This window comes from Athene noctua, chromosome 2, assembly GCF_965140245.1.
Source record: "Athene noctua chromosome 2, bAthNoc1.hap1.1, whole genome shotgun sequence".
Taxonomy (NCBI): Eukaryota; Metazoa; Chordata; class Aves; order Strigiformes; family Strigidae; genus Athene; species Athene noctua.
In genome coordinates, this window is record NC_134038.1 from 122,866,668 (window position 1) to 123,010,846 (window position 144,179).

A 144,179-nucleotide genomic window follows, 5' to 3' on the forward strand; every position below is an offset into this window, starting at 1 on the left:
TGTTGTGTACAATGTTTCTGAGTCAGGCAGGTGTGCCCTTGCAGGATGTCATCTATCACTGACCATATCTTCTATGGCCATAGAGGTGGTTAACGTTTTAAATTTTTTTGCTGTGGGTATAAATAGAGGAGTATAGTTTATACTATATAGTTTATAGTAATACTTCTGCAGGAGACTGACGTTTCAGTTTTTGCTGTAGGCTGGCTGAAACAAATCGCTCTGCTCACAGGTCAGGAGCAGTTGGCAAAGTCCTGCCTCGGAGGGCTCTTCTCACTCCTAGAGGTCTCTCTACGGGGAGGGGGCCTGGACACTTGAGTAAATATTACAAAAACTGCACAAAGTAGCTATGCGTATGATTAGTTAGACAAAGATTAGGGCGACGGCGGGTTTTGCTTCCCAGAGGATCTGGAGACGTGAGGGTGTGATAGGGGGCAGGGGATGAGAACCACCTTCTTCCCCAGGCAGGCGGTGAGCTGGGTTTCATCCCCAAAGGCCCCTCTCCCCTCAGCGAGGAGACCGAGGGCAAACCCCCTTCCCAGCCCGCTCTCGCACTCTCCCTCCTCACCGTTCGCTCGCCCCCCGCCAGGCCGCCGGCTGCCCCCACAGCGGCCGCGCAGACGCGGGCGGGGGGAGGCGGCGCATGCGCGGTGGAGCGGCAGGAAACGAAACTCCGGCGGCGTTCCCGCGCCGGGTGCGGGGGCGGGGCGCGGTGCGTGGCGGGCGGCGGCTCCCCCGCGGCGGGGGGGGCGGCGGCGGGACGGACGGGGGCGGGGCCGCGGCGCGCGAGCGGGGCCATTTCAGCGCGCGGCACCGGCGGCCAGGCCGGGATGCGCGCGGCATCCCGCGGCTACCAGTCAGCCGCCGCCGGTCGCCTGCCCCCGGGCCCCTGACTCCCCCCTGCCTTTCTCTCCTGCCCTCGCTCCCGCTCGCTCGCTGCCGCCTTCGGCTGCGCCATGGCGGCCCCCAGCAGCATCGTGCCCGTCATGGCGAGTAAAACCAAGACCAAGAAAAAGCACTTCGTGGCGCAAAAAGTGAAGTTGTTCCGGGCTAGCGACCCGCTGCTCAGCGTCCTCATGTGGGGGGTCAACCACTCGGTAAGCGCCGCGGCTCAACCCCGCAACCTACCGGCCGCCCCGCCGGGGCATCGCCCCCGCCGAGGGCTACGGAGGGGTGGGGGGGCGGAGGGGACCGGCGGGAGGCACGCGCCGCCGGGAGCCGCCCGCCCGTTGTCGCCCTCCGCCCCGGCGGGGGGCTGGGAGCGCGTTACCGAGCGCGGTCGGTGCGGGCGGGGGGCGCCGGGGGAGGCTGCGGTGTGCGCTGCCGGGGCGGGGGCGCGGCGGGCCGGGGTGCCCGCGGTAGCCCGTGTCCGATCGATCCGCGGTTCCGCTCGTTAAGCAGCGTACGGGTGGTGCCCGTGGGGGGACGGTGCTGCGAGCGGAGCCGGAGCCGCTCCGCTCCTGCCGCCACCCGCCGGCAGGCGTTGCATAAATGTACTGCGGTTAAAAAAAAAAAAAAAAAAAAAAAAACAAAACAAAAACCCCCAACAAACCCCAGTTATTGGCGTGTAACTGGCGAAGTTTTTACTGTGTTCCGTGCAGTTCGCTTAAGCAACTGTCTCCTGACGGTTTTGTGCGCTTGGGGGAGGGGGAGGAGGGCTGGTTTTTGATGTGGTAAAGCAACAGAATTGCAACATTTGCGGAGTGCTATATCACCCTGCGGAGGATGGGCTGCTCCGTCTTCAAAAGAGTCCCTGTGCCGGGTGCGGTAACGTTGAACTGCCGCTGTTAAGCGTTAAAATTAGGAGCCTGGTAAAGATGTCACATGGCTCGGGCATTATGAGGCTCGAGTCGCAGCTTTACATCTTTAAATAGCTGCCGTGGCAGGTTAAAAGTGTGGAGCCCAGAGATCGCCAAAAATCAGGTATCAGGGCAGTTAAGCCAAAAACTTATTGCCTTCTCTTGGTGGTGCAACGTACAAACACTGGGTTTATACGGCTTTAATTCTTCTTGGTGCGTAAGAGCTTGCAAGGATAACTGGCAGTGTGCAATTTGAGATTAGACTACAGATTTTGTAACAGCTTCGTGAAACGGGTGAAGCCGTCTGTAGTATTAACTTGGTATTCTTTTTGTTTCCTGCACATCCAAATCCGGGGAGGTTTTTCTTTGTGTACGTTTTGGTAGGTTTTTTGCCCAAAGCCTAGAGGCTGAGCGTCATAAGCGCTGTTAGATCTGTGTTAAACAGCACAGTGCCTGAAGTGATGATCTAGGGGAAATGCTTCAACTGTGCATATCAATACGGTATGGATGACAGAGGAAAAGCTCTAGTGAGGTTAAATGGTCTGCTTAAGACAGCCCTGTGAGTCGGTAGGAAATGGTGACGAAGGATTTCAAGTTTTCTGTAGGTCAGTTGTAAGCAGTGACATCCTATGTCACGAACTGAGAAGGAACTAGATATTTATCTACAAAGCAAAAAGATCTCTTAAGTGTGGAAGTGCACCATATGCTGTTTGCCAGAATTGGGCTTAAATACACGAGTTTCTTTTGCTCCTCCTTTAGTGACTAGCATTATTTATAGAAGAAAATCGCAAATAGGCCTCTTTAGTGAAAGAAAGCAAGCTGATAATTACAGAGTGAGAGACTTCTGCTGAATGGCAGTGCGCTAGCGATCAGCGGCCTCCCTGGGGAGAGAGAGGGAAGATCTCTGAGGAGAACAGAGATCTTCCTGTTACAACAACTCGTTGCTACATGTGTTCATGCTGGAAATAACCACTACTTTAAGAGGAAAGTCCTCTCCAGTACAAATAATAACAAAGTAAATAGTGACAAACACAACACTGTACCTTACTCCTGCGGTTATGTGCTGTGGCATGCATAGCTGTACCTGTTAGAAAATGTAATAACGAAGTGTACTCGTTCGTGCACATAATTAAAAATTATAAACTGAAATCCCTTCATAGGAGAGCTCAAAGCAGAAGCTTAGCAATACAATAGGCTCAGAGAAATGCAGCTTCATGTTCATGTGAAGATGATGGTTGTAGGTGTAAGCATCTGCTGCATGTTTGGCAGCTATTTTTCCATTTCTCTACCCTGCGGGAAGGTATAATCATGAATAATGCTTTGGGCCCCATGGAAGCAAAATGCCACTGAATGAGAGAGCGTGGGGGGGAAAAAGTTAATTTGCTATGTCCAAATCTAAATGCCTCATCTTAGCCAAGAACGCAGCATTGAAGTGTTGCAGGCTCCTCTCTGAGATGCTTACCTTGTCAGTTTGTGATGATTGATGTGGCACTGTCTAGCAAATGGAAATAAGTGTTCAGTGGTTGGACTCTGTTAGCAGAAATAGGATTTTCTCATGGAAGAAGTACGAATTACATGCGTGGATTCATTAAGAGTAGGAATTAAGGTTTCTTAGCAGAATAACCACAAATCTGTAAGTAAAGGTTAGGGTGGGAAATGAGCACTGATCATAGTTCATGATGATAGTAATTAAATAAACAACATAGTAGTCATCTGAAAAAAGCATATTTAAGACTGCTTCCAGTGTGGTGCATATCAATTAATGAGACAACAGCAGTCTCTGAGTCTTACTAACTCTCTTGGGGAACAAGTATGTATTCAAATGGTGAAGCTGAGATGCAGTTCCCACCTTTCTGACAGGATGTGGCATATATTGGAAGGAAGCACTTAGTGAAGATAAAGGGAAAACCAGACTTTTCTGCAGGCTTTTTAACTGTTTGATCTAGGGGCCAAAATACCACTATACTTGATAGTTGATTTCTGGAGGATTTTCAGGTTTTCAATTGAATGTGTGAAGAAGCTCCATCTAAAACGGAAGTTACAAGAACTGTTCTCTTAGCTCTCCTGTCATAGGAGGAAGCATGACATAAAGGGAGATCTTGAGCATTGGTGTCACAAAGTAGAGGGTTTACAGCAAAGAGCATTGGTGTCACAAAGTAGAAGGTTTACAGCAAAGGTGTGAATCCCTGATGGGGGGGAAAAAAAACCTGCAGGAAGGTTATCTGTTACCAAAGGTTCTTATAAATTACCCCCCCATCCAAGAAACTGAAATTAGCTTTGGTGGTCTCAATTGTTTAAGTAGAAGTAGAGAGATACCTAATGCAAAATCCTGCTTGGTAATGCAGTCAGATTCAGTGGTAACTTAAAAGGGCATGTGAGGGGAAAACATGTAAACATTACCCAAATACCTTAAGAAGCAAGAAAACACATGCTCACCTTCAAAGCTGTAAAATCATTTCTTGATATGCTGTGGAATGAAACTTTCTGCTAAGTGAAAGGGAAAACAACTGTGTCCCATTTTGTAGTTGAGACTATAATACTGATGACTTGCAGTAGCAAAGAGTAACTGCTGGCCTGCTTGGATCTTTCAGGCATCTGCATCATTAAGAGAGTTGATTTTATCTTTGTCTCTTACTGTGTGTCAAAGATAATCTGGCCGTGCTACTGGAATAAATACTCAAACTCAGTGAGTGGTTGGTATGACTTAAAGCTATATTTTTAGCTAGTTAACATAGTTTACAACTGGTGTGGTAAATAATGTCTTTATTCTTACCTCTGTATTGTCGCTGCTGCTGGATTTCCAGTAACTGTGGGAAGGAGAAGAGGGAAGGAAGGTGGTATGTGACTTTTTGACCGGTGCTTTTGGAAGTAATTCTTCCCTCCTTGTTTTCTGTGCCAAAAATGAAAGCCAGGGATTGTGTTTTCTGCAGCCTATGATGATCGTCCCAGGCACAATGATGGTGAGTCTGCTCTCACTTATGTTGGTTGCCTGCTTCTGTTAAAAGCTTGTTAAGAAGGCTGAGAATTTGTAGGAAGCTAGGCTTAGGTTCTTCAAAACATCACTCCCAAAGATGGAAGAAAATGAATAGAAGTGGGTGTTTTTGTAGCTAATTTTGAGATAAAGAATGGACTACTGGACACCTCACCTACTGTGTCAACCATTAAATTAAATACATTTAGGAGATGAGAATGAATGCATCATGGAGTTATTGAGCATATGTACAAGTGGGGTTTTTTTTTAAAAAAAAGCAACCAAAAACACACCCCTGCCCCCCCAGCCCGTGGAATCTGTAATCACCATCTGTTTCTTGGATGATTACAAGCTGATCTAAAAATTTAGCAGTGCCTGACTTTTCAATGGCACTTGCTGCCTAATAAGCAAGTGGAACAATAAGAATACAGGGATCAAATTTCTCCCTTCCCCCCCCCCCCCCCCCCCCCCAGCATATCGCAGAATACATGAGAAAAACTATACTTTCTGTGGCTGAAGAATTCAACAGATAATAAACTCCATAACCTCCTTCAACTACTCGTGTGAGGCACTGTAAACCTGATGCTACTGTTGCACTCTTGACTGTAATCTGGTTTGATATTTTTAAAAGTGGAACAACAGCAGGCCAGAATAATAAAAAGGGTGAGAGCCGTGGGACTCCTCTCTCCACCAGTGTAACTCCTGGATTCATTCACTGTTACAGTTAGAAGTGGGGAGGGAAAAAAAGCATAAGTAAATATGCCTTTTCCCCTCATACATACAAGGATGTATTTGATCATGTTAGGAAAGCTTCTATATATCTGCAGAAAGCTATAAAATGTCTGTGTTCATGTCAGTTTTCAGTTTGGGGTTTTTTCTTAGCATACTAGTCTTCCCTGTTACAAACTTTTATCCAGACAAATACACAAATAGCTTGCTTATTCATAACAGTCCTTATGTTTTAACAAGTCACTGAAGAGCTTGTTAGGTAAATGTGTATCCTCTGTTTGTGGCATAAATCAATTTTCTTAGTACTGACTTACCTAGCCTCTCTCCTAGGAAGTTCTTATCCTGAAACATTGCACATTTAGGAAAATGACACTGAAAAGAGCTTAAGTAGGTCATTAGAAAGATGAAGCCTAGGTTATGCCCTCTGGAATAAAAACTGCTGACTTTATGATCAGTTTCCTTTAAAGAGTGGGGAAAAATCCACAAAAACAAACCCACAGCATGCACTCCTAGCAATATATCTTAATATGTTATGGGAGTTGATAACTTCTGGGTCCCTGTTTTTAATATACTCTTAAATGGTGATGAGACTAATGACACCCTGAAGATATGAAACTATAATGTTGACTCATGGCATTGGCTCTCAGCACAACAGATTGGTCAGAAACTGTCTTGAGATGGGGAGGGCTACTCATCAACTGTGTTGCTAGTATTTGTATTTAATGTAGAATATCGCTACTGCAATTGTGCTTTAAGTAGCTTTTCAAAATGACCGAAACAAAGTAAAACTAAAGTTACTGATCTTAGAGTTAACTTGAGATTTGTAATAGTGAGCTTGGAAAAAACCCAACAAACCTTATTGTTTAATGGAAGTGGTGGTAGACTTCATGGGAGAAGGCTCTAAGAAGCAGGAAGAAACAATGTATTATAAAAAGCATTGATTACAGCAGAGCAGATAATAAAGCAATTAAAACTATTTTAAAATAAAGTCAATCAGGCAGTCAGACCAGATGTTTATATGTAGAAAGAAGTAGAAGAGGAAGAGCTGTTTATCGAAAAACTGGTTCTTTTTTGGGTGTCAGGCTCTGTGTACTGCAGATATTAAGTTGACACTGCTTTTGCAACTGAGTGAATAGACTAGGAAAAATACAGATTGTGTAAATATTTATTATGGTTAGGTTAAAGGTAGTAAACATTCCTACATGAAATACAAATGGGAGTGATATTTCATTATCTTCTCTCTGAACTATTGAAAGGGATAGCTTTTATTTGGGATGAGATGGGAAGAACTATGAAAAGCTCTGACAGCTGTTTCAAAGCTACTTTTGGTATTTTCTTCTGCTCTACAAGATAAGGTGCTGCAAAGGCTAGGGTTTTTTCTTGCCTACAAGTTTTTGAAACAGAATTTCATTAATCAGAGTGGAGAGTGCTGGACAACATTCAGTAAAGCAAACAGGCAGCACAAATTGGTTTTGCTGACTTAACTTGGTCATCTTATTTGAGTATCCTGCACCAGATGCCTTAAGAAAGTGTCTCTAGGGGATTATTTCTGGGTTCTGTGCAGATTAAAGCAGATGCTTGCATTATGCCCATTGGTCAGAGTTTAGTAGATGTTTATTTTTTCTCCAGTAGTTTCAGGGTGACAAACTTTGTTTAATATAACTAACTCACCCTATTATGCAGTTCCTGCTATACAGTCCTGTTTCCTGCTCTTCCTTGAACACATCTTGTGCAGTAGGGTTCCATAAGGCTAGCTGTATATTATGCAACTTCATGACAACTTTAGAGTAAGGTGAAACTACCTATTATTTACAGATCTTCAGTGTAATCTTGCCAGAGCTAAGCACTCAGTTGTACTCATGTTGGTTTAAAGATCACTTGACTTGTTGAAAGGTTAGTCATCTTTGTTGTTGAACTGTGAGGTTTTAAAGGCTTGAAAGAAGTACATGTTCATCTTCATTTTCTCCTGACTTCAAAGTGATTATGGCTGCTGTTGTAGGTAATAGACTCCAGTATGGATTACTATTTTGTTTACTTCCAAGGCCTATTTCCATGTTTTCCCACTCTTTATACTTGATGATTGCTACTTAGATATCTAACAAAAGTCCTAATTTCCCTTCCTCATTTTCACTGTTGGTAAGGCACATGTTTGCACTTAGCAAAATAGCTGAAGCAGTCTTAAGAAATTGCTGTCTTGGCTATGGGATGGTAATGGCAAACCTTGTTTAGTTTTCATGGTCTCCATCCTGGTACATGGTAAAATGGGTTAGCTTTGAGTTGTTGAGATGGTAACTTCTTGCATGTGGTTTGCTATGTGAACATCTGTCTTATGATCCCCCTATAGAGCCTGAGCTGTTTTATAATAAGTTAATTAGTTTTATGTTGAGAGATTGCTTAATAAGGGTGTTGTGAAAATTGTTTGAAGTAGCTGAATGCTGTAGTGATGGATGTCACAAACTGAAAAGAAAACATTAGCTTTATCTTCAAAGAGCAGGGTTGAATAGCTTGCAGTAGAAATACCTAATGGCCATATACCTTTTAGAGTACTTTTCATCAGACTTGGAGAACAACTACCTTGTATACTGAGGCAAGGTAATTAGTCTAATCCAGCTCTTTTGTGTGCATTGTAAGTTCCCAAGGCAACCTTAATATTCTTAACACAGCTGTGAGTATATGCATGATCCTTTTAGGTTGTAAGACAAAAATGAAAAAATTGCATTCCCTTATGTGGCATTATTAGAAAGCCTGTGGAGCTCCTTGTTGAGGCTGGGATTTACAGAGCCACCTTGCAGCTTCTTGAGCTAACTAGTTTAATCTTTCACTTTTCCCAGTCTCCCTCTTGGTGTCTCGGTCATATGCTGTCTCATCGCTCACAACTCTGCTGTTCTTGTGTTTGCATTTTATCAATCAAGGCCCTGTCATCCTAGTGTTCCTGGTTAACAAGTTCAGCCATATGTGTTTTCCTTATCAATAATTACTCAGCTCCAAAATAATAATCCAGCAAAAATAATACATTTTGAGGAGTTCTTAGATGGACCACAATTCACTGAAGTTCATCATCCACCCATGCAAACAGCTATGCTAGCAGAAAGAACGTGGCATTGATGCAAGAGTAGAAAAGATGGGGCAAAATAACTTCTTTGTAAGGAAATGCCAGTTTAAACTAGCATAAAGTTGTTCAAACCACAGCCTCCATAATACTACAGCCAGCTAAAGCTGGGGCTGCTGGACTTGTTTCCACTTTCTCTCTGGCACTGATCTGATCCTGTGGTAAGTTCATGTGGGGAGATGTACTGGAGGGAAAACTAATGCAGAAGAGTGAATAGGTTAGGGTTTTTGTACCACAACTGGGCATGTCTACAAGTCAGTCCTAGTTTAAAAAAGTTACTGCAAATACTTCGGGGGGAGTGGAGGGAAGATGATGTATGTATACTCTAAGGTGAGTTTTTTATAGCTGCTTATGACAGTTGGAGGGACTCAGATAGCTGTGGTGTGTACTCTTTGACCAGTGATGGCCTATCTAGGGCTCAGTTTCATGTTTGGTAGTCTGGAGTTACTCTGTTGCCCATAGTAAAAAACACTTGAGTAGAGAGCTTTCACTGTGGATTCTGCACTTTCAACACAGAGACCTCAGCTATTTTAACCTTTTGAAATAGTCATGTATTTAGTGAGAGACAGAACTGTCTACATAGCTGTTGGTTTCTGATCAGCTCTTCAGTCTTGGTCTTTGGAACATGCTGAAGAATCTAACCTCGTACTTTACCTATTCAGATAGAGAGTAAATGTTTTCAGAAAAGCTCTAATAAGCTCTATAAAGCTCTCCTAGAGACTGAAATTTTTGAAGTTGCTTTTAGAAGCAAAAGCCAACATTTGGAAGATATTCTAAACAATAATTCTTGAGAATCCTATGTCAAATATTCTCTTGTAGATTATCAAATGTGTCTGTAGCAGTCACTGACTTGGTTTTTTGGAGGAGGGAGAGAGGAAAATATCCAACTTGGTTAGCCAAAGACCAGTAAAAAGAAAGCAGCTTAGTAACAACTGAAACTGAGCAATATCTGATTAGTTTGTGATGCCAAGCCTTAATAATTCTGTTATTAGATTATTAGTTCAGATATAATGCCCTTCATTTGTAGTGTGTCCTGTTGCAAAGTAGACTTAAAGCTGTTCTGCCGAGTTTAGTTCTGCTTTTATCACGTTATCCAGTGTTTTGTAGACCCTTGCTAGATCATTCAGGTACCAAAACCATTTTTGGTACAGCAGATTCTGATGTTGTGGTGTTGCTGGTTGTGTTTTTCCTTGTTCAGTGTATTTTTTTCTCTCAGCCCTGTAAGTTGTCTGTAGTTAGAGAGTATTTATTGGTATTATGAGGTGCCTTCATTATGGATTGGGTTCTGGATGATTAGAACAGAAAACTTTCAAGAGGAGCTCAGATACACACTTTAAGGATGTAGTTGTCAGGGCCTTTACAGTGTGCAAATCTGATGTATTATGGTTGCCTGCAGATGAGCAAAAATTGGAACGCCAATGTAACAAAAGCAAGGTTGCTAATCTGAGCTTCCTACATCAGTCTTTGTGACTTTTTGATCTGAATCTAGAGCTAGTTTTGGGAGACCAAATACCAAAATACCAAAAATTGAGACAGCAATTGAATGAGGAATGGAATATCTATTTTTATCTTAGCTTTTGAAATTATTATCCTAATACTGCTTTTTGCCTTTTTAAAAATAAAGACCTAATGGTATACAAGGTTACTTTCGGCTTCTACGTACTTCTGAGAACAGTGGCACAAACACTTGCATTCAGGGTAGCAGTTCTAAAATTTGTGCCTCTTTAATTGAGTATCCCTTTTTTATGAGGTATTGCATGATTTTCTTTTGCAAATAACGAAAACAGTCACTAAGATATTTGGGTAGATATCTCTTCTCTGAGGTTTGTACTTACATTCTGTTTTTGTTTTAGGGGTTTTCTGTACCTTTTCCAATCCTGAAAGAGAAATGTGATCTCTTCCAGACTTACTCAAATAATTTGTATGAAGATATACAACTCCAGCTTTAAAGATGGTATGCAAATCAGTTCTTGATTCACAAAGTACATATCTGAGACTGCTTGGTTCAAGTAGTGATAATATTTAAAGGCTTATACTTGAAATAAATTTTTTTACAGTAAGTCCTTGAAGAGGAAGTACTTATCAACACATTCTGTCTCAGCTGGCTGTTGAAAAGAGCTGGTTGTCTTTCTGGGAAAGATAGCACTCTCAAACAAGCTGACTTCACTGGAAAGCCCATACCCAACCTCCTCCTCAGTCACCGCAAACTTGCAGTTGGAGGACTCAGAAATGACTCACTCGAACCTAAATGCAGTGTCAGATGCTCAGCGAGGTGCTGCAGCTCAGCACCACCCTCTTGTGCAGCAGCTTGGGGCTGATGCAAACTAGGATTTCCCTGTTGCTCTTGACGTTTTTCCCCCCTCTGGTGTTAATAAGGTTAGCACAGGAGGATTGAAGAGAAATTTTCCAATATAATTATTCTTTTAGATCTCAAGCAGAATTATTAGTGAGTTTTCAGTCTGACGTGTGATTCACTTGCAGTCTGTGATATGTAAACCAGCCTTCTCCTGTGCTTGCACAGTGGACAGGACCAAACAAACATGAAAAGCTTTCTGGATATTCCCTGTCCCCACAGAATCAAGTGGTAAAACTAATTTACAGAAAGAAAATCTTAGTGCTTGTTAACAAACTCATATACCTGCTTGCAGGCAAAAAGCACTGCAACCCCTGTTTTCAGAACCTCTTGCCCATTTCTATGGATGCAAGGAGTTCCTGATATAGCAGTTTCTTCAGCTGTTATTTTGGGCTTCAGCTGATTCAACAATGCTGCTTTTTCTTTCCTACCTACAGGTGCAGGCAGTTGTAGCTGGTTATTTCATTTGAGTGAGCAATGCCCTTCAGGCTATGTTGGCTCAGGGATGTTAATAGGGTTCAGATGTCTGGGCTCAGAGAATCCTGCCCTCCTCATCCCTCCTCAGCTGATTCTGTTGCAGTACATCAAAGCAAAAGAGTCCTGAAATCTTGAGCATCTTGAATCTTGCTTGTGCACAACACCTTTTTCTTGGGAGTGCGGTGGATTTTTTTCCTTTTCCACTAGGGAAATACCACTTGTCAGGGTTTTTTCCCCATGTTACAGTAATTATCTGTGGTTGGTAGTGGTGGTTTTAGCTCACTTTTCAAGCCAATTGCTCTTCAGACTTTATTCTTGTGCTTGCTGAATCTTTCACAGAAGATATATTGCAAGTTTCTCCTTGGAAGATGTCATTTGGTAGGATATTTTTTTAATATTCCTGTCTTGTTGAGGAAGTCTCCCAGGCTTTCATATTTAAGTCATCAACTGTTTCATTTTCCTGTGAATGACTTCCTAAGGTTTTCTGGTCGAACATGACTTGCTTCACAATTAAAGGCTGAGAACCCAAGATTTTACTGGAAGAGCCTGGAAGTAGTTGTTTGTCCTTCACAGTGTGTTTTGTTGATGATGTGAAAGATGAAGGTCCATTGGGATGTGAATGGTGGTGACTGTTTTAGTGGACATGTTCTTGCTAGCTAATCTGGAGTGGTGTGTCTGAAGTCTTGTTCACACCATTATAAGTGCTCCTCAAAATGCAGAGACTCTTATTCCCTGAAAAGCCAAGTTTCTAACCATTTTACAGTAAAATGTGTGTAATGATGGGTAGTTTGGAGGGTATCTTTGTGTTGAAGTGGCTAAGTCATGCTTATGTTACTTGAAATGTAAAAAAACCTCTTCAAACAGGTAGATAAACAAGCTGTTGGAGCAGGAAAACATTCCTCATTTGGCTTTGTCACAGGATACCATACTACAACAAAAGTTAAGAAAATAAGCTTAAGGACTTATTCTTAAATAATAAGGGAGCTGAGGGGTATAGAAATTTGACTACCTGGCAGACAGTAATTCAGTCACTTAAGTAGCTGTTGCTATGTGTGTATGTTTATCTCAGTAGCAAGGCTAAAAGTAATTTTAAAACTACATTCATGGTTTGAGAGACTGTGTTACTTTGTAAACAAAGTGGAATTAAAATGTGATGGTTTAAATCAGCGTGTTAGTTTTGCTACTTGAGTTGGCCAAGGGCATAGGCATCCTTGTAACTCAGCTGGTGGAAAGTAACACCTGAAGCTGAAATAACCTGCTTACTTTTATTTGTGGTGCCATGGGACCCCCTTCTGAACTGAAGACATCCAGAAAACTTGTCCCATACAAACATATAACTAACTCTTCAGGGTTGTTTGTTTTTCAGGCAAACTCATATTCTGACCAAGATCAGCCTCTCGATAAGAAAAAATGAAAGGAACCTGGATCATCTGTGTCTTGCTGATAGACTCTTGATATATATATGTAGCCTGTTCCTCAAAAAAAAATAAGGGGGGGGTGGAATTAAGGGGAAAGGGAGTGTTTGAAATGTTCTGTGACCATTGGACTTACTGGCTTTGAAAAGAGTTAACTTGGGCGAATAACTCATTTCTGGTATCTCAAACACTTTATATTTAAAAAAATAAAAAGCCTAGGTCCTTTATTAAAGGAAGGAACATAGATTTGGTTGTGCAGAGTTCAGAAGATGGGAGTTGTATAGTTACTCAAGGCAAGTATTTTTACTGCAAAGACTTCCCTACTTTTCTTCACCTGCTACTGAAAACTGACTTGAGTAGTGGTGCAAGCTGGCAGGGATCACTTGGATGATGAAAATCAATACTGTGTCTTCAAGTAGGTGGAAGAAGCAACAGGGCTGATATAGTAAAGCATGATCCTTGAGCTACACGTTCTCAGCTACTTACTGTTGCTTTTCTGGCTGACAGCTTTGAGCTCAGAATTGGTTTGTCAGATTCATGCTAGCTATGTTTTGTGCCATTTTCCCCTTATTTGATAGACTAGGGAATTCAACCCTATGATAACTTTTTCATAGAACTTGCTGTTTTGTCACTCCCCTGCCACACAGCTCTGCTGAGGAATGCAAATGCTCTCACCTTCCAGATACTACAGAGTATATTTGAAGCTTTGCTCTGTGATTGCGATGCATCCCATTTTTTCCATACAAGATTGCAATATGGGCTAATAGTAGTTGTCTGCGTAATCATGTTTTTCCCTCTCCTTATGTGCTTGATATGCTAAATATTTTAAATATAATTCTATGGGTTGTAACCATATAGGGTACTTAATTTATGAAAGTGATCTCTTGGCTGTTGAAATGTATTTAGTCCAGGAATGCTGAACTTTGTTATAGCATTGTTGTTGACACGGTTGTGCCATACAGTAATGTCCTACAATTTGTGCCAGACTTCTTACCACTCTATGAAAAACATGCATGTGTCTGGCAAAACTAACTTCCAGTTAGTTTTTAGCCAAGTTTTCAGATATTTCTAATGGCTTAGATGTTGAGGTAGGGTGGAGAAGAGGGTCCAGTCCCACCATCTGTATTTGATGTTGTTTGGGATAGTTTTGTGATAAGAGCTCTTCCAAACTGAGGATTCAGAGACCAGTTTTTTTCAACAAGCCTTGCAAACCAGGAATGAAAACGCTCAGCTTTTAGACTTCTTGAACATAAAATAAACAGTGTGCAGTGAGTCACAGTGCTACCACTGCATAACTTAAGGGAGCTTGCAATTTTTTAATACTTGATTTGTTTTTTTTAAAACTAGACTAGTCAAAAAACTGGTATTTTACTGTATCTTCTAGGACAGAGCTACTAATTTCCTGCCTAATTAACCTATTGATTTGTGAAGTGTTTTCTAAAGCCTTGAGATCCTATGTATTTACATATATTTGCATAAGTAATACAAGGGGGAAAGTGCTCTGGTGAATCTGACTGGGGTTCTGGTGAAGTTGGCAGGATTTGCTGTTGCACTAGTTACCTGTTTCACAGCTCTTTCTGAGCAGACAGCTTTTCAGCTACCCTGGAGAGGCCTATTAAATGAAACAGTGATAGAAATGCTATCAAACAAATCCAGCCTAGAGCTGTGCTCCTAGGCTAGTCAGGCTGGCCTGGGTTATGGACAGTGCAATCCATTCTTAAAAGTGTACAAGATGACTGATCAGATAGAGATGCTTATCCTATGGGTATCTAAATTTTTGGAAAGATAATTGCCAACAATAATTTGAGTGAAACAAAAAATAGTGTAAGAGTGCTTCAAAGCTGTGTTAAGCTAACAACCAATGGAAACTCTCCACAACATTGTTAATAGTCTTTAACTATCCAGGCTATGACTGCAGAATAATTGCATTACTTTCTTGGAAATATAAAATATTTCCTGTGTGAATATAAACACTTTTTACATGTGACATTTTCTTTGTCACTTAGCTCCAACACTATGAAACTGAAGGCATTTAATCTTAGCTTTCCATGGCGATTTACTAATGAATTATTTCAATTATTTAATGGCTCTTTCTTTTATTTTATTTTCCCCTTCCAGGGGGTACTTATGGTCAGGAAGCATGAAATAACGAACCTGAAGCCAGTAATGCTGCAGTGTAATGACTTCACTCTTAAAAATTTCCAGAGATCTAAAGCTGTCATTGTACTTTCCCCTCTCTCTGTCTGGAAGGGAAGAGTGTTTCTTGGGACAGAGGGGAATTTTATTTGGGGGTTTACATGCTTTTGGAAAGAGTTCTGTTTCTCTGATTTCTGGATGAGTTGTTAAATAAAGGCATGGCTTCATTGTCAGAGGGGGTGAATGTGATGAAACAATAGTGCAAAGGGGTGGTCCTGCTTAAAACCTCACCTTCCTGTGGGCATGGGAGAGCCCCTCTGCCAGTAGTGCCAGTGTGGCTGTATGGTGGCCAGGTCAGCTGCTTATTCTGCCCAAAACTAACCCTGTCTGGAGGCAGGGAGGGAGGAGCAGAAGGGGCAGCGATGGGATGCAAGTTGCTCTTGTTTAAAATAATGAGCAAAATTACTTCTCATGGCCTTAAGCACTGGTAGGAGCAGTTAGTGGATAAGAGTTGGGTGCTGGAAATTGGGCTGTGTGATTCCTAGCTGCAGAGGAAAAGCTAAGTCTCAGTCTAAGCCAGCTGTGAAACAGATCCTTTTCTGAGTTGTATTGGTTTCTCTCCCTGAACAGAGGCTAGTGACTTTGAAACTTAGAAAGTGTTAATTCTGGTGGTGATCAAGAGGAGGAGCAATAGAAGAAAAAGTGAAATCAAAGTCAGCTGCTGCTTGAATTTTCTGCTGGTATAGGCTTTACCAAGAGACAACCTAATGAGCCAGTTTATTTTTGAGCTTGTTGTCCAACAACAGACCAAATTCTGTCTGATCAGGTCTCTTCTAATTAGCTTCGCACCCGTTAACCCTTAATATTGCACTTTTTATGTCATGAAAAGGAGCAATAAAATCTGATTACTCTGATATTCACACTTTAAATACCAGTCTTTTAGTGGAAATGTTTTTTGGATGTATTTGTAGCAAGTGCTAGCCAACAAAAATGTAAGGGAAATGAAGGTGTAGTCTATGTATGGGATTTTGTGAAAAACTCTGCAATACAGACAGTCCATATCCATGGTAACTTTTGGAGATCTTGGAAATGCTTCCATTTGTCCCAATGGGAGACACTGATGCCAAGTCCTAAGTCTGTCTCAGAACCTAAAAATGAATGTATTAGACTTAATCCACTTTTGTAATCTGTCTTTAATGCTGTGGTTTTTGCAGTAAGTGATAAAGAAATCTCAGCAAACTGTTCTCCTGCATCCTTGTCAAGAAATGATAAAATTATTCCACTTTTCAGTTAGTCCTCTGAGACTCCTTCCTGGCATTATGTGGGACTATGGAAAGTCTTCTTTACAGAGAAGAAATTGTATCCTTTTTTCCACGCTGTCGTTTGAGGCCCAGCCACACATGCTGAGAGTCTCTTCCCTTCCATTTTTGAATATGCATCACTTACCTCTGTGGCTGTGTCCGTTTTCAGTTGTCTTAGTAAATCTTTCCCCTGAGGGACAATTTATGCTTATGCTGAATAACAGTTTGCTGGATAGGTAATGCTATATTAGCTTGTGTTTATCTACATGTCTTTAGGGAATCTGACTATATGCTTCCAGTAGGAGTCTTAAAAGGGATAACTTTAACTTGTGGTTCAGTTGTAGATGTTACTTCACTTTTACCACCTTTCAGCAGCAGAAGTTGTTGGTCTTGGTGTTATTATTTCCTTCCTTTTTTCACCATTCTCAGTATTGTACCCTTGGCCAAGCTGTTTTAACTTAGCAATTCAGTAGGAAAAATATCTTTTTAGGGAGGAGGAGATATTTTTAGGAAATTAAGTAATTATAGTTGCTGGTGGGATCTGACAAGTACCAGAGCCAGTGCAAAAGGGATAGGCAGAACTGCCTCACAGAGTGCAGGGTGTAGCTAGGCAATGAGTTCTGTCTCCCTCATGCTGGGAGCAAGCTGTTGAGTTTGTCTTGCATCCCTTCAGCCTCATTCTTTTCAGTTTTAACTTCACTCTTATTGGGTACACTTGCAAACTCTCACAGTGATACTCTATAGCTGTCTTGAACAAGCAGATAATTTTTTTTCCCATGTAAATATTATAAGAGGACTCTACTTGAAATTACATACGTTTTTCTGTGCAGCCACAGTGCACTGACGTGTGTTTTATGGTACATCTAGTAGTTAACTGTCTTACTAAAAAAACTTCTCTTCTGCATGTACTGCTGTTCAACACACCGTTTTAATTTGTTTTTGTTCAGACACTGACATAAGACTCCTCTCTCTGCAACACCAATAAAAGACATGCTTCAAATTCAAGTGGTTTCTCCCCTGAGTGACCTATTTGTCTTACGTGGTCTTTCTACTAGACTGTGTCCCATCAGTACAAATTGCAGCAGATCAGCAGCACTATTTGTGGCATAAGGTAAAGGGATAAATAACTGATCAAGCCCTTCTCAACTGTGTCTGTGGCTTTAATAAAAGGAGGCAGAGTTCCTACTGCTTAGTTTATGCTGGCTGTAGTATGTCTGATCATTCGGTAAATTAATTCAGCTTGCTAAAACACCAGAGACTAATCTGGCAAAAAGTCTGTTCTGGGCTTTTTTTTTCCCCTCATTTTTGCTGGGTTCATAGGCTGAATGGACTTGCTTTCTGATTAAAGGGGTTGGTAGAGAGGGGAAGAGGAGGTAAGACTGTTCCCACTTGCCAAGTGGCAAACCATGTAATTCAACTCAGTCATGAAGCAAAAGGCTGGAAACGTACAGCCTGAGCTCATCTAACTGCTGGCTACTGGTTAGGTCGGTTTCTACCAGCTGAGCTCAACAAAAGGCCTATCAAATACCAGAGGGGTAGGAAGCTGGATCTGGCTGACAAGCTGGTTGACAGCCACAGAGCTACAGTTAGAGATGTTGAGCAAAATCAACACTAGTGCTGCACTATGTTGTACAGTAGTCTTTTGAATTTGAAGCAGTTATTCTGACAATGAGTATTTTCACCTTCTTATGCTGTTAGGCTTCCATACATCAAACCTGATACCTGGCACTACTTACGTACTAATGTGCTTTCAAGACCAGATTCTAGGCTATGCATGAGTTACGATGCATTCACTTTGTGCAAATATTCTAGCTCTTCCTTTAATTACAGCGGATCTCAGTGTGAGCTTGACGAGTCTTCAGAGATGAGTTGACTCCACATAGAACATGTGCATCAAATACTTCCGGAGTATACTGGACCTGCTACTGAACCAGTGTGTTGTGTTTCAGTTTTTGTCCTGCTTCCCTTTCTACCATTGTTTCAGTCGTGGCTATCTACCTTGATTCATTTTTTTACATAACCTCAATGTTCTCTGATATCTTAGATCAATAAAATACTATCATATGAAGGTCTCCAGTGAGAATTGTGACTGCATGCATGTGCAGATGTTCTTCGTAGATGTTATACTCACCAGCTTTCTTGGTATGTGGCTGAACTAGCTTATCTCATTTTGATGTTGTATCACGAAAACTTTTAGTTACTGTGATTGGTTTTAACATTTTCTCCTCCTTTCAGAATTTTCTGCACAATACTATTTTAAGAGCTATGTATTAGTGCATGTCATGACTCTGAGCAGTAGACATGAGGTTTTTGGACAAGAATTTTGATGGTTGGCTCTAGTGTACTTGTAGATAGCATTAGTAAATGCTTGAGGACTGTTATTTTCTCTGTAGGTTAAATTTGATACTTGGAATTCAAATCTTGGATGCTAGCTGTAGTTTGTGTTAGTTGTCACTAGTGCCTTGCTTTCCTATGGTTCAAGAACTGTGGAAATATAAGGGTTAGTAGAACCTTTGCAAAAGGTACCAAACAGATTTGAAACTTAGGTGACCTTATGTCTGACTGTGTAGGTCTGTAAAATGCAAATATATTGGTGGTAGACACACCTACTTTTTATATGTGCAAGGAAAGAAAATTGTAAATACTCTACCAATAGTGGAGAATGGCATATTTGAATACATCCTTGTAATTTCAGGGGACTTAAAACACAATTAGTGGTCTTGGCAGATGGCCAAGCGCACAGGCAGCTTCTGGAACTCTTCCAGCTGCTAATGGAGTGTTGATTCTGATTAACTGTGGCCACTGAGTCTTGGTCTGTATGTTTCTGTGTGTGTTAAAATGTATGTTTTTCAAACTACTAATATTTTATTTTAAAATTATTTTAATACTCAAAGGCAGCTGTACAGTATCCTCACAACATGGATCTCTCCTATATGTTAAGCACAGTAAAGACAGAAATGCCAGTGTTATGTGAGAGGATGCAGTCTGCTACATTGCATGTTGTTGAACTCTACTATAAAAAATAGCTGTTCTAAAAGCTCTAAAATATTTTTGTGTTGGCAGCCTCAAATCCTTGTCAAGAAACACTGCTACATTAGTTCTGTGAAGTCTGTTCTATTGTTGACATAATTAACTGGTTAAAAAAAAATCTAATATAGCAGAATTGTGGTGTGGTGGATGGGGCCTTTGACAAGACTTAAGACTTGTAGTTTGGACACAAGCCTGCTGGATCAGTTGCCTGCTCATCCATTTTATTACAACTTGAAGTGGTTGCAAACAAATGAAATGATAGGGTGATTCCTCATGCTTCAAGATATGTCGGTGTAGGGAAGAACATATTAAAGAATGGTGGTAGGCAGGAGGAGTTTATTCTTTTAATTTCATGTGGAAGAAGTGGGGAATTTCTCAAATTAGGATTTTTTTTTTAATTATGGGTTTGTCAGGTCAAGGGGTCAATCTAATTGAATTCAGAAGAAATAGAAGGTGAGGTAATACTTCTTCTGGAAAACATCGTAGACAATTGATGCAAAAGCATAACTGCATAAGTGTCTGCAAAAATGAACGGCTATGCCTCATTAAACTTCTTGTAAAGAATTGTTGATGAGAAGCATTCAAATAAGGCTGTATCTGTAAGGGAAATAGAAGTCACCAATCTGAATATTTTGAGAAACTCTTCAGGTTCTTGGTTCTTGCTTAGGTGTTTTTTGTCCCCAATTATTAATATATCATTTTACAGTACAGTGATGTAACTGTAATAGGTAGGTTTCAGTCTCTGAACTGCCCGTGTCATTCCTTTGGTATTGTTAATTTCTGCAATAAAATTTGCAATTTCTTAGTGTGCTATTATATATTCTATGTTGTTAGAGAGGTCTTTGAATTTTAAATAATGACTTTATGAAATAATGATGGATTTGATTCATTGCTGCATTTTTCTCTCCAGTCTTGGTCCTTGTAGCATTTTCCAGTTAGCTTGCAAATTGTTGGAAGTGGACAGGCAACTATGAGTAACGAGACTTCTAAGTTCCTGCTAAACTTCATGATGTTTTAGAGGAGACTCCAGCAATACTTACTACATTGTATCTTTAAGCAAGACTCCTGTGTTATTTCTGAGCATTTTTTATGCTGAAGAGATGAACCAAGACTGTCCAGAGGCTACTGTGTGCAGTGTAGTACCATGACTCTTTTGGAAATGGGAATGTGCATTGTGCAGAGGAGCTAGAAAAATTATCTTGAGACTAAGGAAATTAAAAGTAAGAGTAAAGCTAAAGGAGGTAATAGTAGGGAGCTATGTTCTGTCCCTGACTGAAAAAACATAAGGTTAAGTGATTTGTTATCATGATGTAGTGAGCATTGTGGCTACATTTATTTCAGTGTGTTTTAAAGCCAATGTTCTAGTCTGAAGAAATATTGAATACTTGGAAGTCAAATGTGAATGTCAGTTGAATGTTAAATATGCCAAGTACTAAAATCTTATTTTAAACACTGAGGTTTTGGCAAAAGACTAAAGAAATAAAAATCAGATTTATTTTTAGTATTGTGTCTATGGGTAGATCAAGGTCCTGCTTTCACACTCTGGAGCTACAAGGTAAACTGTTTTGAAATGCATTGGCTTATTCTAAGCACCATTATTTTAGAAACTGATGAGAACTAATTCTATAGCTAATGCAAATTTAATGTTGTGCTGTAAATTATAGATATTAATATCTCTTGTCTGTGATGTACAGTCTGCAGCCTATGGGTGTGAAAAGGGCAAAATTAAGACTGCATGACACTGGTCAGGTCTTCCTAGTTCTTGTAGACTGTTCAGCAGAACTTTGGTTTTATAATTTGAATGTAACTTAATAGGCTTTTTTATGTAAACACCTATACAAAAGATGATAGTTACTTGTCACTACAATGTGTGTGCATGATATACGTGAACTAGCACCTGAAACAGGGTGCAAGAACAGTTGCTCTTCTATGTAGTTGCTGTATTAATTTTTTCGAGGAGGTTTTCACCTATCTGTCAAATCAGAGCTGACCCTTTTAAAGCTTGTCATCATGTGTCAGGTAAATCTAACAGGTCCTACAGTAGATAAAACAAAGTGCTCCTGTGTCAAGCTAGTGTTGTGAAGGAGCAGCAAGTGTGTATTTAAGATCATTTAGTGTTTCTTAACTAAGTACAGTTTCTTAATGTGAATCTGGTAATTAAGACTTGTTTCTTCTTTGCTTATAAATCCTGGATTTAGCTCCTGTTTTGCAAACATAATTTGGGGAATCTTCCCCCCTCCCCTCATTAGAGCACTAACCTAAACAAATAGTTTGATGTTTCTGTGGGACAGCAATCACTTTAGCTTGTGGAGCATCTTCTGTCCATGTGTGTTCCGTCTTCAGAATATGAGTGAAGGGATATTCTCCAATGTGGGTATAATTCAGTACCTTTTGGAAAGCCACTGGCTTGCATGAAGCAGGGCATTTGGCTGGTTCTGCTCCCTTCTCTCTGAAAACACACCGTAAAGAACAGCATCATGCCCAGCTCCTGGTCTGGCTTCTGTTTTTCCTTACTGTGCTAATCACTGGGGTGGAGTGAGGGAGGGAGAGAAATATAAATTTATTTACAGGGATAGCTGGAGGAAGCAAGGTTGATATAGGATACCTTGCATGTGTGGGCATAGTACGCTTTATAATTTCAAAAGGTTTAAGTTGCCTTCTCTCTGATCAGAGAGATGTTTTAAAGGACACTTACTGCAACTATTTCCTGATGCAAAATGAAAGCAAAGAGTGGTTGAGCATGGAAAATACATGAAAGGAAGATGTTCCTCTGCAGCAAGTGGCTTAATGTCTGTAGTGTGCTCATGTGGATCTGGCTACTCTTACTCCAAATTGTATTGACGTAAGCATCAGTGCAGCAAACAAGTATCTGCAAATAATTAAGATGTATGTTTTCCTATACTTATAAAGTGAGTTCTTAAGACTTTTTTAGTAATTTCAGAAAAGCTATTCTCTTGCCCCATCCTACCTTTTAGCAACTATTGGAAAAAAGACATGGCTTATCAAAAATATTCTAGTTAAAAATTAAACTTGGGGTATATGGCTTTCTTGTTTGGAGAGCAGGGAAGATGGGAAGAGATCATTTCAAAAAGTGAACAAAAAGCCCAACTTTGGCCATAAAATGCAGCTTTCTCTTAGCTATTCCAGTTGGCTTCTTCATGTGCTCAGTAATTCTTGGCTTCATGAATGTTCCATAAGGGTTGGAGTTTTTCCTCTGTGCTGAGATCTGTAGGTCTTTGCAGTCATTTGACTTGTGAGAATGCCAGCATATATAGTTGCATTCAAATAAACACTCTATTATGCATGTCAGGCTTCTGCTTGATGAGCTGAAATAGCTACTGTGACCCCGAAAGACTTCTTGAAAATACATTTCTCCTTGCTGTGATATGTGTGGAACATGCAGTCAAAAATAATATTTGCTTTATAAGGCATCTTAAGTAAGACTTGTTTATTTATAAAAAACTTTTTACAAGGACTACACTAGAAGATGAAATATTGAGCTATATTCTCCCCGGTATAGCTGTAAAGCTTTTCGCATTGTATGAATTGTCCCGGCTACTATATAGCAGTACCACCTACATCGTGACATTTACTGCCTGTTGCTCGCATACAGTTACACAGTGCATGTATCTGATCAAAACAAAAACATTAAGTAACTTGTGTATCATCATCAGTTTTAGTCATAAAACAACTTCATATTGTTTACCTAAATTACTGATTTATGTAATATATCCCCAGATAAATTCACAGCAGAGTAATCTGTTTTAAGTGGTGTTAACAAAAATTCCCGAAGTGCATTGGGGCTTCAATTGCAAAACTATGTATATGGAACCATACATGTGAAAGGACCAGGTTAAAGATAAGCAGTTACTAATTCCTTTAGGAAATGCTTCAGCTCACAATCTGTATAAATCTGATCTGCAGACTTAGACCACTTTCAGCAAACATTTGCTATATTTAAGTCTACTCCCTCTTGAAGTATTTAAATCAAGACCCTGACTCACTTGATTTACTTTTCTTTTTTGACCAGTTGTCTGCTGTTGCACAATGCTGAGACTGAGTCTTCTCTGCTTGAGGCTTGACTAATAAATGTATGGCTGCAAACCAAGGAGCAGTCTTGCCCTTCTAGGGTCTGTGGCAACCTGGTCAATAGTAGGAATGCCATTAGAAGGTAGATATATATGTTGGAAGGAAAATGAGATTCTCATGGTGGCAGAGAAATGATCTGAGTCTCAGGAGCTGTGGTGTTGGGCACAAGTGGTTTGACAACAGTACTTGATTATCAGCCAGTAATTAAGCAGGTCACTTCAGCTTGTTGTTGTGCACTGACTGTTTCTAGCACAAGCTATTAGTTTAACACTAGTTCTGGTACCTTTCTGCTGTGTTGCAGCCTCTGAGGTTTTTTTGTGTTTCTGTGGGTGTTTGTGTTGGTTTTTTTTCTTTACTGCTCAGACATACCAACTGCTAAAAAGGATGATGGAGGTATTTTTCATGCCTTCATTTCAGAAGGTTTAAAAGGATGGTTCTGTTACTGGTATACTCGAATCTTTAGCTCTATTTTAAAGCTTTTCTGATTATGAAGGAACTTCTCCAAAAGGCAGAAAGCAAGAGCTCAGCTGCCCCCACCCCTCTACACACTTTCCATACATGAACCTTTGTACACAAGGAGAATTCACAATAGATTTGTCCCTTTCTAGGCTCTCCTCTTGTTATGCTTCTAGTGGGAAGCCTGACTTTGGCTTCCTCTAAAGCTGTGTCTTTAACAGAGAAGAAAAGAAGTAAGCGTGGTCACTTGCTTAGGGAGTAACCTGTATCATTAAAAGAGGAGCTGGTCAGTTAGTGCAACGCCGTGTGTGTTTATGAACTGATGATTTACCTATATTCTGTTCCAGAGGAATCCCTTCCATTCCTCTACAAATGAATTTCATCTTCCCCTCCTCCCTAAACTCCTGTATACTCCAGATTTTCGAGTCTTCAAATAGTTGAAATGGAGATTCATTATAGTGCTCCTGTATTTTATCCCACAACTGAAAATTTATCAGTATTTGAAGGCAGACTTACATTTAGCCTATCTGCAATAACTTTTTAAAATAAACGTGATAATGCTGAGATAATGATAGTGCTTGTAACTAATCATACCTTTGAGTACAAATTCACTGTTTTGTCCTGTCATCTCTTCTTTGAAAATGTGTTTTCCAAATCAGTCTTGTTCCTGTACAAACCTTTTTGAAGGCTTTTAAACCTAACCTTGATTTAGCATGTGTGCCATGCGTGATCAATGTAAAGGCACTGTCTCTCTCTTCGCAGTGGTTCACAAGTAATGAACTACTGTCGTGCACTTGTTATCTGTAATAGTCAAGGCTTGTAAACAAAGTAAAGTGTTCATGTTTGTGAATAGTTCATGTAGTTTGTCAATAATCCACATGGACCCTGTCTACAGCACTGTGTCAAATGGCTTGAATTTATTGACTTTTATTGAAATACCCCATAGTCTCAATAATAACATTGTGGGGTTTAGGGAGGCTTTGATCTGGTTTGGTTTTTTTATTAAAATTCAGATAAATTACTTATGTGGTAACTGGATTTATTCCAATGCTGATATCTTGCAGTGAGAGAAGGAGTGGGTGAACAAATAAAGCTCAGTTACTGCTTTATATATTAAAAATAAATAAATCACGGAATCAGACTGGTTTGGGTTGGAAGGGATCTTAAAAATCCTACTGTTACAACTCCTCTCCCATGGGCAGGGACACCTTCCACTAGATCAGGCTGCTCAAAGCCCCGTCTAACCTGGCCTTGAACACTTTAAGGGAGGAGGCAGCCACAGCTTCTCTGGGCAACCTGTGCCAATGCCTCACCACCCTCACAGTAAGGACTTTCTTCCTTTATATCTAAATCTACTTCTAGTGTAAAACATTTGAACCTCTTTCAGTTTAAAGCCATTACCCCTTGTCCTATCACTACATGCACTTGTAAAAAGTCCTTTGCCATCTTTCCTGTTGGCCTCCTTGAAGTACTGTAAGGCCCCTATAAAGTCTCCCTGGACCCTTCTCTAGGCTGAGCAACACCAAGTCTCAGCCTGTCCTCATAAGGAGGTGCTCCAGCCCCCTGATCATCATTGTGGCCTTCTCCAGACCTGCTCAAACAAGTTTATGTCCTTATGTTGTGGGTCCCAGAGCTGGACACAGAACTCCATGTGAGGTCTCACAAGAGTGGAGGGGGAGAATTGCCTCCCTTGAGGCAATTTGGTGCTTTGGTGCAGCCCAGGATACAATTGGCTTTCTGGGCTGCCAGCACACATTACTGGCTCATAGTCAGTTTTCCATCCACTAATACCCTCAAGTCCTTCTCCTCAGGGCTGCTCTCAATCCACTCATTGCCCAGCCTGTATTTGTGCTTGAGATTGCTCCGACCCATGGGCAGGACCTTGCACTTGGCCTTGTTGAACTTCATGAGGTTCACATGGGCCCACCTCTCAAGTCTGTCAAGGTCCCTCTGGATGGCATCCCTTAAGCGTGTTGACTGCACCACACAGCTCGCTGTTGTAGGCTAACTTGCTGAGGGTGTACTCAGTCCCACTGTCCATGTTGCCAACAAAGATGTTAAATAGCACCGGTCCCAGTACTGACCCCTGAGGAACACCACTCGTCACTGCTCTCTCCAGTTGGACATTGAGCCATTCTCTGTATCTCTTTGAGTGGGACCATCCAGCCAATTCCTTATCCACCAAGTGGTCCATCTGTCAAGCCCACGTCTCTCCAATTTAGAGACAAGGACATTGTGTGGGACAGTGTCAAAAGCCTTGCACTACTTCAGGTAGATGACATCAGTTCTCTTCCTCTATCCACCAGTGCTGTAACCCTGTGATAGAAGGCCACCAAATTTGTCAGGCACGATTTGCCCTTAGTGAAGCCATGTTGGCTGTCACCAATCACCTCCTTATTTAACATGTGTCCTAGCACAGTTTCCAGGAGGATCTGCTACATGATCATGCCAGGCACAGGGGTGAGACTGACTGGTCTGTAGTTCCCCAGGTCTTCTTTTTTTCCCTTTTTAAAAATGGGAGTTATGTTTCCCCTTTTCCTGTCAGCGGGAATTTCACTAGACCGCCACAACTTTTCAGATGTGATGGATAGTGGCTTAGCCACTTCATCCACCAGTTTCCTCCAGGACCTATGGATGCATCTCATCAGGTCCTATGGACTTGTGCACCTTCATGTTACCTGATCATCTCCCACAGCAGGCTGTTCTTCATTCTCCTAGTCCCTGCCTTTGCCTTCTGTGACTTGGTGGTGTGGCTGGAGCACTTGCTGGTGAAGTCATTGAGAACCTCGGCCTCTTCTGCATGCCAGGTAACCAGGTCTCCTGTTTCCTTCCAGAGAGAGCTCCCATTTTCAGTAGTCTTCCTTTCATCACTGACATACCTATAGAAGCTTTTCTTGTTGCCCTTGATGTCCCTGGCCATATTTAATACTATATCAGGGCTTTGGCCTTCCTTACCTGATCCCTGGCTGCTCGGACAATTTCTCTGTCTTCCTCCCAGGTTACCTGTCCTTGCTTCCACTCTCTGTAGGCTTCCTTTTTGTGTTTGAGCTTGTTCAGGAGCTCCTTGTTCATCCATGCAGGCCTCCTGGTGTTCTTACCTGACTTCCTCTTTGGGGTGCATTGCTCCTGAGTTTGAGTGAGGTGACCCTTGAATATTAATGAGCTTTCTTGGGCCCCTCTACCCTCTGGGGCTTTATTTCATGCTACTCTGCCAAGCAGATCCCTGAAGAAGCCAAAATCTGTTCTCCTGGAGTCCAGGGTAATGAGCTTGCTGTGCACTCTCCTCACTGCTCTAAGCATCTTGAACTCCCATAATTTTCTGGTGCCCTTGAGATTCACATTCCCTACCAGCCTCTCCTTGTTGGTGAGAACAAGATCCAGCATAGCACCTCTCCTTGTTGGCTTCTCTGTCACTTATAGGAATACATTGATAACTTCTTTCAAGAACCTCCTGGATTGCTTGTGCTCTGCTGTGTTGTCCCTCCAACAGATAGCAGGGTGGTGAAGTCCCCCATGAGCACCAGGACTTGTGAACATGAGGGTGCTCCTATCTATCTACAGTGGGCTTCATCTGCTTGGTCTTCCAGGTTGGGTGGCCTATAGCAGACCCCACTACAATTTCTCCTGTCCCTGCTGTCCCTTTAATCCTGACCCATAAGCTCTGTCATCCATCCCCAAGCACTCCAGCTTGTTGCTGACCTACAGGGTGATACCCGCCTCCTTTGTCTCCCCTGCCTGTCCTTCCTAAAGAGCCTGTATCCTTCTATCCAACACTCCAGTCATAGGAGCTACCCCACCTCATCTCCTGTGATGCCAATAAGATCGTGGCCCTGCTGGCATACACATGTCACCAGCTCCTCCTGTTTGTTCCCCATGCTGTGTGTGTTTGCATAGAGGCATTTAAGTTGAGCCCCCACTGAAGCTGACTTACTGGCTGGAATTCTGTTGTGCTGCTCTTCAGGTGCTCTCCTGCTGACCTGTGACCCCTCTCCACGCTCTGGGCATCTATTGCTGGCACTGGCATCAAGCTGGTAGGAGTGGGAGGGATTGAAGTTCCTGTCCCCTGGCAAAGGAAACCCATAACAAACAAACCAAAAAACCCCAAATAAACCAATCTATCAGAACTTTAGGAGAGACATAAATCTAACTTTATCAAATCCATGCATCTGTGTATTTGAATTTTTTTGTCCTCCTTGCCCATCCCCTCCTTTTTTTTTAAAAAAAATGATTCTGACCTAATTTAAGAGTCAGTGGAAGTGTCTGCTCGTGTAACACGAATACTGTAGTGTGGACCACTTCTCATCACACAGCATAGCTCAAAGAAATGGCAGGTGAGAGTAAGCTAGTTTGTATTCTTTAAAGGAAGATTAGCCTTTCTAATCTTCTGTACATCATCAGATGCATGTATCAAAGTCTATCTCATTCAAAGAAATACTATAAAGGTGGTGGTGGGGGGAAGCTTCTTAGAAAGTAACCAGACAACTCTTAAGACCGAAGTGTCTCAAGGGGACATAGAATGTAGTGAAGGAGACAGAGATACAGGACATGGAGATTGTAGCTGAAGCAGAGCACCAGCGTGTGCCATCTAGCAGGATGGTTACAGAAGGGCAGAAGCAAGCTAGATAGTATGAAGGAGACAACTGGAAGCCAGACAGCTGCCTTTGAAACAAAAAAGAGCAGAAGGAATGTTCAAATAAGTAAAAATCATGAGTCTAATAGTCTTAAGTGTAGAAAGACACTGAAAAGTTTGTGGTTAACAAAAGGCATCAAAACTGTTAATGCTTCCTTCCTACAGATCAGGGGCTTCCAGACTGCCTGTAGGAATTGATGATCAGGAGCACATGTAGTTGATACAGCTTTTGCAGAGAAATTGAATTATTTGTGTCTTTGTTCAGTGGGGAGGAAACTGGGGAAGTTGCAGTTTCTGAACTCTTCTTTGTGAGGGACTCCTCAACTGGCTGATCTAAACACAGTAGAGACAGGAGCTGAGTTTATAAAAGTAGCTGACAACATGGGCAGCAGCAAAGTACCAGGACAGGGTGGTATTTGCTCTGGTTCTAAGAACACAAAGATGAAATAGCGGAATTGCTGATGGTGTGTAAATTCTTGTCTAAATCTACCATGGTACCAGGGATATAGAGAATGGTAGGTATGATGCCAAAATTTAGGTAAGGGAGACTGTAGCCCTTGCAAGGCTGTAATCCTAATGTCTGAAACGGTCAAATTAGTAGTGTTATTTATGTAGATATCCTCTGCTTCTGTTCATTATTATAGTCTCTGCCTTGGAAAAGTCAATCTGACTTCTGCAAGGAAACCTGTCTTGCAACCTTGTGGAGACAGTTGTCAGGCCAATAACCATGTGGATAAGTGTAATTTGGGTGTCTCTAACTTCCAAGTGGATTTTGAGAGGGTCCCTCACTAGCTTTAAAGGGAGCTAGTTAGCCATAGCTTAAGAAGGGAAGGCCTTTATGTGGGGAAATAATTCCTTAAAAGGTAAAGACAGGGTAGAAGCAAATGCTTGACTTATATCAGTAGAGATAGTCGCTTCTAGGCAGGACAAATTACTGCAGGAATCAAATATTTTCCGAAATTACCTGCAAGAGCCCTGGTGACAGTGGGGAAGAAAGCTTGCTGGTGCTAAATTTTTTGAGTTAGTGAGGGTGAGATACAACTGCAGAGAGCCACACACAGAACTCAGGTAACTGAATTTCCCATGTTGTCATTTGTAGGGTGGCTACCTGACAGCAATGCATTGAGGATGACAGCCCTAGCTTTGCAGATAAAGTGATAGATGCTAAACTGGCCGTAACCATTCAGGAGTGAGGCTTTAGTATTATGTCAGCATTCAAGCAATTGTTGTGAGTTACTAGAAGAGGAATAAAGAGTAAACTAGAAGAGGTTGCTGTGCTAGTGTGTAAATCCATTTTGCATCCAGATTTTGAATGCTATGTGCAGTCCTCTTCTGCTAAGAGGTATAATAGAGCTTGAAGCTCAGTTGAGGGCAACAAGGATGATCAAAGATACAAAACAGCTTTGATGTAAAGACTTGACTAAGAGTCAGGACTTTTTGGGCTGGAAAAAAGATGACTGAAGATGTGAAGTCTCAAAAGTCATGAGTTAAACTGAGGACTGGGTAGGAAGTGATTTTTGCCTTTTTCTGTGAAAGATGTAGAAGCCAGGCTCAAAACAACCAAGTGGTGGTTCATGCAGCAAATTTGAGGTTTTGGAGGATATAAGCTAACAATCTTTATCTAATCTTTGATCACAAATCATTCTGATATACTATAGACTTCCTGTCTACATTGAAAGCAATTTTAAACTATCAAGGTGACAGACACCTGCTTCGTCAATGACAGGTTATTGCTACTTCAGTTCAAAATTAATGTATATTTTCTGTATTATTTCTTAAACATATTACAGAACACTAGAAAATTAATTCTAATGATCTTGCTGTAGTGAATTTGAAACTAATCCAAATATAGTGCTAGCTTTTTAAATATGTTTTTCTTTTGCTTGCCTTAAAGGCTTTCCTAGCTAATTCTTTGCAGTTTTGTTATGTTTCATATTTGTTAGTAGTCTAAAATGCTACCGATTGAGAAATGTTGCAATATGTAGTTACTTGTACAAGTTCACACAGGGGTTGCAACTCTGATACAGCTTAATGTTCTCTTCATTAGTTTAACCAGTGAGACTTCAATCAGTTTTGTTAGACACTGTACAAAAGGTTCATCACTGTGAGAGAGGCAAGTGATAATCAAGACCTGTGTTTAGTCTTTTAGACATATTGTCTTGGTGCTTTCAGTTGTCCACCTGGATAATCAAAACAATGAACCTTACTTTCCCTTGTAAAAGGACAGATGGGGGGGAAAGCTCTGCTCAACGGTTTATTGTAAGAAGTAAATCTTTCCCTTGTCCTCAACACACCACCTCAGCTAAAATTAATAACTGTTTCCTTGATTCAAATAATGTAATCAGCAGCTAGGTTAATAGCTTTTTTGCAAACACAAGATTTTTACAGTCTATAAGTTTCAAACCTTTACCTCAAGTGCTGCATCATCCAGCAGTGGCAGTGCTTGCTTGGACCACTGGCTTCCTTTGGAATATATTTCTGCTGCTGTTAGCTTCATTTCATTCTCCTTTTTGAAAATGTAACTAAAATATGGTCTCGCATGGAATGATATCGTCATTTATTTTGTGTGTTAATAGATGTGTAAGGATGAACTGCAATTTTAATTTTTTTCTACAGCTTTTAGCTGAGAAGAATAAAGTACAAAATTACGAGGAGTGACCTTTTATCAAAGTCCAAAGCTACCACTTGTTCCATTTGAATCTAATAAGGCTGAAGTCAAATAAAGGAGTTGCAATGGGTGGTCAGAGGTGGACACTATGTAATCTCTTTACGGTATCTAACAAAACCAGTAAAACTGCTTTGATGCTTTTACTTAAGCTTTAACAAGATCTGAGCAGAGTTACTAACCTGACTTACGACATAAAATATCAAACTATTAAAAGCAAGTAATTAATCATGACTTACCTACTTCTCTATAATGTGTTGTATCGTTAAAGGCTTTCTGTTCAGTGTATTCTTGTTATTTATGTGAAAGATTTTTTTTGCTATTTATATTAATATTTTAATAAAAGAAGTTTTCATATGACAGCATGAAGTTTACATGCCTTGCATTTGTTATTTTCATGGCAGACCTGAAGTTTCTGGCTAGTATTTGATCAGATTCTGTTGCTCTCTTATCATAAAGCATATCTCTTGTGCTCTGTAAGATTATCATTAAAGTTGCTTGGTTAGATTGATCTTATAGGAAAAGATTACTTGAAAAACTAGTAATTGATACTGCTGGAAGTTAAAGACATACTTCTCAGTGTAAAACCTCTTGAACCTCACTGATATTACCATATGTGGTCTTAGTTTTAAATATATTTCTGTGTATGCTCTGTGGTCTGTCATTCTAGTTGCTATGTCTGAGAAGATGAAAATATTATATTTCATTTTCATTTGTGTGATAGCTTCTCCCTTTTTCTGTGCTTAGTTATTATTTTATTTGAAATTCAAACGTGTTGCCTACACGCTGAGGCACTATAATTGTATCATATTTTGTCATCTTTGCCCCTGTAATTTTGCTTTTTAGGGTCTATTTCTGTGAGCAAGTATTCTGTGTCAAAATTTGTACTGATGGGTCTACAAATTGAAATTGAGACACACTGCTTTTACTTTTCTTCAGCCAACTTGAATCATCTAAACATACAAAAGGAAAATTTGACTTTATCTTCCTTGACTACCCGAAAGTGAAGGGAGTTGTTCCTGGCACTTCAGGAGGATCAAAGGCATCAGTTACTTCCATCAGCTCCTCAGCATCAGGCTTCACCAATGTGTGCATCATTGATTCTGTTCCTTGATGAGGTGGAATCACAGCATGTTACTGAAATATGAAAAACTGTTCTATTTAGTGGTCCTGAAAAAAAAATACAGTCTGCATCAGCAGACTTTTAATATGTAGTTTTATTTGAGGGTATTTAAGGTGTGTTTTAGGGGTCATAAGAGCCTCATCCCTTTCTCTTATCCCTTAATGCATACTTCCTACTCTGAAGCAGTTAATTTATGATTGTACATTTGCCTCAGAGAGTGTTGCTTTGTTATGTTGTCAGATAGCCAATCATGTTTCTGCTATTTGTAGTAAATTGCTTTAAGGCTTCAAAGTGTATAAAAACCTGGGCCACAGTTCTAACACCTGTAGTTTTACACTGAAGTATCTTCTTAGGACCAGTAACGTTAAGTGTTTATAATCATTTCGGTATAGGTTTCCACACAAAGTTTAAAAAAACCCGAACTGTCTTAGGGAGATCAATAAGAGCAGTATTTGTTGACCAGGGTCATTGAAAGAAGGTCAGAAGGCAGCTGTATTGACTTGCAATCAGGGAAATGAATGCGAAGTGACCTTGTTCCATTTTAAGAGATTGCTAAAGATCTGTAACATTTTTGAAGAGACCTTTTGATAGCTTTTGTTGCACAGATAATTCAGTTATTTCTGAATTAAGACTAGCTGTCAGTTTAAAAAAAAATTATTGATATCTATATATCACTAAGTCTGTAGGAGGAAAATCTTTCCCAGGAGATGGGATAGTTAATCTTGTCGTTTTAAGTATGCACTGTGAAACAAATGGCTGTCTTGAGGTAGCTGTACAGTAGCAGCAGGAGAGGAAGCTAGATTTTCTTCACTCCCAAGTGCCAGCACATGTGGGAGGGGAGACTGAAACTGCTAAGCCCTAATATCTCAACCTTCCCTCCTACCCATATTTGTAAGTCTTTTGGTCTAGTATGCACTATCTCTTACCCTTTGCTTTGCATGTGTTCATTCTTTGTCCATTACTCTAGTGATCCCAGTAAATGTGAATGCATATAGCTTTGTTTTTCTGTCCTGAATTTTGTACTCAAAATTATTTTTAATACTTATAACATTGTAATATACATCAGACATAAGGGGATTTTAATAAAATGTCTTGGGGGTATTTTAGGTTTCTCTTAAGATCCATCTTTTATGGAGCTGAGAGGAATCTCTCAGGACTTTCCAGATAAACAAACATATATTTGATTTCAGATTTGATGTGAGAGTCATGGAAGTAATCTGCAAACTAGTTGGGCAGAATACATCCATACTGTTTGCTGCATGGGAGTGCATGAGTGACATCAAGCTGCATTGCAAACCAACCTGATTGCTTAAAAAGAGACAGGCTCCTTCCTATAAACTGTTTTAACTCCTTAGAATAGCAGAAAAGAATCCTGTTCCTCCTCCCCATTTGCCAGTTTAAGCAACGCCTGAGGAGCGGGCAGAAGGCAGGGGGGCAAGAGCGTGTGGCTGGAAGCAGGTGGGAGGAGGCAGCAGCAGGAACTTCCCTTTTTGGCACTGCTTGAGCTTTTATATAGGCTCCATAAAATGCAGTGAGCCGTACTCTTAAAGTCCTTCTGGATTTTCAAGAATTTAGCACCTTCTGGAGTCTGAACTTAAACTGTTGCTAAAATTTGAAACTAGACACCTACCTATAACGAAGTCTCTACTTTCTTATTCTTCTTCCATGCATAAATGCAAGAGGTTGGAAGAAGCAAATAGAGAACAAAATAAAGCCTTGTTGTGACACAGTGTGGTAGAAGGAATACCAGCTCTGTTTCTCTGGTTAGAGAATTCTGTCTGAGCAAAGCTAATCCAGTCATTCAGTAACTGAAAGCTCTGCATTGAACTCTGATATAATTCTGATAATTTTAAGGAAAAACATTCTAGTGCAGATTTATCATAATCAAGAAAAGGTGAAAGGAAATAATTGTACATACAGTCTTATCTGATGGCTTCTCTGGATGGAACACAAGCTCAATTTCATTTAACAGTACGGGATTGGGTAGAATACACTCACTGTGTGTTGGCTAAAGAGCAAGGGAGGAGATATTGCAAGATTTGATTCAGCAGCAGAACTGATCTCAATAAGGAGCAAGTATTTTTGGACTTCAGAAACATTTTGACAAGCTTAAAAGAAGTGAAGTTTGAGTCTAAGGAAAGAGAAAGCTGTGCTTGCATTCTTCAAGACTGCCTGTGCGAAATTAATCAGAGTATATCTTCATATATTAGTTATTGATCACTATGTGCTGAGGTGGGGAGGGTATGTGGAGAAATATGCCTCAGTTTAAAAATGTTGTGTGTTGAAAACATCTGTTGAAGTGAATGAAAAAGGTCAAGTTAGTCCTAAATTTAATGGTACCAACAAATCTTTAGAAAATCTTCAGAATTAATTTCCTGATAATAAAGCAAGTTTTCACTGTCTTCTTGACACTTTTATAAGCACACGTGTAATTATAAGGTTTAAGTCTGATGTTATGCCCCAAAATATTTTGACTTTGAGATTTTCTTGAGTTAGGAATTTTCCCCTTAATGTTTTGCAGTCCAAATACAGCAGTAATAGTTGTGAGTGCCCCTCAAAATGAAAAATATCTATGCCTTGTTTAGAGGGAAAACCAAACTAAATCTACAAAAATAAAAGAAAGTTTAAGAGCTTTGTAATGCCTTGTAGCATTAAGAATTAAAGTTCCATCTGCAGCTGAGAGGCAGATATAGGAACCAGGTGAGCATTGATTCCCTGAGGAGCTGATGTAAAGGTGAGCCTCTCCTCTCAAGAGAGCCCTCCCTGCCTCCTGCCTCAACGGAACATGCCCATCCAATTTTCCAGGGAACGTTCAGATGGTTTCAGTTTTTGGAGGTTGTATGAAATACATTTATCGAACATCTAGGTAACAGTGCTGTTCATAGCGTAGGGGGTTTAAACATGCAATGAGAGAATAATTTAAAAGGTCTCACCTGTTTCATCCTACTTGTGGCTGCACCAGCAGCTGCCCAGCAGAACTGTTTGGCTGATGATTTTAGAAGACAAGCAACAAACTATTCACTGCCTTCTTTCTCCTCCACTTGTTTTCTTCCCCTTCCTCTTACAAAAAAACAACTGTGTGTGTCATGTGTCCCCCCCCCCCATCTGTATTTCCTAAGGGGTTATTTGAAGACATCTGAGTGATTTGACATGAAATTTGGGGGGGACGGGATGGAACATTTTTCCTCTTCCAGACATACTTTTCTCTAAAATTAAAAGATAGTAAGCATTAGTACCTACCTGTGTTTTGAGGATCTGAATTAATCCTGTTGTATCAGCTAATTATTGAATGCACAAGGCAAACCTGGCCAAAAGCTCAGGCCTTTGTCTAGTGGAGAGACTGGGTTGCAAAAGATAAGAGACTTTAAAACAGGCCAGTTTTTAAATAAGTAGTGGTTTAAAACCTGGAAGAAAATAATCATCCTGTTTAAATTCACTTCAGGTTCCTACTACCTACAAAGTAGCATCAACTGTTTTGTTCCATCTGGAAAAATTAGAAGACTAAACATCAATATGAGCAAGACTGTTAGTTCCCAGGTACATGAAAATAAGACCTGGGGAAAAAAATTAAAACTTAGAGGTTTTTAGCTTCAAATCTCTGTGGGTTATATACTTGTGCTTCTTTCTACAAGTGTGTGGGCTAGACTTTTAAACTTTGCTCTTATATAAAATCAGATGCCAACAATGATCCTAGAAACTTGAATTATCCTATATGATAAGACATTTATAAATTATCAGGAGTTAGTAACTTCAAACCTATGTTGTTGCAGTTTAAAATTCAATGTTAAGGGATTTTCATATGTCATCAGAGCAAATAAGGATTTTATGTAGTACGTGTAGCTATTATGAGTTCTTTCTTTAGATCTTTGTAATAGTGGAAACAATTTTGTTGTCTTGGAAAAAAAAAAATTCTCTTTTTGAAGATGGTAACTCTTTTAACCTCTTGCAACTATACCATTTTAGATATCAAGAGACAATTGCACAAAACAGATGGTGGGGGTAAGTGCTCATGTTAAAACAACGGGGAAATAAAATGCAGCAAGCAATGGTTGTCAGTTTGTCATGGATTTGCTTAGGATTTGTTTTGGCAGAAGATGTGAATTTGCCTGATTGCCAGTGCTGCCTGTGTCTTTCTAGCAACAGTTGCCATCAGCTTAAAAGTGTAGCAGTAGAGTCTAAGCTTCGATATTAAAAGAAACATTCATGGACACATAAATGGTCATGTAACTTCATTTTGGAGTAGGAGAGCGAAGAGCATAAATATGGCTTATTTTCTGTAAGAAAATTTTTACTCCCATTTGACATGTGTTCACCATTATTGTCTATAAATACAGTGAGAACTGAAATGACAGCAAGATAGTGAATCCTATGGAAAGGTGTACTGTGTCTTCCATATAGAACAATCCATGGTTTGACTGAAGCCTGATAGAAAGCATTGTTATAGAATCAGATATCTAAGCCTTTATCTAGTTTCCGGTTAAATCAATAAGACTAACTGATCCTAATGGAGCTTTGATTCTCGCTCTGCTCATTTGCTGATGGGTTTGGGAACACAAGGGACTCGATTTTCCTCCTATCTCAATGTAAAAATGATTTCTGGCATTACTTTCTTGTCCCAGATCTGACTCTGCTGCCAAACAGACAATTAGCAGCTTTGTCTGGATCCAGAGTTTGGACTGAAAAAGCAAAGTGTCCTTGGATGTCAGTTTGCTTTATTTAAAGCAGAGATGTGAAGGTACGTCCCTGCTGCACATCCCCCTTGGCTGCCACCTGCCTTGGAAAGGTGGGTTCTCTACTTCAGCCTATTTAGACTCAGTGCTCACCGGATCTCCCATCTAGGCATGGGGATTTCTCCTAGTACTTCAGGAGAAAAGAGTATGGTTGAAGAACTAAAAAGAACAGAGTTGGCCTAGAGTTTTAAAAATAGTAATTTTTGGAGAAGACAGATGCCTCTTTAGAAGGAAATGCCAATAAAGGCATCACCTAATGCCTTCACCCCAGTCACTCAAGCAAGCAGTCATGTCTTACGGTTAATAACCCATTTTAAAATGTTGGGTGTTTTTTTTATGATTGTCTTAGTAGGCAACATAGGCACAGTCTTTTTCTAAAGCTGAAAGTGCCAGTTGCTATGCTAGTTGAAATTTTAAAGTATTGTATGCTTATTTCTTCAGACTTTAAAGATCAGATTACTAACTAGATTAAGAGCTCATTTATACTAAGTACCTTGATCCCAACTTTAGATGGTTAAAATCAGCTTTGTCTGGCAAATGCCTGTTTCGTAAGTGTTGAAAGGACTTTTTTTTTTTAAGCTTATTTAGCTAGGTAATTTAAAGTTGTGAGAGGTTTTTTTCTTTTTTGCCCCACGTGAATAAAACTGAGGTATGAGAGAGTGAAATACGCTACTTCAGTAATCTTGAAAGATGGTGATTAAAAGTAATCAGGTTGGATAGAAAAGTACACATAACTTAACCATCTTTGCTAAAGTCATTATAGTCATGACTGTTTAAGCAGTTATCTTTAGCTGGTATCCATTTTTAAGCTATTTTATTTTTCAGTACGTTATGCAAATTCCGAATTAAAAAGCTGCTTTTTTGTAAATAATTGTCAACCATCATTTTCCAATATTCTCAAAAGCCAAGGAAGTCTTTAATGTCTCTGCTCCACAGGTTTACGTGCATTGCCTGCATGCACCCTGTTACACAGAAGAAAAAAACAAAAAAAAATAGTGTAGAGTATCTTTAGTCACTGATAAATGAAAATAATAGTTAAAGCTCAAGCATTAAGATAAATGTGTTATATAAATGAAAGTATTTTTGACACGTGATGCAGCCCTTCATGTTATACCTGTGGTCCTTTTTTTTCCCAATTTTGTTTTACCCAACAGAAGTCTTTTGTTCTGAAACAGGCTCTTCCTCTGAACTGTTACTGTTTCGTTACTGAATAACAAGCTTCAAAACTTCAGATGGTTAGTTGTGACATCCCAAATATGGTTTTCAGATTGAAATACGTACTATCGGGAATTTAGATAGAGAGACAGAAGGAGAACAAATGGGGTGTCTTGTGTTTTCTATCTCCTTCCTGTAGCAAAACTAGACCACAGAAGAGCTTGATGATATCTTAGAGTTCATCCTTTAAGCTCATCTGGGTAGGAACTCTGCCGTCATTTGAAAAAGCTGTGGAATTGCAGAGTTTTGTAACAGAAACATTAAGATGGATACAAATGCAGTATGAATAGAAATGTGTGTGGTAAGGATCATAGAAAATGACAGAATAAAGGGTTAAAAAGAATGTCCTGTGTTGATAACTAAGGACACAATTCCTAGCTGTAAAATGTGAGGAATGTGTTGTTTATGTCAAAACCAAAAGGCTAAAACAGACTGCCAGAAAACACTTCATCCTAGCACCAGGAGAACAGTAGTGAGGCTGTAGCATACCCTGTGTGCTCCCCCTGTTCCTCTTAGCTGGGGAGGAAAACCAGATAATGGGCATGCAACCTTGACCTAATGCTTAGGGAGACTGAAGTTGAAGTGATTTTGAGACATACAGTATCAATCAGTGACTCCTAAAAGATACTAAAAAAAATCAGCCTAAAATTCTGGTTTTATCACCAGTCAGGAACCCCAAAAATTTCAGGAGGATGAGACATGTCTGTTTCCCTCTGTGGCAAAACCATGTGGTGGACACATCATCATGGGTATTTGGGATTATGTTGGAGTGAGCAAGTAAAATCTGAGAGTGTGAAGGTGTAAAATCAACTTGCATTTTTTTCTTCTTTCCCTTTTCTTTTAATCTTATCCTTCCTGTAAAATCTTGTCCTGAGCTGTGTAGTACAAATTTTCCTACAGAAGCTTTCTGGAAGATGTTGAATATATAATTTGCTTCTATGTTATTACTGTTGACAGCTGAAGTCAGGGAAATTTAAGTTTTTTAAAAATGGGCTGAGACCCCCACCCATGTGAAGGGAAAAAAATAGGATCAAGTATCTTCTGCAATCCAACTTTCTGCAAGCAGGGATATCAAAGAACTATATCGGGTTTATTACACAGAAAACAAATTTATCTTATATTTTGGGTTCTTGTCATGCTGATGGTACTTACTGCAGGGAAGAATGTGTCCTGTGGGAGAAGCTAAGATTTCCTCTGGGACTTGTTAAAATACTCTTGATAACACATTGTAAGTATTCATGACCCTCATCCTTCATGTTGCATCTTCTCTGACATTCTCATCTAGGGGGCTATTCTAATGCTTCTGGTGAATCTTGTTGAACTTTCAAATTTTGTTTTAGCAGCATTTATGATGATGAGCTGAGGGTAAAGCTGAGGTTAAGAGCATCTGAGTTGTTGCCTGAGTATGTTAGTTCTGAAAGATCTCTGGAGAACAATTTGCAGTAAAGCATTTGAGGGCTCTTGCATCTTCTCTAAGTGGTATACTTCTGCCCTTGTGGTTGCAGCATTACACGAGCTTACTAAAAGCAGTGATGAATGCCAAGTGACATAATAAAGACATGCCAGATGTACTGGTGTGTGAAGCTGCCACATTAAACTGTAAAATGATTAAACCGTGTGCAGGAACTTCTAAAACCTTCACCCTCAAAAAAAAAAAAAAAAAAAAAAACAAAAAAAAAAAAAACCCACACAAAACCCAAACCCCCAAAAAACCCCCATCCTCTAATTTACAGGGGAAAAGAGGAGGGGTAGTTCTTAATGGACCAGTGAGCAAACACTTAACTGTGGACCTGGATTTCCAAGACAGTATATGGCTGAATATAAAGACAGGGAGAAGGGAAAGCTGTATCTCTTCTTAAGAAATAACCTTTTTTTTTTTCTTGCTAGAAAGACAAAGTGAAATCTGCTAAAGCATTGAATAATATTTAATACTTCTGTAGAACCAAAATTGTTCATACTACTATAGCAGGATTATAAGTATGTAAAGATGGTTTGCAACTGTAGGAATTATTTGCAGCAGAGCATTTGAGGGCTCTTCTGTCTTCTCCAAGTGTTATGCTTTCGCAGTTACTCAAAAATATTGACGAACCAGCTAATTCTTATTTGTTTGTCATCATCATGACTGAGAAAGGAGAAACAAAATAAAATAAACCAAAGTTCTCTAACAAAACTATGGGGCATTGTTCTGTACAACCCTGGGGAAGCTGATTAGAAAAGGTTTACTTTCCATTTCCTTGTATTAATAAAGCATTTTATTTAAAAAAATCTGAAAGACCACAGAGCTGGTTTATCAAGCTACCTGCAACAGGCTCAAGACTTGCTACCTCTATTGAAAAAGAATTCATGCTTGTGCAGTGGTTATTCAGTACAGATGTTTCATCTACAGCAAAGCTGAACTGTTGCTAACCACTGCAGGACAGGTCAGTGAGCTGTTGCATAAACCCAAGTTTAGCCATTTTATCTAGGGGGAAGAAACTGGTGCAGACTGGGGGGGGGCTTAATATCTTAAATTCCCATAAACTGTACATTTTAATCCACGTGCATTAGAACCTAAAAAGGAGGGAGGTCTAAGTCATTTTGGCAGTACTCATTGACCAGGTGTTTCTGAATAGAAATTTTACATTGTAATGCCAGCATCATATTCTATTTTCTCAGCTGAGTTTTACTGCAAAATTCTTGTCCATGCAGGGTAGTTCTTATGACAGCATCTGACTCAGTTTGGATTGTGGGGGTTTTTTCCTGTAAGTAGAAAAGAGTCAGAGTGTACCATGGTTCTATTTAGGATTATAATCACTTTACATTGGAATTTGCCATCTTGGACTGGAAGATTACAGTTCTGTATGGTTGTCGTTAAAGCATTTTAATCTAATTTTGTTCCTGACTGTTCATAGTGCATCTTTTGGGGCCATTAAAAGGAAGCTGATCTTCACATTTGCCTTACAGTGGATAATTTGGATTAAAATAATATTGCAGGAGTTTTAAACAGATCATAAATAACAGTTGTAACAATTTTATCATGCTTGCTTTTTAAAATGCTTTTTGCAAGTGATGAATGTTTAGAAAAACATCCTTTTGTGACAGGAGAACTGGAAGAAATCTAGTTTACAGAACAGCACTTTAATATTTTAACTTGTAAATTAGTCTAGATCCTACAGTTGCATCTGTAGTGATGGAAAAAGAGCTGAAACTGGACAAGCTTAACTGTGTTTATGCGGCCTCAGAGTACTGTGTGACAGTTAATGATGCCATGTTCCTCCCAAGATGGGAATGACTAGTACAGATCCAGCTACAATTTAAAAAACATCCTTGTGTAAGGAGGCAATTGAAGATTTCATGAAAGAGTTCAAACTCACAATAATTTTCATTGAAATCTCATTTTCTCATAAACCCTAAATATTGAGACCACAGAGGAAACAGTAGTGAGCCACCTGTAGCATAACCTTTACTCAATAAGTTAATTGGTTTTTAGAATACAGTGACTTGTTCACAAGTTTCTCTGAAAACTTAAAAACAGGGAATATGAAATTCAGAGTTAAATAGCTTGTAGAGACTAGAAGTTTAATGGAAGTGGAATGGAACATCAGTTACTGCTTGCTCAGAGAATGGATGCTGTCTTTCAAGAGAATCTGTTTCTGTCGTCAATAGCTCAGGTTCCTGCAGCAGGAATTGATGCTGCTATGACAGCTCACATGGGAACGCAGTCAAAGATTTCAAATTTGTGGAACAGGCGATCTCATCACTCCCCTGCCCCTTCAAACGCCTCCAGAAAGAAAAGAATGAGCTGTTGCCAGATGAGAAACTTGCTGCTCAGACTTTCCTTAATCAAATAGTCTTTACTCATGTGACATACCCCAGTGAGTAGGTCAGTTTACAATCCTGGTAATGGGTTGAGTTTATGCTATCTATCCTAAATATCTTTTATAATCAAAAAAGGGTGTTAGTAATTGTTTTGATACCTGGTTGTGGCTAGGTCTGAATTACGTATATGATAAGGTTTTCTCATCCTTTTTTAAGCATCTTGGAGATAGAGATTGCTTAGCAACGAACACCTGAGAAAAAGGTATACATTTTACAGCATAGCTCTCTCTTTGTGCTTGAAACAGCACACAATTCTCATTTTTATTGTTTCCTTAGGGGTTAAAAATGCTAATTAACCAAATGGTATATTACAGTAATGGTTTCTGTGCTGCTTTTTCCTTCCTTAGGAAGCTTTATCAGTGAAGGGTTTAAAAGTTTTTGTGCATGAGAAAAAAAAAATCAGTCTGTTAATCTGTTTGCCTGAAGTTTGCAGCTATATTAATAGTTTGTACCAGAAAAAGTGTAACTGAAGGGTCTTGTTCCTTCTGTAAATACCTTTTCTTTCTTTGTTTTCCTCCTTACTCACCATATGTCTCCTCCTAGATAATAAAATATGGGATGAAGTGAGGGAGCAAGAAGTTCGTTGACCATACTTCCCCTCCTTTTTCTTCTTCCCTACATTATTTATACACTTGTGTGGCCTCAGTCCCCCCCCTTTCATTTTCTTAACACAATGGGCTTTTTGGTTGGTTTTCTTCCATATGTATATAATAGACATTATTTTATATTGTGTTTAAATATTGAAAAGTTACTTATTAACCTCAGAGCCCAAATGAGTTGGATTTTATCAGCAATGCAGTAACTGTTGAAGGGGAGTAAAGGCAGTTCAGACCTTCAACACGAAAACTGTCCAAAGATCCATTTAGTCCTCATTCTGGTGGAAAATAATGTGTGTTGAGAAAAGAGATGTAAATGAAAAAGGATATTGTTCCCATTACTGGCAGTAGATGTTTTAGGAGTGAATTAGCTTTCCCCAGAAGGACCTTGCTCAAGTAGTGGTGGTTTGCATTGTAGCAGGAGGTGTTCCACTGCTTGAGAGTTGAATCTTTGTACCTTTACCTGATTAATCCTCTATAAAGTTTTCCCTTCTTTATATTCCACAAAATATTTGAGATAACAGGGAGTTGTAATTCACTGCGGGTGGATCTCAGGAGCTTCCAGCTTCTCGGTTTCTTGTCACGTATCACTACTCTTCCATACACTTGTATCACAGTCTGTAAAAGTTGGTTTCTTTGTATGATACAAACAACCAGTAAAGAGATTTCTTTAGTCACCTGGTTGCAGAGCAGAAGCCAAGCCTCCAAGGACAAAACGTGGAATGCTGGAGCATATGAATACTGCCCTTAGCTGCTAGTGAGCTGTAAAGTTTTAAAGAGAAACAGGCAAGGCTCCTTAAAATGGTAATGTTCTGCATTTTTTCTACAGAAGTGTCTGGAAGATGTGATGGTTTGATCAAGCACCAGAGCACACAAAATACACCTCTGTGTTTATAAGTTGAAGGGTATAACAAAAATAGCAAATTCAGTAGTGTCAATGAAAAAATCCTACACAAGCACAGTCATCTTCCTAAGAAATATCAAGTCATTCTTATTGTGGCATCTTTCTCTTTAAAATGTGAGAGAATTTTATGTTCATCCTTGTCAAAGAAGCATCTACAGCTGATCTGACAAGTGGTTAGCAATTAAATGGATCCTTTGATTTCTACTGTGCTGTCTGATGATGATAGTTGGTGTGAAGCAGAGCGGGGATTCTTGTGGTATTGTGTGATCTCTACAGCTCAGCATCGTGCAGAGGGGAAGAAAAATGCTACTTATCATTCTGGCTTTATGCAGTAGCTGATCAGAGCAGTGTGGTCTGCTTCTGTAGCCTATGCTCATTTCTGATGCTTAAAAAAAAAAAGCTTCTCCGTTTAAGGCGATTTCTGAGTATTGTCATTGTCCCTGTCACGATTCACTTTCTTGCTGTACTAGGACTAGCAAGAGGCAAGTAGCAGCGGTCCTGGCTGTTCCAAAACAATTTCAGCAGCTTGCAGTTCTCAATAGTGTAGGAGTTAATCTCCCAAAACTGCCCTCATCCAGCAGCCTCGAATGAGCTGCACAAGCCTCTGCGTTTTACTTGTCATCAATACTGTAGGACGAATAGCAGTCTCTGTAGTAAACTTAGAAGTTTGGAAAATGATGCTTTCTCCCCTAAAAGAAAAAAAGATTCCTTAAACTCTAAATAACCCCAAACTTCCTCTGACAGCGAGACCAGTAGCTAACTGCTTTCATGTTGTATTGTGCTTGCTGGTAACTCACCCCAAAAGTGGTGGGACTGGTGTGTGCTCTGAAAAGCCTAGGACACTCAACTACAGTGGTGATGGGGCTTTAGGAAGGAATAAAGGAATTTCTTCCATATGGAAGAACCGATTCGTGTAATGAACAGTCATTTGATATGCCTAATTTTCCTTATCAAACAGAAATTATGTGAAGGAGTTTCAGAAGCTCTATTTTATTTAACAGGTGTTTGGTGAGACAGGTAAAGCAAGCCTGCAGTATTTTGTTACCTGCTCTGAATTTCATAAACTGCACTTCAGTATGTTTTAAAACTTGTAAAATACAGGTTTTCTAGATCTTCTGTTTCCTGTTTATCAGGTGCTGGTTTCAAAGAGTATATTGAGTGAAATGTAGTCAACCTCTACAATCCGTCCGTGCATCTACTCTAGTGCCCATCTGTGGGCAAGGACACAGGAAGAGTATTTTCTTGGTGTGATTTTACTATTCATATCTTTAGCTATATCTTTCTTACTTTGAACTTTTGGGGAAAATTAGTAAAGCTTGGCATTTGTTGCTTTTTAAGAGAAAGTCTTTAAACCTTCAATTCAGTCATTGCAGATGTTTTGCTGCAGCACCCTATAGTTCTTGAAACCCACTATAAGGATGCATAAAAGTCAGGAGGTGGCAGAGTGTGTGCCAATATGTTCTGGTAGGCTGGCACAAATGAGTTTATCTTCTCTAGCAACTCTGACAAAAAAGTTGGTCTTGAATTCATGCTCTTTTTTTCACTGATCTCCAGAAAAATTAATACCATTTGTGTACAAGAGAAACTCCTATTGAAAAGACAGAACAAGACTGAATTGAGAATAAAATGACTTGTGAGAAAAGTCCACTGTAAGTTTCTTTATATCTTTTTGCGGTGATATTTATTGTGAGAACAGAACTGTTGTGTAGTTTCAAGCTCGGTGGGTGGGGGGTGGTGGTGTTGTTCTTAATGTGCTAAAATAATGAGATATCAATAGTTGAAGGCAGACTCTACCATTCTGTTTTTGCCCTAACTCTTTTTGCTTTGAGATTACCCCATCAGTGGAAGATAGCATCCAGCCCAAGGACTTCTAGCTGGGTTAGGGATTTCTAATAGTTATGGACACTGGTGCATCTGTGTTCTGGTTGGCAGTGGTGTTAGTATCTGGGATTGATCTGTCGCTACTGCTCGTAGCGTAACTGCTGGAGCAGCATGTACTTCTGTGCTTGCTAGAAGCATAAATTCCTGGGGTGGGTTTTGTAGCCTGTGTAGGGCTCCAGGCGTGCAGTTTCACTGCTGTGCATGTTCGGGCTAATTAAGTACGTATGCCCATGTGAGCTCCTGTTGGATCTGGCTAGACCTAAGTAAAATTTCAGGTCTGATAAAGTCAAAATTACTTGCATGTATGTTCTGAAGCTTTGTGACTTGCTTCCCAAGTGCTCCTGGAGTAAACCTGAAAAACTTGCCTTGTGTTTCCGTATCTTGTTGAAGACTAGCTTTGGATTGATTTGTAAGATCTGAGCGAGCTGGGGAGTTTTTAAATGCATTTTATAATTTCAAGTGTGTGGGGGTGAGTGTGAGTGTACTTTTGAATGGTCTTAAAGTTTCAGAAAGGTTAGTTCAATAATTAAATATAGGATTTTTCATGAGACTTCTGGATTTCATTGTATTTTTCAGGGAAATAGGGCTAGCTTACTACTCAAGAGTCTGCAGCTCCATAGTTTGGTGTTACGCTATCTTAGAACACTGAACTCCCTATCAGGCAGTGAGACATAACTGTTGAACAAAATGTGATTTTTCCTGGTATTAATCCTGCATTTTGGTTATATTGTAGGTAGTATAATGGGAGTTACTACATGAGTTAGTACCAACCAGGAAGTGTGATGGTTCATAAAGATTTTTATTTTTGATCTTTTCAAGTAAACATATCTAAAGAGGTAAAGCAAAAATTGAATGTCTCCCATGTAGAGTACTGAATACCCCTGTTTAAGCAGGTGATTTGGTACAAACACTTATTTTTGTTTGGGGTTGTTCTTTTTTTTGTTCTTTTTTTTTTTTTTTTTAAATGTAGGGAAAAGCATCCCTGCATTTCCTGGGTAACTAGAGAAATCCCAGAACAATCAGTTACTAGAATCTATTGCTAGCATTCTGTTACGATGAAAACTGTCAGGATAGTGTGAGAAGAATTAATTTTATGAATTCAGTGTTTGAAACCTGTAAGTAGATCTCAGCAAGCTTCTGCAGCTTCAGAAAATTGTGGTGTGTGTGCTATGTCATTTGCTTATTATAACTGTGGTCTAACAAATTATACTGTCACAGTCCTGTCCCATCAGTCTCCTGAGAAAGTCACCTTCAATTTGAAGCAAGACACTAGTTGTTTAGATCCAGTTCATGACTTGTCACCAGAAATAAATGAATGAAAAGCCTTGCTATGGACCAGAGGATTATCACAGGGTTATGCTATGGAGTGCTCAGGATGAAATACTGTACAACAGTATAATATTCTGCTTCATTCACTGCTTGCCATCGTGCCGTGTAATACCCCCATCCTGCTCTCTTCTGCTGGCTTTGGCACTGATGTGGCACAGTGGTGAGCCATTTCAGTCTGTTAATTCACTGGAAGGAGAAGGAAAACCCACACTAGCTGTTCCTGTGGCTCAGCAAGAGCAAAGCAGCAGCTGGGGGCGAGGCAGGGAGAAAGAGGAGAGGTACAGAGGTAGAATGCACCAAATTGTCTCTGACTATTTGCAGCTTTCTACCTTAGTCAACGCAGGACCAAAAAATTGCCTTGATATTGGGTACAGCAAATGACTTGTATGGGAAGTGGCTTTCAGGAAAAAATGAAAGGCCATTATGAGGGCCCTTTGCCATTTCTTGTTACCAAGGCTTTACGATTTTTTTGTTGTTCAGCTTCTAGAAAAGCAATTAAATTTAATTCAGTAAGCAGCTGACTTAGCTCTTCCTTGCAATAACAAGGTTTGGGTCAGAAAATATCAGAACAAGAATAATGCTCTTTTCTGTTGAATTTGTGGTGCTGTACTTACAATGCAGAATTGCCTTTTTACTTGTATTATTGGTCAGTCTCCTTTCATTTCCTTTCCAAAACACTGTGTATGAAAGGCCAAGTAACCTTTTTCTGTTGGCTTATTTATTTAGAAACATGCACAACTACAAAGATAGTTGGGCAGATGATGTTCTCAGAACTTGAACTCCAAAACCAGATGTTTCGGGTTGAGTGCCATGCTGATACCTTGGGTTTTGCCCGGATTTTTTTGCTTTCTTCCTTCCTACCACTGAGTTTTTCCTCTCCTTCATTTAGTTTGTTTCTGCAGCTCTTGGCTTTTCCTGTTAACCTGTCAATGTCAGTGGGAATTTCCATTAAGTCACTGCAGTTCATATACTGCCTTGTTTTCTTGGCAATTTGTCTGGAGGGAAGATAAGCACTGAGAGTCTGATTCATAAACCCTCTGAAATAAAAAGATGAGGCAATTCCATAGACATCATTGCAGATATTTTTGATCCACAGACTTTGGGATGAAAGGACAGTCAAGCCTGTGAACCTCAGCAGGAGCTTGTAACGTGATGACTGTCCATCCTGTCTGGTATCAGGAGACACCAGTCGGCCACGTTTTGGTTGAGACACTTGCGGGTATAGTTACGTCAAACTCAAACAGTGATGGTATCTTCAGCACTGCTACATTCTGGAGCACCTGAATTCAGACTCCAGACAGAGGCACTTTTACTTCAAATGGCTTGTCTTTAAAATATCTGTCCTATGTTGTATGTTTCATATAGTGTTAGTCTTGAAACTAAATACTTACATCGGCATTACTTCCACTGTTAAAAAATTAAAAAGAGGCTTTTTTCCCCTAATAGATAAAACTATTGTTTTGTTCTTTTTTTTCTGTTTTAAAGGCTCTGACTTTAAATCTGGCTTTTATCTTGTATCCAGTGCCTAGTTGTAGCATTTCAGAGAGAGGGGAAGGCTACCCACAAAAAATGGCTGTGACACTAGTTTAATCTGTTTTGATTTCCTTGGTTACTGGTGGTTCAGCAGAAAAACCAAGAGATTATTTTGGAAGAGACCGTAACATGCATTTATGAAAAGATGACATCAAGATGAGTCCCCATTCTTGAATACTGAAAAGTTGTTTGCAAGGAATCTTTCTTCTGACTGTAAACTTTTGTAGGCTTTTCATAGTAATTGCTTGCTCATCATGGTTATGTCCACAACCGTGTATTTGTATATCACACCCAGTCCAAGGCTTCCTGCGGAGTACAGTTTGGGAGGGAGGGGGAGAAGGAAATCAAGGTGTTTGAACTTAAGTCATGCTTTGCCCAAAGGCAGAGATCTTTACTGGAGCTGTAACACTGGGAGGTGAGTGACCAAGCATTGTGAACAGAAGTTCCTCTTGGGATTGCTCTGGTCTGTCTTCTCAAAGAGCAAATCCAGCCTGTAATCAGTTAATTCTTTACATTGCACATAGAAACTACCTTTAGGACTTTATCATTGTTGCATACTTTCTTTTCTGCTAATATATGTTTCTGTCTCTGAGGCTGAGCTTCTTTTGATTTTTTTTCAGAGAAAGAAAACAGTGGTTGTTATTAGCACAAGCCTGCTTTCCAGGTTGCTGTTCATCATCATGTTGCTAAATGGCTCCTCACAAATGTGGCAGCAGGTTTTTGCCTCTGTACTCTTAGGATATACATGTGTTGCTTTTTGTAAGAGTTGATCTAAGTCCTGTCAAACTGTTCCTAAAGATACGGTTAAGCTCCTTCAGTTCATTAACCATTTCTCATGGGTAATGCTCCTGCTACAAATAAATATTTTCATCCAGACAGTGACAGATGAGAAAAAGCATGGCTTCTCCTTGAATGGCAGCACTCTTCATTATTTTTTTTGTAACTCAGGTTTCCTAACTAATGAACATAAAAATGTCACTAAATCAAAGTCAATGTGATTATAGGTTAAATAGTGCACCCAGCAAATATTTGTAAGCCTTTCTAAAATTGCAGTGAAAGTAAAGGTGAATTAGTGCATGAAATATAAAAGATTTCACATGAAAATTATGATAATATATACTAATCAAAGAGTTAGACTCACTCCACATGAGGTGGAAAGTCCTCTGGGATGGTTAAGACTTCATAAATGAGTAAGTGCATTTGGTGGTATAAATGTGCTTGCTAGCTGCTCTTTCCAGTCTAAAATTATTTTGGCTAATGACGCTTTTTTCCTTTCCCTACTTGTCCTTTTTATTAAAAACCAGGTGGCTGGTTGTAAAATACAATTTTAAAACATCAGAAAAATGTTCAGGAAACAAAATACACTGCTTTAAAAGGAAAACGAATCTCAAGCTAGTTACAGTGTAAATGACTGATAATTAAGATGCAGATTAAGGCCCAGGAAAATATCTTCTGTCAGTAACACTGCATATTTCATGTTGGATGTGTGTTGACAAGACACGTACTTATGTATAAAAGTTACATCAAATTAAGTTCAGGAAACCGAAACTGAGGTTTTGTATCTTTTCTTCCTTCCTTCTCTGCCCCCTTTTCAGCCTGCAGTAAGCATTACTGCTAGTTCAAAGTGCTTGCAAAGGTTTAGTTCTCACGAAAAAGCAGCTGCTCACAGGCCTTCTGTTTGTTGTGTGTCTTTCCAGTGTTGATGGTTTGGGTTTTTTCTCCTAACACCTTTGCATGTGCTCTTTGCTAATTGCTCCTGTGACTATCTGTATTTATATTCTCTGCAAGGTGTGGAATGTATTTTGCATAAGAGTCAACAATCTTTATCCTCAGTCTCCAAAAATTGTTCATACTACATAATAGTTCCCGGTAAGTAGGTGCTTTGCAAATATTTGATTAACAGAATAGTGAAAGAATAAGTGAAATCTACCCTTGCCTCGACAGCAGCACATGTCTAGAGCCAAACTAGTCACCCTTTGCTCCTCTTGGAATTAATGCAAAGAAAGAGGTGCTTTGAGGGCGTTATCTAATGGTTGCTTTTAAACACTTGACCATGACAAGATCAGTCTGGTCTCAGTTTGTTGTTGACTAGATATCAGTTGTGGTAAGAGCAGCTGACCCTTGTGCCTCAGCTGCTGGTGTTTCCAGTCAGTTCAATTCTGCTCTGCTTGATGATTGCTCTGATGCTTTATTAATAGTTGCAAAAACTACTTACAACTTTAATGATTGCCTTGAATCTTAAGGCAGTCTACAGTTAAATCCTTCAATCAATGTAATTTCTGTCTGGGGAAGACCAAAGTTTGCTGGAGGAAGGAAATGAAGTGAATGAAAAATTACTTAAGTGTTGGGAGTTAAGGCTGATTTTGGTTGAGTGGACTGAGAGGAGAGTGAGGCTTGTGACAACTCGCTGTGAACATCTGTGGTGCTTCTTGGTCAAGGTGTAACTGTTAGCTTGTAACAGCCTCCAGCAGGTTGGGTATTGGATTTTATTTACACTTGTGAATAGGAACTGTTTGATAGAAACTGAAATGGCAACCAGTCTGAAGTTAAGTAGATGCTAGTAAAGTGTCTCTTGGTTGTTGGGGGTGTGGTGTTTCTTTTTTAGTAAATATACAAGTAAACGCTTTTGGCATTGCCCCCATCTCAGCTAGTGATTTGCTTTTGGTTTTACTACTTGTCAGGAGACATTAATGTAAGCAGGGTACTTAAGTGTATTGTTAAGCACTTTTGGTGCCAAATTCAGCCAGCTATTCAGAGACATTAGTAGCATAAGGAAAGAAGACAATCTGTAACTCATAGCAAGTTACATAAATTACTTTGAAACAATTTACTAATGTTTTGGATATTATTTTCATTTTTATTGCACCAAATGCTTTCAATATACTTTTAAAGCGTTAACAATATAGTGAATGTTTTAAGAATAAATGACACTGGTAATTTTCACTAAGTTCTATGAAGCAACAAGTACAATCGTTTGTCAACCCAGAAACATTTTTCCTTTAAGCACTGCTTTCAAAGAATCTACTACAAGAATTATTAAAATGACCAATTGTCTAAAGATGGGATAGATGCTATTAAAGAGCTACATAAGCATTTTCCATAGTTTTACTGCACATGCATTTCTTCTTTCTTCTTTCTCTCCGGGTGGAGCATCAGGTCCTTCTCATGGTCTGGACTTCTCACTTCCTCCAGAGCACTCATTAAACCAGAGTTCAAATGTCTGGTGTGCTGAGATAGTCTCAGGAGCTGAAAGAGATTATTGCAGTGATGTTAGTTTTAGCAAATTGTTCCTTTTTTAAAAAAAAAACCAAAACCTTACAGCTGGTGACAGTTTGTGGGTTAGAAGTTCAGAAAGGGAAATTGGACAACAGTGGTTTTAATATAACACTCTTGCCAGCACTTGCTCTATCAGGAGATTCTTTAAATGTCAAAATTCATACAAAGTTGTTACCGTTTTATGTCACTGGCTTTTTAATACCTTCCTTAGGCTGTAAGACCTGTATGTTTTATAGGAAACTGTGGCTTGCATAGTACCACTAGTCATCTGTAAATTCCTGACTTAAGCTGACTTACGTACACAAGTATTTGCCTAATATCTGCTGTGGATTTTATCTTGACTGTAACTGACAGAGCTTTCACAGGAAAGATCTCAGTGGTAATTACTGCTACTTCACTTGGAAAACTTTGACCTAAATAAATCTCTACTGGTGAGGCTATTCAAACCTCAGTCAGAAACATCATCTAGCTAGTTCTTGGGATGTAGACTTCCCCAAATTGAACAGAAGTCAGTGGGAGCTGTTTCTTTTGGGCACTCCTTGAAAACCAGACCAGAAGTACTCTAAAGTGGGCACCCAAAAATCTGTGGAAGGTTGGCTGCTGAAGACACAGGTGCACCAGCCATGCTTCTAATGGGAACTGGTCTTTTCTGGGTGGTACTAGTCCTTAATTCCACCTTCCTGTTGAGGAAACTTGTCTGCTTTCCTTGTGGGAGTCATCTGAGCTAGTCCTATTCAGTTCTCCTTGACATGTTTTATTTCATTAATGAGTCGCTGAGGAACAAAACTGCAACTTGTTCCTCTCTGTAGAAGTAATCTCAATTCTTTGTGAATAATGTTGGTCCCTCTAAAGCTTATGTCATGGTGGTCTGTTCACACTGCAGGTGATGCTCAGGGCCCCTTGGTTTGGAGGAGGCGGAGGACCTTTCCTCTTAGGCAGTGTACAAACATGGAACAAAATACTAATTCTTGCTTCTAGGTCTTTCAGTCCCAGATCTGGTAAGCACATTCACTGCTATGGTTAGAGCAATTACAGTACAACAGTATCTGTTTATCCATCATTCAGTATTTTAAGAGATTAATATGAGGCTATTTTTAACACTGACAGATAGAGGGTATGTTATTTTAGAACGTGTATTTATTTAGGTGTTTTGTTTGATAGTATCTGTGTTAGTATTTGAGGTCAGTTGAATCAGCCAGAGCTGTATGAGTCATCATTGAGTTTACACATAATGGTCTGAAACATTTCTTTTCACCTTTTTTTTTTCTTTCTTTTTTTTTCCTGGAGTATGACCCTAGAAAAACAACAATGTTCCTCATGTTGTGCCAAGTGCATCTCTTCTGAAAATGGGCCTTAGTTGATCTGTCTTGCCTTCTGGGCTTATCTACTACTACTAAATGGTAGAAGTGGGAGGGGAAACAATACAGGAAGCCTGAAGACAGGAAGACATCATTACACTACTGGCAGCCTTCCTGTGTTTGAAGCCCAAAAATAAGTCTTCGGTCTAAGGAAGTAAAACATGAACATTGGAAAGATAATCTTCCTAACTGAAAGTTCAGCAGAACTTTTCGTTTCACTGCTGTTTGAATTAAAATTTTGGAGTTTGTGATATAAAGTTTGTGGCTGATAAAGAGCTTATTGATGATCTGAAAATCATGCATAACTGCAACTGTAAGCCTAGGCGGAGATAGGGTTCCCTTCAGAATTTATTAATTGCTTCAGACTTTGAAGTTCTACAAACCTAGTCTTAAGGTTTTCTTTTTATACTTGGAGTCACTAGAGTAAATGTCGTGGGTTTTTTTTCTTATATCTGTGTTCTATCTATTATCCAAGATAGGATACCACTGTTCTGCATTTGATAAATAATACAAGGTATAGTTTTCTTTTATATTGAGATAGTAAATTTACCTGGGGAAAATGTGTAAATATTGAAAACTTGTCATTACAGACATGAATTAGAGAATGACAATATTTAAGACTTAAAAAGAGATCTAATTGCTTTTCTTAAGGATGTATACTTTTTCAGTCTTGTTGAGGCTTAGGCATCGCAGTTCTTAGCCAAGCATCCAAGTTTATTAAGTTTTCTTCACTACTTCATAGAAGTTGTACATATTCTTGCTGTTAATAGATAAAATTCTGCTTAGTTGGGGCTTCGAGAAATCTCATCCACTGAGATTCCAAAAGGTAGCATCAGACAAAAACATGTCAAACAAGGCTCTCCTTAAGTGAACCCGTAGAGCTGAGGCAGAAGACTACAGTGAATTTTAAAACAGAAGTTTAAATTTAAATGAAGCTTAAATTTATAAGCAATGATCTTTGTTAATATGTAATTGTCTTCAATTCTGTTTTGCATTTGTATTTAATTAAGTGAATACTGTATTTTTCAGTCGGAAGGGCCACTGTATGCCTGTCTTCTCTGAAGAGTCTTGATAGTGGGCTGGCAGGCAAGAGTTTGTTTTTTAACTGAGATCCTTTTTAAAATCCCCTTTGTCAGGCTCTGTCTGAGAAATTGCAAAGCAACATGCTAAACCAGCATTCTTTTTCCTAAGTTAAATGAAACAAACTTAAATACCCTGGATACACAAAGTGGAATATAAGTTAATCAAACCAAGTTGTATACTTGACATAGTAATTTTTTTTTTTACAAAGTATTATCTAAAGACTCTAATCTTAATGATCATGCCTTAAGATTTCAAAATTAGATCTCATCTTCCATAACACTTTTAATTAGGGGACCTGGAAAGGAAAACAAGTTCTCTTGCTTTTTTGACTCCCAATTGTTTTCTCAACTCTGAATTGACCTATCTGTTCAACTCTATTACAGTAATGAGGAAAATATTCTGCTTGTACCTAACCAACAAGTTACCCAAAGCTGGTTTTGCAATTCAACAAACTCTGATTTTAAGTACTTAAATGTTGGCTGCAAAAACAAATGTCAAAATTGTTTTCTGTGCAGGAAGTTCAGTCATGAGTGCGGGTTACTCTTATTTCTCATTCTGTGATACTTTTTATAAGGTATTGGAGTTAAAACTTTGTTTAAATTTTAAAAATACATTTTTGGATTAATCTTTATTCACCTTGTAATAATCACATCTAAAACTGCAGGAAGTGCTTCCAGCTTCAGGGGGTTTAGCTCATAGTCCAGACCTTTTAAGCTAAGGAATTGCAGAAGGCAGCATTTCTCTGTTGCCTCTGCTCTACTGTGACATTGCAGTAAGCAGAATTGGCAAATGATCCAAAGGAGCAAAAATCCTATTCAGCAGCCTTGGTTTGGGTTTTAACTTTAGTTCATCGTGTGGCTGACTACACACCCATGTAGATCAGAAGATGAAAAATTATGGTGCAACAGCAGGTAAAATGGGGAAGATCCAAAGTGCTGCTTCTGGGGGTGATGTTGGCAGTGCTGGTTTATTTGAAGCATGGGCCTTTATACGTTTTTCTGAAAACACCTGTGGCTCACTGAACCTATTTTCCTCTTGAGTCCTTTCTTGTAACTAGACAGAGATGTGTGTTCTAGATTTCCTGAAAAATATTCCGGTATTACCTGTGCATTTCCAGTTAATAAGTTACATAAAATCATAAATGCTTCCATGAATAATTGGAGGAAAAAGTCCAATGCAAGAAAAGAACCCCTGCACTTACAAGCTTGAAGTAGATGCTTTTAATCCATCCTAGTTTTTGTATCTTTCCCGATGGCTAAAAACCAACAAGTTAACTTGCTGCATGTGCACTTCCCACTGACTCCTCCTGTTTTGGAGGGCTGCCACCTTACCTTTCTGCCACTGTAGAAATTAATTAACAGTAGAAATTAATGGCTGTCTTGTGTGCAGGAAGTCTGGTCATTAGTGCAGATTACTGTTATTTCTCATTTTATGAGGCATTTTACAAGGTATGGCAGTCTTTTTACTCTCTGAGAAAAATGGCAATAGCTTTTACTGTTTCTCTTTAAAAAGGAAAATTTTTTTCAGTTCTTTAGGTTTATATTCAAATTAAAACTAAGGCCAGTGTTCCTTTTTAATATTATTTTTCAGAAAATATTTCTTAGACTGAAAATGGAAAAAAGAGTATTTGTGTGCAGAGGAATGTGGAGGGCATAAGGGTGCACATTCCAGATCGACTGTGCTGGAATGGTGATGCAAAGCAGCTGTGAGTTAACTGGCCCTTGTACTGCGCAGGCAGTCTGCTTGTACCTCTGGTCCCAAAAATATTGCTTGTCTTGATACTATGTGGCTCCAACTCTTCAAAAATGCAATTCTGTGCTCACTGTGGGTACATTATTCAGAACCCTTTACTTTATTTTTTTTATTTGCATTAGAGAATTTCCTATGCTAAGATTAGTGTTAATGATTGAAAATGCATGTTGGTAGCTCAGGGCTTTTTATAAGTTATTTGTATGTATTTGTGTGTAAAATATGTATATATGTATATGAAATTCTTGCTTAGGGGATAAATTAAATCTGTTAAATGTTTTTAATTTGGATTTCCAAGTACAGAAATAGTAAAAAAGCTAGATTTTTCTTTCTCGTACTGTTCAATGATACATAGCCTGAATCAAATGTCAGTGATGAGAGTGAGTTTCTGTGGGCTAGTCTTGCTCTCTAAGTCTTGGAAATGTGATTCTGGAGTGCCGGAGAGGAAATGAGTGGCAGCTGATCAAATACTGGCATCAACCACCTCATCATGGGAAATGCTTTTTGACTGGATTTGGAACAATGTTACCATGGATAGCATAGTAGAAACTACAACAGAAAATTTCTTTTTTTTGCAGTTTGGTTTTGTCTTTATGTTTAAAGTGATGTCACCATACTTCCTGAATGACAAAGTCTGGTAATTCCTATTTGATCTCCCTTCAGAGGCATTGTGACACTGGTGCATGTTCAGATTAATGGCAGTAAAACCACTGGAGTTGCTTTTTATTTATGGGCTATAACAAATATAAGTAGAAAGCAGATTTATGTCCTCTTGCCTATTGAACACGTCCTGGTAACAAAAGTCTGACCTGTAAACAAAGGAAAAAAGGTTGTTAAAAGGATATTACATTGCTTTTAACAAATTATATTTTATTTCGCATCAAGGGATAAAAAGATGTTTACCTTGAGTAGTATAACCATTTCAACTCCCAGTTTAATCGGACTAGGAGGGTGATGGGACTTGATGATTATTATATAATAACTAGGAGGGTGATGGGAGTTGATGAGCCCCTGTCAGCTCCCCTCACACTCCTCCTGCAGGGCCAGGAAGGCTTTCTGGGGTTATAGGATACCAGGCAGTAATTTAAATACTTGGCCTGCAGCAAAATTAACATTGCAGCTGTTACATCTGAGCAGTTAATATCTGATAAGTAATGATAATAAATCTGTGAAACTTTGTGTATAGCATTACTGCCAAAATAAATTGGGATTCTCTGGGGAAAAAGGATATCCAGAGCAGAAGCAAAACCTGGCTCATTGTAAAAACACCAGGATACTGTTCTTTCCCAAACACTGAAGAGGTGCCACATAAACTCATTGCTTCAGTAGCTAGAAGCTGCAGAGTATATATATGAATGAATGAGTACTTTAATGTCTGTGAGAAGGGGAGAGTAATGCATTTTTAGAAACTATATATGGGGGAACAAGTATGAATTCCTGCCTCGATGACCACAGAAGAGGTGGACAGGCAAATGCTAAAACAACACTTAAACAATCCCAAATGTCTGTTCTGAGGTTGCTACCCAGCTCGGGCTCTTTTAGGTTTCCTTGGGACTTGAGGCCCTTTATATCTCCTCTCAGGAGCTGTCAAGCTGTCCTGACTAGCAGCAACTTCTGCTTTTGCTCTGACAGCATTTTCATAAACAGCCCATGCAGTGGCTTTGTGCAGAAAAAAAGTCTGAATGGCATCCTGAAAAAATCTGGAAGACGGGTAAAACCTCCCAGGTGATTACAAACCTGTTAGCCTGAATTCAGGCATTACACTACTTTGAAGTAAAAAATTACATGGTAAATGCAAGAGGAATACAGTGCAACCAAGATGCATCAGAGAGATAAAGGAAGGGATTTCTCTAAACTAAGGAAATACGATGCCTACCCATTTGGACTTCAAGTACAATATTGTGCATGGTGCTGCACAGGAGATTATTACTTCTCCTGGAGGATACAGGTTGAGAGCTTAAAAAAATGTTGGTTTAGCTGAAGACTGATGGGTGCTGGGTAGAGCAAGTTCTGCATGTTGTGCTCTCTGATTACTCTGTAAAGTCCATGATACCAAGATCAACTGCTATGCCACTCTACAGAACAGTTAAATACTTGTAGTATAACCTTCATGTACTTGCTTCTGGTGTCACTCATGCTCAGTTAATTAACTTCATAAATTAGATTTATGTAATGCAAATGGTATTGCTTCTGTTTTCAGAAAATTTGCCTCACAGCTTCAGCCTTCACTTAATCCATAGTCAGAAATTACCAGAAGGAATCATGTTTTAATGTCATCTTTTCACAAGCCAACAATTTTCTAAACAGCAACTTATTTGTGAGGTTGGAATGTATGACAGCACATTAAAGCGTGTCACCAAAAAGCCTATTCACAAGTTGGTCTTCCTTCTCCTTAATAACAATAATAATAACAACAACAATGTGAAAAGCATACCTTAGTTATGTCAGTGTAGAAATAACCAAAACATTTGGCTTTTCTACATTTGTCATTGCTTCTGAACAATAATGAAACCCATCTGCCTTAAATTGTCGCTTTATGGTATTTATTCTATGGCCATCCCAATTAGTCATTCTTAAGCAGGATGCTCTTACAGCTTTTCACTTTATTCAGCAGCTAAGTTGCATGCCTTATATGTGAAATGGTTCCTTAGGTTTCTTTTTCCATTATACTTTGCCTTTCTTTGTTGAAAAGAACTTTTTTTTTCTTGAATTTCATTTTGCAGTTGTAGCATTCAGGTAAGGCTACACCATCTCCATATTTGTTCAACTGCTCACTTGCTCTCACACAAACTGCACAATTTTATCTTTAACTGCAGACTCATTTTCCTGTTCAGAAAAGTTTACTTGAAAAATGTGATCTCAGAAGCTGTTATGAGAGATGAGCATTATTGAATAGACTCCTTTAAATCTGTTTTTGGTTTGGTTGGTCGGTTTGGTTGTTTTCCAAATCTGAGTGACATGATTCATGGAATATAAGTGTAACTTTATTTCATTTTATTCCTGTTTGCTGAACTCTCTTCCAGAATCCACAATAGATCATTTAGAAAATCAGCAGAACATTTATCCATGAGTTGTGTATTACTTTGTATATATATATAAACTTATTTTTGTTAAACCTTTCCCTATGTTGTAAATAAATACTGGGTGCCTCCTAGCATCCTCCTCTCTTCAGGTATTCTCTTGTGAAACTTCCAGGAGAAAGCCAAGTGAACTTAAAGTTTATCTGTTGCTAGATAAGCATTTTGTTCTTTAATTATAAAAATATAGACCAGACTGCTATTAGACTTTGTGACAAGTATGTGTATTTTACATCAGTTTTTCAAACAATAACTGAAGATACCTTTTGCCGTGAAAGATTGTATTAAAGTGCATCAACTTCCCAGCGCACAAATTGAAGTTTAAAAAAAGATTACTTGAGATATTTCTGCTCAAAAAATAGTGTTCCTTTATCAATTTTGTGGCAAGCCCACTAGCTAATAGTTTGCAGATTGTTTAGTTGTCAGAGTTGTATTCTTTGTCTTCTTTTCTTCTTAACCATTACATTAGCAAACAAGAATGAGCTTATCTGTATTATGTACATCAAAGCTCATCCAAATCTGAAGGACTTTCATTGCTTTACAATTTCCTTTTGGGCTGAGTCTGCAATTTATTTTTATATGCCGTTTGCTACTCAAACTCTTCTGCATGTCAAAAATCTCCACTACAAATAAGTCACTTTTCTGTTATTCTGTTTTCCATTTCATTAATGTACACTAGTATCTTTGTACATACTATGGCATCTGTCCTAGCTTTTTAGAAGAATAGGAGATTATCATGACAGGCATTGTCTTGATTGTCATATAAATGCTTAATTTATATTTGGTCTTTGATTACTTAGAACATTATGAAGTGTTAATTTTTGCACCCATTGAAAGGTGAAAGTAGATTCACAGGAAGTTTAACTAAATCCGTAGAAATGTGGCATTATGCTTGTTTGACATTATACAGTAGATGTTGTGGATTTTCTAAACTCTGCAAATGTCTAAGAGACTTGAAAGACTTAAACTTGCATCAAAACATTTGTAAAGGGAATGTGATTTTGGTGGCTTGTTGTAGGTTCTTTAAACACTGTCACACCAAACTCTGAACAGGAGTGATAACCAAGCTATTAAATCCTTTGTTTGGATTTTGGTTCCTGATATTTCAGATTTAAAGATAAAAATCAAGAAGTGAATGCTCTTCAGAACCTTTTTTTTCCCCTCTATTTTGCGACTATATTTGGTCTGTCAAAATATCCTGTTGGTCCTTTCTCAGGTATGTCACAATATCCAGTTTTCCACGTGCATGCGTGTACTACAGACCTTTCCTCCCCAAAGACACCCTTGTACTGTTGAAAACAGCAACTAAAAAGTCTCTTGAAAACATCTGGGGCTTGCTGTGAAATTTTTTGGGGGGTTTTAATTCAAAGGCAGACCATAAGATTTCAGAAAAGTCTTGCTTCTTTTTTGATAAAAAGTAAATGAACTGTAGTTATGTGTTCATTTCTCATAATTTCTAAATCCATGAAGTGTATTTAATATTTTTGCAAAGTTTTTCAGACATTCTGTGTTTAGTAATTGGGGAAAAGTATATCTTTCTGCATTAAGGCAATTTGAAAAATATTTGCTTCAATTTGGCCTACTTTTCTAACATTAGATTTTTTAATTTCATTGAAAGCCAACAATCTCATGACAGATAGCACGTGAACCATAAAAACTGTAAAAGCTGCTGTAGCAAGTACTGTTAGATGTCTTGAAACATGTAAAACTTCGGTGCCCATTACCCTGACAGCTAGGTGGACTTTTATGTTGGTTCCTGGATTTTTTTCTTTCCATATACCTCAAATTGCAATTATCCTAAAGACTCAGAAAATTAAATACCTTACCCTGTGTTTTTCTTAGTCATATAATTGCTTTAATTTCAGGACTTGTTTATGAATAGGTAGCCAGAAATTACTTACATAGAAGTTTCCTGTGCCATTTAAACTCCTAGCACATTGTGTAGTTAGTTAAAAAAAAGTCTGGGCAGATATTTTTTTACCTTGTGCTTTTAGGGGAAAAGATTATGAATTTTTGTGTGATTGAAATGATGAAAACCTCATTTAAAACAAATTAAGGAGTATTTTGCTGAACTGATTTATTTCTCTACAGCAGAACTTAGCTTAACCTTTTATTTCTCTTGCAAGAATGGCTTTGAGTGTAATTTAAACTGTCAAATGACATTTATCAAATGATGGTGTTGCCCTGTAACAGGCAAATGTCTTCCACAAAATTGATTAGCTGCTGACCTCGTCCACCCTTTTCAGACCCTTCAAGGTAGATCTCAAAGAGTTGTAAAATAATCACTTCACTTTCAGTTTATACTTCAACACAAGGCGTTTACTGTCCTAGTAGCGATACTGCAGTGTGTTCCACATCTGGGAAGGAGAAGATGTAAATGGCTGCCTATAGCTCTGCCTGTCACCACCCAGCCTGTTGTGCTTTAACTAAACCCCTACTCCTTGCAAAATAGGAACAGCTTTGGAAATTACTTTTTACAGCATAGTAAAAGGAGTAAGATTAAGAAACATTATCTTTTCGGTGATTGTGCTCCAGTAATCAGGAAAATGCTCTGTTTGGTAAGACCTGCAGTATGTTCAGTTATCAGCAAAGTGCTGGAAGAATGAAGGATAATAGTCTTCTAAATGTGAAATTTTATACCCCAAACAGTTTTTCTCTGTTGCATTCTTGTTCTGCAGCCTTGTTTTTTAAGTGAAATCCTTTAGAAGCCAATAGGCTTGCTTTTGTGAGCATTAACCTACCAGTAAATGAATTAACTGTGCCTTTGAAGAAATCTGTGGCCCTGTCAAAATGGTGACTCCATGTCTGAATGAAAAGTAGTCTCCGATTCTTTTCTCTTCAGAGCTCTGTGCAAGTTTCCTTGCCAAAGAAGAAACTGAAATTCAGAAAGTAAATCATGAACATAAAAATCTCAGAACTGGTGGTGGTATTAAAAGTTCAATTCTATTTTTAGATCACAGTAATTTCTTCCTTCCAAAATCTCTTCCACTCCCACTTCTTTCGAAGTTTGTTCAAAAATACACAAATTTGTGAAAAATGCAGTTTCTTTGAGTAACAAACCGGTTGTAGCTTGTTTGTCTCAGCAGATCAGACTGCTATGAATTGGCTTTGGTTCAGACAGTTAGGAGGTGATAAACAGAGCTGAAGACAAAGTAGCACTTCTACAACTTCAGCCACATCCAGCATCGGGAGGAGCAGGGATTTTCCTGTGTGAAACTGCCAGGAGCCAAAACTGCGATTGAGATGTTTTATCAAGCTGCTCGGTGTGGTAACATCTCATCCCTTCATAGGTTCAGCCAGTGAGTCCGGCGGACTGGTATGTTAAATTAACAGGAAACATTATCTATGCTGTGTATTACAGCTGAGATATTAAATACAAGAAACCATGTACAGAATGAAGGCTTTAAATAGGAAGAGAGTTTCAAAAGGAACCACTAGGCATCGCTAAGTAGTCTGCATGTTGATTTGTGATGTGCTTGAGATGAAATTTGGACATTGATGAATCCTTTGATTTTTTTTGTATGGGGTTTTTTGTTGGTTTGTTTTAAGTGAATAATACCGTCTGTAATGTGTTACATAGGTTTTTTGTAGCATTGTAGTGATAGGCATCAGCTTGTATCTGTTAGAGAACAGGGTCATTGTTCTGGCTCCTCTAGCTAAACATGCAATATATGCTGTAAATTGCCTTTATTATATGCTGCTTAAATATCTCATTGTCTGCTTTGCATACAAGCAATTTATTGCTGCTTATGTTCTGACACAATGAAAACTAATGTTTAATTATGCATTGCCCTAGTAATGTGGTGTTTAGGGTGAATGTATCTGAATTAAATAAGGGCCATTAATAATGCCTAACAATTTATGATATATTCATTGCTTGATTTCAAATCATATAAATTAGAGAAGCTTATTTGAAATGTCACCAATATAAGATGGCTTTGTGGGAACACCTCTCTGTGTGCTAATTTCAGAATCATTACCAGCTGAGTCTTACTATTTATTCAATGTCCAGTAGGCTTTTATTATTCCCTTATTTGCAGTTTAATTACAACCTCTGTTTTCCTGACAGTGTGAATTCAATCCTAAACCTGCAGGAGCAAAATGAGTTGCAATCAGTCGGTTTTTGCCTGAAAGCCTCTTTTCCCTTCAGCCCCCTCCCACCTGCCATGACCTAGCCATAGCTCTGAGCAGATCCCCACATCCACAATTTTTTGTACCATGTGTTTAAAGGGGCAATGCCAGTCTAAGGCTTTTTAAGTTGTTCTTCCTTAAAGCTTGGAAGTTGTGGGGGATGTCTCCATCTCACATAACCACCTGGTTTTATACCAACATCAGAGAAGATATTTGAATAAATTAAAGGGAGGTTTCTGGGTCACTTATTATTAATATCTTGTGTGCATGAGTTCACAAATGTTATTAATAGACATGAGGTATTTATACATAATACTCATGGTTACTGTGCAACTAAAATCTTATTTGAAATTTAAAACAATCCATTCTCTAAGGCTATTATATGGCATTTAAATTCCTCAAAGATACACTAAGCATTGTCTGTTTCAACAAGACAAACTGCAGCAAAATTTTGGATTGGCAACAACAAAGCAGGGCAGTTAATGGATGTAGGCTGCAGGACTAAAAGTACTTTCTTTCTCGATATGATGCACATGCATTTATTGTAGAGCTGCTATAAATGTGGGTTCTCTTAGAAGTAATTGTAATTAAATGAATGTTTGATCCTCAGTCCTCCTCAACAAGTCAGTCCTCTGTCCAGTGAGCTCTTTCCGCTTCATTTATGCATCGTGATTATCTCTTGTGGGACATTATTTCTTGCTTATGATTTTGTTACATTCAGAAGCACTCCTTAGAGGAAAATCCATATTTCTTACATAATTATTACAGCTATTCTAACACAGTTTCTGTTGTAATTGGGAATACTGAACTTTCATCCTCAGACACATTTTGTTTGCTATTGCTAAGGGACCGAGCTGTATTTAATGGGTAACGTGAAGAGATGCACATAATAACTTAGCAAAGATATCACAGGCATCTTAAAATTTTCTGTTATGCTTGACTCTCAAACACAGAAAAAGAAGCAAAATTTCATCTGAGATGAGTTGGAAGGCTCAAACTGTTGTCTTCGTGTTGCATATTTAGTGTCTTTCAGATGTGACTGTTTCTTTACACAGTGATGGCAAAAAGGAGAATTGATCCCTCTGACCTTTCCTTTTTCTTTTAGCTTTTCAAGAGCTTTGTGGGGGAGTTTTGGATATTGTTTCTTCTCCCTCCCCCTGCCAAATGCAGTTCCAGTTTCTACCAAGATCTAATGACACGAGTATTCCTTTCTGTCTTGTGTGCACTTTCCAATCTGGCCTCATTAAATCTATCTGAAAAATGTACTATTGCACAAAGAACCAGACCTTATACTTGAAAGGTTTAAATTAATTAATGGCCTGTGCCACTGGGACATGCCATTACTCAGCTGGTGCGCTATACCAAAGGTCATTTCTACTGTGTGTTCATCAACTGCTTTTTTATTTTCCTCTTCTGCTAGAGAGGAATTCCCTAAAATATTAAGAGATTACTTTTACATACCTCAGAGTTGGGTGAATCTCAAAAAAACCCAACCCACAGAAACCAACACACCTTGAAAACCACCTAAATCTTTTGTTAGTCTGCGTTGGGTTTTTTTTTCCTGATTTGGGGGCTGGGGGGAGTGTACATTCACATCTTTTAGGGAACTTCCTAGAAGTATTTTGGAATTTTTTGCTTAGAATAAAAGAATCTCGAATGTATGCAAATACAAGCACATTTGGCTATGTTATTCCACTGTGTAGATGACATTTGTAAGGCCTACAGGTACAATTAAGACTGTGCCGTTATAGCACAAATTTAAATATTTGGAGCATGAAAGCAAATCTACAGATGTATCTAGAGAAACTTTGCATCAGCAAATTAGGAAAGCAAATGCGTGTGAATAATTGATCAATGCAGTTTTCATAATCTAAAATCCAAATCTGCAAGTGAACTTGCTGTTGTTGTAGATAATGCTGAATTCACACGTCTTCATTTATTGACAGTATTCAATGAAAGATGTTCTTGGGATCACTTTTGGATAGAATGTACATGCATTCTGGTCTGTTATTTCTCTTTCAGCATGGAATTTGTTATACAATGTGGCAATCTAAAAGAGTAGGTAATTCTGTGTAAGCAAATCTAAAGTTTCGTATCTCTGTGTAATATATCTACTTGTCCCTAGCTTTATTTGTACAACAGCTAGACTAGTTCTGCAGACTCATGAACCTGCCCTGTGGTTTCAGGGTGAGATTGATGTATGGCAATACCAAATTGTAGTAAAGAGCATGTATGTTAGATGCACTGATTTTTGATCAACATTTGGTTATTTTGTCATATTTAATGAGGTATCAGCATGATTTATTAGGTTTGTACAGCTGTGTTTTCAAAAATTTACTGGAGTTTCTTCTTTCCCCCTTCCAAAGGGAGAGAAAGAGCATTCTCCCTGCAACTTCAAGGAACAGAGCACATTCAGCCCATCCCAGACATCCTTCTACTTCCTTTCTCCATTCTGCTATATAACTGCCATGCCTCTATCTAGAGCTTTTCAGGACTTTCCAAAGAAGCATTCTGTAAAGTAAATTCAACAGATCTTATCAGTTTTTATGTGGGCTGTAGGAATCTGAATAATAAAAATGAAACATGGCAGGGAACATTACTGGGACTAGAAAGTACTGCAAAGTGATGAGGCCACCTGACCTGCCAGTTTGCCCTGGTTTCATTCCTCTTTTTAAGAGCTAAAAGGCTCCTCACTGTTTTGTTATTTTGTTTAACTTCAGTTCTGCAAAAGGTCATACTTGCAGTGAGTGTGGGTTTTTTTCCTCCAGTAACCTATAGCTGCTTCAGTGAAGGTTTCTCCAAAAGCTTCTTAAGCAGGATAGCATTTACAGCAACTGACAGCTTCCCAGCTGGAAAACAGTGTTGGATAAGCAGTGCTAAGAGCAGAGAAGCAATCCACCCCTGGTGTGCATTTGTATTCATATAGAGTGGGTTTTACCTCTAAAACCTGTACAGATCTGCTGAAGCAAAATACTCTGCATGAGCAGAAAGATTTGACTGGGTAAATTGAGATGCGTGACCAGGATGTAGAGAACCATAAGAACATAGGTAAAAAGTATGTTATAGGTATTTGATAACTGATGTTGTAATGGGTATCTTGTCCATGATTTGAAAGCACCATTGCAAGCTAACAATTCTGTTTTATGTTTATCACGTTTTAACTAAAATTTACTAAAGAAAGGATAGATTAATACATACAATAATAAAAACACTTACCTACCTACAAACTAGGTAATGATAAAATTGTCTACAATTCATAATAAGGATGTGGTCAGAAGTGGATTTCAGATACATGTGAATAATCCTAATCTTGAGAAGACGGACATTTATTTCAAAGCTAGAAAGAATAGAAGGTCAACATAAATATAACAATATAAGGACGACCTTAGAACTTATATCTCTGTCTATTTCTAAGCAAAAATTTAATTATTTAAATAGTTTGTCCAACTTGAATAATCAAAAAAATTCCTGAATGCTGTGACTTGCAAAAACTTGGCTAGGTTCTGCGTTAGCTGTAAGAAACAAATCTCTGTTTATTGAGCCCAAAGTGTGTGCATTCACATGTAAACAAAATTTCACCTTATTTTCTATAAATAGTTTAAGATACAGCATGTAAGACTACTTCATAAGCTGCAAAGGTAAATAGTCACTTAAAATATAAAATTTGAATTATCTTTGAAAAGTGTAGGTCGGTGAAACAAGAATATGTCCGGATTAAAGACCATTTTGCTGGCGTCCTCGTTGACCTTCCATCAAAAGTACACTCCAGGTGTGCTTTGAAGCACTTTTTTTTCTGACACTAGTCTAAATATGGAATGCTCTTTCGTCTTTTCCAAAATGTCAATCTTGTGATCACATTTAATCTAGAAAGAGTAAAACTGCTTTTGTGTTCTTCTTTTACATTCACTCCCAGGACATATACACAAGAAATAGTAGACTGAATAGCATTTTTGTAATTAAGACACATTCAGCATCTTTGCAAAGACATCAGCAACTAAATATATTCTGCTTTCTCTAGATCAATGAACTGAGCCATGTTCAAATCCCTGTTATGTTGATGCCAGATGATTTCAAAGCGTACTCAAAGATAAAGGTGGACAATCACCTCTTCAACAAGTAAGTACAAGTAACAATTTTTTGTACAAGTAGATAGCGGCAGTGATATTTTTATGAAGTATTATGAACTCTGTTATTTTTCAGTTCATGGGACTGAAGTTTTGATGATTAAGTTAATCCTGCGATAAACATAACCATCTGTGCTGTTCTGAAAAGCAACAGCAAGGACTGCTGGGTAGTATTTTTCCTCCGTATGGTTTATTATTGCCTTATGAGTATCTTACTGAAGGCAATTCTTTCTTGATGTGATTATTTATGGCTGGTATAAGCATTTATTTGGATATTTCTAAAAACATAAATTCATGTGTGTGTACTACTTACTATTTGAAGAAGATTGAGAATTTAAAGCATATATCAAAGCTGAATAGTTTTCGGCTTTTTATTAATCCATAATACAAAATCATACCAATCATAGAAACTCAAAAAATATTACATGAAATTATCTTTATGTCTCTTAAAAATTAAATGTTCCATGAATAGTATGTACAGACACGCAGAGTGATTAACGCTTTGTGTATAACCTGAATTTTATTCAAAAATATATTTGGGAAAAGGAAGATTTCTGCTACTTTGGGTCTTCTGTGGTGCAAAGGTCAAAATAACTTTTCTCATGTACAAGTTTGAAATTAAAACTAGGATATTAAAATGTACTGAATGAGTCAAATTTTCGTGAAGGTTTGGCACAGTCAGTACTTTCTGGTGTCACAGATGTTATAGTAATTCTTGTACAATCCACTCTAAGATTTCACCTTTGAAGTAATTTTAAGGCAATGGGAAAGCATTCTTTTCTGCTTTTGAGTCCTGGTTCCAAAGCCATCAAAATATAGTTTTGTGTTTTATTTCATCTACTTATGTTGTAGCTTGTTAGAGACAAATATGTATAAATTTCATAAACATTGTAAAGAAAAAGAAAAGAACACGGTGAAACCAAGCATCATTTTAAAAAAAGAAAGCATTAGAAGAGAGGTTATAAATCTCCTTATCCTCTGCTTTGTATGAACAGGAATTTACTACATATAGAGATTACTTATTACATATGCAGGTGAATGAAGTTGATTTGGTTTTATATTCTTTCAGAGAAAATATGCCAAGTCATTTCAAATTTAAGGAATATTGTCCAATGGTTTTCCGTAATCTAAGAGAGAGGTTTGGAATTGATGATCAAGACTTCCAGGTAAGTTCTCTTTCAAAACACCTAAACTGGTGGTATATGCAGATTTTAGAGGTTAGTAACGCTGCAGTTGTGAACAAGCAGACCAATGTGCTGAAATAAAGTTCTTTGATTTTTTGTATGTCGGTGGAAAACTAAGAGGAAAAATAAGACATTCTTCCTGATCCTTCCCCCCCTGCAAGCAGAACATTGCAGTTTTACCTTTGTACCTGCCCTAACTGTCTTCTGGTTCCTACCTTTCTGCTATCTTTAGTCCTCCATGTTCCCAGTCATAAGCCATGTTATTAAAACTGCGGGGTGATACCTCTTGCAGTAGGAAGAAGAAATAATGTTTGGACACTACTGACAAGAGACGCTATATTCAGCTGGATCACTGAGATAACAGTTGCTTCAGTGGTGTGTCTATGAGATGTGGTTTCCAAAACGACTACAGTCTTCTGTTTTTCTTCATGCTCTTTGTTTAGAAAAGAGTGACCTGTGGCCTGCCAACTTCATACTGCTTCATCATGTCTCCTTTTCTTGTTAAGAGGATCTGGAAACAAATTGCTTGCATTGAGCAGATACAGCAAAACAAGAAATTGCTGTAGATTTGGCAGGGTTGTTCCTTGCAGTCAAAGCTTCTTTCTGTCTTTGCAAAAGAAAGTTCTTGACTCTGCTTCAATCTGATTTGCCGATACTTGCTGACAATTCCCTCTTCCATTAACTGTTCTTAAGGCACACTGTTTCAGTCAGAGGGATAATTCTTTGTGCAGTCACACTGCAGGCTGTCCTGTCCTAAAGAGCACTTGCTGTGTAACCCAGCCCCCAGCATGCTCTTTTGCTCTTTTAAGCTGTTTTGATGTAGGCTGCAATTGTATTTTGCAGCCTGCCATTAGGATATATTAAGAGAAGATATTTGATAGTGGTTTCAAATAACTGAGTTGTACAAAATGTATTTTATACAATAACACATCCATTCTTTCTACATAGAGCAGGCTGAATACTGCAGCTGAAATCTACATCAGAGTCCTTGAACTATTCTTTTTACCAATTTGCCTCTTTCAATATCAAGCAATGTGCTAGAAATTATTAGATGGGTTAAAATGCGCTTGCAGGAGTGTAGATGGAGATAAGGTTATGGATCTCAGTATATGGCCACTGTAACTTTGGTAAGACATCTTGTCAGTAGGTGAAGACGGTTGGGTTGCTTTCTTTTGTAGAGCTGTCATGATCCTATTGCATGATTTTTCATTATACTGTTTACTGGAGAACTGTTTAAGAGGAAATACGCCAAGATTCAGGCCAACAGTTACAACAGTTATATCAAATTGCATTCCTGGTTCAATTTTTCTGATGGACCAAAGAGAATTCTATTGTTTTGGAAATTGTTTGATCCCTTTATTTGAAGATTTCCTTTTTCTTTACAAAGGAACAAGATCAGTGTATCAAAGAGGAAGGATGTGTGATTCCTCCTAAGCTTAAAATTATGGTGTCAGCTCCTGCTTGCTGTCTTTTAGAAGATGAAGTGATGACATTACTGGTCAATCAAAGTTATACTTCAGTAAATATATATTAGAAGACCTAAGATGCTGTCATTAGTTGAAACCAGTGAACTTAGCATAATCAAAAATGTTGCATTCCACAGCATTATGAAATGTTTCCATCTGCATTGCTGTTCTACAACAGAAACTCCTGTTGTAGCTATGTTATACTGCTGTTTGAATTTATTAATGATAACAATGATAAAACAATGTTAAAGGACAGTCAGTACATAAAATGTCTGTATTTTCAAATTAAAACCAAAAATGTTTGTTTATAGCTGCGTGTTTAGGGTTTTTGGGTGATGTTACATTTCCTTCTTTTGGATTGTTTGGTTACAACAACCTGGGTTTTGATTTCACAAAATTATGTATTAGAAAAAAATCTTCAATGCTATTTAGTATTTCAAGTATATTTAGCAAAAACCAGAAGACAGTTAATATTAATTTTGACCCAAGAGAAGGCAATGTCTGCATTCACTGTTCCTCTTTTCCTTCAACCCAAGCAATTTATCACTCTGAATACTTTTACTCTATTCGACTGTTCTGCTGGGGTTTTTTTCTTAAATGCTCATAGTAATGTATTTTGAACATACTTTCAAAATTAAAATTATTTTTACATAAATACACATGAACAAAAATTCAAGTCACCCCATGTGTAAGATGGGGATTATCCCTATTAAAAGTATAAATCGTTTTGTTTTAACGTTACACTCTCTGATTTTAAAAGGGTATCTAATTTGACAAAAGGAGACTCACTGTATGTACTTTTTCTTCAGATAATCTTTGCCTTCAAGGAAGGTATTCCAATGAAGGTTGGTTAAAATTATTGTCTTGTACTTGGAACCAAACATGAATTGGAAAAAGGCTGTGCAGTATTGAACTGAAGAAAAGCTTATGGAAGAGATAGCAAACAGCTTTCTCTGGATAGTTTTTGTTATATAATGATTTTCAGGAAGAAAATCCTAATCAGTTGTTGAACTATGTCATTTCCATTACTGAGCAAGATAATATTGGTTTAGATAAACCCAATTACCTTGTTCATTACTTAGACACATCAGGTTAAATCGGGAAGAACATTATTTTTAAGCGTTTTTGTTTTCAGAATGTTCTGCAGATATCCTTGATGAGTTGTTCCAAATGGCAGATAGTGCTTACTCATGAGGAAAGACTAAAAAAACCCTGCCTCATGAAAACAATTTGGTAGTATACACTGTAATTACTGGGCTATACTCATTTTAATTCTTGGCATTGTATTACTCACTTTATACAGTAATTTTGTAGACTGCCTAACATGCAGGCTTAGTTCACATATGGAAGAGTTAATATAGGGAACTTCTCTTACAGAGACCTCTAATCCCTGAAGAGAACATTAAATCTCAAACTAGAGCTTTTTTGCCACAAGTACTCTGACTTCAGAGTCAGGGGAATTCCTTAAATTGTATGTGGCTCGTGCCTTACAGGAAGCCATTCTAGCAATGTCAATTACAATTCCTATAGTGGACTCCCTTCCTTCACATTGATGAAAACCAACTCCTTTTTTTGAGGCATCTTTGGTAATCTGTCCTACGTCTATCTGTCATTCATAGCTAGTTGGGCATCTCCAAGCGACATTTTGATCAGTACTGAACTAGGATTAAAGTTTCATGGAGATAATGTGTGGTTGCTAATACTGAGTGGGGATTTTTGGTGATTCATTCTTTATTATGAACAGCAATATGGAAAAAAAAACATGAAGCTAGTTAAACCTTGAGTTTTAGTCAAAGAAATTTGTTATGACAAATTAAGTCTTCAGTCTAGCTGAAGAAACTGTTCTTATGTCAAAAAAATCTTTTATTAGGCCCTGATCTTCCTTCTTGGTGATCACATATTACTAATATATTTATTGCATCAAATTAAAGAATAATCTGGTTGTTTTTTCTTAGAAAAGGGAACACAAGTGATGATTAGTCAGTGTGAATCAAAATTGCATTTGAATAATGGAAAAACTTTAAAACCGTTTTAACCACTTACATAGGCTATAAATTTTCAAAGTGAAAGAGATTATTGTTTTGCTTTTTGCTGTTGGATGTTAAAAGTAAGTACATATGGATCTCGAAGATAATTTTTAGAAGTGTCACAGTAATTCCACAAGACCGAGCATTAAATGACAGATTTTGCCTTGAATAGGGTAAATTATCTTGATCTTGTATTTTTGTTAGTGTCTTCTTACTTTATTGAAAAAAATCCTTAAATCTTAAGATTCTCCTAACATTGACAGGAAAACACTTGAGAGCATTAACTGTTCCTAGCAGGGGAAAAAAAAAAAATAAATCAAAACACAGATGTCCTAAAGTAAATCCTTCACTATAGTGCTGAATTCATTTTTAGTTTCTGCATTCCCCCTCAGCTTTAGACACTGGTCTTGCAAAAGTTACTCTACAGAAAGGCCTCTTTTTCCAAAATATACTGAACTTTGGAGTTTCTTTTCAACAGGATTGACATTATTTCTTAAAAAATCCAAGAGTGCAATTCTGTCAGAAGAATTACAGGACAATCTTCGGTAAACTGCAAAATTATGAGATTAACAGGCAAGCAGCTAGCTTAATGCCCCCCAACAAACTCTAAAAAAATAGGATCTACTACTCTAGCAAATGCTTCTGCTGCTCTTGCTCTGGAAAGGGAAACTTACTTTACTATGCTCCAGCACATCTGTTCTTGCTTAAAGTTATTGCTGAATCCTACATCTGGATTCTGCTAAGCAAAAGAGGGAGACTGGGTTCTTACCCAGTAAAATACAATTGCTCATAGCAGAGGGCACCAGTGTCCCAGTGTACCTAATGAGCTTTGTGCTGGGGACGGGGGAGAGCACAACTGATTTCCCTTACAGTTTTAGTACTTAGTGTAATAAGAGACATGCTCAGATCTGACTTTGCCTGTCTGCAGGAGCAGTTTGTAGAGGTTCTCTCTACAGGACAGAGAATTCATAAAGGGCTTTTAACAGATGGTCTATGAGTTCTTTCTAATTTAGAAATGCTTATTATTTCTCTATGTACGTTTTTTTATATAAAAGATTGAAGTCTAAAATGAAAATTGAGCACTGCTGCTTTGAAGCAATTTCACTAATAACAAACCATATGAACTCAGTATCTTTTACTTATGATATGGGTGTCTCCATACATTTCAGTATCTCAGTTTTCCATACAGAGGATTTATAGTCCAGATTCTAATATGACATCGGGAAAATAATGCGAGTTCTAGGTTCATTTTTCAGAAGTCAGCCATCTTTAATATAATTTTCTTTTTAAGTATCTAAACTTCAGATCATCAGAATTTTTATCAACTTATTAATATTTTTGCTCATTTTGTGTGACTTACCCCATCCTAAGACATACTAAGAGCTTAAAAACTATTTTACAGTCTAAGACAGTATGTCTCTTCAGGCTATCAAATACTAATCAGCTCTCTGCTGGTGCTTCTGTACTGAAATTCATGCCTCCATTTATTGGTCCTTGGTTTGGGAAAGAACAAGCCACCTCTAGCATCAAACTACAGACAACAAGGTCAGCAATAAATATGTCAGCAGCAACTGTGTTAAGAGTTGAATCTTCTTCCGAAGACATGATCTTTTTATTGCATGTTTAATAAAATGCATTAAAAAAATCCTGGCAGCGAGAACTGTCCTGAAAAGAAAATTCCTGTGCTGGTCATTTTAGCATGGTAAGTCTGGCAGTGCATTAAAAGTCCTTGAGCTCATTTATCAGATGAGGTTCCTGTAGCAGAGTATAGAGTTTGTGGATCACAAATGAGCATTGGCACCAAGATGTTCAGAACTGCTGACATGTTGTTTGATATAGGTGTAGGCAGTAGTGGTAGTAAGGTATTGAGCTAGCAGTACTAACAAAAACTGTGGTATTTGTCGTCTTTCCAGAATGTAAAAAAAGACGTTTGTAATCTGAATATTATGTTCTAGGATTTGGTACCTTAAGTGTGAGCCCAAATAAGAGTTCAGTGACTGTGGGATTTAACCTTAGTATGCATGGCAACAGAAGTTTTAATCTCCAGTTTCTCTTAATTTTCCGTAAAGAAAACATTTAATTTGCCTTTCAGCAGTTCCTTGCCTAAACTAAGTATCATTCACAATTGAATATTCAAACTAGAAAAAAGTAATTTAGCATGTGCTGGCAACATCAAAACAGTGAGCTGATAGGTGCTCGCTGATCTCTTATGGTGATAGCCATTGAAAGTGAGGCATCAAGTGAAGCTTTACAAAGCTGATGGGGAGAGGCTCCCAGAAAGAGCACCCTGACTGTTTCTGAAGCAAGTCCATGCCTTAAGCTGACAGCTCCAAATTCAGAACTACAGTTTCAGTGGAATAACTTGATTTACGAAAGAAACACATTTTATTCATTAAACTCTTATTCAACCAAGTCAAGGAACCCATAGCCTTTTTCTGGAAGGATAGCTCAGTGAAAAAGAGAAAAAAATTGGCGTTTCACCTTTGTCAGAGTTTTTCCATGTCTTTCACCACAGTAATCACTCCCTGAGTACGATTCGCATGTAAATGTTCATAGATGTTCAGAGTGTGTACATTCATATCTTAACAGGATCGTAGAAGTGGCTTTGACAGATGCACCACAGAACCAGTGGTGTCCTGGTTTCATCTTTTGGAGGTTCCATGACATAAGTCTTTTGGGAACCCTGCTTTTGAGCTGACAAGAAATTATTGTGCAGTATTGTCCGTACAGCTGCCAAAGGCAAGGGTAGGTCATACCACTGAATGTGCTTGTAGCATATGTTACTGGACAGGTATGCTTTGCTACATGCCATACTTTTTAAACACATGTCAGTGTCAGAGATCAGTGTTTCCTGATCATGTTTCTTCATTACTGTTTCCAGATGTGAACCTGCTCAATAGCAATGGTCAAATGGAATGCACGGTGCCACCATACAAAGTAAACCCAAGAGTTTTCCCTACTCATGCCCATATGACAAAACCAGATACCTCTAGGTTTGATGCTTCTGTTACATTAAAACACTAGTGTTTTGTCTTTCTTCTCTCTGGAAGTCGCTGACAAAACACTGTCCTGAACACCATCCCAGAAGTGGACTGCATGTTTCAAATTACAGCAAAAAACTTGGAGCATTCTTGTCCGGTTGTATGACACTGTGTCTCTCTAATATGCTTCTTAATCAGTAATCCAGGTCTAATTCGTCCATATCCATGATTCCGGAGGTCTTGTCAAAAGTAAAAAAGGTTGGGGGAAGCTGCAGGCTTGTCTTATGAAAAGCTGTGCACGAGCCAGGTAGCATCCCTGTAACTGCTGTCATAGAACAGCCAGACCATGTTGTACGTAATTCTCTAACAGCAATGAACCACTGCCAGGCTTTTCCACTGACCTATGATTTCAGTCATCACAGAGCATCATCTGTGCACTTGTTTTTGCCTGTTTGTTCATGCAAAGCTTGCCCAGAGGCACTCTTAAATAGCCTGGGATGTGATCTGATTTGTCTTTAGGGTACGTTAGGCTTGTGAAGCTCATTTTAGCGTTCCACGACTTTTGGATGAGATCACAGTACAAGAAACAGTTGTTTGCTTTTGTCCAGACATCACAAAATGGTAAAGATTTAAATCAATGAGAAGCTGTTAAGCCAGTCCGTTTGAAAGACCACTGTTCTTCTAAAGTTCTCCATGCTTTATCACCAGAATTTTCCTGTTGTCCTTTTTCTCTTTTTAGGCAAAGCTCTGACTCGATGACAATTTTTATTAGCCTCCCTTTTTAGATGTTACATTAAGTATTTGTATTACATCCAACACATAGTTCACGTGTTCAAAGTTTCTGAAATATAATCTTGTCTGCTGAAGTAGCAGTTAAAAAACAATGACATTTACATTAGATGTGTAAGAGATTAGAATGAGCTAATTGAATTGACCTTTAAATCTCTCCACCCTCTTGGAGGCTGTGGCTAATCCTTGGTGTCCCACTGTGGAGATAAATATCCGTACTGTGAACATTTTAAGCAAAGTGGGCAGAGAAGGAAGAGCCTCACCAGCAGTTTGTCTTTGAAGAGGAAGGCAATACTTTGCCAGTTATAAATATAGCTTGCAATTATGGAGGGAGCAGTGGGAACAAGCTTTTCCTGTACTTTAGTGGCTTTGCTCCATGTGTTTTCCTCACAAAAATTGTTTCAGTTGGAAAAAATAGCTCCAAACAGCTTAACTTGTTGCTCTTAGAAACAACCAAAGTCTGTCTGGAAATCAGTTCACTTTTTTTGATATCTGATGTTGGTATAGCTAGCATTATTGATAATATCATTACTGTTACTTAATTACAATAGGCTGCTGTTTTTATTGACTAATGTACAAGGTAAAAATAGACTTCCAAAGGATAAAGCATTAGGTGGTGTTTTAGCTGGCTTCTAAGGACTCTTGAGGATGCCTCTTGAAAAGTATTTGGTTTGATATTTTGTGACTTTGATTTTTAAAATGTCAATTATTGTGAGGCTCTGTAATAAAAATATTAAAATAATGTAAATAGGTGATTAAAATACAACAAGCAAAATTTAATTGTCAATGAGCGATTGACATTTCACTTAGTGAAAACTTAAAAGAACATGCAAAATTCATGCAAATGGCAAAGTGGGGTAAAGATAAGGGGTTTGTACAAAAACCACTCTAATCACCTCGCATTCTTAGCCTGTCCAAATTAGATGCCTTTTAGTATGGTCAGATGAATAGTTATATTCATCATATAAAAGGAGTGCAGAATTACAGAGGTGAAGGCTGTGTTCAGAGAGGCAGTAGCTCTGAGAAGGAACAAGAGGTTGAAGAGAACAAGAATTTGGCACTGCTGTGAGCTGAGTAGAAGGAGTAACTGCACACTTGAGTGGATAGATTGGAAGGTATAGTAAGATCAGATAGCGCTCTACTGTTTTTTAAACATCTGTTTATTATATGCCTGAAGCTAGTACTATATATAGTTTTGGTGCTAGTCATCTTAAAAAATAGGTTGAAAATTCAGATATGGAAAAAATACAGAAAAACTATGTCAAAAGAATTTAAGGACATAGAGGATACCTTGTGGTGAGAGTTGACAGTTTGACCTGCTGTACTTGCAGAAATTAGAATTGAGAAGTTAGTAGTATTTGAGTATCCTTGCAGGAAAATAATACTAGATACTTTAGGAAAGAATAAATAGGAATGACCAGGAAAGGAAATAATTTTAATTCAAAGTTAGACTCACCTTTTCATCAACATAAATTATTAAATACTAGAAAAACTACAGTGGTAAATCTTGGTCTTTTGAAGTTGGAAAAATCACAACTGCCTTTCTGAAAGTTGTATCTTGACCAAAAGCAGAGATTGGAGTTCAGTTTAGGAATTGTTGGATGAAATGAACTGACTCCTGGTGGCAGTTGTGTTGGATTCTAGTAAATTAAATTCTGTTGAAGGCTTCAGAAAAGCTCTTGTGAACTTCAAAGAATTGTGGATCAAGTCCTAAGAGCACCTGTGGAAAAATTTCCTTACCCTAGTATAAAACTGTGCAGATTGATAGTTTGGGAAAGAGATGCTGAGGGAATAGAGTGGGTCTATAGTAAAACTAAATAATCTTTCAGTTAATTTGCTAAAGAATATGCTGTTCTTGGATAAAATTACATGTAATTTAGGTGTGCTGATTAACTTTGTGTCAAGAACTCTTTGGAAAATTAAATACTAATAAGTAGTGTAGCTTTATTTTATCAGAAATTAATTCTGTAGCATGGGACAAATTCTTTGTGATTTGGAACCTCTCAGCACCAAAGACCAGATGAGTATTTCTGGTTGCCTGCTTACACAGTGCAGTATAGGTGATGGTTTTTTATATTCATTTATGTAAGGGCAGTGAGACTTCCAGCCAGTGATTTCTCAGAGGGAAACTATTTGGGAGAGAGGGGGAGGTAAGTGAAAGAGAAATGTATCTAGTAGAGGTGTCTCCGAGCCAGGCATGTTAAATGCATCTTCAGTTGTATAAGTAATTACGCAAGCAATTTAGTGTAGTCTTTAAATGACCTCATAAAAGTATTCACACTTTAAATGTACAAAACCTTTTCTTTCTCCTGAGACCAAAATATCAGCAGGCACAAGATTAAAACTTCACAAATGAGAAGTGAATGGGGAATTGGCAGAACATGCACACTCAGAGCAGGAGACTTGCAGTGAGTTGCTAAGTGAAGCTGTTAAGTAGAACAGGGTATGTGTGGCTGACAGATGTTTTAATTGTGCCAGAGGACCAAGGCACACTGTGGCAGAGTTGGAGAAGGCTGGGAAAATCTGAAGGGGACAGGGCAGTGTGACCCTCTTTTCTTTTAGTTTTGTACTCACTAACACTGTAGTGTAGGCAGGTGCTTTTTATTAACCAATATGACTCATGCTCTAATGTTGTACAGCTAGATACATGCTCCATTGGTTCCTGACAAAATATGTCAAGTGCTATGTAGTAGCAGTAAGTGCTGATAAAAGGGTTGTTACATCATCTAACCTGTCTCTTTTGGAGGGTAGGAGTCAGATGGTTTTTGTCTATATCTGAAGGATATTCTTACTCTGTTTTGTGGCTCATAGATCTGTGTTAAGTGAGGAGTGGCTCATTTCCCATCTGTTCATATTCCACTTAGTCTTCCCCTAATTAAGAATCAGAGCCAGTGGGAATTCAGTATGGTATTTGCCATGATCTATCTATCTGTGTCTCTCCTTTTCCCCCTGACACCCCACCCCCTTGCCAGGCCCACTTATATTTTCCTTTTGGAAAAGGGAGGTGCTTGGGTTTCATGCTCTGTTTCCTTCCCAGTCCATTATAGACGTCTTGCCTAAGAAGAAGGTATTGTTGCTGGGGACGGTGATGGGTCTCCCTTATTTGAGTTTAGTGCTGAACAAGGAAGCAGAGGAAAAGCCCTGTGCTGTGCTCTTTAGGCGAGTTCAATCAGCTCTTCTTCCAAGGCATTTGTGCACAGATGTCTATAGTACAACTTACTTTACTCACTTTTTGGTCATATCATCACCAGAATTTCTCTGTGTGTTCTGGCAAGACGTCTGGATCACATGAGTGTTTTACCATATACTGTCTCACAAAACTGCATTTGACGGAAAGAGACAAGTCTATACAGTGTGTCCAATAACATTCTGAACTACAGAGCAGTATGATCCAAATAAATGCATATTTTCAGTCTGATGAGCACTACTACATAACTTTCTTATTATCTGCATTGATAAAGATGATTGACTTAAAAACTCAGTTTAGATAACTCCAGAATAAGTTAAACTTTTTTACTTGTTTATATGTGTCTAAAGTCTAATGTTTAAAGAAAACCCCACAAACTTTCCACAGTCTTTGTGGTGTAAAGTGCATATTGGATGTCACGTGTGGTGTTATGATATTTTTGTCTGAGATTTCTTACCAGTTACAGGTTTACTAATAGTTGTGCTTCAAAATGGCTTAAGTGCTGGACCTTCGTGGCCATTTTGTGTCTTAACTTACATGAGAAACATTTTCCAATAAGGAATCTCTTCTCTTTTAATATATGTACTATTAATTTGTTAGTATTTGGCAGGGTTGAATGGGGTGCAGAATGCTTTGATTTCTACTTAACATTCAGGGTCAAACAGGTAAGTTAGCTTCACCTACATCAAAAGGGGAGAATCTTAATCGTTTTAAATAGCCATAGTGTTTCCTCTTTGAAGCACCTAAATTCTTCTAGTTTGGTCCTTTCAGTGAAGCTGTTCCTTGATTGTACTTGCTAATGATGGCTTACTGGTGCAGGCCAATTCTTGTCATCTCTTTACTTAAATTTTTGCTTTACTTTTTCTCTTTACTTACATTGTTGTTGTCAGGCAACAGTATATGTATTTTATTGAAGACTGATTTATAAGTACAAATAAATAAAACTAGTATAGTTGAGGTAAGGTATTTTGCATGATACCTGGAAGCTTTACTTTAGAAGGAATTTGAACTTCTTTGTTCACAGAAGCGAGAACTAACCATTACAAATAAAATTGTCCTCAGACAAAACTCAGCTATGCATTTATCAGCACAAGAAAGTGGTAATGCAATTATAGTAATCAGCATGATATCTAATTAGATTTTTTCAGTTTTTTAAACCATATGTATTTAATAAACTTATGCAAGTATCAAAAGGAAACACAGTAAATAGTAATATTAACAATGTCCTCCATGTTCCACTTTCTTTCAGAGTTAGGAGAAACTACATGCTCTATCTGAAGAGAACATATTAAGAGTGTTACCACAGGAGTGGAGAGTTAGTAAAAGTAAAGTGTCAGAGGCTGTTATAATTAGAGGCTCTTTTTGTCTTAAACATGTTTAATGTATAAATATCTGATCTTAAACTCTGATTTATAACTAGAGTCAAAGTATTATAGAGAGGGCATTTGGGTTACCTGTGCATGTATGGAAAGGTGCTGCTTAGCATAAAGTTGGTTGGTTTATTCTAACAAATTAATACCCACGTGGTAAAATGATAGCTGTATGCATTCTTAATTAAGCTTGATATAGAAAACTAATAATAAAATAGCCATCTACTAAAAAATAAATGCATCACCATTTCTAACACATTAAAGCATTAAGAAACAGTAAAGTGTGTGCTAAATAATTATCTACAGATGTATTTTATTCTCTTGTTAGCAACATTTTTGGTATGATAGTCGTATTTGCAAATTAACTTGTCATTATAGTTAGCAATCAGGCAGAATTAATTTCCATTAGTAAAAAGCTATTACTGGAAAAAACAAGAATCAGTAAAGTCAGTGACTTTACAAGGTTTCTTCCAGTTGATTTAAAGTAAAATAAGACTAAACTTATTCATTTCTATTCAAATCTCGCTAGTTATTTTTTCTGTCTAGCCTGAATTCTAATGAAAGAAGCATGATAAAAGGAGTACTAGTCGATTCATTCTCTTAGTGTAACAGCTGTTACTTCTTTTTAACACATAATTTCTTATTCCTTATGCTGTCCATATTTTTTAAATGCATCAAATATCATAGAATCATTTAGGTTGGAAAAAACCCTTAAGATCATAGAGTCCAACCATAAACCTGACACCGCCAAGTCCACCACTAAACCATGTCCCCAGACACAACATCTACACATCCTTTAAATACCTCCAGGCATAGTGACTCAACCACTTCCCTGGGCAGCCTGTTCCAATGCTTGACAACACTCTCAGTGAAGAAATTCTTCCTAATACCCAATCTAAAGCTTCCCTGGCACAACTTGAGGCCATTTCCTCTTGTCCTTTAGCTTGTTACTTGGGAAAAGAGACTGACACCCACCTTGCTACAACCTCCTTTCAGGTAGTTGTTGAGAGCAATAAGTTCCCCCCCGAGCTTCCTTTTCTCCAGGCTAAACAACCCCAGGTCCCTCAGCCGCTCCTCATAAGACTTATTCTCTAGACCCTTTACCAGCTTTGTTGCTCCTCTTCAGACATGCTCCAGCACCTCAACGTTTATCGTTTAGTGGGAGGCCCAAAACTGAGCACAGTATTTGAGGTGCAGCCTCACCAGTGCTGAGTACAGGGTGGGAGGATGGTCACCAACCTGTCCCTGACACAAGCCAGGATGCCATTGGCCTTCCCGGACACCTGGGCACACTGCTGGCTCCTGTTCGGTCGACTGTCAACCAACACCCCCAGGTCCTCTTCTGCCAGGCAGCTTTCCAGCCACTCCTCCCCAAGCCTGTAGCACTGCATGGGGTTGTTGTGACCCAAGTGCGGGACCCAGCACTCAGCCTTGTTGAATCTCATACTGTTGGCCTCGACCCATCAATGCAGCCTGTCCAGATCCTGAGGGTGCCCTCAATCCCCTCATCCACATCATTGATAAAGATATTAAGCAGAACTGGCCCCAATACTGACCCCTGGGGATTATCACTTGTGACCAGCTCCATTCACCACAACTCTCTGGGCCTGGCCATCCAACCAGTTTTTTATCCAGCGAAGAATACACCCATCTAAGCCATGAACAGCCAGTTTCTCCAGGAGAATGCTGTGGGAAACGGTGTCAAGGGTTTTACTAAAGTCCAGGTAGACAATATCCACAGCCTTTCCCTCATCCACTAAGCAGGTCACCTTGCCATAGGAGATCAGGCTAGTCAGGGAGGACCTGCTTTTCATAAACCCATACTGGATGGGCCTGATCACCTGGTTGTCCCATAATGTGCTGTGTGATGGCATTCAGGATGATCTGCTCCACAACCTTCCCCAGCACCAAGGTCAGACTGACAGGCCTGTAGTTCCCTGAATCCTCCTTCCAGCTCTTCTTGTAGATGGACATCACATTTGCTAACTCCCAGTCATCTGGGACCTCCCCGGTTAGCCAGGACAGCTGATAAATCATGGGAAGTGGCTTGGTGGGCACTTCCAGCAGCATCATCAGTACCCCGGGGCGGATCCCATCTGGCCCCATAGACTTGCGTACATCAGGTCATTAACCATTTCCCCTTGGATTATGGGGGCTTCATTCTGCTCCCCGTCCCTGGCTTTCAGCTCGGGGGACTGGCTACCCAGAGAACAATTGGCCTTACTATTAAAGACTGAGGAAAAGTAGGCATTAAGTACCTCAGTCTTTTCCTCATCCTTTGTCACTATGTTTCCCTCTACATCTTATTCCATCATGGGGGGAGGAAAAAAAAAAAATTTATGTTTGTTTTGATGTGCTGCTACATAAATATACCTATATACTAGATATTTCTGGTTAACAATGAGATGACAGCAGGTTCCTGGAAAGCAGGAAGAACTTTATTTTAAGGCCTACCATGTAGAAGGGTTCTCCTGTGCAAACAGTGCTTATGAAGACAAAATAAGACATTATAATTTAAAAGAGCAAATGGTTATAGGAATAGCATTTGGAAGGTTTGAAGTCAGAAGTGGTTATTTTTGTCCCTTCCTGGCCACAGAATTAGTAACCAAGTTTCAGCAGCTGAGAAGTCCAGAGAAGCATCATCTCCCATGTGTCATATCTCAGGCAAAACATTGCTAGCAAGATGTTTCATTCATACTGAGTACTCTCAGGTCTGCATTTCACTCAAATCTGACAAGTCTTTTGGTGAAGAATTGTAAAACATCCTTTAAGGGTATTTGAAATTTGGGAGAATAATTCTAGTCCAGGTCCTCCTTCCCATCTTCTATCTTTCCCTCCTCCTTCAGAGGTTCAGTGGCAAACTAGCAAGTACACTTTTTTGCAGCTTTTTATAGTAAAACAACTTAAGTCTCCCCCCACGTTAATTGGTTTCAAGGTTTATACTACATAACTTACACTCTGAAGATGAGGGTTTCTCTGGGAAAAATAGATTCAGAAAGCTGTAGTTACTGCTTTATGCAATAGTTAACCTCAGAACAATGTGCCTTTTTCTGCTGGGAACAATAACAACTAATTACCCAGTAGCCTTTATTTCTGCTGACTGAATTATAGCCTAATAACTTAGCAGTAGTTTAATTTGCTACATATACTAATGATTACCCATGCTTTAGCTTTTCTCAAAATTAAAAATAATTATTATGTTACATCATATTTTCTAGTTTGTAATGAAGGTAAATGAATTTGCACATTTTTTTAAAAACTTCTATTATCATTTCTTCATCTTAAACTATTAAACATATGCCCTGGAAATAAAACCAAGTCCTGACTCCAGAACAGAGAGGGTTTCTACAGAGGATGGTTTCTACAGCTAACTCTGTTAATGATTCAATTTAAAAATTAATGGAGTGCAGGTAGCAAGTCTAACATTAAGAAAATTTGATCCATTTCTGATAACTGTTCTTTTGAATTGACTTCATCAGTACATAAAACACTTCAGTGATGGAGTGGTAGGACATGAATTTTAATAGGAAACATCTGAAAACAGGTAAAGAAAACTGCAGTAGTACTTAAATTTCCTTCTCTAGTATCATTAGTACTGTGTGAAGTGGTGATGTATCAGGACTTCTATCTGTTAAAATTGTCTGTCCAAAAACCAGTACAGAGAATTAACTGAGTATGCAGTGGTTGTGTCTAAAGCTCTGTTTTGATCAGTCTAGAAAAATTCTTTAGTTATAAACATTAGGGAAGTACCCACATCCTTTTTTGCTTTAATGAATAGAGAGGATAATGGAGAAAGACATCACTTTTTATCACAGACATTAGTAATGATACTAGTTCATTGCACAAGCCTAGAAATACACAGGGAGATGTGTGCAAAGAGTTATTTCTCCTACATGTCATAATTCAGGTTTTCATTCTAATGAGACCTTGTAGAGCTGTGTGTTTTTAGGTGATTTACTGTTATTCCTACTACTCCTGAGTATTTCAGTTGAACAAAGTAGCCTTGTGGGAAAATGTTTTTATTTCATATTAAACTGATTTCAGAAAGCATCCCACATTTGGGATAAGATTTAATTGTGCTGAAGTCCTGTTGAAGCCAATGGGTCTCCAGAATATGAAGACATAATTGTATGTGTTCAAGGGTCTTCTTAAATTGGGACTATAGTTGCCCTCATCTCTTGGCTGAAGTTGTTACTTTTATGATAATTACTGACCTTTTGTCACTGAGGTTGAATCTGCATGTCTGCTGAAATCCATAGAGCTCGTGAACAGTTTTATCAATGGTAAAACTTCCAAATAAGACATAGCTCCTATAAAAATAAAATTTTGTGGGTTTGGTACCTGGTTGTTGTAGACTGAGTCTTATTTGTAATTACTTTCTGAAAGCATTGTTGTTCTTCCAGTGTAAATGCATTTTGTGACTTAAGTTTACAGTGCCTTATCAAACCACACAACCATGTTCTATTCTGTAACTGCTGGAGCTGAACTTACAAGAATCTGCAACATTTACATTTATATGCAAAATTTTATTAAAACTTTCTGTGAAAATGGCTTTTCTTCTAGCAGGGAGAACATTACACTGTGTGAGTGTGGAAGCAGGGGAATTTTATTTCAATTTAGCAACAGCTGCTTATGCAATATGGTATGATGAGGAAGGATAGTAGGAGCTGGGGTTTTCTGCTACCAGTAGGGATATACGAAATGGGTACTGCAAGTTTATTCCATAAACAGAAGTATTCCAGCAGTCTGTAATTAACTTGTTTAACCTTTTCAGAGTATGGTCCATCTTTATGGAAGTTCTTACACATGCGGTGTAAACATCGCTGTGTTTTCTCATAGCTATGCTGCTGCTGTTACTAATTATTTTAAAGAAACAAATAATGGTGTCATTCGAGTATGTAACAATTGGCATAAACTCTTACTGGTGAAAAAAAGATGTTTCCAGCCAAAAGAAAATTATTATATTTTGTCTATTTTTACTGGTTTTAAGTATAAATAAATCTAATCTGAGTATTTATTTTCGAAAAAAGCAGAAGGTCTCTTTTGCTGCTGTTGAAGCACAAGTACTCTCAAGCTTCAGTCTAAAAACGGTCACTGATCTCTAGCAATTTTTCTTCCAACTACTGTACTGTCATTAAGCAATCTTCTCTTTTTGAGTCTCTAGGAAGGTAGGTCTATTTTACAAAAGGAGGTACTGTACAATATTATTACTTGCTAACAGTAGATAGGAAGTCATTGGTATAGCTCTGGTACTAGAACTAAAATCTAGCTGTGATCTTGTTTATGTACCAGGTCACACTGGCTTAAGGACAATCCTGTTCAGTTTTAAAGTGATACTGTTACTACGGATGGATCCTCTATTTATGGCTGTCACAGAATCACAGAATTGTCTAGGCTGGAAAAGACCTTGAAGATCATCCAGTCCAACCATTAACCTCTCACTGACAGTTCCCAACTACACCAGATCCTTCAGCGCTGTGTCAATGCAACTCGTTAAACACCTCCCAGGATGGGGACTCCACCACCTCCCTGGGCAGCCCATTCCAACGCCTAACAACCCCTTCTGGAAAGAAATGCTTCCTAATGTCCAGTCTAAACCTTCCCTGGTGCAACTTGAGGCCATTCCCTCTTGTCCTATCACTTGTTACTTCATTAAAGAGAGTCATCTCCAGCTATTGTGGTATAATACAATGTTCCTTTTGGATTTTTAATTACTGCATGCTTTCTTCCCAAAAGCTGATAATGTATATGTAACAAAGTGCAATAAATTCTCATTCAGTGTTGAGAATGACTTTTGAACGACTGATGGGCAATATCTTCCCTCAGACATTCTGTTCTTCTTGGAATATTTTTGAGGTGATTTGTCAAGATAACGTGATCTGTGACTACATGCTTTGCAAAATTCAGCTTGGTACAAATGTATTGAAAAAAATTAAAAAGCAAATGTAAGTGGTTTATATTTGTTCTAATTAAAGTTGCATGGTTTTGTCTGACTTGATGCTTTTTTTGTTTTAAATCAATTGACAGAATTCATTGACAAGAAGTGCACCCCTTGCAAATGATTCCCAAGCACGCAGTGGTGCCCGGTTTCATACATCTTATGACAAAAGATATATCATCAAAACTATAACAAGTGAAGATGTAGCAGAAATGCACAACATACTGAAGAAATACCATCAGGTAATATACTCATTATCTGGGTGTGGGATCTCTTCTTAAATATTATAATGCCAGCCTTTAGAGAGTTAAAAGTTTAAATGGATAATTATGGAAATAGTCACTTTGGACTTTTCTCCCTTTTGCAAAAGCAATTTATAGTATGTCTGCAGCTCACAAGGGTGCACTTTTCTAAATATCTAAGCTAGCTTTAAATAAAATGATACATCTACATGATAAAGAGATATTAACTTGGCAGCCATAGCTCCTTCACTTTACTAGGAAGATGCTTTTTCAGCTAGTAGACTCTCACGCTTGAAGCTCCTTTATTCTGGGCTAGCTTGGAAATGTCTCTATACGTGTATATGAATGGTGCAGATGTCCTCTTTCTTCCTGGTCTGATCATTGAATGTTCTGTGTTTCACTAACAACAGATTTCAAACAATTAAAGATGTGTGAGAAATGAAAAATGGGATATAATTAATGTACAATTCCTGCTAAGAAAAAAACCCAGGTTTTGCCAATGTGAATTTCCATAAACAAAAATAAAGTCAAAAGTGGACAGTGGAGATCCCTCAAATCAGCCTTCATAGCTGCCATGCTCTGCTAGTGTATAATTTGTGTGGATGGCATGGGGTGGAGCAGAACTTGGTAAATATGAGAAGCCTTAAAATCAGTGCTAATTTTCTTAGCGCTAGATCTGTTTGAGTAAGCTCTAAAGCTACAGAAATCAGAAAAGCCTCAAAATCAGCTAAAATATGAAACCAAATAGAAGGGGGGGTTTTATCCATCTTTCTGTCTTTATGCTCACTTCCATAGGTTGGAATTTCAGGTAAAGACTTCAGGACATTTGGCGATGGGGCTGCTTTGTGTTGTTTTAGGTGTTTTTTTGTGTTGCAATGTTTGTGTTTTGTTGGGGCTTTTTAAAATACTATTACTTTCGTAAAAACAGTTTTAAAGCCATCTTTGAGGTGGAAAGCGGGCAAAAGCATGCTTTCAGGGTGCTTGTGATTGAAGGTATTGCCAGCCATCTTTGTGGTGCTGCTTGGCTGTCTCCCTCTCTGCTCTTCCTGAGTTGAAGGGAGATCTCTGAATGCTCTCCAAGTCCGGAGTAGCTTGGGAAGCCTTCAGTGAGTTAGGTATGAACTCTTTTCTCTCTCTGCATGTTGTTCTTCTGTTAAATAACATGTAGTACCACCATGTCTTTGTTTTAATGTAGATAAATACCGTCACTATCAACAATGTTCATAAGACTATCTTTTAATTACAATTTTACCAAAGAGAAATTTAAAACTATTATCTGATTGTAATTTGGGGGTTATTTTTTATTAGAGTTTTCAAACTTACAATTTTGGGTTTGATCTGTGAAGCAGTACAGCAGAATTAAAGTTTTAGTCCATTTCATATTTGGCATTAGAAGCTAGTATTAATGATCCAGATTTTAAGACTTAATGCAGCTGCGAAGTCATATCGCTTTTCAAAACAGTCATCTCCTTTCAAGAGTGTCAATGAAGACAGTGCTAACCGAATGAACTTAATTTGGAATCTTTTTCATTAATGCTTTCAAACATCAGGGTTCACGGTAGGCTAGATTACAAGGAATAATGACCTGAAAGTTATCTGTGCCAGGTGTCTAACTTAATTTTATACTGGAAAAACATCTGTATAAGAAAGCTCTCACTGGTGTCTCCGAAATTTTCATAAAGATATGACTTGTATTTCTTTTTGCCTCAGAACTTGAGAGCACTTTTCACAGTGTTGTAAATGCAGAGGACTCAAGTACAGAGGCAGTTTAATAATTAGGCTTTTTAATTAAATAAATATACTGAACAGAATAATCTGAATTAAAGAAAATCTAAATTGCATCCCACTAGCTCTGGTGATGGCTGATACGGTGTCCTGCATTTTGCTACTGGAAATTGAATGCTTGGAATCATTAGGTACAGTAGCTTGTCCTCCCATTTCTCTGTGTATTTTTCAGACAAGTAAAGCTTTTCTTAGCCTGCTTGACAAAGTCTAGAGAACCCATTGTCCTGATGGAAAGGTTTTAATAATTCTCTTAAATCATCCCACATAGATTGGCCTTAGACTACCTTTCTACTAGCAAACAATGCAATGCCAGATAACATCCCTTGGCACTTGAGCTCATCAATGGTCCCTACTGTGGTTTTACTTTGGGCCAGTTATCTGTCTCCCAAATAATTCTGTGCAAGGTTCAAGATATTAACTCAGGCCAGTTACTATTCCTACTTAGAAGTTTGAATATAAGCATCCTGTTTTAGAGAACTTAATATATTTGGATGTGAGTTACTCCATTCCAACTAGAACTGATGTCAGAGGTCAGTCCAAGACCTGTCTAATTCACTGGTCTGGATGTAACTCTATGGTTCTGTGAGATGGCATAGTTGCAGTAGTACAAGACTTTTCAGATACTGCACTGATAGTCCTGTGACCCAGAAATGTGTGCTTGCAGCCTGGAAAGTCAACTGTATCCTCAGCTGCATCTCGAGGGAGGTGATTCTCCCCCTCTACTCTGCTCCTGTGAGACCCCATATAGAGTTCTGTGTCCAGTTTTGGGCCCCCCAACACAAGAAGGATGTGGACCTACTGGAGCAATTCCAGAGGAGGGCCATGAAGTTGGTCAGAGGGGCTGGAGCACCCCTCCTATAAAGACAGGCTGAGACTTGCATTTGTTCAGCCTAGAGAAGGGTCCAGGGAGACTTTATAGGGGCCTTACAGTACCTAAAAGGGACCAACAGGAAAGATGGCAAAGGACTTTTTACAAGTGCATGTAGTGATAGGACAAGAGGTAATGGTTTTAAACGGAAGGAGGGTAGATTTAAAGGAAGAAAGTCCTTACTGTGAGGTTGGTGAGGCACTGGGATGGGTACCCAGAGAAGCTGTAGCTGCCCCCTCCCTGGAATTGTTCAAGGCCAGGTTGGACGGGGCTTTGAGCAACCTGGTCTAGTGGAAGGTGTCCCTGCCCATGGCAGGGGGTTGGAACAGTAGGATTTCTAAGGTTCCTTCCAACCCAAATAATTCTGTAATTTGATGATTCTAACATTAGGGAGGTGATTCATGTGAACTTTAGAAGACTGTTTCTCCCTTGTTAGAAGTCAAGCACCCTCAAAGGTCCTGAAGTTAGATCATCTATCCATTATGGGCAGTAACTTGTAAGTCCTTGGTATCTTGAAGCCTCCTTCTGCCCAAGGCGGCAGTAATTATCTTCCAGTTACTTTTGACATGATTGAGTGAAATTCATGCCATTTATGACAGATTGTTTTTAGGCTTTTTTTTTTTCCCCTCCTCTACAAATTCATTCTGGGTTTCTTCCCTAGGCTGAAATTCTGAATGAGTGTCATTTAAACCATAACATTTACTTGCCTGTTTCCTTATTAAGGCTAACAGCTCCAAATGGATAGAATCATTCTAGATCTTAGAATTACCTCTGTCCTTGTTTAGGACCAAACAAGCCTCAGCAAACATTTTGCAAGACTGCTTGAACTGCTTAACGATAAATACAAGAGGATAGGTATCTTTAAATGAAGAATACTGGAGAGGGGACTGTGTCAAGTCAGAAGTGTGAGAGACTGGATATGTTCTTCATTCATCAAAATAGTCTTCATCCCTGACACTTGCAAAATAGCTGTCATTCTCCTTGTACCTTTTTGAATTCTAAAGGTACTGATGAGGCATCTGAGAGTTAGTGTGGTCAGCAGAGAAACGTATCGGCAGTTTTCCCCAAAATGCCTCCAAAATCTAACTCCCAAGTACCAGTGATTTTTTTGTGATACCACCAAAAGGTTAGAAAAAGACTTGTAAATTGCCATTGGTAAGTAGAAATAAAGGTTATTTTATCAGTAACTGGAGATCATGGAGCTGTATAGTCCACAAACGCATCCAGTTCTTTCCATCCTTCCTCTCTCCATCTGTCTGAAGGTGCAGTAGCCCATCTGTTCTTTGGAGCTGTGAGAAACTGAGGTTATATTACAGTCTTATACTTTGGTATTTACAAAAGGAACAGGAACTGTGTATAGGCTCTAAACATTTGTAACTCTAAAAATACTAAGTCTAGATTGCCTGGGTTTTAATTAACCAAAGTTATAATGGACATGACCATACATGTTGGAGAAATCAGGTTATTTTCAGGAAACAGAATGACTAGTAACTTGTTAGGGGTGAAAATAAAAATGTTAGTTTGAGTTACTAGGTTTCTCCTTTCTGGGTAGAGTTCTGTTGCTGCATTTTGTGGCAGTTTGCAAAAATAACCAAGTTAAGTCCATCACAATTTATAGTATTTATACCGCTATTTAAAATAAAACAAATTGTCAAGGGTAAAATCGAGAAGATAAATTCCAAGCCTAAGGCTACATGCTAGAAATGTACAAATAATCAGAAGTGAAACAGGCTTGAAGGAGTGTCAGGAGAAGTTACTATAGAAACAGCATATAAGTATGTATACCAATTCCAAATTAAAACTGTTGAATTATAAATAATAGTCCTGACAATTGTAAATTATAGTTACTATCCAAAATTATGAGTTGTATTCATTCGTTTACCCTGTCTGATATGATGCCTTGGGTTTTTTTCAGTGGCAGTCAGGCCCACAACCTCAGACAGATGGTGAACACTTCAGTCTAAACACTGACACTTTCTGTCAACTCATCAGATGAGTCTGACGCTTTTAGTACTGAGCAGGAACACTAGAAATCATTATTTTCTCTTGCAGAGTTAAAAAAAAAAAAAAAAAAAAAAAAGAAAAACCAAACCAATAGCAAAATGCTAAGCCCAGCACTTCTAAGCAAACTGAGGGAACAGTGTCTTTCTCCATGCCTAAAGTTGCAAAACATTGTTATTTATGACTAGATTATAAAGTCCATCATGCATGCACCAGCCTTCTATCTATATTTAAAGACAAAATGGCCTAGAGTGTGAACCAGTTAGTTTTCTAAAGTGTTATGGTAAATAGAAATACATATGACATGTTAGGTTCTTATGCTGTGAATTTCTATGTTGACCAGTTTCTAACTACTGTAATGTTTTCTGATACATAGTGTAACATACTGCTTTTAGTCACATTTTAATGGTAATTTACAGTTGGTTTGGGCTGCTTATATTATTGGTATACTATCAGTTATTAGTAGAACTCTACTTGCTACTCTTCAGGTGTTACTTCAGCTGAACATCATTTACTTATCTAATGCACTAGAGAACCATTGTTATGCTTAAATGGGTCAGATTTTCAAATATCAGAAAAGCTATTGCTTGTATGGGCTCAGATGATTGTGTAAGTTAAGCATGTTCATGTCATGCTTAAATAGTATTTGAGACCAAAATCAAATATTCATTTGAAATACCTCCCAATCTAATACAGTTTTGTTTTAAACTCATGCTCCTGAACCAAGATCATGGATCAGAAAAATTGAGTTAAACTCCCTGTTCCCTTTGGCATTGTTGGAGAGCTCATCAAAGTCATCTGTGATAAGTGCGTTGCCAGGATTTCACTCTGTGTTTAAGGAACGGGTATATCTTGCTTCCTCCTAAAAGAAAACTTTTCATTTCAGCTTATATTCAAGCTATGTTTATATGTTTCATTTGGATGTATTGTCCTGTGCAAAAAGTTTCTTAATCTACATAAAATACAGAATATACTATTGTAGATACTAATGTGGTATATATATGTATACATGTAGATATTTTCTAAACTACAGATGTAATTTTTCAAGGGCAGAAATTGGTGACAGTTGAGTAAGATTCTGCATACAGATGTTCTAGTTTCTGAAATGTCTGTCAAGATACCCTGCCCTTCCCAGTGAGATAAGCTTGCTTTAAATCTTAAGTTGGTGTAAATTGGTTTAAAATTGTGGTCTTTGAGAATACATGACAGGCAGGATAGAAATTTTTAAAAATAAATGAAAGCAACTTGAGTGTCTTAAGAAAACCAACACCTTTTGAACACCTTTTTTTTTCCTTTTTTCATTAAAATGGACTTCAAAAGGGATTTATTATTCCTCAGTGCTGACACCCAGGTGACTTCAGTAAAGAAAAGAAATTGAGAAGCCATCTCAAAGCAGGTGAACAAGAGGGAATTGTTAGCGTACAAGCCTTCCAGTATAAAACTACTCATGAGTGTAGGTACCCTTTAGGTTTTCTATAGGTGGCTGTCCCTGTTGACTGCACATTTTCTTCCCTACACAGGTAATTGTGTGCAGAACTGATAAGTATTGCACTGCCTGTTTGTCTCCTTGGCAACCAGCAGAAATAGTGAATAGTGGTAAAGGAGAGGGACTGCCCATTTACCAGAGACAGCAAACAGCGAAGTGATAGGGAAGTGAATGGGAAGAAAGGAAAGAATAGAATGAGCTAAAAAGGCGATACGACAGCATAAAGGAGAAAACAAAAGCAGGAAAAAAAAATACCTTCTGGAGAGGAAAAAATATGAAAGAAACAGGAAGACAAATGAAAGGGGAAAAAAATCTAGGCAATAAGGTGAAAAGGGGGGATGTTGCACTAAGAGCAGGGTTCAGGGCTGTGCAGGAATCAAGGAATAGCACAAGGTTGAGTAGAAGGTAAGAGAAAACATTAAAATCATAAATAGATATAAAAATCTTACAGTAGGCTAGAAGCAATTTTGTCACAGTTGGTGACAACATAGGCTGGAGAATACTCCAGAAAAGAAAGTGGGGACTAGGTGTCTAGGAATTTTGCACTGAGATGGCCTGACATCAAGCCAGTAGGTTGCTAAAGCAGAGCTACATTTAAGTTTTGTCATCCTACCCTCCATGTCATTACTTGCAGAGGTTATCAGTGGCTTGCTTCCTCCCAGCCTCTCCCCTATTTCTTCATGAGTTGCACCTGTATGTATCACAAAAAGAAGGGGAAAGGGTGGGTAAAAAGACAAGGCAATATAATGTACTATTACTTAAACATGTGTGAAGAAGGATGCACACTGTGTAATGGTGACCCTGAATCTCTGTATGTCCTAATATAGTAAGAGGTGAAAATTTATGCAAGGTTTGCAAAGAAATGCCCTTCAGCCAGTTTCTTGTGCAAATCGTGAGGCCGCACAGAACGTGTCCTCTACCCTGTGCTAAAATATCCAACTTCTAAAGCAGCTTTGTGGAAAACCAGGAGAAGCAGAAGTAGTAAAGATGGGAATATGTGTTTTCATTTGAACAGTGCATTTCATCTGTGTCCATGGATCCACTGTTTCCTATAGGAGAGGTGACTCCGAGAACAGGAAACTCATTAGCGTGGGCATTAGGTGGAATTGCAAAAGGGCAGTATGCAAAAGGCCACACAGCCATGGGCTGGAACTGTTGCCAAAAAAATACATCGAAAATCTTCACTAGAAGATGTGAAATTTCATAGGTAAATACCTAACTACACAAAATGGCAGATTGGACTTGGCTGCACTGGCTCTGTTGAGGCCTGGGTTTCACCAGCAGATGTTTTCTATATATTTATTGTTTCATATATATAAGCTCTTGATGCTCTGCACACTTTCAGAAGAAATCAGCACACCAGTGCTCATTTGATAGTAGCAGTACCATGTATAATCTTCCTGGTAGCAGATCTGCAGCCTACATAATCACATGTGGTGGTAACATTTAGATTATGTTGCACTTTGAAGTAAAATTAACACAGGCCTAAGTCTGAAACAACATGAACTGTAAGGCTGTGAATCACAGGGCTTGTATCTGAAAGCCTGTAAACTGCTTTCTTACGTGACTAGAAGAAAACAACCTTATATGCCTTGAAAATCTATAACTTTGTTGTATGCTGTAGTTCAGCTAATTAATAATTTCTGTGTGTCACATAAGTACCCAATGGATAATTTTCCATGAAGAGGGTTTTAAGAAAATGGCAATAATCAGAATATTCTAAAACATTATATCACTCTGGACAACTTCTCAACCTCCTTTTTGAGAAGTGATTCCACATGTCAGCATATGTGCACACAACACATCGATGGAGGATATTTCTGATTGCAAGCAAGAGGATTTGAAAGAAAAAGTTGAGTCCAAAAAAGTAGTATCAACATCTTGTCCTCCAAAATGTCTTTAAATAATTATGCTGCTTTCCGTTCAGTTTCTTTAATAAAGCATCCTAATGAATGTATAGACTTGTCACATAAGTGTTTGATAATTCAAACATGATTGCCTTAATAATTATATAGAAAATCATGAAAATAATAAAGGGGTAACAGAGAATGAGTATGTTGTGTATTTTTGAATTAATGTTTACAAAGTGGGCTACCTGTGACAAATGGGAATGTTGAGTTTTCATGTGGAACAGAGGTAGATATAATTAAGGATTTAGTCTTCAGTGATGCCAAATCAGTCCACAGATTACCTCCAAGGAGAGGAGGAGAAATAGCAGAAATGGAAATTTTACTCTGTGTTTTTCCAAAAAGAACCAAAAATGGCATAACTTCTTTGACAAAAAGTTATATGTACTTTTAGTCATCCTGATATCTTACTAGCATTACCATGGGGAAGTAAGAAGCTAAAAATATAATTTTTCATGTGAAATAAGATAGGAGAAGTTCTGTTCTTATTAAGGAAAATTGAAGCTGTATTTATACAAAAATGAATGAGACTATAGGGTCATAAAGGACGTCTTACTAATTTTTAGCTTTAAGCATAGGATTCAAGGGAGCTCAGAAAATTACATCCACGAAATCTGTGCTGCACAGCTGATAAAATGTGTCAACATGCTGATGATACGTCATTTTGTTAATGGTAATACTGTCCTCATGCTGTGCAGAAAAATGAAAATTGTCTGAATTAACAAAAAATGGGGTGTTTATTACAACACTCTTTAAAAAACGATGGATTTTGTTACTGCATGTAAGGACTTGTAAATGTATTAGCTAAGCATTTCAGTTTTATTTAGGAAGGCTGCTTGATAGAATTGTTTTAATGTTCTTTTTAGAAAGAGTTAACATAAAGGAGTGAAGGTCTTTTCTTTCACTGAAATTTAGCAGTCCTGTTAAGCATGTACCGGCTTATTTTCTAGGCTCACTTTTATTCCAGCTGTGAGTGGGAAACTTCAGGAAAACATTCCTAAAAAGCACCTTGAGGTGACTAAATTGCTACTTCATTTATGTCAAGATGGACAAATTGAAAATCTGCCAACCACAGTCACCAGTGCAAGTCCTGCTGGACTCCCACCCAAACAGATGACACGTTTTGCCTCCTCTGTGATGCAGATATGGGGGATTGATAGTTTCAAAGGTAGGAAGTTCTAGACCAACCTTGTAGATGCTGAAAGCAAGTGGCATTCCTCCCTCTTTCCTTTGTCTCCCCATCAGGATAACAAATGCTGTCATGGGAAACACTGAAATAATTTTAGGGGCTTTTCTTTAATTTGCAATGACACAAGTGTCTACAGTCAGCAGCAATTAGGAAACAACTGTTGTGGTACATGGTCTGCTTTGAAAAGGTCTCTTAGAAGGCTTCAAGAACACAGCCAAGTCCCTTTTATCAAGTGAAGAGCCTTTCAGAAGGCTTGTTCGCAAAATAATTAAATGAAACAACAGCATTAGCAAATGGCTAACCCTAACTTACAAATAGGATTTAATCAACTCTCAGTAATTGCCTTTGTTTCCTTGTTAAATAAGCCAGAACAGTTTGGGGGGGTGTTGTATAGTGCTAACCAAAGGAGTTGCTTCTTGTTACTACAGTGGGTATGTTGCGCATGTTCTGTGTTACTGACATTGCTGTTTTACAGATGTGGACACTCAGGACCAGAAAGGATAAAATTGGAGAGTTAGCAAGAGCTAGGGTTGAAGAGATGGTGTCAAGACTATGACCCTAGCAGCTGAGAGGAAGGGTGGGGGGTTACTAGTCTGGTACTCAAGACGTCTAGCTGCTGTTCTTTGTGGCACAAACTCTCTGTATGATTTCAGATAAAGTTTCTATGTCTCAGCTCCCCATATAGAAAATCAGAATAATAATATTTATTTTAATTCAAATTCTGTAGTTAAGAGCCCTAAGATTAAGAGCGGCTTGATCCATTAAAGAGTTGAGTGGCCTGAAATTCTGTGGCACTGAATTCTTCTTGGAAACTAGATTCATTTTTATTGTCCTTGCAGAACCTAATCATTCTAGAGAATGAATCATTCAGTATATGTTTTTATATGAACGACCCTTCCCACCTTCTAATAGAGCATTAGAAAAGTATTTACCTTTATAGTATGTGTCAAGTACTTGATGTTTATGATAAAATAATCAACATAGTTTGACTAATAGTGATTAGTGTTTTAAACAAGTTTTCTGTAACATCAGCATTAATAGTTCTAATTTCACTTTATGATCAGAGTTCGAAACTGATGGTCAGAATGAGCTATGTATCCTGTAACAAGTTATAACTGCTTTGTGAGGTTGATAATAGCCCTGTGATTGAAAATCCTCCAGTTCAGGAACCCCAGCTTAAAACTTCTGCATCTGTTAAACACAGAAGGCTTCTTAGGTGCAAACTGATCAATCTTTGTGCACAGCTTAGGACTGACTTTGCTTTTGTGGCCTCTTACTGTCAAACTTCTTTGTATTTTGGGGCATACAATTATATTTCCTTCCTAAGGTTCTGATTTGCATTCACTGAGCCTCTGCAGCAACTTAACATGTTTTGCCCATTCCCAGGCAGTTTGAGCTTAAAAATGCTTTGCTGTGAAGTGGCACAACTGCATCATGACTATGTGTTCTCTGCTTTGGGGCTTGTAACCTCCAGTACAGCTACAGGGCAGACAGAAAGGAGTGTTAGAGCCCCAGCTGTGCCAGCAAGATTCAACAGAGCTTGTGTGTCAGTTGTTAGTCAAAATTATGTTCAGTTCTCAGTCAACAGTTTTCATCTTTGTTCTTCATTCCTTTGGTTTCTTTCTGAGTAGGATTGTTTTCAGGACTCTTAAATCTTTCTGGTTTTATTTTGCAATTTTAAAAAAAGAAAGTCTGTATGTGATACATGCAGATTCCAGTATAAAGTTAGTAGAAGAAATTTCTTAAAATTAGCAGAGGAGACCAAAATTGCAAAATCTTCAGGGTTGCAAGAACTTTGTTATATTATTTGTAACCAAAGGTAGTTAGACCTTTGTTAAACAACTCAAACGGCTTCTTCATTTAACTTGTTCTAAAGTCTTCTGTATTTTAGAATAATGTATTTCTAATAACCAGGTTGCTCTGGCACAAAAGAAACAGCAGCTTCAGTATTCAATGAATATTTAAAAGTTGATCTGCTTTAAAAGCTGACTTTTGGTTAGTTTTCATATTTCCCATTTGGGGCTTGAATTTCTAAATTTTCCCCAATTTCCTCTGTTTGAGACTTGGCAATAATAGAAAGAGGAAAGCTGGTGAGTCCTTTTCTGGTTTACATCATTGTGGCTTCACTTTTCTTTGGTTCCACAAAATATGAGTGGATGTGTTTGAGTTGGTTTTAGAATTAATACAGTATGGGCATTTTTATTATGGGAATAAATATTTATTCTTTGGTAGTTCTCATCATCAATGTAGTCTGTTCTTGTACTGCTTCCACCAGTGGTCTTTCCAATAGAAATTTGAACTATTAGTTGTAAGACAAGTGATTTTTTTTTTTTTTTTAAAAAAGGACATTTTTCAGGTGCAGGTTGCAAGTCTTTTCAAGGTTAATAGCCCATTTATAATGAAATATGGTGACCTTAAGGAAAGATAATGATTCATAAATAAAAAAATGCAGGGATCTTGCACTTCACTGTTCAACATTATTGACCCTGAAATGCAACCATTACATGGGAACTAGTAGAAAGTTGGTGATAATAAGTAATACCCCTTGCTGGTGACAGCACCATAAATGTTCATCATAATAAACAAATATTGAGATCGGAGAAACATACAAATCAAATATAATCTGGGGCAAAGGATACAAAATACATCAGTGTGATGTTAAAATATTTCTGATTTTTGAAACAGTACCAAATGTTATCTGCATTAGGTGTGCTTTTTGGACCATAAAAGTGGAAAGGTCTGTCAAATTGAGCCTGCTCTTTTTATGAGATTGTCTATAGAAGTCAAGAGTTATAAGTTAAGCAATCCAAGATTTTAATTTTTAAACACTGACCTAAAAGCAGAATAACCTCCAGATGAAGGGAGGTTTTTTGGCAGGATTTTTTTGGAAGGTTTATCTCCACACAAATATATACTCAGCAAATAAATGTATTGTTTCTAGGTGTTTTCTCTTTAAAAACTATGTAAATATATATTTATATAATATGTATTCATCCTCATTTCTGTTTTGTCTTTTGCTCCTGCAGTTTATTGTGGAGTGTCATGGGAATACACTTCTTCCACAGTTTTTGGGCATGTACCGACTTACTGTTGATGGAGTTGAAGTATATATGATTGTTACAAGAAATGTGTTCAGCCATCGTTTATCTGTTTATAGAAAATATGATTTAAAGGTGAGAAATAACTGCTGATGAAATAACTGACAAAGTAGCTGAAACGCTTTCTGTAAATGTTGGATTATGCTGATGCTTGACTATTGCTCAGAATTTTAATTAATTTTAAATTGTGTTATGTAAGAGCCAGTGTTAACTGGTTTACTTCGGCATCTAGGTTTAGCAAAACTGAGGGATGATTTTATAGAAATTGTACAAATTTATTCGTATTGTTCATTTTTAAACCGAGCGATTTAACCGGATATGTTTGTTAAATGTAACTAATGGTTAAAGGTAAAACCCTTCACACAAGTACAGTAATAATTCTGCTTCCTATAGGTTTTTTTATCAACATTATGGAAAGCCACAGCTGATTCTGCAGAGGGCTTTTATAAAATAACTAAATTTCATCATCATTTAAACCAACAAAATGCTACTACAAAATGCCTACTACATAAGCTTCATGTTTCATTCTGTCTTAAAAATAATTAAAGTAAAAAAGGTTCTTAAACAAAATTTCTGTTGCTTTTATCATAAGGTATGTTTTAGCTTTATTTCAGAAGGTTTATCTGCTCATTGTAATTTTGTCAATAGTTAATATACATTGTGTTTACAACGATTGCCCAAAATATAGCCTTAGTCTTTCTACCTAAGGGATTGTATTTTAATTTCCTCCATAGTCTCCCCTTAAAAACCTACTTCTTTCTAATATGTTTTATTTTAATGTGTTGAACTGCTAAATGCATCTGCAAGCTTGTTTTAAGTTGTTTATTTAGCATTCTGTATTAAGAGATTTGTAATGCTGTATGCTGTGCCATCCTTGCCTACTGTCAAGTATCTACCTAGCAATGGTTAGAGAGTTGACTCAACATGATTTATAAGAACTGATTTCCAGATGGTTGACAATTGCCTTTTCGTATTTAATATTATCGGCAGCAGAGCTTACCAGAAAAAGATACTTTTTTTAATTTAACAGAACTGTATAAGTTTTAGAGCATCATAATGTCTAGATGCATTTTAAAAAGGGACGAAAGCACAACAGAAACAGAAATGATACACAGTACATTCTTAGCATTGGTGTCAACAGCTCCTGCTATTATTTACCTCTGTGAATGCTTCTGTACTTCAGTTTGTCCAGCTGGACAGAATTGCTTTAAAGGTAAACTTCTTTTGCAATTTAAATTTAACATCAGTATCATACAAACAGAATTCAAAACAAACTCCTTCAGCAGATATAGTGACACTGCATACATTATAAATTAATTTTTCTTTATTTTCATTTCTACAGCATCTGCGGTTTTAGGTTCAAAATCCTTTTTTGTACATGAATATTTTTGACACTGGCTTAGAGCTCACTTGTAACACAAGCCTCTACCTGTGTAGATACTAAGAAAGAGACCACAGAGCAGTATAGGATTTCAGAAGTATTTTCCTGGCCGCTGAGGTAGTTTATTAAAATTACCTAAATGTCAAATTTGTCAATCTCCCTAATTTTTACTGTTGTAAATCCTTTTTTTTTCTTCTAGTCAGGTTTTCAGGTGATATTTTTTCAGGCCCAATAGTCTAATGGACCACAGAATACAACATTAAACAAAATACCATCAGTGAACTAAAAGTCAGACTTTTACTAGGCTTTGTTATCGGTTAACTATATAACACAACAAAATCCAGCCTTGCTGGGCCATTCACAATAACCGAGACATACTGTCCCATTTCTCTTTCCTCTCCATCCTTTCTAACTTTCTCTCTGCAAACCAAATAAAACATGGTATAAAAAGATGTAGTTGGGAATCCTCATGTTCTTTAAACTAGTATGACTCCACTCCAGCACTTCTTTACACAATGCACACCTTCCAACAAATGATAGATTTACCAGTCTCTGTGTCCAGTTATCATGTTTGTAGTTATTTCTTGCAGTGCTATTATGTGATAAATAAACACTGGATATTTAAAGGTGTGGTCCTGCTCCAAGAAATTTTCAAGGAAATAGATACAGCCATTTTTTGTCACCTCCAGCTTGTTCAGAAAGCACCATATTGCCTACTAGTTTTAAGCTAAACAATGCATTTTTTTTAAAAAAAGAAATATGCAAAATGTCTTTGGCAAGCACTGTGTATCTTGTGAATCTGCAGTGGGTCTCATCTCTTCTTTTGACTTCATGTTGCTGTGAGGTGCTTTGTTCTTGTTTGTAGTTTGTGATCTTTTAAATATTTTTATGTGTTTATATTTGGTGACATCCTTTTCCAATGTGTATTACATATGTCCAAATAGTTATATAGAACAGGCTATTCCATAACCATACAGCTAAATTGGCGCAAAAGGATGAAAAGTCTGCCAAGCAAACTGAAATTCCAGGATGATAGTCTCAAAATGAGGATGAGACATGAGGATGAAGCTCCAGCAGTCAGGAGGACGATAGATGTAGAGCATTTGAGGATTTAATCCATCTTTCTTCTCTCATGATACATCATCTTCAAGTGGTTGCAGCAGTTCAGCGGCCCTGGGCATTCTACCTACTGTATCACCTTTCTTTAAAACAGCTCTCAGGTTCAGAAGGATGCAGTTCATCCACTTTTTGACCTATTATCGTAACATTTTCAAATTAGTTTCTGACATATGCACATTTTTAGATCCATTTTTTCTGTTTCAGGGCTCTACTGTGGCTCGAGAAGCCAGTGACAAAGAAAAGGTATGGTGCGTTTCTGTTCCTTTTTCAGTTATCTAACCTGCTAGCTAGTCTCAGGACAAACATAACCAGTGCTGTTCTGCCCCTTTTCTTTGTTTTCTGTCATATTCTCCCCTCTTGAGTTCTACCTTATTCCCTCCTTTATCTTTCCTCTATTTTCTGCAGACCTTTGAATATTGGTTTGCAATGGTGTTGAGATTTCAGAGGTAAGTGAGCCAATCCTCTACCTCCTCCTTTTCCTTTTTTCTCTTCTCTTCTTGGTTTCTTCAGGGCCTGCCCTGTGGTAGGAAAACATCAGGACTTTCTTCTCTTCCCTCCTGCTTCTTCATCTTCTTTCTCTTGCTCTTTAATATTGAGATTTATGGATACTCCATGTCAGTTAATGAAATGATGTGACGTGGCACCACTTCTAAAGTGAATGCAAAGATGAACCAAACCTTGAATTGTGAGAATCTTTGGGTATGTAAAGCTCATATAAACGAGCAAACAGCTGACAGATGTATATGTAGCTATAACAAGAGACAGTCTCCCTCAAATTCTGGGCTGAAACTTTTCTCTAAAAGGAAATTGATCACTTTGTTTTTCTCCATCTCCAACTTCAGTTCATTTGGAAAATTTAATGTTCTCAAAATCAACATTTCTCTGAGGTTTCAGTGAAATAGCCTGATGGCACTTTAGGAGGGGTTTGTCTAGAGATTCTACAGATAACTGAAGGTGGAACATAGTCTCCATCATCTAAGACTTCTTTGTAAGATTTCCAAATTTGGGTGAAGTCTAGGAACCCATGACCCTTGTTTTCTTAATTTTTCCAACTACATTCCTTCTGACTTAGCATTAGACATAAGATCAGTCACTCAAAAGACTTCATTTTATGTTGTCCCCAAATTCCATTCAGATCATTTGTTTTTCTCCTAAGCATTAGTTGTACCATACCTACCTCTCTGGGTCTTCTAGAAATCACACAACTACACTAAGGAGTAAGGGACATGCAGCAGCTGTCAGTCCTACAGTTCTCATTGCATGAAAAACTCTGTGCAAAGTTTTTCTACTTCGTCCTAAGGTATGACAGTTCTTCTTCCAGCACTAGGCAACTACCATGTACCAAATGACAACTGCAGTTACAATACTCAGTATTAGCTCTCTTTTGCTGTACCGGGCCCTCAAGATGATGTCTTGAATGGTCTCTGTTCTTTTCTTGTGGTCTATTTTTGTTCTTGTTTGGTAGCACAATTATTTTATTTTTTTTAAAGCAGAGGTATTAACCCTTCAATGTCTTACAAACAATACCTAGTGTCATTGAAAACCTCTGCTAGTAGTACTAAAATAATCTGACATAAATAAGGAGGAAAAATTATTTGGATGGGACTACTTCAGACCGCGACATCAATGCTTGGAATAGGAGTGTAAAACTTAACAATATTACACATATTCAGCTGTATAGCCGCTGATATTATACAGATATTTAATGTAGTGGTTTTGAGCCGTTTTAGGAATATGTCTCATAATAAATAAATTAATAATAGTACACCTCTACTGTAGTTAATATGTTGGTGAGAATCTCAAAGAAACAGTGCTTAGCTTTGTTCCCAGGTAAATTCATGGCAAAATTACTATTGAACTTGATTATAACTAGGTTGAAACTAAGTTATGTAGTTTTGTATAACTATACAACAATTACTCTCTAAATTTAATGTAAAATCATAACTTCAGTAAGGCCAATAACAAAAATTCCCATCAACTTCAACATATCTTGAGCCTCCCCTTTTGAGTACTTCTATGAAAGAAATATAAAAAAACCTGGTCCCCCAAACTCTTCTGCAATTTTAAATCTCACACATTGTTTTCTTTTCAGAGGAATTTGATTTCTTGGAGACAGAACTACACGAAGCTTATTCTTCTTGTAAGCAGACAGTCTGGGGCTGTTTGAACAGCCTTCTGTTACTCATCGTTCCCCTCAAATGCCAGTGCAGTGCAGCAGGGAAGCCACAAGCTAGCACTCGAACAAACATTTCTAAGAAAGGGAATTAATTAGTAGACTTCTAAGTTCATAGAAGGAACAACACTTTGCAAACACTTCAAGAAGGACTCCTAGGGATTCAAGGAAAGGAAAAATAATGGTTTGCATATTACATGTGTTTTGTCTAAGCTTTGGAGTCTGCTGTTTGATTTGTAAGGGTCTGAAGAATAGACTACTGCATGTCTGTATTGTAGATGTTCAGAACATTCATCGTCACTGTGATCTGAATCTCCTGCAGCAGGCACTACAACAGCAGTGGTTTAATCATCTAAACTACTCAGTTGTTTCTATCTCACCGTTTGTAAGCTTAAATAAAAAGGGCATTGTGTATTTATACAAATAGACAAAGAAAGTTTTATTTGAAACTCTGAGCAGTGCTAAAGACCTGCTATTGAGATGTATCTCTGCATGTGTGACACTAATTTCAGGACCTTGAGGACTGTGTTGACATAAGTACGTAAATGGTCCATAATTCATAACTGGCAAGTAAGAGCCTCGTAGCATATTCTTTCACTTCCATTTTCTCTTAAGTAGATGTCACTATTTCAATTTTTTTGTTTGTTGTCTTCTGTGGGAATCTCAAGCCATCTTAAAGATGTTAAAATGCCTGGGAAATTTTAGCTTGAAAGGGGGGGAAAAGGCATTTCAGCAAATGCTCTGAAGAGATTTTTGGCATCTCCTATGTTAGAAGAAATTGCTCTGAATGATTAAACAAAACCAGACAATCTCAAATACTTAGCTGACTTTTAGCCAGAGGCAAGTTAAATCATCAATTTATTAATATTGCCCTGAAATTACATTATTTATAATAGAATTTAAATTAATGGCAGCATTATTTAATTACTTATTATAAAGGTATCCACTGCTATTCACATCTGTAAAACAGAAAAGTAATAAAAGACAGGAAGCTTTTGGTGCTAAATGTACAGCTAAAATGTCTGGCAATGCTGTAGTTTTTAAATGGGCTTTTAAGTAATTCATATTTAATTTCAAATGCCAATATTCAGGTAATCAAATGGTTTTCAGAATATCAAGCATAATATGTTAGCTTCCTTTAAAGCTGTCCAAACCAGGAAACAGAAGAGTAAGTCTTTTAGTCACATTGTAATGCAGGCTGCAAATTTTAGATAAATTACTTTGAAATGGAAAACTTAGTTAAAATTATTATGTTCTTGAATCTTTTCCTGTTGAACTACTCTTCTGTTATTTATTCAGTTAATAAGGAAGAGGCAATTATACAGAAAGATTTAAGGGACCATAAGAAACCAGGAAAAAAAAGGTCTTTTTCTAATTTAGTTTTGTAGTGTAAAATTAGTATTCAAACATTTTTTTTTTTTAGATCAGTTTTTAGGAAGAAAAGCTGACTGGAATGACTTTGAGAATGTTACTTTTCTGTCCTGTTTTCAGTTTATCTCCTGCTTGACTGTCCTCAGCTGTTTAATATCCTAACATATTGATGAGAAACTCTGAAACTGTCATTTCAATATTTTGTGATAATCAGTGTGGAGACAAGCTCCATCCCTTAGATTTCACCTTAACACAAAATTCCTCTCATTTGCATTATAAGTGATATTTTTAATAATAAAGCCATTACTTTCTTGGCAACAAGTATCATAACAAGCACTTACAGATGTCTTGAATTTTGAAAGAACAGTATGTTTCAACAGTTGTCAAATTCTGACAGCTGCTCTTTTTTTTTTTAGGCTTTAGTTCTCTTTATTATTTTTACTATTTTAATAGTGGGCATTTTCTATTCATTCCTTGGACAATTTTGCCCTCTTAAGTGAAACCAGGATAATGCAGAACTCCCCTGGTGGTCTGCCTGCTCACAATTATTCTGTACTTGCAGTACAGCATCAAATTAGCAGTTACAGCTGAGTCCACTTGTACTTACAAAGAACTTAAGCATGTCGCTTGTGAGCGAGCAACTTGGAAGGAAATTTGAAGAAGAAAAATAAAAACTGAACTGGAGCCCACCATATTTCTACTTTCTTGAGCAATTTCAGAGATTATTACATGTCTTTAAATTACTCTAAAACTGGTTGCATTGCCACCTATGGTATGTGTTGTTGCATAAATACAGAAAAATTAGAAGAAATATGTTTGAACAAAGAATTTTCTATTCAAGTTCCTTTTTGGAAAAAAAAAATCCCATAATTGACAGCTGTGTTACATCTTAGTTAAATTATATACAAAATACATTGGCAGATGCTGCTAGATGTAATAAATCACTTAGTTTTGCTTTTTACGTTCGATATTACAATGTATTAACTGATTTCTGAGAGGATAGTTATAACTGAAGAAAGAAGGATTTTAATATAGAGCATAGCAACAAGATTACTCAGTCTTGAATTAGTATTTTTATTTTGATATCAGTAGGTAAAACTTCATTCAAGGTAAATCATCCCAAAATCTGAGCTATTTTTTCCTGCTATTTTACAATTGCCAATTTCAGAACAGCATTTTTTTACTTATTTCTTTCAGTGATTTCAGTCCACTTCACATGCCGATCTCCCACAACAGACATGGGAAGCATGTCTTAGATTTCTCTGTGAAATGAATCTTAAGGTTGCATATACAGAGATTAAAACATCACACTGCAATACATCACAAAAATAGGAACAGACATTCACAGTTCAGATTCCTGCTTCAGCATTTAGCAGTCACATGACACCAATCCCATTATTTTTTTTCACCACAAATCACTAGTTTGCCTTTGGAGGTTGATTTAAAAAAAAAAAAATTGTTTTCCATATGTTAAAAGCATTTTTAAAGAAAAAATAAAAGGGAAACTTTGTCTTGCATTTTATATATTGCATGTTCATTTTGTAGCAGGAAGACATTAACCCTATGGATAATTCTGAATGCCTTTCCCTGAGCATTGAAAAGACACGTAGTTACTGTCTTAGTACATGCTCAAATTCCTAATCCATCTACAACATCATGTACAATTTCTTTTGTCCTATAAAAATGCCTGTTATACAGGCTAAAACCATTACAGTATTCCCTCTCAAACCCCATTTTGGGTTTACAGCTCTATTTCTATTGCCATTTACAGTCCTGTGATGCCAAGTGGAGCTGCAGACCCTTGTTTGGTTAGAAACCCCAGTCTAGGGCAAGCCAAATTGTATGGCAAAAGTTTGGACCCAGCTTCCATATCTACTGGAGGGAAGGAACTGCAATCTTCAGCTTTCCAAAGAAAGCTCTAGTGATTCTTCCATCTTGTAGATCTAGTGACTCCAGACTTTTGATTCATTTCAAAACCACCTTGCCAAGTTATTGCAAACCATACTTAGTATAATATCCCTTTTTAAAAAACACTGCCTTCCATATATGCTGATGAGCCCAGTCAGTCTAAAGTTAATCGAATTTAATTAAATTTTTTTTTAAAGAAAAAGGTGTATACAAGCCATTCACTATGAAAAGAAGCCCAGGGTGTGGAACTTCACTCATGGCAGGTGTTTTATACCATATTCAAAAGTTACAAACTGTAAGCCCACTTTTACTATGATTAGCTGTGTGAATAACGTGACTCATGGCTAGTTCCAAGCAAACAGTAAGACTGCTATGCAACATTTCTCCTACAATCTAATCTTTGCCTTTGTAAGGTGAGAAATTGCTGCCAGGTTATGAAGACAATTAGTCTTTTTCTTTTTGAATCCAGGACTTACTGTGAAACTTAACTGTCCTACAGCTATCTTGACAAGCTTCTTCCAAAATGTCAGCATTAACGTTAGCTGACCAAAAATACTTTTGGTAATGATGCACAAAAATCGGGGGGGATCACTAATATTAATTTCAGCACATTAAGACAGGATCATGAATTGAGGTGTGTTGAGAAATCTGCAGAAACTATTGTTCATATAGAGATAAAATGTCACCTGGTTCTTACCTTTTTTGTTTTCAAAAACAATGTCAGTGGGCTGATTCACTGTAAATTTAGTTTTTGAATCAGGCTTTTACACATTCTGTCATCTTAGTCAAAGAATTCTTTATTGCTTTTCAGCCTTTTCAAAGGCAGTGAAATCTTCTTGCTGTTAAAATTCTCTGTGACATGGCAAACTTTGGAATGCAAACCTGAAGTGTGCAAATAACATGTTTTTTTAATAAATAAATACTTCATATTTGTAAAATATACTGTGCCTTTCTTGCATCTTTAAGTAGGGGATTAAAAACAATGGAGATGGTTCAGAAAGAAAATCTATTATTAATTTAGTGGAAGTAGTTAGATGTTCATCTCCTGTGCAGCTCTTAAAATATTTAGTTCTTTAATGATAGTAATATGTTCCTTATAATGAATTACATTCTAGGTGAATCTTCTTCCAGCAAGGATTTTGCTTCATTGGAAATATTTGAGACTTCGTTAAAAATTAACTGTATCAATTATTTCATTAAAGCAATGTCTTGATTTTTTTCATTCAGATAGTGTTTTTAACTGTCACAATGTGGTTTTCTTTGTATTTATCTGTGTGTAAGAAGAAAATGTCCATATTAAGATATTTTAGCATTAGCATATACATTATTAATTTCAAATAACTATGAGAGCCCCTCATAGCCACATGTTTTCATAGATTTTAATTCATAAAATCACAAATCAATTTTGAGACAAAATTTCAGTTAAAGTATTACTAGAATCATTACTAGTGCTGGCTGTCTAGCAATATTTGAGACTGCAACAGTATCATAGGGCTATTCAGCTTATAAGAAGTAAGAAGAATAATATTGCCTAGCACACCACAAAAAGGGTTTGTGTAATAACACCTAGAAAGATGGAAGAGAATAGGTTGGAAGGCATCATACAAATAAAGTGGTGAGGGTGACTGCTGTCACATAGCTTTTTAGCTTCAGTTTCTTATATGGGACCCCCTGCTTTTACTTCCTTGTTTCTCTTCATATGCCTCAATACTTGCTTTTAATTTATGCAGTTCTGTACTTAAGTCTTCACAGCTATGGGTGTTTGGGTTAAGAAAAATTACCTCAGATAAAAATCCTCAGAGGGATTATTGGGGACTGGGGGAGCCTGCACACGAGGTGTCAAAGAGTGGCTTTTTGGAAGAGCTGATTCACTGCCCTGAGTGTCCTTGGGAGTACCCCTTGGGTCTTGTGATAGCAGGCAAGAAATGTGGCTGTGTCAGCTTTGCCAGCTCAATTTTATTAAAAATAGATTGGAGACAAGGTTAAAATGGAGTATGGCACCTGCATGACTGGCTTACCAGCTCTAGCATCTTCCAAAAAAGACATTGCTTGTAATTTAAGTTTATTTTTACTGGAGAGGACTGTTTTCAGTGGAGAAATGCACTTCTCCCTCCCACAGCCCACTGAGTCTGACTGGCTGATGCCGTGCTGTGGAGGAAATCTGTGGCAGAGCCTAGAGATGAACCTGCATCTCAGCATCTTAACCACAGTCACATCCTTCCTCCTTACTTACCCCCCACATTTAAACAGCATTAATAGGGGGCTTTTTCAGTGTTAATGGATTTGTTTCACTTTAACTTCTGCCTAGTTTAATAAATAACTTGGATATACTAGGTGGAAAGATAATCTGAGAAATTTTTTTTGGTGACTTTGAGCTGGAAATGAAGGGAGCTTGGTTTCCTGCATTCTTTTCATTATTGTTTCATCTTAAATTAATTCATCCAAATCTCTTCTCCATTCTTAAGCATCCCACACACTGGATTCCATCCTCTGGTGTTGGCAACGTCCCTGGATCTGCAGTTGTGCCTCTGCAGAATTAGCCCTCGTCCATGGGACACTTTGCTCCGTCGTGTACGATAATCTCTACAGCTGTTAGTCTGGAATGTTTATCTGATGTTTCCCCTACTCATTTTCATCCTAAACCACTTACTGAGTAGGCCATAAAGAAAACCGATGCATGCTGTGCTGTCATATTGTAGTAAACAATTCATTGTGAGCTTCAAGAAGTGTCTAACATCGTCTTCAAGTAATGCAGCATAGCACTGCAGGATGACTCCTCCATGGAAGGAGTGTGGGATGGTTGAATAATTATGGCTCTATCTCAGCTGCTTGGGTTTTTTTCCTTTTATTTTAAATTAAAATAGAGGGTCTCTATTAGAGGGTATTTTAATATAACAGAATGTTCTAGATGTGACACAGTAATAATTCAGAGCAGCCAGACTAGGACCTTATTTTTTTCCAGAGTTCATAGGCGTCAGGATGCAATGAATTTAACATAGATTCATAACTATTAAAATGTTACTCATTGTTTAAGCATTTTTGAGCAGTTATTAGAAGAGAGGGGTCACTTTTCTAAACAAAAGCAGCATTGTGGGATCTTGGAGCCATTCACAAATTTCAGGTCCAAAAAATAAATTTGGACAGTTGGGGAACTGAGTATTTTTGCCACTTCTGTGCACAGCCCAACGGCAAACAGAACTTTTTGCCATTGTGAAGATCTATGAGGTATGAGCAGTGTCTGACTAGTTAAAGTTATGGAAGACATTCCAGTGGGTGATGTTAGCTGCTTTTTATTCCTAGCTGAAGGACTTTCAGATGAGAGGAAATTATTTTATTCAATGTACCCATTAGTTTATGGTCGTTGAGGGTTGCAGCACTCAGTTGTTCTGCAACGTTTTCTTTGTAAAGTAAACCTGTTCCTCCCGAGTACTGATTAAAGGTGAGGGGCAGGGAAAGGCTGTTCATTGCTCTTAATGGGCCAGTTTTTTAAAGGCTCTGATTGCAGAAGTTAACTGTTACTTCTAGTTTGCTTGACCAAATACCCTGAAGGAACTGCTCTTTTGTTTATTGGCTTGCTGGGGGGTTTTTTGAAGTAAACTTCCAGTCACTGCCCTTTGAAAACAGAGCCCATTTGAGGGGTCTTAGTACTGAATCCAGTGGTTATTCTTTGTATCTTTCCTTAATGCCATTGAAAATCACTTCGTGGGAGAGTTAAAAATTAAGATAATCAGCTAATGCTCCAACAACAAGGATATTTAATTACATATTTAAAAGGCAGTGGTCTTCTCTGGCATTTGCCACTTCTAAGCAGAATTTCATAATTCATGTTCACTTGATGCTTTCAGATAATTATTTGGTATTAGGCACTTAAACATACACAGTAGCTATATAAAATGCAACCCAATCTGATCGGCTTCATCTATAAGATATGATGCAAGTCCTTTGTTATGAGCTATAGATTGTGTTTCAACTTCACTTATTGCCAGTCACTTTGACAAACAACATCTTGGAAGAAGCTTGATGCAAATCGAGGTTCAATGCAGATCACGTATTGAGTCGGAGATTTTGTCTTAGCTGCATTTGCTGCGCACTCAGTAAACATATACCTTCTGGGCCATTTACAGGAGGGATAAACTAAGGAAATGGCTCCATGAGTGTAGTTACGGAGAGCTGCATGCAATGGAGGTGCTTCTGCTTCCCCCAGAGAGGCAGCTTGGTGGTGCTCTCTCAAGCATAGGGGAACTCTGAGGGGGCCATGCCAGGCCAGCAGCTTCACTGCACTCCTCTTTGTGATCTCACTCTTACAGGAGTTTTGGTTTATTTTAGGCCAAAGAGCTGCCGACGTTCAAAGACAATGATTTTATTAACGATGGCCAAAAGATTCATATTGATGAGAATAACAAAAAGATGTTCCTTGAGAAACTCAAAAAGGATGTTGAGGTAAGAATGTGCCTGTTCAGTTTTATGTGATAAAAATGTGTGGCAAGTTACAGATATCCCAGGAAATTGCACCTGTAATTCATTATGAAAACTTATAAGACTGTAAGTACTGACTGTTTTAAATGGAACACAATTTAAACTTTCAGGAGTTGATCACTGCTTTTGCTGATGTCATAAATGGCTTGCTACGAAGCTGATTGCCATGCATTGTCCCTGCCTTAATGATGTGATGTTAACATGATGGTACTACTTAGTACTTAAGCACTTTACAAGCCTAGTCCAATACTTTCCAATGCCCCAAGACAAAGGTGAGTATTGTTAGTTGTGTTTTACTGTTTTTCTGGTGAAGTACACCAGAGCTCAGGCTGTACACAAACTGTAGTCCATAAGAGAGGATGTAGCATCCCCAGTTGCAGCCATGCATGTTCTATTTGTTTCATATTATAATAGTAATCCAGTTTTAAATCATCCTATGTATCACAACAGTAGAGTGCTTCAGTAATTTGTATACAGCAGGTGGACCCGTTATCTTCATGTGGTCTTTCATATAAATTGGCTGAATATAGTCAGTACTTAATAGAAAAGTGTTAATAAGTGAATTTATTATTTTATTATAACTGATTTAGTTCAGCAATTAAAATAAATATTGGGCTAACTAGTTCACACAGCTTGACTTTATAGTTCCCATAATTGAAAATATTGTCACTAAACACAATATTTTGCAGCCCTTATACTAAAAGCCTAAAATCTGTTTTCCTTTCTGGAAGAGACCTGGTAGCAAGATGTGTCTGTGACTTAATAATACTTTCAACTCTTTCTATCAAAATGGCTCTGTGAATTGACTTGTCTAGTTCTTCAGATCTGTATCTCATTAGTTGCACAAAACAAAATACTGTGACTTTAGAATTTACCCAATAATTTGCTTTTGAGGAAGTCTAATTTCCCATCATAGTATCGGTGAGAAATTTATGGTGATGATAATTCTGAAAACATAAATATTTTGTGAAATATCAATGTGTGTTTATTTTAGATTTAAAATATTGTGCTGGATAACTGCTCTACTGACGTCTGAGCTCTAGAGATAAGTTTGTTTGGGTTTAAGTTTTGTGCTCTTTTAATGTGTACTGCTGTTGCTGTCTAATGTTTTTAAAGTAAGTAGGTTGCGGACAATATCTTAAGTATGTGCAAGGAACGTGAAAGATACTTTATTATCTCAGAAAGTGAACTGTGTGCAATCTACATCATTTACTGTATTGTGAATATAATGTCCAACTCCAGATCATGTCTTGAGAGGCTATTTTAATAGTTTTGAAATTTATACAGAGCATTGTTAAACATCCGTGTAAATCACAGTGTGAAGTTATCTGGCACCTGATTTTAACAATGGCAAGCTGTTCTTTAACCTTGTTTTTCTTTTATTTGTTCTTCTCCCCTAGTTAGATAACTGATAGTATACACTTTGTATCCAGTGTGTTGTACTCACATTTCACTACAATGAAAAGAAATGCACAACATTTATCATATGATTATCTTATCGCACAGTATTTATAGCTAAACATATTATGGAGTAGTATTCTAAACCATGTGACTTTATATGCATTCTTATTTGTCATAAAGTAAGTTTTGTTTCTATATTTCTCTCGTAATCGAGTCTTATGTCCCCTTTCTGTGTTCAGACAAATATCTTTTACTGCTGTTCTGATGTCCTCTTGTCTATTTTCCTGCCTCCTCATTCCATTGAATATGTCCTAAGAAAAAACACATAAGGATATTTTCTCCATTTTAAATCAGATGATCTTTTCTTTGTGCTGATCCCCCTAAGTCTTTTTGCTGTCAGCAGCAGCACACTTTTTTTTTCCCTAAGAGTCATTCTGTTCTAATTTGCAGTTCACTCTTTTTCCCAAGAGTCTGTTATCTTTCGTGCTTTTTTGTGTGGTTATTGGTAGATTTTTTTTTCTCCTGTCTGTCTCAGTATTTATCAAGTACCTAATGATATGCCTGGAGTCCTTCCACTCCACTGCCTTTGGCCAATCTCATCTGTTCTTCTTGTATATCATTGTATATCATCTCTTCAAACTTAGATCTCTTCTAGTCTTGTGAAGAGCTTTTTGCTTTATTGTATTGAAATTATTAGAAACCAGTTTCTTCTTTCTTCTTAAAACCTCTTCTCCATCTCACAATATTTCTCTGGCACTTGAATTTACAGTCACTTTGTTATCTCTGATTCCTCCCTTTTCTTAGAATCAGGATTTTGACAAACTAGTTTCTCATTTCCTAGTATTTCAGACTCATCTCTTTCATCGCTATCAGTATTCCTAAGTCTGATTTAAATCCCTTCTTCTCTGGTCTGCTCTAACTTCTTTTTTATAACCATTTAGCGTTTCTAAAAATTGAAACAATTTGCATTTTCAGCCTCTTTCTCTGCATACCGTAAGCAAAGGCTCCACAAGTTCAAAATCACAGTACTGCTTTTAGGCTACAGCGCAGCTCTGCCCTCCCTACCCCTCACCTCCTTGAACTGTTTATCCCATCTTCCTGCTTTTATACCTTCCTTATTTCCATCCTCCTCTCATAGCTTTCCCTCTTATCCTGTTCCTCTCCACTAAAATAACACTGTGTCTATACGTAAAGTGTGTTCATCTTCCTGTTTTCTAAAAACTGACATCCTCAGTTTTTAGTCAAAACCAACCTTTCATTCACATTCATGTTTTGCTTACATGATTTAAATTATGAGCCTGTCACTGTGAAGAGAATATAGCATCATCTCATGTCTCCATGGTATAAAACTTTACTACTTTGCACTGTAAGAATATTTAAATGCTGTTCACGATTCTTTAATAAGGCATAAAAGAGAGTGAGGGGGCAGATTTGGCACCAGATCGTAGCACGCCTCATAGCAGAGGCTGGTGTGGATGTTGAGTGGTAACAGCATAGCCCTAATTGAAACACAAGACAGGAGTGACAGTCATCGGCTCACACAGGCACTGGTCTTCTCTACAGGAAAAATGATTTTTTCCCTGAGGATTTTGGGAGAGTGGGCTACAGCTTTTTTATAATATGTTGCAAGTGACCTGTGTGCAGTTACTACATCTTAATAAATTCAAGTATCTCTTTGCTAGCCTTATCACTTAATCTTCTCTTTTGCTCTCTCATCTTTGTATAGCTCCTCCTGGTTCTAAGTGGAGCTTACATTTTTTAGTGATACTGATAAATTGCTTATTATCACTTTCTAGTTCCTTGCTCAATTAAAACTCATGGACTACAGCTTGCTGGTTGGAATTCATGATGTTGAGAGAGCTGAACAGGAAGAAGTAGAGTGTGAAGAGAATGATGGAGAAGAGGAAGGTGAAAGTGATGGGACCCACCCCATTGGAACCCCTCCAGACAGTCCAGGAAACACACTGAACAGCTCGCTGCCTTTGGCTCCAGGGGAGTTTGATCCAGCTATTGATGTTTATGGAATAAAATCCCATGAAAGTAAGCAGTAAATATCTTTATGTTAACATGTTTTGATTGTTGCACCAGAATCCTAAAGTCTTCACAACCACATAAAGGCCAAGCTAAACTGCAAAATATAAATTCACTCTGCAGAAGAGGAGATGAGTTGCTTTTTGGTGCAGCAGAAAGCAGAAGACACTTACAATGCTTGGCATTGTTATGACAATATTTCTTAAATATTGTGGTGTGTGGGGATGCAGTCAAATAATTCACCTGCTACACAATCAAATTGCATACTGGCTTATATATTCAGATACAGTAGTTCTCAGTTAATTCATGGGTTTTTTCATCTCTTTCGGGAAATCTAGTATCTGTAATTGTTCTTTTCCTGGCAGATAACACTGTTAAAAACAGTCTAGAAAGAATGACAAAAGCATCATTCCAAGTTACATTTCACTTTTTTGGTTGCTTTTTGGAAATTTGTGCACTCATACCCAATTTCTATGTTCCAGCTAAGACAGTCAGTCATCATAAGGAGTGTGTAAGAAGCCTGAAACTAGGTTTGACATTAGTGTGTAGAACTAAGTATAACTAGTCACCTGTGGCTGCCCAAGACAGGGAAGTTTTGGGGGGGGGGTTTATAAGCATTTACATGAATAAATACATGGCTTTATTCATGAAGAAAATACGATCTTATTTGTTGACACAGAAGCATTACCTTTCTTATAAAACATCATAGTTTTTCCACAAAGGAAAATGAAAACCATATTAGTTTAAGTGAGCAATAATTCCTATTTCTGTATGCTGGTGTTTTATTTTACACTCATTTAGGGGGTTCTGCATTATATATGAGTGCAGTTAAACTCTCAATTAAGGACAGCTTTTGCTCGTGGTCTTGACAGATCTGTGATTCTGACTGACATTAAACTGTCTTAGCTGCTGATTAAGCCTTATAAAGTCTCCTTTGTTAGAAGGAGGACTCATGATTAAGATGTCTCAGAAGTCATTCTTACTGCCCTGTGTTTGCCATTTGCAGATGCACCTAGGAAGGAAGTATACTTTATGGCCATTATTGACATTCTTACTCATTATGATGCAAAAAAGAAAGCTGCCCATGCTGCAAAAACGGTAAAGCATGGGGTAAGTATCTGGGTTGTTTTTTCTTCTGATTCCATTTATACTTATGCGTTTTTGTTGTTTAGTGTGCTGATACAGCATAGCTCAGGAAATCTAGGGAAAGGGGAAATAGATCAGAATTTTTTAGATTTTTTTTTTTCTAGTTTAATATGTAATACTGAAGTACAGAGTAACTGCTACAATACTGAGAGTGGAACTCCTTTTTCAGCTGTACACATAACTTTCTTGCCCATAAAGAACTGTAGTGAGATGCCTTTTTAGGACTTTGTCCTAAATTCGTGAGATGCACCTTGTTCTTGCAAACAAAGCTGTTCACCAGATATTTGTATTAGTATACAGCACTGTGAAAGCTGTTGTGAATCTTATTTCAGGTGGCAGGGCCCTGGTGATGGTTTCATTATTTGGTACAGCCTATTGAAAGCTTGTTCTTCAGAATATAATGTGTCTCACTTTACAAAACTCCTTAGGGAAAAAAAAAAGTACTATTTGCAAAATTAAGCGTAAAATGTACATATTGAATACTCTGAGACCATTCAGTGAAGGCTTCAGTTTGACTGTGATGGATTTCTTGATTTTAACTGAAATTGCTGCTTAGCAGGAGACACCAAAGAACCATGGTGAAGCAGCTCAGTCTTCCGGAATTATGATTTATATCTACCGTTATCACTCCTATGGTGATTTAAGGTTCAAATTTCATAAACTTCTTAAAAAGAGCATAATCATTCATGAGGCTAAAATCCCTTCTCTGTCTAAGTATCTAAAGGATCACGGCATTGAGGAGGGGTTAAGCAAAGTGCTCAGGGCTTTTGAGTTTACAATAGAGTGTGGTGTGGAATGCTCAGCAATAAGCCCCACACAGGCCTGCAGAAGGTATTTTTTGTCTCTCTAAAACAATGCTCTCATTACTCTCTCTGCTCTCAGAGCAGCTGAAAGTTGATGCAGACCATATGCAGCCATTATCTGGCAATTATTAATGAACTTTGAATGTAGCAGACTTTAAAAACTCACACTTCCGGCTTAAATAAAGGATGGAAATATGTTGTGAATAACAACTATGATTATTAAAACTGACTGTGATTAGAACTTATTACAGAATATTACTTTTGTACAACCATTTTGTTTATTTCACTGTCTCCATCCTGAGACACCTGACACTGAAGTTTGTTCATTAATTGTATGCATGCAATTTTCCCCTTTTATAAAACAGGAAAAATATAAATAAAAATGTGACTAAGGCTCTGAAAACCTCAAATAAAAATATGACTGAAATTGTGACTTCATTGAAATAGTAATTGTACAGCTTCTTCAGTAGGTCCAGATTTAAATGTATTTATGTTGAAAAAAAGTTACTAATTGTTACCATATATTTCAAACTAGGTTTATTTAGCATTCAGATAGCAATATACATTACTCAAGTGTTGACATGCCAGATCTGAGTGTGGCAATTCAGTCTTCTCTGTATGAAGGCACTGCTGCTCAACAGACCAGAATCTGTTGATGAGTTAGTGGGTAGCGTGGTTAAGTATGCGGTAGAAATTATATAGGAGACTGAAGTACAATCATAGAGAAGTATGAAAAGTAAAGAGAATATGTTTCAGAAATGGAAGACGGGTGTCCTACAGTTACAGTGGTGAGTACCACATATCACTGTACTTATGTGAAACCTAAAAATGCATCAGTAAGATTCTGCTTGAGAGCCATTACAGATTGTGTTTCTAGTGTCTGGTTCTGAGACTGCACATGAAATTAATTGAGTAATTAACACTGTCAGTGACAAAGCATTAAATGAAACACTGGTTCTTCCTTCTTTCCTCTCCCCTCCCAATTCTCTGTATAGGCTGGTGCAGAAATTTCAACTGTTAATCCTGAACAGTATTCAAAGCGCTTCTTGGACTTTATTGCCAACATCTTGACGTAACCTATCATGTTACATAGGACAGACACGAGACCTGGGGACAAGCAGCAGTGGCTACAAGTGTAGGGAAAAAAAGGAACTCAGAGAAGCGCTCATCTTGCAGAAAACAACCCCTTTGTTTACATCTGCTGGCAAAGATGACTGAAGTGGGGTGGAGTACTCGCTTTAACAGCTGCCTGATATTCCCAGCATAGTTCTAGCTATTTCTGACTCTTTTGTGTGTGCAAAAAAAAAAAAAAAAAAGGAAACAAAATAAATTAAATAACTAAATAAATAGAACAGCTTACTCAGAGTGCACTGTGACAGTAATACTCTGATGCTACCAGCTGAAACGGAATAAATGAGCAAAGAGGGGTGGGGTGGGGAAGAGTAAATGCATGTTAAATCTACAATATTGATATCAAATTGTAAACTGTGGATCAGTTTATTTTTTGAACTAAAAAGATACGTGACAGTATTCTTCATGATGATGACGATAATAATGAAAACCTTACTGCGAATGTTACACTTACACCCTGCACACTGGCACTCCTTAAAAAAGCAGCTGCAACATCCCTTGGTGCTGGAGGCTTTTCCCATTTGGTTCCTAGCATTTGGGGTTTTTTCCTTTTTTTTTTTTTCTCCCTCTCCTGTTTTTGTCTTGTTTTCAGCACATTGCATCAGGAAGTTCAGCCTCTCAGACATCTGAGAGCTGGCATCTCTTACCTTGCAAAGAGCTAACAGTAATTCATGCTGTGTGTACATTTTTGCTACAGTAAACTTATGTTAAGGGAAAACTTTGCTTATTTCACTTTGTTACCTGAAGTTGTCATTTGTTTTATATTCTTGCAATATAGGAACTAATGATGTTACAAGTGGGAAAAAAAGCTTACCTGAAGAAGTGCATAGTTTTGGGCAATAGTAGCTCCGTCTTTCACCCATCATGAAAGATGTGCACACTGATAGAAATTCCATTCCCTTGTAATTTACTGGGAATTTGAAGTTTAAATGCTTATGTTGTACTGTTGAAACAGCGGTATTTTATTATAGATTATCCCTCTAAAAATGAACCCTGAATTTTACTGTTTACATTATTAGGAAAGCAGGGATATTTCTGAATTTCAGAGCCGTGAAATATATGACTTTTGAGTTTACATGTAAAGTTATTTTGCAGTACAAATGAAGTAATGTTTGTCATCTTCCAAGGTGTAATGTGCAGTAGTGTACTAAAGTGAATGTCTCGCTCACCTCCGTGATAGACTCTTTTACAATAAAATGAGAAAGGATATTTCAGAGGGATTTTTTCCAAGGTTGTCTTTTAGCATCAAAATTACCTGTCCAACCATTTACTCAAGTTCGATTGTATAGTACATTGCCTAAAACTGTGCTGATCATGTTAAACTTGTTTAAAATTTTTAAACAACATTGTATTTCTTCTCTTCTTGTATTTTTCCCTGAAAGACTCCATGCTTGAAAGAGACAAATTTACATATGCTTAAAAGTTTATCTACTTATACACTGTGCTAAAGCTGTGCCTTTAAAATTTCTTTATTGAAATTGTTAGATTTTTGTAGGCAACATAAGAGAAGTCAAACCCTCACCATCATCGTTTATAACTCAAATCAGGAGTGCCAGCATGCCTTCTCCATAACTAATGTCAGTGCTGTTAAGCCTGCAACTGTGCATAATGTATGTAGTGGTTTACTTCAGAGGAGCCTATACAATAGCAACCCATTACAGTCTCTTCAGCAGCCAAAGGCACTATCCCTGTTGCTGTGTACTAATTTTTTTTCGGCTTTCCCCGACCTTTCATACAGGATTTTTTGTTACGTTTGACTTAGTGATGTCTGCAGCACTGTAATGTATGTGTATACTTTTGTATTGTATGTATTTAAATAAGTTGGTACTGTGGCTTGACTTTTTTTTTTTTTGTCATCCCTATATACACTTATCTACATTCTCACCCAAGTTTCATTTTCTGAAGCATGCTGTGTGGTGTCTTAAAGTATGAGGCCACGGGGAGACCCTGAAGTAAAAATGAGGTACGCGTACTTGGAGTACATACTTAATTGCGGCCAATGAGTGTGCATTTTTAGACAATTTTAGATATTTACCGCAAAGCATTCTTTTTGTCTATGTAGCAGTTTTGTCACACATACTTGTTGATAAACTGTTTATTTGGACAGGGCAAGGAAGACTCATTATTGTATATGTTAGTGCTTAGATTACACTCCAGACATGAGCAAGGCTTTATAAAATAAAGCACTTTGATGACTCACTAGGTAAATCCTTTGTTCTTGTGTTCCAACTATGGTTTTGATCACTTACAGGTGGATTTTGGATGTTAAAATTAATGTGTAGCCTATATCAAAGGAAAAAAATAAGGAGAAACTTAAAACTTTTTCCTTAGATTTTACCCTGCTTCCTTCACACTTACTTTAAGTGACTTGAAACACTTAGCTTTTGGGGTTTTGGGCTTAGGCTGTGCTCTGAGAGCAGATATTGAGGTTTGTAATTGATGATTCTATGGACTAAACCCTCACATTACTACAAAAACTGGAAGATCATCCACAATAGTTAATTGATTGAAGAGTGGCACAACTTTGCTAACGTGTGTAAGATTTTACACTAAACCAGTAAAAAAAAAAAACAGTACTTGGGAATGAGCCAAAAAAATTAATGGGGAGAGGGAGAGCTTTCTGTTCTAGAATTTCAAGGCTTTGATTTTTAGGGCTTTCAGTGCATGATAAAGCCTGTGCCACACATCATGGGTAAATAGCAGAAATGTGTCTTCTTGTCCTTGTTCTGACTGACTTTTAATTCTCTTAATACATTTGTCACTTTTCAGTTCCTTTCGGTTTATTGCACAGATGTAGCAAGACAATATTTTCAGTAATATTTGTATCTGTAAAATACACATGACAATTAATGATAAAATAGAAATTCTCCACAGGGAAGATGGTTGAGGAGCTATTCTATTAAAAGTAGGTGAAATGATAGGGACAGGAGAGATTCAGCTTCTTAATACTCACTTAATGATGTCTCTAGTATTAATCTAAGCCTGCACTTCACACAGCTGCTCCAGCTGCTTAGGGTTTAGTATGAACAACGTGGTGCTCAAGGAGTGCTGCTCAGGTTACATGGACACGTTAGCCGCAGTGGACAGCAAGCTGCCTGACTGGTTCTCTGTACGCCCCTCGAAGCATCTGCTATGCCCGCTGAACAGGCTGCCACACTCTCGTGCTGCTCTTATAATACAGATGGGCATGGGTTATTGGTAGGTAATTTCTTAGTGCCACCTCCCTCACATCATAAAATGAAAGCTTCTAATACATAAAACCAGCACAGTGTGCCAGATCTGAAAACCTGCTCCGGTTCTGCTCTAACAAACTATTCAACAGCTGAAGTGTTAGTTAGACTTTCCTCTCTTAACTAAGCCTTCTGGACATGCTCACATTTAACTTTCCAGTAAGTATACTACATTTAAGTTTTAAGCCAGCCTGTCTTTTGAAGCAGTTGTTTCGTGGAACTACTCCTGCAGTCCCCTACAGCACTGTTCTCTCGCTGACACTGAGTCATCTTCATAAAGCTACATAGCCAAGATTTACAAGGCCCTGCTGCTACCTGTGGACATCCTGCTCATTCTAAGCTCTCAATGCAGGGCCATCCCCAAGCCATCTAACTGGTGATGTTTCCCTCCTGACTCTTCTGCTTCAACAATGGTGATCACCATTTCTCTTTGTGGAGTTTGCTACTGCTTGACAGGCATTGCTGACTTCAGCCAGCAGCTGAAGGACCTTGTCTTCAGTAGAAGTGTGTATATGACAATGCAGAGCAAAGTATCTTTTCTGATAAAATGTTTTCTCTCCTTCTGACCTAAAGAAAACCTGAAAGCAGTGATGATATTCAAGGTAGGAGATCCAACTGGCTTGTTAATGCAAGGACTGCAGCAAAAGAAATGTTTAAATTAATAATTCTTGGAAACAATATTTTTCTGTCAACCACATAACCTAAATGTATAATATGAATTTCCATCTCTGTCCCTTGTGCTTGCCTCTTCTTTTCCAATGTAATACTACTTAGCAAATCCCTGCATCAAGTGGCATCATTGTATTCTGATAGTCTCATACCCGCCTTTATCTGGTGTTTGCTCTATATGTGCTGTCCCCTTGGTTTCTTTCAAACTCATATATTTAATGGGAAAAAAATAAGAATAGAGAGCAGATAAATTAAAGGAGAAATCCGTTTCGTCTCTTCCTTTCTGCCCCGATTTCTCTATGGCAGGTGTTGTTTCTGGAAATCAGCCTATCCTTTACAATGCAATGCAGTAGCAAAGAGCAGAGGCTGTACAGACAGAAGTGTGCTGTCTTTAATCTAATCTGGACAATTTGTAGTTCATGCTACAACAAGGGAAGGTGCATGAACAAGTGATTGAGGAAGAGCTTGAGAGCAGCATCTTCAGTGGCAAAGGCAATTTGTGCAAGATTAAAATGAGTAACAGTCGCCTCATTAAAACTGTTGGAAAACAGGTCTGGAAGGGACTTGAGATAGTTATAGTCTGTCCCAGAGCAGTTCAACTGTAGATAAACATTGCCAAAAATGGGCTTAATCTTTTCCAGGGAGGGTAGTTCCATGACTTCCCTTGTGCTATCCTTTCCCATGCCTCACTAGCTATGTTAGAAAGACTTTTTCTAATACCTATCTGACTCTACGTTACTACAATTTAAGCTCATTAATATTTGTTCTATCTACAGTGAACCTGAGAACAGTTTATTCTCTTCCTCTTTCAATTTCTCTTAATGTGATCCTGCCTATATGTACTGAACAATGTAAATATTAGCTTTTGCACATATTAAATTGAATATTCCCTTTCCTTATTTAACAAAATAATCAAAATGGTTTAAGCTAGACAGAATTACCTATTCCATTTTTTGTATGCCTAATTTAAAAAAAAAAAAACTGTAAAAATGGTGCTTCTTGATTGTCAGTCACATTTTATAAATGGATATACAGTTTTCTATTTTGATGATTTCCTAGCCATCCATTTGCCATCTAATAAAAAAAAAATTGTAATAGTTGCTGTTTGAACAGAATGCAGTTTCAAAATGAGCACACAGCTACTGCTTAGTTGTAGTTGTTGCTGTAACTGCAATAAAATACTGCTTTTCTCTTTTCCCAAAGTAAATATGATGATCTTGGCTTTCCTAATGATATTCCCTCCTCACAGCTTCTAGTCTCATCTCCATCAGTGATATGTTATAAAATAATTATTTGGTCATAAGTATTAAGATACAAAAAATATTTGTGTGAGCTGGCGAAAATTCATCCTTACCTAGTGCTCTGAATATTTGCAGGCGTTTTAGTTATTTCCCAATATGTTTTGAGTTTATAAAGAGCTTGTACTTTGTTCTCACTCAGTCTGATTCATTCATGGTGACTCATTTTATTTAGCGATGCGTATCCTATTGGAATAAATGGCATTTGTGAGAACCTTGTGTTTTGAAGAGGCTTGGCACTTGCATAAAAGCCTGGAAGGTGATTTAACTCATTACATTTCTCCATTGCTGCTATTTCACTTTGCCTCTGTGGAGGAAGCCCAAGGCCAGAGCACTCTACTTCCTTTTCCATTTTATGTATTTTTAAGTGGGTGCATAGAAGTATTTTGTTATAAGAATATCTCGGTCACTCTACTGACTACAGTGTATTTGGCGTATCAAGGCAGATACAAGGGCTAGCTGCAGTTACTGGGCTGACAACAATTCTAGTTTGCCTTCCACCACCTAAGGATGACAGGGTTGTGTTTGATTCTGGTTAAGAGGAAGTCCTGTGTTCCCAAGATGTGCCTGCTTATCCCAGCAGCCTGGATTCAATTGATGCATAAGAATCCTTTCTACCCAAGTAGGTCTGGTTAATTAGTGCAGACTTTAACTGGGTGCATAATGCTAAATTGAACTTTACACTCTGGGGCGGGTCCCTATCTTCCTTCTCACTGTGTAATTACGTAACAAAACCAAAATATTTTCTGCCTTGAAGGGCTTTACTCTTAAGTAAACAGTTAAGTAGTCAGTCTTAGATAGAAGTTTATTTGTACATCAGCTGCACCAAAGATTTTGTATTTGGTGTGGGAGGCTGTTAAAATATCAAGTTGTACTGTGCAGTTATGATTATCTATTAAAGTACAATGGAAAGAATCTGCTTTTAGTTAAGCACAGTGATGAGCATGCTAGCAGTTAACATTGCTCTGATGCTTCCGTCATAGCAAAGCTCTGTGTGGAAGGAAGAATTGGTAGTGTTTGATCTATTTACATTGTGAAGTGCTATAGAACAGAAATTTCCAAATTGCGTTTCACATGCCACAAGCTGCAGCATATCTGCACTGGGCGGCTCTTTCACCCCAGGGTAGCCTGAAAACTGGACCCAGCTGTACAGTGGTGTTCTTTGGAGGCCCCAGTCTGGAGAGAGGAAAATGTGCTATTTGTACAACCTAGTGTTACTTGAGGAATTGCGGTGTTTGAAAATGCATCCTGTATTTAAGTAGTATCCTTAAAAAATCCTCTATCACTCATCGTGGCACTTCCCCTGTCAGCCACTAGCCTGACAAAACTGCAATGCAGCTCCCTGCTTTTACCCTCTTACTGTTTTGCTCTGAGGCAACCAAAGTATGTTACAGGCCTAAGAAGGCTCCTGGGGCTGAAGTGAAGTTCCCAGAGCATTAGCAAGTAGAAGAAAACAGAGGGTCTCCCCCTGTTATTTAAATGTTTTCTAAACATTTTTCATGCATTATGCATGCTAATCTCCCACACCAGTCTCCTCTCAGACACACTCCCCACAACCATGCTTCAGGAAGATGTGCATGTGGCTTATTGTCTGTGTTTCTATCCCTCTGTTCCTGCCCCCTTCATTGACAAGTAGACATATAACTGTCTTGTTTGGCAGCAAATTGGATGACAAAGTGAATAAAGCCACCCAGTTTAGTCTTCCAATGACTCAATTTATAAAGAGGAGAGGGGAAAAAAAAAAAAAAGACACAAGGGAAAACTGAATGGGGATGGACACAGGGACACTGCCTGCTCCACCCAAAACTCCGCAGCTAGGGATAAACACAGGGCAGGCAGAAGGTTGCTCCAATGCTGTTACATGACTGCCCACTTGAACAAGCTCTCCACAAATGATGGCATCTGACAGACATGCAGTAAGCCACTGAACAGCATCCCACCACTGTGCTCCCAAGTTCCTGCTTTCCCAGGAGGACCAGTGCTGAGCACCTAGCTTTCCTGATAGAGCACTTAATCAAGTAGGGATAATCTGGTAAGAGAAGTGATTCATTTACTTCTGGGAAGAAAAAAAAAATCAGACCACAGATTGCAATAACAAGGGTTTGGGGTAAGGGAGGGCATAAATCAAAAAACCTTTTCTGAAGCAGCATGGAAGAGACAGTACAGAGGCCAGTAAAGAAATAAAGCAGAGAATGAGAAACAACATGCAGAGAAGCTACTGAGAACATACTCCACAAAATCCTTGAGCAAGAGGTGTCTGCTACATATTCCTGGTTTTGGCATTAACTGCAGCTGCTCTAGGGTCAGGGAGGACAGTCCCATATGGATTTCTATTAAGGAGCAGAGAAAAATGTCAGACCATAAAGATTATGATGCAGAAGGAAGTGCATAAAATATTATGTTGACAACACCATAAAAGCATTTTATAATAGTCCCCTTCTCACCTGAAATAATGTGAAAGGTGCTATAGTGTAAGATTAGAAGTAGAGCAGAGCAGAGAGGAGAACTGATCAGGCTGGAGAGTGGAATGATAATCACCCCATAAAAAAACCCCAACATCTTTAAAAGCAATGCAATAAAAGCTTCAAGAAGATACCCACGCAAAACATAATTAAACTGCTGGGTTCACATCATATGGTAGTATGTTAATACAGAAAAGACTGAGTAGGAGGATGGCCATGTGGAACATTTTCATCATCAAAATAAGCTGTTTCTGTGACCCAAGACAGTCTGTGGAAACAGTTTGTTTGGATGGGGTTTTCTTCTGACAGACTCAGAAACATTTCCTCATGCACTGTGTAGCCTTCTTAATCCAGTCTCTATCAGACACACTCCCCCCAAACACACCTTTTGGCTTCATTCAGAGTATTCAGTTGTCTGGCCTAAAACAGATAATTATTTTCACATGTACACTTGGACAATGGGGAGGGAGGGCTAATCCATAAAGAAGCTTTTCAGGTGAGATGGGTACAAAAAAGACTATTGTTCTCTTAAGGTCCACTATGAAGCAGCCTCTTCCTTCTCAAGAACTGGGGGTTAGGTTAAGACCCTCAGTCCAGCCTTTTGGTTATTAAACAGAACTCTAACTGTTTTTTTTGGGGTGAGTGCATCAGCTGTCTCACCAGTCCATTAGATGCAGCCACTGCTGCGGTGAAAGTGGAGATCACAGCTGATGTCTTAGAGTCATCACCCAGTCTGACCTGTATATATTGCAGTTTCAGGCTCATGCTTTGAACATGTGGCTGTTCTGGAAGATTAGAATACAAATGTTTTAAACACAAAATGCTTTCTTAAAATGTGTTTCTGTACTTACAAGCCTCCAGAGAAGAGCTGCTGTCCCGTCCGTTCCTGTGCTGGTGAGCAGGGCTCATTATCCAGACCCTGTCCAAAGGCACAGTGCCTTGCCTTACCACTGAGCAACTGTACATTTATTAGCAAGGTTAGTAAGACAGCATTTCTTGGATTCCTGTTAAACAGGGCTTGGAAGAAGGAGGAAAAGAAGGTACAGAGCTGTTGTTAGTAATCAAATTCCATTACACACTAAAAAAGAAGAGGGTGGGAAACATTACACAGTGAACCGTGGCCAACCACAGATGCTGAGAAGGTGAAGGCTAAAGATGATCTTCAAACATAGCTGAGCTTCATGCTATTAAGCGCTTTAAAAATCAAAACTACCAGTTCAAATTAATCTGCACTTTATAGAAGGCCGATGTAAAGAATGCAGTTGGGACATAATAGGATCATGGTCGCTCAAGTCAGGGAGTAAATGAGTTGCTGCATGCTGCACAAGCTGTGAGCAAAACTGAAACCCTGCTCAGAGAGAATTGCACTTGCCGAGAGCCTCAGGAGCACCAAGGCAGGTGTAGCTCTTGTAAGGCAGCCACAGCCCAAATAAAGACAGGGGCTGTGCTCTGGAGCAAAACCCTACAACAGCATGAGACCTCTGGGAAGAAGGAGTGGTCGGAAGGAAAGCCAATGTACTTAACCTGTTAGGATGCTTCCAAACAGACATTCTCTCATTACGTGGGGCAACTAAAGAAGAATCTGCACTGTTACAGGACTTGCCAGTTTCTAGAAAATGTAATTTCACAGCCAGGCGTAACTGGAGGGCTACAGTTCACAGCTTATCCTGAAAATGAAAGAAGGAAAAGTTCAGATAATTCAAAGAAATCAGCCAGGGATCACATACAAACTTACTTCGGGACATGTTCCAGATTTTTTTTTTACCAATGTTGTTTTTAGGCCTTTGGTATGATACAGATATTGCTACGAAGTCACAGTCAAGAAATTACTTTTACAAGTTAACAGGCAAACTGTTTCTAATGCTAATTGTTGCTTTTTTGCTAAACAAAGTGATTTTAAACAGACCTCACGTGTAGCTTAATGTTGTGTTTACGCAAGCTGCTCACAATAAATGAGCTTTAGCCCCTTCTTGCTTATTCCACAACTTGAAATGTTACCTTTCCAAACGAATTCACAGCCCACAGTTCACTGTTTTGTTTTTTTTTAATCACTGTAGTAGAAAATGGTCTCACCTTGCATTGCCCACCCTACAATCACAATCAGGTTTGGCTTTAACTATGACTTTCATATAGCAAAGATTTAGAGTGGTAAAAAGGAAGTCGTCCTGTTTCTGAAGTCCATTCTGTCAAGCACAAGCCATTCCTTCAAACCATTATTCACTTTGGAACACATTCAACACATCAAAAGAAATCCAGAGGCATTTGAAATACCTTCTAACTTACAAATACCTTAAGTTAGAAATTAAAATTTGATCCAAAGCCCAGGAAAGACTCCATCTAAATACAATAGTTATTGAACCAGGTTCTTCAAGCATAACCTTTTCACCATCAGTGACTCACACAAATCAGTCCCTGTGCAACTAAAAGGAGGTGCTGTTTTAACAGTGCCAGCATAAACTCATATTTTCTTTCTTACCACGAATCTGGATATATAATGATAAAAATACTTCTATTGTTAGCCCATATTCCAGTATTTATTAGGATGCTTATTGAAGTACATTCTGATTTGTACCAGCATAAGAAGTGTGACTGCACCTGTACTAAAAGCTTTACAGCATAACTGCAGCTGTAAAAGGAGAGGCAAACTTCTCACCAAAAGGTTTACTGAGTATAACTATATTAAGTATAAATAGTTATATAAGACAGATGTTTGGACAGACCTTCTCCTGAACAGTATCTTCAGTCACATTTGCCTAATGCTCCTGTAGTACTTAACAGCCAGCTCAAACATCCCTTCAACTGTCAAATAAATTCCCACAGACCAGATGAGGGCAGGACAAGCCGAGCTCCAGCACACACGCACAGTATGTGCTAGCTAGCTTACAGCGTGATTAGTACCACACAGCTTCTCTATGCAACAGGAGAACTTTCTTTCCTAATCAAGGGAAGGGAAAGCAAGCTCCTACTGTCTGCGTTAGACCTTCTCAACTCCAGAAGAAAGGGGCTTAAATATGTAATTTAAAACTCAAACATGAACATTTCAACTTTGAATTGAATGAAGCGATGTAGTAAGGTGATGTACTTCAGCCTGGATTGCTCCAAAACAAGATGTGGCACAAGCTTGGTTTACAGCCAGACATGAAAGTTTTAAAGAAATTAAAACATAGGAGTAATACTTCTTTCACAAATGTATAATATAAAACAAATTTTCTCAAAGCCTCTTCAATACTACTCATTTTTGATTAAGGAAGAAATACGATAAAATCAACTCAAAGAATTTTATTGAAAAAAGCATTGGGGAGCAGACCTCAGTCCTAACAATGTACATGGCAATGAAGAACCTATTCCTTTGATAAGTATCTTATCTGTAATGTAGACCTATGTCACTGCGCTCCTACAGGTTCCCAGACAGCAACACATGGAAGAACTTTCCCAGGTGTTCTGCCGACTCTGTTCTGCTGTCTTGCTCAGGTAAAAATGGAAAGAGTATCAGCAGACTAATGATTACACTTGCCTTTATGAAAATAAATTGGAACAAGAGTCTCAACAATTCTGACTGTCAAACTTTTTAACTCAATGAGTTGCATCATGCAAATGAACAAAGTATGTGGGAGGTGAGCAGAAGATAAATGAAGGGTGACAGCTGTTAATGTACTTGGACAACACACACCAATGGATGTTGTTCTAGAGCAGAATGGTGTCAATTCCCATTTTTGCAGCTATGGCACACCCCTTTATTCACACAACACATGATACACAGTTATCCTGCAGAGGTCACAGAAGTCAACTATCCCTTTCATCTCGTTCACATCAATTAGAAAAATATGCCAAAGTTCACTGAGATTTTTTTTTTTTTAACTTTTTATGGCAGTTAAGGCACTAATTCTAGACTCCAGAAGTTCACAGCCTACTCTCATGTCTTTGGGATGAGGGTGGGGGCTGCAAACAGAAAGAAATAGGCAGCTGTTCTGGAAACAAGGTGAAAAAGATATCTTTGAATATGTTTGAAACAAGGTTACCAAAGATATCTTTGGTCCACATGCCAAGGAAACATTATTAAAGATACCCCTGAAAGTCACAGTCATTCTAGAGGGAAACAATAAGGGAAAAGAAAAAGTATGATAGTGGCCTGACTTGATTTAAAAGCAGCAATTTTACCACCCACAACCAGCTGTTTGTAGGGCAGAAGCACCAATTGTGCTGGTCCTGGGACAGCTACCAACTATTGTGCCCAAAACATACATCTGCAGCAACAGTATTAGCTGTCAGTGCATATTTCCTAACGTGGTGACATTCATTATGCCCTCTTGCTTTTGTTTGGGCTTTAACCTTGTAAGTAGTGCCAGTCTTCTTCAGTGTTTTGTTAGGAGTCCATCCTCAAACCCCCTCCTGTCCTCTGCCAGGCAGCCTTCCCTGGCTTCTTCTCTGAGATGCTCTTTATGCCGTCTACGTATTTCTACATTTGCAATAAGATTCTAGAAATGTATAACCCATTGCAGGACTGCATGGGATTTCTTTAGCATATAAATTGTAGTGTAATGTTCAAAATCATAAATATACACTTGCAGAAAAGTTAATATCTTTAGATCTATAAAGTTAACAATTTATTTTCAAGCTTCCTTTTTCTATCACTAGGCTTGACTGTAGAACAGAGCCCCTGAATGAAAACATGCTGCATCAGATCCTCCTGTGCCATTTTAGGTTATCACCTCATCAAGAGAAAAATCCTCTTAAAATTAAAAATAGCCTCCAGGTTCAAGACTAGGCAGCAAACTGATTCCCAGTGAGATAAAAAAGAAAAAATCCATTCTCCAGCTGATTTATTGAAACAGGCAAAGCACATGCACAGTGAGATGGCAACACACTTTTCTTTCATGAAGCAAACCAGTCTGGACTCATGCCTGTAGCTGTTCCCCCCCAAACGCTGCCTCTCCAGGAGCTCTGAATTCTCTACTCCATCACTATTTCATACACAGCTTATAGGAAGATAATGTAAAGCAATAGTGGAAAAAAAACCACCTCTTTTTTTTTTGTTTCCTTATACAGCACTCTAATCTCTACAGGAGTTTTGTACCCTGCAGTTTTCACTTTAAGGAACAACAAACCTAAGACAAAGGCTGAAGTCTCCACGATTGCCAGAAGGGACTGACCTGCTCTGCAGCAATCTGCACGGAGCTTCCCTACCCCAGGTCTCCCCAGACATGTCCCCTTTCCCCCTATTTGTCATTTGGAAGTGCAACGCGTTTCTGAAGTTTCTGTCCAGATCAGCTGTGATAGAACAGTTATGGGGGCAATGGCTTTAAACTAGAAGACGGAATATTTAATTAGATAGAGGGAAGACATTTTTTACAATGAGGGTGGTGAGGCCCTGGCACAGGTTGCCCAGAGAAGCTGTGGCTGCCCCCTCCCTGGCAGTGTTCCAGGCCAGGTTGGACGGGGCTTTGAGCAACCGGGTCTAGTGGAAGGTGTCCCTGCCCGTGGCCGGAGGTGGGGTTGGATCTAGATGGTCTTCAAAGTTCCCTTCCGACCCAAACCAACCCATGATTCTAACTACATTCACACACTGTAAATCAGACACTGCCTGGAAGCTTCAGATTTGCCATTAATAGACTGCATGGCTGATTCACACATTCACAGTAAGCCCAAAACACTCCACAAGTGCCAAATTTATTGCACATTTACAGTAAATCCAACACTTCCCAGAAGCTTCAGGCTCATTGCACATGCTAAGCATGGTAAAAGCGTAGAGATTTCTGTCTGGGAAATCCCCTGCACACAAGAGATGGTGTGGCTTCACTCGCCAGCTAAAATGAAACACGTCATGGCAGCTGCCTTGCTGATGGTGTTGGGCTTGGGAGACACAGGGAGACTAACCCGTATTCTGAAATGTAATCTGAAGCAAACCCGGGAATAATACCTCCCTCCACTTACATCTCTAGATGCTGTACAGGAAAGGTGCATTAACTGAAATCACTTTTCACTGGTGGTTGCAGCTTGACTTCGAGCAGCAATCCTTGAGTTAGGGTCCACTGACCTGAATCACAATTCTGTTGGTATTTCTGGCTGCCTTCCTAGGGAAAAGGATTCTCACTGGCTGGCATATATCTATTGACATTATATACAGTTGTTTAATTATAGCTGTTTCTTCCACTTGCTTACCAAAAATTATATTCCATCATGATAAACATTTATGTAAGGACTTTTCTATTAATGTAATCATTCATGCTGTTAATATAATATATTTCATTGTAATAGTGGAAATGGCACATCAGCAGGCAGTTGAGGTTTTGCTCAGATTTGTGATTATCTACGCAAGAAGTTCACCATACAAGATTACATTTCTTCAATTAATAAAACTATCTCTCAGCTTTCCTTTCCACTTCTGTTTTTGAAGGTGCACCCTTAGACTCATGAAAAATGGAGCATGTTAGTGAAGCGACTTATGATTTCAGTTTAAAAGAAATATATATAATTAAAGCAAAAGGTTTATTTGCACAACAGACACTGAAATCCCTAACACTTAGAAGATGTAGAAACTCTCAATCATTAGGCTACAAAGCCTCAGCAATTGCTAAAAATTATACAGATATTCAATACTGTGCCACATTTCTAAAGCTTCAGTGCTGTAATTCATGAAACATGTTCTTCCCCCACTTTGAATATAAAGCAGTTTATTTCAGGTAGTATATGCACTGAACGTATCTATATTATTTTTGATAAGGTATGTTTCAACAAAGCTTATCATGTGCGATAGTAAGTTGATTTTGAAACTATCTGGAAATTATATTTCTAAAATCTTTAGTTTAGTGAAAATAGATCAAAACTGATTTAAAAACTGAACTATGATCTAGGATTATACTGCTTGTCCTGTAAGGAAATAATTTGCAATCTACATCATCTAAAGAAATGCCTTTCAGACTACCATGGTGTTTCATTTTTTTTCAAACCTTCTATTATTAGGGAAAAATAGAATACAGAGGCAAAAATATTTTCATTGACTCCCAGAAGTCTTTTATTAGACTCAGGAGGCAGAAAAACCTTGTAACACCTGGAAGGCTGATGGTAAGAGGAAACTGGAATTATTTTTATCTATTTCCCCTCTACACCTCCAGTACATTTCTTCAGCTCCTCATTAAGTCATATGTCAACTTGGGAAGATACTCTTTTTCTCCAAACTACCTCTGACAATGCATTAATTCTCCAGCTCATTTCTGCAGCATAGCATTTTTCTCTTACGTTTAACCTTCTTAGAGAAGGATTTCACCTTTTTGCCCAAAGTAATATGTTCACACACACACCCCCCCCTTTGTTTTTTAATTCATCATTAAAATGGTATTCTGTGCTTCAACCAGGTTAATCTCAAGTGTGCACCACAGACATTACCTCATCTGTGCAGCATATGCAGTTCAGTACATGCAATCATCTCCTTTATGTGACAATCTCTTCAAGATTGCAAATTGTCATTTCCCTATCAGAGACATGAAAGCATTTTTCACATTATGAAGAGAACGATGGCACATAAAGGCACCGTCAAAACTTGCATCCTCTTTAAAAGACAATGAATGTGGGGTAAAAAAAACAACCACATGTTCTTATTCACATGGAGTCAACAATGGTATCATTTGGTTTTATAAAGAAATTAAGATATTTTTTTTGCATGTGTGCAGTTTATTTTTTCTTCTGTAAAATGTTAAAGGCTGCAAACTTGTCTCTGTGCCCTAGCTGATAGATATTCCATTATACCTGAAGGGATAACAATTTTGAAAAATTATGCAACCTATGCACACAACAGTTGTTCAAACTTAGCTGCTTCGTCCAATACTAGAACGGTCAAACCTGCACTGAAGAAATATTTTTAGTGCTTTGTGTTTTGGCACAAATTATTTATGACCCAGGATAGCTGGAAAATTATTTCCATAAGCAGCTTTGCTTTTCTTCTTTCTTTTCATCATTTTTCCGCTAAATGCTGCAGCTCACCATAACCCATATGTACACTCCTTTACCGTGTTCTGCTAGTGATACTCAGTTCACTTTTGTTACTATATGTAATTTGTGGCTATCTAAATTGCATGTATTTAGCATTGCTAATTTTAAAACATTTAATGCTCAATCCTATTCATGGTGGTAAATACTGGATTTCCAAAAAGAACACAGCAAGTCACTCAAAAATGAGCATTGTCCAGCTTGCTTAAACCTGAAACTATTATACTCTCCTGTATTATTTAAAGGAAGCTTCATAAAGAGCATGCTTTCTTTTCTATCTTTGGGAAATAAAAACCCCAGTACATTTGCAACACTCATACATGATTTTATTAGATATCTAGAAAACAGCCACATACTGACTAAAAACATCTCCAAGCCCACATATGTAATACTTCAAAATCTCCTGATCTAACCAAACAGTTTGCATTTAGAGTCCACCTCTCCACTAACACCACAGTTGCATCTGGACCATTATGTTTAATAGCCCTCAGTGGACCTACCCCTCCCTGAACCCTTTAATACCTTTGGCCTTCACAAGTGTTGCATGTATTCTCATACTTTTCTCTCACTGCAGTCCTAGGAGCCTGAATTAGCTGTACTGGCAGAAACCTCTGGGAGTTTTGAATAGTGTGTTTGGAGGATTAAAACAGTACAATACCCCAGAGCACAATAAAATGTCCCTCTAACAGAAATACAAATGGAAGAAAGCACTACCCACAAAAAAAAAAAAAAAAAAAAAAAAAAATTCTGTCTTTACAATTTACATTTTTGATCACTTTAAATATAAATTGGAAAAAAGTCTGAGAAAAAAATCCCTGCACCTTCCTATCTCACTGATTCTACCCTTTCCTTCAAACTATTTGCGGCAAACTCCAAAGACAACAAAGAACTGACCTTAAGGCTGATATTCATCAAATGTCTTCAGTGTTGCTTTTAAGTTTGACTAAATCTAGACAGCATATAATATACAGCACCAAAGCTCAAGGAAAGGAAGAAATTTCTACATTAAACACAGATAACACCTATATTACTTATTAGGAGACATAAACTACATCCCGGATAGTAAAAGATAACTCACTCAGTATTTCCAGGACTATGCACTGACAAAGTCAACAGAAGGGTGCAAAATATCAAAATGTTTATTTAAATAATAAAACGTAGCTCAGAAGAGAGACTGACTATGTATGTAAGCCTTAGCATTCACTAAATCTCACGTTTCACCGAGGACAAAGAGAGGTTGAGGGAGAGCAAGCACAGGGCTGTGGCGATGTTAAGGAAACACCCCTCCCAACAAATACCAGGGAATTACGATAACATTGCGCTATTTTATTTCCAACATAAAACTGTTCCCAAACTCTGTATTCCTCAACTTGAAAGAAACTGAGTAACACAAAGATTTTCTGTCAAACCTGTTCAGATGTGCAGATACTGTCTGCACAAACTCAGCAAACAGACACAAGCACACCAGAAACATGCAGGTAACTGTAGCATGAGTTTCGTTAAGACACAAATTCTGCAGAGTATAAAATATTTATCATCGCCACAGGTGGTATAACAGTTTGTTGTGCAGATGCTCACAAGCCTGTCTAATAAATCTATGAAAGGAGCAGCTTTACCAGCTTCACCTGAACTCAAAGCAGTGACTGAAACACAAAACCCTTAGATGGAGAAGAGTCCCCAGATTCCCTTCTCTTTGCGTGACTGTCCTTTGCCAAACTTAACACAGACAACTGTTTCTGGACACTGTCGTTACCAGAAGGCTGACAATACTGAAAAGGATCTAAAACTAGTGGCTGTGAATGTTGCAACTGGAGTTGGTGTCAAAGCAATTCAGCTGTCTGTCCTTCCTCAAACTTGAACGGTGCATAGTTCCATGCCCAGAGCAAAGTCAGGTATTCTGGGGAATACTGTGGGGCACCTACTCAAAAGCAGAAAGGCCAGATCTGATTGCAAAGATGCAGGAGTACTAAATCAACCAACAACCAGAGCTCCAGCCCAGACCCAAGTCTCCATATGCTCTTCCTCTTTTCATTTCCTCTCTGAATTGCTCTCTAACATCTGTGTTTCCTTTTAAATACCATGCTATGATCCAAAAGCATTTGTAAAATACGTTAGTTTATACCAGGGTAGAATGCTAGTAGATAAATTCAGAGGTTGTGTGTAAGTATATACAGACAGTATGGCAGAGCAAACATCCAGAAGGCAGCATCTCCTGTTCATGCTCCCTCCAGACAGCATCTCCCAGCTCCTACACATGCTCGCCTCTGGTGAAAGTTTGCCTCAGTTATTGCTCTTATTTTCCCACCTTCAGCTGTAAGGCAGCCAGGAGAGGAACATGTCTTCTGAGGAAACGAGATTTCTAAAAGCTCGCTGTTCATTTCCATAGTTTTTTTCAAATCACATCTCCTCACCTTTAAATTCGTTTTCAGAGTCAATGTGTTTTCAATTGCACGTTTTCATAGTGCTGAGCCCTTAGAAGGCAGAATTCACCAGAAAAGACAACAACCAGGGGCTGTCTCAGCTATATAACAGTTTAAAAACCCAAACGGAAGCACAAAAAGTCATGGAGAAACAGCACAAAAGCCTGCTGTTCCTGCCTATAGCAATATCTGCTCCTACTCCCACCTCATTAACTGCTAGTTTTCCTGATTATAGAAACAGCTTTTTCTGCTGCTGAAATGTATGGCATCATGTCATTTGCATATGCAAACTGACATACGAACAATGAACCAGTTGCACAGTTCCTTAGAGAGCAACAATGTAGAGGATTTACGACACATATATGGCAACAGGCAGGGAGGGGAGTATGGGGAGATGGACATACAAAATAGCTCATGATGTTCTTTACATTGTTTTTCTGGTAAAGAATCTTTCAGGCAATTTCTTGAAATAAAATATTTAACACAGTGGATTACTGACACTGGATTTGGGAAAAGAATAGAGCTAAAGTTCTGTGCAACTTTGATTTGACACCAGATGTATACCTGTTTGTTTATAAATTTTAACATATGATCTCTGATTACATGATCTCACGCTGCTCTGTCACAAAACCTCTGTGTTACTCAATGCAGTGAAGACAGTATTAATTTAACAAACCGAAGCCTACCTTTTCTTCCTGTTATTCAAGGTATCCAAGACTTTACTTTTACACACTGTTTAAATTCTACTATCCAAAAGGAATCATTCATTTCCTTATGGACATTCATCACAGTATCAAAATGCTTCACTATTTTTTTTATTATTTTCCTCCTAGGTTAGATGGGAGACACCATTATTACTCCCATTTTACAGACCATGAACTGAACTAGAGACAGATTAGGGGAAAAAATAAACAGTAATTTGAGATGCCAGGAGCCTGCTTTTTCAGAGCATTGGACATTATACAGGACTTCACAGATTCAAAGCACAACTCTCATCAACTCCACCTTTGGGTGTCTAGCATTCCCACAAGTCTTATTTCACAAACATGAAAACAGTGATTGCCTATAGAAGATTTGGCTTAAATATTCTGACCAGGAAAATGAAGAGCTCTGTAGCAATGGCAAGGATACACTTCAGTTCTTCAGAACATCATTCAGCTGCCTTAATCATTAAACAACGGTTATACCACCTCTGTGATAAATGAAGACATTTTACTGAAGGCAAACCCAAAAAAACCCCAAAATTTTACCACACAGACTGATGCTGACCCACAGAGCTCACCACTGGAGTCACATCGTTAGATCCACCACAAACCCATCTGCCAATTGCGGTAAGAAAGCAACTGGCAGAAGGAGTAGGTTGTTACATCTGCATGGACCAGCACTGGAAGGGAACACAGGGCACATCTCACCAGAAAACTTCTCAGCTATTTGGTGGCTGCAAAAGAATGGTGAGATTTAGGAACCTCAGATCCCATCCCTGCTTTGAGCAGGAATGTGATTTAATGAAGACAGACTTCCAGTCTTTCTTCTTGAGCTTGCCCCCTTTCTGCTCCATCCTCCACAGTGTGTTTCAGGCCCACCCACAGCCCTTGGTCCCACTGCAAACTTCTCGCCCTATACGCTGCCCAGACAGCCCCTGGACACAGAAAAATAACTCAGAAGGTAGGGACCATTTGGTCTGACACCAGCAGACGGCTGGGTAGAAAGCAGAAGACAGACACGTTGGTACAGTATGGTTGGATATCTCCCAGGCACCTGACTTGGAACCACACAACAGGTGAAACTTACTTTACGTGAAGATAATAAGGTATATATAGATTAAAAACCACCTTACTGAAAAATATCAAAATGTAAGATGTAGTTTAATGAGCAAATACTCTTTCCTGTGTGAACCTTCTGGAAGTAGTTCTCAGCCTTTTTAGATGGTCTCACACAATGCCATAAGATCTTGGTCAGTAGAGCTTGCACATGGCACTAAAAGCAAGGGCTGCAGAAACTAATGAAGGGAACATGTTATTCTTATGAGCTCTACTAAATAGTCACAGCCCTACAGGACATTTCAGAAAAGTCAAATGGAAATCAGAAATGCAGGTGATGCTGGAAGGACAGAAAACTGCTTTGAAAATAGGTTTCTCAGAGGGAAGCCAAAGAGTCCACTCAAATAATCACCAGAACACAAGCTTGTGGTGTAAGGTGCAAATGGAAAAATTGAGTGAAAGGAATTGATTTTGCTACAGTACAACTCACTCCCAAGACCACTACTATGTGCAGTCCTGATGCCCACTTCTCCAAATCCCTCATCTTTCTTACAGACCATTGCACAAAAGTGATAAAAATGTGGAAAACGAGTCATAAAAGTGTGAGCCAAGGAACAACTGCATGGCTAGGTTGGGCTGGATAGCCATTGTCCTTTCTGACCCTGGTTTTCAAACAGCTCTCTTGCGGACACTGGTCAGGCCCATACATTTTGTAGCTTCCCATGAAGACAGTTATTTTTTTTTCAAGTTTTCCATTTAAGCTTTCTGGCACCAAGTACAGGAGCCATAAAGAAGGATTTCCCCATGCACACAGATGTAATAATTTGGCTTTGATGTTAGGAAAAGATAAGGATGTAATTTTTAACTTTGTTTCCTAAGGAAACCAATACCCACAGGCACCATGTGTATGTGTACATGTATGATCCAGCAGTTATCAAAATCCTCTGGCCAGCTTTAACCAAATTTGACAGAGGAGTACAGATTGCTTTGAGCTACAAAGTTGCTACACATTTGCACGGGAACGGGAGTTTAGGTAGGAAAGAGGGACTTGGTGAGGACCCTGCACAAGGAGAAGTGGTAGTATTATGTAATCCCTCAAGATAATAGGCACTAAATGAGACACCACATGAATATCCTACTCACAGCAAAGCTTCACTCGGAGCTCAATCACAAAACACAGGTCTGTAGAAAATGCTGCAAGGGGTGAAGGTAGATTAACAGAATTATTTGTTTTGGTTCTCCTCAGAAACAGCAGAGCTTGGCCCCATCTGCAGAAAGGTGCTGACAGGCCAGAACTGACGGGAGGGGAAGAAAGCTGCCCCTCAGGGCTCTGCCTGGCCTGGCTGCTCCAGCTCTTGCAGGGACAGAGCTGGCCAGGTCAGGGCAAGGTGTTGCTGCCAAGTCAGAGGGTAGAAACCATGGTGAGGGTTCATCCTCCCCTACACACTGAGCTACGCTTCACCTGCAGGAATTACCAGCTGTGCTTCACCTGCAGGAACTGCCAGGTACGCTTCACCTGCAGGAATTGCCAGCCCAGATCTTCTCTGGTCAGTTCCCTGTCATCACAGAAACCCACCGAGTGGAAAAGCAGATTATAAGTAACTCCATCTATGAAAAGCACTTGGCAGATTCTTCTCCATTTGACTCGTTTACTACCTAAAAATGCAGTCACCTAAACATAGGTGAAATCTCTAACAAATGAAATCTATTCTTCTGTTGTAAAATAGATACAGAAGTGCTAGATACACAGAAAAATCCTTTTTTTTTTTTTTTTTTTGACTAGGAGGATATATGATCCAACTCACCGTACTGTTACAAACAGTATTTTTCAGATAATATTTAATAAACTTCCTTAATGAACTAGCTTTGTAGTAAAGTATCTGAATAAATCATGACACCTTATTTGACTGATAATTTGCAAACACTGGTACCAAATAAAAACAAAATTAGGAGTTAACTGTCTTAATATTTTTGTTGAAACGCTAACAAATATTTAAATAAACTCTATTAAACTATTAACAGTGCTTCCTGGCGGCTCTGGAAACACCATTTTCCCAGTCACTCTCTCTTTCTTCTTTATTCCCAAGGATAAACATTAAGATTACATAAGAGTAAGCAATTCTTATATTGTTATTCAAAATTGTCAGTGGTTTTCTCGTTAACTTTTGTTTTCACTGGCACAATTTGAAAAAAATCTGTATTTTCTCTTCTGATCCCTTCAGACAAATATCAGAGGTGAAAGGTTTACAAAATCTAACACTATCACAAGTGCATAAAAAAAGCAAGTGGTCAAGCAGTATCAAACTCCCAGTTTACCCAGCTGTACTTCACAGAGATGACACACCTGAGAAACAAATGTTTCTAGAGTCAATTCATCAGTTCTAAGACCACAAAACAATCTCTTCACACATACGTATTTAATATCAGAGGATGATTTTCTAAAAATAAAACAAATGTTTTTGCTTAGACAGTTATAACATTTTCAGCTGGTAAAGAGTTCTTTATCTACAGGCAAAACCTCTTCATTTTTAATTGTGGGAAAATCATTACTAAATCTATGAACTTTAGCATTAGTATAATCTGACAGTATTTCTGAAACAGACATATGTCACAGCAAGTACATATTCCTTTAAATATTTTAAGTGGAAAAATCCTCCAGGGGAATAAGTAGGACAAACATGTTTACGATTATTCAGCACTGTAGATTGCTGAACTGGTGATGTCAGCTGTACAAGACATTTCTGCAAGGAAAAAAAAAAAAAAAGAAACCAACCAAACCACACCAAGATACCATTCAAATGGCCATATCTATGTCCCCGCATTGAAAGCAAATGCCTAATCCTTCTGGCCCAGAACAGGTGAGAGGGATCTGCTCCTCACAACTGCATCCAAGAAAAATACACCAAAAGAAACATCGAATATATTCAACTTCCAAACGAATATATTTCAAAGTATTACATATTAGCAGAAAGTATTCTATTAACAATATTTTTTTCTATTCAGTGCTTTTTAACATTTTGAAAAGGTGAAGCAAACCTCAGATTCTCAGTGCTGGGCGTTTAGCAAATCCCCCTGCATCACGTCCCTTTTGATGAGGACGGGAGCAAACGCTGTGTTTCAGGATGACAGGGCCTGTGTCCCTGACGTGACATGGGGCTTCTTGACAGGCCTCACTGTCACTTTGCATCGGTGCCCGTGGAGCTGCCTCTCGGCTCAGCACCGGCTTCGGCTGCTAACAGGAGGGCCCTGTGCTGGCTCGGCCCTGCGGCTGCCAGCTCCGGCTGGCCCACGCGTCAAGGCCCACTGCAGCGCGGTAGCTGCCAGCACACCTGCGCTTGTACCGCCTTGTGCTACACACCGTGAGCCAAAGGACTGCCTGGGCCACCGAGCTCCTTGAGCGACCCACTGCCACTGCAAGCGAAAAAGTTTTTTCCAGCAGATATCACTTCTCGCTTGGAAATGAGCAAAAGCACCAACCCAGCATCACACCACAGCACCCTTATACGGGTATGTAATCAAAGCCAGGACTTGATTTTCTGCCACTAAACATCCCATCCTAGCTTTTCATAAGGGAAGGCAAGTTAACAGCATCTAATTATCCCAGCCCTCTAGTAATGACACTGTGCCCCCTGCAGTTTCCATGGGATACGGTCCCTCTCCTGCCTTCCTCTTCTGAGCTGCGGGGCACAAGGCTGGCTTACCAAAATTGCTTTTTATCAGCCCAAAGAAAGTCTGGGTTGAGACTACACTAGCACAGCTACTCAGGGCTGGTTTCTGGCAAGGAGCACAATAAGAGGACTTGGGCGAAGAGGAACTCTACAGCTCATTAACTGCTTTTCATTGCTGTGAAGGTAATCACCGGAAAGTCTTTATCAGTGCAAAAACATATTTTCAGAGGAAGTGTCCTCTTTCGTCTGAAAGCTCACCCTCACTCCTTCCTCCACAGGCCAGAGACACCCGCATGCCATTTCCAAGTTATCAGACCAGCTGCAGACCCCACAGAACCAGCACCGCTCCTCAAGGATCCCTCCTGCTGCGCTGCCCACCCATCACGGTGGGATGCTGTTGCCACCACAAAGCTCAAACTGAGGGCCGGGGCAACTATACTTGCATGGCGGCGCTTTCTAACCAAACTTGCTAATAAATAATATCTGTAAATTCACAGATGGTACGTTACCAGCTGTATAAGTACCATCCAAAGTCATTTTCACACACAGTTAAGCACCAGTTCACAGCAGTCTTATATTATTATTATCACGTTATTAACACTATTACAAATAATGCACAAAGCAAATAAAACACACAGCAGATGGTATCTCTGCAGAATGATTGAGAACTAGTGATAGCACAAGCTGACTATACCTAGTCCTAAAAGACTAAGATTTAATCTAAAATTTCCCTTCTAAACAAACTCTGGTTTCTGTATAACGTAAATAAAACACTTCCCTGACTAAAGTCCAGGCAGCATGTTGACCCATTTACACAATCTTAGTTTCCTGCTCATAGATGATAATTATCACATCTGTGTTTGCTTCTGAAATTGGAATTTAAAACACAATTTGGTTTACCTAAAACCGGGACAGTATCTGCAGGCTCAAGGAAACAGCTTTCTGTAACACTTAGGGCTCACCAGATCCACACTGACCTTGGCTGAATTGAAGGAGGCAAAGGAATGCAAATTTTTTTTGCCCCATGTGAAATTCTGACTCTCATGGAGTCAGGGGAAAATTCCCATTTATTTTAATAGGGCCAGAATAGGGTCATCTCTGCCACCATATCCCACTTCAGAAGTAAAATTTTGGGAGGAGGGGAGTAACAGGCTATGCACTGAAAAATATTACAGAATGTAGTATTATTTCCAGTTTTACAGAGCAGTTAACATGCCTGGTGATTTTCAAAGGACCTTTTAGGTTTTAAGCATTTTAGCTGCTCAAGACAACAACAAAGAGTAAAACAAAAAGCATCCAGTTCTTCACTCCCATGTGGTTGTTTTAAAATGGGATTTGCTGTTGCCCTGTTCCAGTGGGGGCTCTCCAGCCTCTCACTGTGCCAGCAATTTCTCTGTGGGGCTTTCTCTGGTCTTCCCACTTTACTATCTTGTTTCGTTAGAAATACTAAATGATTTGCACTACATCGCTGCAAGGCAAGGTGGCATTATTCTCTTAGTTGTATATGCAAGACCCTGAGAGACAAAATTCGAAACTGAAATGTTAGATCTCTTGAAGTTTTCATCAGGGAGCACAAGGGCTGGCTGCTGCCTTGGGGCCAGCGGGACATGGGCTACAGCATCCTACAGCATCACTGGGGCAGGGCCTGAGGGCTGCAGGCTGGGCTGATGTGGGCATCTGGGCAGGGACTGATGGTCGCGGGCTGGGCTGACGTGGGGTCATGGGCCATGGGCAGCGTGGGGGAGCCCCCCAGTGAGGTGGGCAGGGACACAGTAAGACCTGTTAGTGCCCTCAGTTTTGGATCTCCCAACTGGAAACACTGGGAGCTGGGTCTTGTGTTATCTTCATGTTCTGTAGTCCTTCATGGATTCACAGTGTAGCTCTTCAACAATTTAAAGAGAAGTTTTTCTCAAATCAGATCCCCTTCAGCTCAGGTCTCAGCTGCTCTTTGAGGACCAGAAACAAGAACAGCACAAAATGGCCATCTCAAAGTTTGTTGCAGGGACCAGCCCAGGTGACAGATGAGCTCTGCAGCAGAGGCAAAGCTGTGCCCCCAGCAGCACTGATCTGCTGCCTGCAGGGTTTCCCCTGTCATGTTGCCTGCTCCTGCTGCCCACACCACACCACAGCCCACGTGAGGGAAGGACAGTGAGTGAAACACAACCCAGACTCACCTGTGGGGCATGAGGTATCTTCAGCAATAAATGAAGGAGTCTTGCAGCAAAGTTGATGTAAAAGCTCAAAATCAAAATGGACCAAAAGCCCTTTACAGTAAGGCCGTACTAACTTGTAGGGAAAAGTTTCACTCTGTCATTTTGATTTACTTATTCTTTTGATGGTATTTTATTGTGTGAAATTCCTACTCAGAAAAAATCTCCCACTGAGAACACTAAGCATCATGAAAAATATAATTCTATCTATCCTGCACTCCATCACCTGGCTTGGGACATCAGAAGGTGCAGGTGAGTCCTGTGTGACTTGTGTTAATGAAGATACAGTGAAGTGTGCCTAGGGAAGGGAGGTGCACCATTGCCCAGAAGAATTCAGAGTTATTAGACTTGGGGGAGCGGGGGGGGGGTCTGAAGGAGGAAAATAAAAAATAGCCATAACAATTCTTCAGTCTGCATTACTCATGGCCACACAAATAGCACAGCAGGCAGCACAAGAGCAAGAATGAATAAACTGGAGATAAGAGGGGAAGAGCGCCCTGCGAGAGCACAACCAGATCCAGTGGCATCTCCTTTCTGGCTAAGGACACGGTGTGCTCGCACGGCTCGGCTCCTGTACTTAGTGCTGTGGCAGACTGCTTCCTGAGCATTAATTTACAAACTTGTGGTTTTAATCAGTTTTCTGAAAGCTTGATGCCACATTTCCATGCAGAGTATTAGTTCTCGCCCTTTCAGCCTGGAAGGCAGCACACTGGATTTAAGACCTCACAAACAGCAGCACTAGCAGACCACATGCAACCAGACATGCTCTGGCGTGTGACGTAAAGGCTGCTTATGTGTTTTGTGTGAGAATCACCACATGAAGTGCATAAATCTCACAGGGGACAGAGTCCCTGGCTGCCTCTGTCCTGGCAGAAGGTCCTCAGCATGGACTTTGGG

General features: G+C 38.5%; 1 protein-coding gene across 5 annotated transcripts; it reads left to right on the forward strand.

The window, feature by feature from the left end:
- The first annotated feature begins 768 nt into the window (after positions 1–768).
- On the forward strand, positions 769–120,108 carry PIP4K2A (phosphatidylinositol-5-phosphate 4-kinase type 2 alpha). 5 transcript variants are annotated; one of them, XM_074900153.1, is made up of 10 exons: positions 769–1,094; positions 67,019–67,093; positions 68,225–68,290; positions 86,156–86,308; positions 98,571–98,717; positions 101,347–101,385; positions 110,921–111,034; positions 114,268–114,511; positions 115,509–115,612; positions 117,447–120,108. In XM_074900153.1, exons 1-10 carry the CDS (start codon positions 954–956, stop codon positions 117,525–117,527), a joined length of 1,164 nt encoding a protein of 387 aa, XP_074756254.1. In that variant the 5' UTR covers positions 769–953; the 3' UTR covers positions 117,528–120,108. The 5 variants fall into 5 exon arrangements, with proteins under 5 accessions (XP_074756254.1, XP_074756252.1, XP_074756255.1 ...); XM_074900151.1 differs by having other exon boundaries at positions 67,019–67,116; positions 68,194–68,290; positions 117,447–120,100; XM_074900154.1 differs by lacking the exon at positions 110,921–111,034 and having other exon boundaries at positions 67,019–67,116; positions 68,194–68,290; positions 117,447–120,104.
- The last annotated feature ends 24,071 nt before the right edge of the window (positions 120,109–144,179 follow it).

Coding starts and splice junctions, on each gene's coding strand:
- PIP4K2A (XM_074900151.1), top strand. CDS start 954: ATGGCGGCCCCCAGCAGCATCGTGCCCGTCATGGCGAGTAAAACCAAG. Junction 67,117..68,193: donor GACAATCACCTCTTCAACAA/GTAAGTACAAGT, acceptor ATATTCTTTCAG/AGAAAATATGCCAAGTCATT. Junction 114,512..115,508: donor TGGAATAAAATCCCATGAAA/GTAAGCAGTAAA, acceptor TGCCATTTGCAG/ATGCACCTAGGAAGGAAGTA.